Here is a 144,179-nt window from a genome sequence, read left to right on the forward strand (position 1 = left end):
ACATTGTTTCATAAATGCATCACTGCATCCATAGGCTTTTTTTCACAGACTCTATTGGAACTGACATAACTCACACTTACTGAACTGTAAAAGTTCTCATGCTTTATTGAAAAGCTACTGTAAGGTTAAAGTTTTTAAACTCAATAGCAGTCTTTTACCGTGGCAGCAAAAGAAAACAGATAAATACTCACTTGCCTGCTTTTCTGCTCAAATCATAATCTGTCCCTGCTATGTCTGTCCTCAATATGTGAATGTTTGAACGGCAGGGGATATTGCAGAGAAGTCTCAGCCTTCATGTAAGAGTGCTGACATACTAATTTTTCTTAAAAGATTTTCTTTTTTTTTTTTTAGGCAAGAAGGTTAGCTGGGCCAGTCATTTTAGCGGTAAAGCAGCTCGTAATGACACATTTTAAAACCAACACAAACAAATTTATTGAAAAACATAAGGTTTATTTGTTGTTTCTCTTTTAACTTTGGTCAGTTTGCAGAGTAAAAGGTGCATACAAAAAGAGCAGAATTAACAGAATCTGAGGTAGCCCCTATTTTTTCCACTTACAAAAGAAAAAAAACTGACCTAGGCTACATATCTGACCTATCTGATCACAAAGTGCATAAAACAAAATAGTGCACAGTAGTAGGCTATTAGAAATAACATTGTTTCCTTTTGAAACAAAATAAACAACTTGCACACATTTGACCCAGGAACATCTCAAAGTGCATAAAATAAAAAGTGCACAGTATTCACAACTATAACAACACTGAGGGAACATATTTTAAATCACCATGTGTGATTAGGCATGCCTCTGTTACGCATCCCACATTATATTGATGTATTGTAGGCTACAGCTTCCCTGCTGACTTAGTGGGAGAAGTGACATTTTTTGTTTTGAACGAGAGCAGTGACTTTAGGCTCGTAAGTTGGCATTGGTGCAGAGTATGGTCAGTCAGGGAGCAACGAGAGTTGCTTTTTATGGAGTTCATGTGTGAAAAACTTGACTCACATGTATATGTTGATCCAAACATACTGAGCATGACGATCGCTACTTTCTTAATGTTAGGGAACTGATGTGCGTGACATCAGTCCAAAACATTGCAGGCCCGTTAGTGGAAAGCTCCTGTGCCATGGTTACAGATGACTGCATGTCAACAAGTTCGAGTGAGAATTTCCCCTCGTCAATGGAAGGGACCAGTTTCTTAGCTCTGGCAGATAAGTCCCCTTCTATTGCAACAGTGAACGGGTCTCTGACAAAAACGGCCAACTCTGTGGGCAGATCAAGTCCATCCAATCGACCAGCAAAGTTATTTTTCAACATAGCAATGAAATCTGTCATCACATCCGTGATTTGTGCGGGGGATGAGATGCATTTGCGGAGCGTTGGAAAATGCAGCATTCGGCCTGTGCTCAAATCATTTGCGAAAAGGTCCAGTTTAACTTGGAATGCGCGCATCTGTTCCACAAGGTCGATGACATTTTTGTCTCTGCCTTGTAGTCCCAAATTGAGATCATTCAGGTGTTTGAATATGTCGCTCAGAAAGCAGGCATCGGCCATTAAGTTGTCGTCCAGTATGCGAATCAAGTGCGTTTCTGCCTTTTTTTGCTTGCTGCCGCGTAGGAAAATTATGATCTCTTCTCTGAGACCGCAGAAACGCTCCAGTGCTTTGCCTTTGGACAGCCACCTCACGTCATTGTGCAAAAGAAGGTTGTGGTGCTCAGCAGACATTTCTGACAGCAGCATGCGGAATAAGCGGTGTTGGAGGCTTGATGTGGAGCGAATAAAATTAATTATAGCCATAACGCTGTCCATTGTCGCTTTGAGCGCCCCGCTTAGTTTTGTGCACAACACCGCCTGATGCACAATGCAGTGTAAGGCGATCAACTCAGGTGCAACAGCGAACCAACGTGCTTCCAAACCATTCACTTTCCCTGTCATGGGCGGAGCCCCTCTGTCACAAGCATGCACACACGCTTCATATCCAGACCACTGTCTTTAAAAAAGGCGGAAATTTTCCCAAAGACTATATCGCCAGTTGTGTGTCCTTCTAACGGCAGTAGGCCGAGCAGCTCCTCTCGGAAGCATTTGCCATCAAAAAAACGGACATATATGCACAACTGAGCAGTATCAGTTTTGTCTGTGGACTCATCTACTGCTATAGACATAGTATCAGCTTTCATCAGGTCTCCTAACAGCGTTTCATACACATCTGCAGCAAGAATTTCAACCCTACGAATGTTTGAAGTATCTGACAGGGGTACGTTTTTTATAGCACGCTCATTTTAATTTTATCGTCATTTATCACCTCATCCACGACAGCCAGCATACAGTCCTTCACGGTTTCATAGTCTGTGAATGGCCTTTTCTTTTTTGCCAGTATCCAGGAAACACGAAGGGATGCTGCAGTTAGGGTTACCACTTTTAATACAAAAAAATAAGGGACGCATACTGCAGCAGGGGCCACATCCCTTGGGGGCCAAGAGCAATTTCATTCTCAAATACGGGACGATTCCGTATTTTAAAGAACGGGTGGCAACCCTAGCTGCAGTAGCTCTCTCTTGGGCTGTGAATGACCGCACCATGGTAGTACTGCTCCGGTTGTAAGATGCAATCAAACTCTGCAGTTTTGCAGCCCGCTCTTGAGATCCCTCTAGAAAATTTGTGCGAAAAGTGTGGTGTTTCTCAACATGATGCCTCCGCACATTGTAATCTTGAAATACTCCAACGCAATCATTACAAATTAAACACATCGGTTTGGCATTTGGATGTGGCGGTAAAATAAACAAGTATTTGTCAGTCCAGGCAGGGTTAAACTTACGGTTTTCATTGGCAATTTTACGTTTCAGTGTTGAGAAAGACATATTGATAGTAATCTAAGCTACTACTGGCACGCTCTGCATTGTTTGCGTGTTGCAGGCTACGTAATTTACGTAGGAATGCGCATTTTTGGCGGGACCATAGACATAATAAATACTTTATATTTATATTAATATACTATATATTTATATTAATATAATATATATTAAATTATATTATAATATATTATAACAATTTATAAATAATATATATTAATTTATTATCTATGGGCAGAACCACGGGCTGGGCCACTCGTAGGTTGATTCTGGGCGCGGGCCGCCAATTGAATAGCCCTGTTCTATAGCTACCAGCAAGGCATTCAAGAGGGAAATAAAAGGACAGCCATTGCTGAAGCAAAGCTTGATGTTAATTCAAAAAGATTGTGAAAGTGGTCGTAGTTGTATTGTATCATAGCAATATGATTTGTAATATTGGCAAAGATTATTATCCCATGCCTAATGTACAGCATAACATGTCATTCAAATAGGCTTCACACCCAAAATAATTTTGACAGATATCTTTACTTTTACTAATGTGCTTTAGTTGCTCAACTTGAATCCTTATCAAAACAAAATTAGTTTTCTGTTCAGAGATATCCTTAAATGAAAAAAGGAACTAGGTAAGTACTGGGGTTAAAGCAACTTACCCAACTGACCACTACTGCTAAGTAAATCTTAAAAGTAGAACTGCAGCCAACAACAACTTTACTAATTGATTAGTTTTTCAAATATTTTCATTAATCAGCGTTTTTTTTTTTTTTAAAGTAGCTTGGGTAGAAGTGCATGCATTTCTTAATAAATGAATGATTTTTATCCTTTACACAATGCTCTTCTTCATAACTATTTTTACATAATTTGTCAAAAAAATACTGACTAATAACTTTAAGCTCCAGCTTAACGCTTTCAAAGCTCTTGCTGGCAACTTAACATCGAGGGGGGAAAAGGTAAAAAGAACGTTTTTTAAGGGTCAGCAAAAGCTTCATAGAGTGCATTGTTTGACCTTACTCACTAAACAGCAGCAAAAAACATTACCAGAAGTGAGTGTCAGAAATTTGAAAGCTCCATTTTTCTTTAAGGTACAGCATCAAATAATGGCTGGTGCTGTTAGAAGAAAATCTCTGCAAGAGAAGTGCAGTATATTGTTATTAGTTCGATTCTAAACTGTTGTATAAATATTTGAGCAGCCAACAGAAACAGAAAGCAGTGGCACAGAGAATGCTGCTGGATTATGACCAAGGGTGTAACAGTAAATGAGAAAAGAATCATAACATGTTCGTCGTGATGATTTGGGTAACTGAATAACTTTCACACTATGTACAGTCATTAGGAATAGTATATTTTATTCAGGCTCTGAGTCTGTGTCACTGAATGTAAGTGTCAGAGGGCCATCCAGTATAAATTGGTGTTCTTTTCCACATGTTTGAAGAGCCAACAACCTTTTAAAATACATTTTGAAATATTTTAGTTCTCTAGTGTTCATTTTTTAAGCAGCAGGCAGGGGCCTCTGCTCCACCTAGAGAAGTAAGAGCCCTTTCCAGTTGATCATGACAGGCAAGGGAAATTCTTTTTTTTTTTTCTTTCTTTGATAACACAAACTATTTATAACAAAGCTCCCAGGGATTTCAGAGGAAAAACACATAACATGACTGGATTTTCCACTGGGGTTGCTCTGATTGATCAGCCCCTAATCTAAATCAGACGGTTTTCACTACAAAAGATTCAATCGATGATTGGTAAATTGGCCGATCACAAAAAAACAATCTTTACAGCCCCTGCTTTTCTAAGCTTTATAGTAATAGCTACATTTCGTTGTAACTGTAAAATGACAATAAAGGTGAATCCATCCATCAATCAATCAATCAAATTATTTGCCATGTAGTTGAGTAAGCGCCTTTTTTTTTTTTGTGCAATGAACCTCCAGTAGTGTAAACAAGAACTAAGTCAAAGCTCGTTTTACCAGAGAGAATGAGACAACTGAAAGATTACACTTTAAATTGAAGAACCCCCAAAAAAATGGTACTTTCCACAACTGGTAAAGTGCGTATCTCAGACGAACTGTAAAACGTTTGCTCAATATCAAATTTCTAAATACTGATACCAAAATTCAGAATGTCAACATCAAATCTAAAAAATTAAGCTTTTAAAAATGCAGATAATTTATTATCCATCCATCCTCTTCCGCTTATCCGAGGTCGGGTCGCGGGGGTAGCAGCTTGAGCAGAGAGGCCCAGACTTCCCTCTCCCAGGCCACTTCTTCCAGCTCTTCCGGGAGAATCCCAAGGCGTTCCCAGGCCAGCCGGGAGACATAGTCCCTCCAGCGTGTCCTGGGTCTTCCCCGGGGCCTCCTCCCAGTTGGACGTGCCCGGAACACCTCACCAGGGAGGCGTCCAGGAGGCATCCTGATCAGATGCCCGAGCCACCTCATCTGACTCCTCTCGATGCGGAGGAGCAGCGGCTCTACTCTGAGCCCCTCCCGGATGACTGAGCTTCTCACCCTATCTTTAAGGGAAAGCCCAGACACCCTGCGGAGGAAACTCATTTCAGCCGCTTGTATTCGCAATCTCGTTCTTTCGGTCACTACCCATAGCTCATGACCATAGGTGAGGGTAGGAGCGTAGATTGACTGGTAAATTGAGAGCTTTGCCTTACGGCTCAGCTCCTTTTTCACCACGACAGACCGATGCAGAGCCCGCATCACTGCGGATGCTGCACCGATCCGCCTGTCGATCTCACGCTCCATTCTTCCCTCACTCGTGAACAAGACCCCGAGATACTTGAACTCCTCCACTTGGGGCAGGATCTCTCCTCCAACCCTGAGGGGGCACTCCACCCTTTTCCGGCTGAGGACCATGGTCTCGGATTTGGAGGTGCTGATTCTCATCCCAGCCGCTTCACACTCAGCTGCAAACCGATCCAGAGAGAGCTGAAGATCACGGCCTGATGAAGCAAACAGGACAACATCATCTGCAAAAAGCAGTGACCCAATCCTGAGTCCACCAAACCGGACCCCTTCAACACCCTGGCTGCGCCTAGAAATTCTGTCCATAAAAGTTATGAACAGAATCGGTGACAAAGGGCAGCCCTGGCGGAGTCCAACTCTCACTGGAAACGGGCTCGACTTACTGCCGGCAATGCGGACCAAGCTCTGACACCGGTTGTACAGAGACCGAACAGCTCTTATCAGGGGGTCCGGTACCCCATACTCCCGAGCACCCCTACAGGATTCCCCGAGGGACACGGTCGAATGCCTTTTCCAAGTCCACAAAACACATGTAGACCGGTCGGGCAAACTCCCATGCACCCTCCAGGACTCTGCTAAGGGTGAAGAGCTGGTCCACTGTTCCAAACCAGGACCGAAAACCACACTGTTCCTCCTGAATCCGAGTTCACTATCCGGGGACCCTCCTCTCCAGAACCCCCGAATAGACTTTTCCAGGGAGGCTGAGGAGTGTGATCCCTCTATAGTTGGAACACACCCTCCAGTCCCCCTTTTTAAGGCATTCAAGAGGGAAATAAAAGGACAGCCATTGTTGAAGCAATGCTTGATGTTAATTCAAAAAGATTGTGAAAGGAACCCTCCGGTTCCTCCTTGAACCGTCACCTTATCGTGGTGGAGGGGTTTGCGTGTCCCAATGATCCTAGGAGCTATGTTGTCCGGGGCTTTATGCCTGGTAGAACCACCAAGGCAAACTGGTCCTAGGTGAGGGATGAGACAAAGAGCGGTTCAACAAACCTCCAATGATGAGCAAACCTTGGACGACGTTTTCCCTTGCCGGGCTGGTCACGGGCCCCCTCTGGAGCCAGGCCTGGAGGTGGGGCTCGATGGCGGCGCCTGGTGGCGGGCCTGCACCCATGGGGCTCGGCGGGCACAGCCGAAGAGGTAACGTGGGTCCTCCTCCCCATGGGCTCACCACCTATGGGAGGGGCCAAGGAGGTTGGGTGCAGTGTGAGTTGGGTGGTGGCGGGCGGGACCTTGGCGGTCTGATCCTCGGCTACAGAAACTGGCTCTTGGGGCGTGGAATGTCACCTCTCTGAAGGGAAGGAGCCTGAGCTAGTGCGAGGTCGAGAGGTTCCGCTAGATATAGTCGGACTCACCTCGGCGCACAGCTTGGACTCTGGAACCAATCTTCTTGAGAGGGGCTGGACTCTCTACCACTCTGGAGTTGCCCGGTGAGGCGCCGAGCAGGTGTGGGCATACTTATTGCCCCCACTGAGCCTGTGCATTGGGGTTTACCCCGGTGGACGAGAGGGTGGCCTCCCTCCGCCTTCGGGTGGGGGGAAGGGTCCTGACTGTTGTTTGTGCGTATGCGCCGAACAGCAGTTTGGAGTATCCACCCTTTTTGGAGTCTCTGAGGGGTTGCTAGAGGGCATACCTTCTGGGGATTCCCTCGTTTTGCTGGGAGACTTCAATGCTCACGTGGGCAATGACAGTGAGACCTGGAAGGGCGTGATTGGGAGGAATGGCCCCGATCTGAACCCAGCGGTGTTTTGTTATTGGACTTCTGTGCTCGTCATGGATTGTCCATAACGAACACCATGTTCAAGCATAAGGGTGTTCATATGTGCACTTGGCACCAGGACACCCTAGGCCTCAGGTCGATGATCGACTTTGTGGTCGTGTCGTCGGACTTGCGGCCATATGTCTTGGACACTTTCGGGTGAAGAGAGGGGCGGAGCTGTCAACTGATCACCACCTGGTGGTGAGTTGGCTTCATGGTGGGGAAGATGCCGGTCAGACCTGGTAGGCCCAAGCGTGTTGTGAGGGTCTGCTGGGAACGGCTGGCAGAGTCCCCTGTCAGAAGTAGCTTCAACTCCCACCTCCGGCAGAACTTCAACCACGTCCCGAGGGAGGTGGGGACATTGAGTCGAATGGGCCATGTTCCGTGCCTCTATTGTTGAGGCGGCTGACCGGAGCTGTGGCCGCAAGGTGGTCGGTGCCTGTCGTGGCGGCAATCCCCGAACCCATTGGTGGACACCAGCGGTGAGGGATGCCGTCAAGCTGAAGAAGGAGTCCTATAGGACTTTTTTGTCCTGTGGGTCTCTGGAGGCAGCTGATAGGTACCGGCAGGCCAAGCGAACGCGCTTCGGTTGTTGCTGAGGCAAAACTTCGGGCATGGGAGGAGTTTGGAGAGCCATGGAGAGCGACTTTGGACGGCCGAGGAGATTCTGGTCCACCGTCCGGCGTCTCAGGAGGAGGAAGCAGTGCAGTGTCAACACCGTATATGGTGGGGATGGTGCGCTGCTGACCTCACTTCGGGGCGTTGGGTCGGTGGGAGGAGTACTTCGAAGACCTCCTCAATCCCACTAACATGCCTTCCAATGAGGAAGCAGAGCCTGGGGACTCTGAGGTGGGCTCTCCCATTTCTGGGACTGAAGTCACTGAGGTGGTCAAAAAACTCCTTGGTGGCAGGGCCCCCGGGTGGATGAGATCGCCGAGTTCCTTAAGGCTCTGGATGTTGTAGGACTGTCTTGGTTGACACGTCTCTGCAACATCGCATGGACATCGGGGACAGTGCCTCTGGATTGGCAGACCGGGGTGGTGGTCCCCTCTTTAAAATGGGGGACCAGAGGGTGTGTTCCAACTATAGAAGGATCACACTCCTCAGCCTCCCTGGAAAAGTCTATTCGGGGGTTCTGGAGAGGAGGGTCCGTCGGATAGTCGAACCTCGGATTCAGGAGGAACAGTGTGGTTACTTTATTATTGAATTCAGAAATGTTTAACATCTGAGATGTGAAAAATGATTACCAAAAATGGCAAAAAATGCAAATAATACTGACAGTCATATAGAATGTGGCCACAAGCTTAAAGCTCCTAATCCTTGATACAACTACCAATATACAAGCCCTATTTCAGCCTATAACCAGGAGCACTTCTGGTGTAAAAACATTGCAATCAAGAAGCATTTTCGAGGAACTTCTCTTGGACGGTGCCCTGCACACATACTCTAGCAGGGTCCCCAATTGGGACTACAGCTCCCATGCTGCCATGGGGATGCACAAGTGAGATTTCCTTCAGATGGATGCTGCCACCCAGCATACATCAGAAATTTGCATCTCCAAGAAGCTGTATCCCACTGTCCTTTCATTATGATGGGCAACCCGGCCAGGTAAGGAACCACCATACACTCCAGCCAGTAGGCAAGCCTGACGTTGCCTTCTGTGACAATAATAAACTGTAACTAGTATATTGCACTATTTCGAGAGCATTTTGTGCCACTACTGTGTTTCAAGAGGCAAAATTGTTCAATTTGGGGGCATATTTGACCATTACTCCCCGTTAGTTCTTGATGCTAAGTATCCTGCCAAGAAAATGCCACTGACGTCTACCTTCAGCAGTGTCTCATAGATGAAATTTTGAGGACAACTTTCTCCCTAACAGCAATGAGTAAGCTTCAGAAAGCGATCCATAGATGATATGTAAAGGATGTCTTTATTAAAATTTCTTCTACAATCATAAGATAACAGCTGTGGATTAATGTCAAAAGTGACAAACAGGCTTCATATTACCTAGAATCCTGTGCCTATTTTTATTTCTTATTCCTCATGTCAGTTTTAACCTTTTGGCTACAACTAGGGAAATCCATTCCTGGACGGGTTTATCAATTCCCGGGAATTTGGGAATCCCGGGCTCCCGGGGATGACACAGTGCACGGGCATCTCATATGTGAATGGTTTTAGAATGGCCAACACTTATTTTTAATAAAACTACTGCAATATGTTGTTGTACAAGCAGTTCATGCTGTCATATAAGTACATGTATCTTTAGTTGTGGTAATAAGAGCGTAGAAAGCACAACGTCTTCACAGGTGGTGCACTGGTAGTGCTGCTTCCTTACAGTAAGGAGACTGTGAAAGATTGTGGGTTCGCTTCCCGGTTCCTCCCAGTGTGGATAGCGCTTTGAGTACTGAGAAAAGCACTATATAAATGTAATTTATTATTATTATTAACGTGTCCAGCTTGCAGTCATCCAGGCAAGAGCGCACCTTCGTGCAGAAGTACGCTAGCCGCTGAGAAAGCATGCTCTGCCTCCACTGAAGTAGGAGGCACAATCGTCAGATACTGATACACTTGTTCTAAACAACGCCCGCGCTTGCCGTTGCTGTGAAACACTGCCATTTCAGCTTTTACTGATGCATCCAGTTTCTTGTCATCATTCTGTGATGGCAAGTTTCTTGGCACAGATAATGCGGATGCAACAGACTGACGCATTGCAATTTCAAGTTGCTGTTCAAAGCTGTTGTCTGATGGAGTGCAAGCTGCAGCAATGGCGCCACCTTAATTATTTTTAACTATAACTCTGTTATTTCTTGATCGATTTTTACACTTTTACACGCTACATATGCAAGCTTGGACATTCCCATTTTCCCGGGAATTACAGCAGTTTCATTCTCGGGAATGTGGGAATGAAAAATGTCTGGGAGCCCGGGAATGGAATCCCTAGCTACAACCAGCAAGTGCAAGACTAGAACTACTCATTGATAACAATGACATGTTCACACAACCCCATAAAGCACTGAGCACTGCTAAGTAACAAAACACAATCAAGAAGCTTTACCTCACATGAAGCGACACAATAACACTCACAAGGAAGATCAAAAATGATGCACGGTAGATTATAACGCCTCTCCTCTGTGTTCTGAAAAACTGAACTTTCAGCCAGTTACCTTACCAATAAGCCAGCCAACAAGCACAGCATCATTTTGTCTGCCATAGTTACTTGCCTCAAAATAAATGAATCATTGGTTAACCCAGGCCACTGAGACACAATGTTCGTTGGTCTAGTCTTGACATCACAGATGACTTGTGCATTAACACTAGAATCCCTGAAGCCTACAAAAAAAAAAGTAGTAATGCTGGGCCACCTTAAATTCCCTTGTACCTCTTCATGAGTATCTTTGTTTTGCAAATGTGTCAATCAGCACAAGCAGCCTGCTATCCCATTCCTCACCGACAATTATGAAAGCTGCGAGGGAATTAAAGGTGAATTTTTTTGTAGGCTTCAGGGATTCTAGCGTTAATGGAATGTCACTGCTTACAGTTAACAAAGGCGGTTTCATTCTTGCTAGGTGCCCTTATTGCAGCACGAGTGCAGTAAATTGTTCCAGTTATGTTTGGAAAACTAGACACTGCTGCAAATTGCCTTTGTATGTTGAAATGTTTTTTTATGTTGGCATGGACAAGTTATATTTTATTCATGAATACCAACACCATATGAAAACTAAGTGAAGTGCCTTGTCAGTCAATTAATGGCTACCGGCACACTGGGCACAATGGGGTGAAAGTTGGCTGATAAACTTCTGATCTCTTGGCCAAATGCCTGAGAAGTGACGAAAGGTAGCCAAAATAAACTGAAGAAAAACCAAAAAAGTTCTTCAGTGCAAATACTTAAAAGGGGAACTAAAATAGAGACTCTACATTATATTTGTCATTTTTAAGGTTTAATGTGTTTGCAGCATCAATGCACAGAATAGTAACTGGTTAGTGTTAACAATTTTTATGTACACAAAATGTCATTTAGCTGGTGTGGCTACAGTTCCCTACTTGATGAAGGATGTTCCAAAGATATGTTACTATGCATATGCAAATACTGCAAAATCCAAAACTATCTGGAATATTTCCTGTTCAAGGCATTTATATATCCAACTATGAAAATAAAACCTTATGGTCAAATTCACCTCTTTAAATGTTATCCTCCCTGACTTTGTCTACAGCGATTTAACCCTTTTTATCTGCATGATTAATCTTGATAACCCAGCAAACCTGTTACCACCACCACGTAAGTCATTAACTTTGGGAAATCTTCATCCATGTAGGTTTCAAAAGGTGATGGTTGATTTGTGTGGCTTGAATTCCAAGAGCAGAACAACATTTGTGAACAAGAGAACTATCTCCATGACTTTTCCAGCTGACTGCTGCAAACAAAATTTCTTAGGGGGTCCATGACCCTTATGCTTCAATTGCATAAACTAGTTTGTGTCTGGGTCATGGTGGTGAACACTGTTTCATCCCCATTAACAATATGTAACGAAAAGTCTGTTCTAGTTTGTCACACATGTGCGCAAAGGAGGTAGCTAAAGGGTTCAAAAGAAGGTAATTCCAAGTCAGACCAGGAGATGGCAGACTGCAGTTTCTCTTATCTCCCTGCAGATGTAATATGGGAAAGTTCGCGTGGCTCCCATGAAGATGTCCCTTCCGGTTCCCCCCTCCCCAAGATGTTGCAGCCTGATGACCTCATTTCCGGTTCCGGTCTCAAGATCCCTCCTCTTCCTGCCATTCAACTATATATCCACCATGTTTATTAACCTGTGTAGTTCTGTTTTGGACTCTTGTCTGTAAAGATAATTTTTCTCAAACTTTTTTCACATTTGCAGCCAATTCTCAAGTATATGGGAGGATGCCCCAAACCTCTGTGTGTCAAATCTTAATTATTTACCATAAGTTCTAATGACTGTATTCCTGGTGACATTTTTTCTGACCTGGTGTCAGTAGTCATGGAATCCACTGGGAACTGACCTTTGACAACATCAAATGAGTATGGAAGATTGTGGAAACTGATCCAGCTGAAATGCCTAGTTCATGTGCTGAAACAATAACCTTAACAAAACAATCTTCCATAATCATGGCCTCCACGTTTTGACACGTCTGCTGTGAAGATGCCTCCACAGGACACTCCTTGCAATTATCATCTTTATTCATCTCTTAACCCCATTTAAATTGCATAACCCAAAAATTCACCTAACAGTATGATGATGTATCACCATCAATTTCTTGTGTATTTCCTTGTCTTCTTCATTTCTTTCCTTAATCTAGTAATGGAATGAAGCTCCCAATCTGCCAATTTTCTCTCTCTCTGAGGGCTTGATATGAAATTATCTCAAACTGGATGTGTGGCAAGCCAAGACATGTTCTGGTCCCAAGTAACAAGTTCAGATTTGTAACACAAATATATGAAATTCAGGTAGATAAATTATTGAGGCAAAAACACACAAAACACTCTGAGATAAAATGTGCCAGTCTACACCTTTGCCTCATTCCACAACTGCTTATCTAATTCAAGACTGCGATGGGGCCAGAGCCTATCGTGACATAAATGGTCCAATGCAGAAAACAGCCCTGGGGAAGATTACAGTTCATTGCAGGGCATATGTTCCCACACACACCCACACTCATATAACTCTGATATTGCCAAATAACGTAACCTGAACATTTTTGGGGATGTATAAGGAAAACTAGAGTACCTGCAGGAAAATGTATGCAGACATAAGAAGATTATGCAAAATCTATACAGATAGCAAATGAGTATGGATACTGAACCTAAAACATTGGATCCAAAAAGCAACCCCGCTATAGTACATGCCATCCAAATAATCTCAAATTCAAAATGTTTATGTGTACTGCAAAAATTTTGCTCAGAGGTATGTTAAACCAAGATATACTGATAAATACAATATCCAAAGAATATTCTTACATACTCACTGCGGTTGACCACACAGCTCTGATTAATAAACAATACCTTAAAATATGTTTAGCACTTTATGAAAAGTAAAAAAAAATAAATAAATACCTTTAATTTAGTGACAGCATCTCGTTTGGAAAGTTTTCGTAAAACCATCCGAAAGTCTGCATCTACAAGGCTGTCTATTTCTTCAGCTCCATGGACTGCAGGAACATATCCCAGATCATTTGAAGAAGTATCAAATCCAATAAATCCAGGGACAACACCCCTTTCTCTAACAAGAACATCAGCAGCTCTACCACTGCTAGATGGCTGTAAATGGTAAAAAGATACTTTTGTTTTATAAATAAAATTTTCATATCCAAGGCCTAAATCATACCAACAAAAAATTTTAACACAAGTTTCCATTTTATTACACTACTGCAGTCTACTTAATTTTGACTTAACCATATAAGATAAAGGTAGCCTATACCATAAGCTACTCAGTGGATACAACAAAGCAGTGGCACTGGATGAGTGGCTAGTTTATCTCAATTTTAAGTTAACTATCTTTGTTAGAGCAAATCCTAAGAGCAGGAACAGGCAGTTTAGTGGATAAGGCTTTACATTTTGAATCACTAGGCTATCAGTTCAGTTCCCATCTACAACCTGATGCATGACACTTAAGTGAGGCGACCAGCTTGTGCCCAAACTGCAAAAAAAACACAGTACATACATGCAAAAGGTTACAATTCGTGTTGGGTAAAGGTGACGGTCAAATATGTATTATAATAGCTTGGTAAAGCACAGTGGGGTAAATGAATAATTGTATCACATATATCTGGTTCTGACAAATGTACTGTATTGATTTTAAGAGTAACGGTCTGAAACAAACTGAATATTAAAAAAAATTGTTAATGTCAACACAAAATAACAAGGAATAATTTGTGTTACTATTTTTTAGAACCACATTTTAAACCTTAGGGAAGGTGATACTGCATTTAATCTGTGCCATTCTTAGTATGTTTGAGTTCCAATAATTATTCCGCTACTGAAAAAGGCAGCTTTGCCTGAGGGTAATATGAAGATACCTGTGTCACATAGAACGCAGAGTGCCTTTTGATTTGCCGCAGGTGCACTAAGGTGTGATTCTCACGTATCTCCTCATGTTCGTGCATCTCTGCACACCATGATTTAATGTATGCTCAGTGCAAAATACAATTCTGCCCGTCAGTAAACAAGCATGCAAAGCAACTTGACAGCTATAATTGATTTAAAAAGATTTTATGTAGTCTTCTATATAAATTTCTTCTCCACTATGAAACTGCATCCCATTTACTGGAGGTGACTCATTACCACAGCTAGAACAGAGCTGTAGAAGTGTGTGCCCTCTGACTTCTGCTTACAAAATAAACACTGGACAGCTAAAATTGTGTCAAATCTACTTAAACTGATTGTAGGAAGTCTTCTACATTACCTTCATGTCTACTGTGGCCTTTCATTCCAAACACTAGTGAGGGCATTCATATTCATGGCTGGAGTATAGCTGATTACTGCTTACATGATGAATATTGGAATTATAAAATTGACAAAAATATATTGAGAAAGATTGAAGGAAGTCTTCAATATCAATTTCATGTCTACTGTGCTTCTTTATCCCATCTACAGTCATATGAATAAGTTTTGGAACCCCTCTCATCCTACATAATTTACTCTACTTTCAGCAAAAAAGATAACAGTGATATGTCTTTCATTTCCTAGGAACAACTGTGTACTGGTGTTTTTTCTGAACAAAGACTTTTAGTGAAGCAGTATTTAGTTGTATGAAATTAAATCAAATGTGAAACACTGGCTGTAAAAAATTTGGATGCCCTTGTAATTTTACTGATTTGAATGCATGTAACTGCTCAATACTGATTACTTGCAACACCTAATTGTTTGGATTAGCTTGTTAAGCCTTGAACTTCATAGATGGGTGTGTCCAATCATAAGAAAAGGTATTTAAGGTGGTCAATTGCAAGTTGTGCTTCCCTTTGATTCTCCTCTGAAGAGTGACAGTATGGGATCCTCAAAGCAACTCTCAAAAGATCTGAAAACAAAGATCGTTCAGTATCATGGTGTATGGGAAGGCTACAAAAAGCTATCTCAGAGGTTTAAACTGTCAGTTTCAACTGTAAGGAATGTAATCAGGAAATGGAAGGCCACAGACACAGTTGTTGTTAAACCCATATCTGGCAGGCCAAGAAAACTACAGGAGCGGCATATACCCAGGATTGTGAGAATGGTTACAGACAACCCACACATCACCTCCAAAGACCTGCAAGAACATCTTGCTGCAGATGGTGTATCTGTACATCGTTCTACAATTCAGGGCAGTTTGCACAAAGAACATCTGTATGGCAGGGTGATGAGAAAGATGCCCTTTCTGTTATCACGTCACAAACAGAGTTGCTTCTTGTATGCAAATGCTCATTTAGACAAGCCAGATTCATTTTGAAACAAAGTGCTTTGGACTGATGAGACAAAAATTGAGTTATTTGGTCATAGCAAAAAACGCTTTGCATGGCGGAAGAAGCACACTAATTTCCAAGAAAAACACCTGCTACCTACTGTCAAATTTGGTGGAGGTTCCATCATGCTGTGGGGCTGTGTGGCTAGTTCAAAGACTGGGGCCCTTGTTAAAGTTGAGGGTCAGATGAATTCAACCCAATATCTACAAAATTTTCAGGATAATGTTCAAGCATCAGTCACAAAGCTTTAGTTACACAGGGGTTGGATATTCCAACAAGACAATGACCCAAAACACAGTTTCGAAATCTACAAATGCATTCAGGCAGAGGAGAATGGCCGTCATAGTCCCCTGACTTGAATATCATCAAAAATCTATGGGATGATTTGAAGCAGGCTGTCTATGCTCGGCAGCCATCAAATTTAACTGAACTGGAGAGATTTTGTTTGGAAGAATGGTCAAAAATACCTCCATCCAGAATCCAGACACTCTCTTTTTTGTTGAATTATTAATTATTACTATTATTGATAATTTACTAAATATTATTTTCCATGATTCCTTGTTGATGAGCTCCCGTTTTAGAACTTATTGGTAACACAACATATAGTAAGCAGGCCGAAACGACTTAAGTTATCAATTAAGAAGTGGCATATATCGATACCGTTTTTAAAAAAAGTCTACTCACTGCCCGTCAATCACAGAGCAGCCGACAATAACATGTAATATACGTGCAACATTAAAACGTAGATTTCATGACATCGATAAGAGTAACGAAACAGTGGGCAGGTGGTTCCGACTGCATTTTGCATGGAGCAATATTTAAATCGCAAGCAAAGATGCGTGAACATGAGTAGATCCGTGACAATCACACCAAAATCAGAATCGAGACAATGAATTCCACGGGGTAAAAATACCTTCATAACAGATGGTTTACACCATAGATTTGCATTTTTCCCCACATCACAAAAGATGGACGCGTTAGCTCGACTGATGTCTTTAAATTGGCCTTGTACGATTATAACCTTCAAATAAACATCATGCTAAACCAGAAGTGGTCCTTGCCTTGCACCCAGCACCAAGATACTGCCACTACCTCCCTGCAATCTTGTAGCTTAATATACAGATCGTGAATTATGTTAAGTATGCCAATTGTTCAGAAATTAGGACTTATTTATTAAGGACTTCCGCTGGTCAAACAAATGTTTAGCATGAAACTGTCATATAGAAGTAAAATTTTGGAAAAAATATTTTTGTCATGGTAGCCCCGCAGTTAGCACTACTACTTAAAACACGATTAAATGACAAGTTTTTGTTGAGAACATTAACGCGAAATGCTCTGAACATCACAGCCTATTAGACCATAACTAGAAACAGAATGATCATGCTGCTAAACAAATATATTTCGTCAATCATTCATTACTAGGAGTTTCTTAAATAAGCGGTGAAAGTAAGAATTACTTGCGGATATGTACCCAATGACATACTTTTTATTTTATTTGAAGCAGTAATGACCGTTTAAAATACACTTCTTTCACTTGAAAGAACTTAAAATTAAAATGTTAAATGCACCAGTGCAATTTTTCACAAGTGTATACCTGTATGTAGATATAAATACTTCCTACACAGTGTACCTTTAAAGTCAACTACAAATATGTTTATTTCCTGTCTGCTAGTAAATCACTTAATTATACTTGCACAATCAACCAAAAAGCAAACGTTGTACAGAACATATTACCCGAACATTGCCTTTCGTCCTTTGTTTGTTTTTCCCTCCCATTTTTATTCTTACACGGAACAATCACGCATTTTTCAGGAAGAAAACCAAAATACAGGAGCGTCGATTCACAAGCATGTGCAAACATTGAACCGGAAACACGTGACACAAAGAAAAAGCAATTCCGGTGGAGAACGAAACAAAATTTGTCAAAATAAAAGTACAAATATAAGCACTGCCGTCGCAATGAAATTACGTTTTTTTACACGCAATAATGGTGCAATGGAATGTAGGGAAACATCGTTTACTTTGCAACAGTCAAACAATTATGATTTTGATGCTTTTTGAGATGTTTAGGAATAGCAAAATCATTAAGGTCTATGTGGCCAGTCCTTCGGAGCAATTTGATTGGTCAGTTTTGCTTTGGCGTGATTAGTGATGCGACCAAAGAGGAAGTACGGGTATGAGACGCTTGAGGAGGAGTTAAGACACATATTGAGAATCTCCTTTAAAGACGGAAAATGTAAAACTGGACGGGAGGCGAGAAAGGCGCTTCAAAAATAATGACAAGAAAATGAGAAGCTGACTTGACAATGAGAGCGTTAGTCTTAAAAAGTTCAAACACACTAATACAGAGTAAAGGCGCAAAAGGTAGAAATAGGCAAGACATGGCAAATATTTTTTTATTATTCTATTAACTTGAGAAGTATCATGGCTAGTACGTATTTATATTGCAATAGCGTTGGACAAGTTACATCAGTCAGGGATGAGTCACCAAAAGTATGACCTGGCATGACATCACCAATGGCTGGGGTGCCTATAAAAACGAGGGTATTGCTGCAGACCGGAGACATTATTGGGTGGATCTAGAGGTGGGATAACTGTCAAATCAAATTCAACTTTAGCAAATCATATTGTGCTAATTCAGAATTTCAACGAATGAGATAGTTGTTACTGTATGACAATCAAAAATTCACCTGTACAGTTATCAACGTTTGAAGTTTTCTATCAAGTGTAACTTTAACCTATCGTTTCACAGTTCGTGATCCCTACCTCTTTGTGTTTTTGCTTAAATAACTTGCCATTGCAACTGTGATATAGTGCCTAGTATTAGTTCATGCCAGTAGATGGTGCTGTTTGTTTCATGAATAATTCCAGTTGGCTTTGTTTCTCTTGTTTTATGATCTTGTTGATTATTGTACGTTTGGCGCAATTTATAATACGCAGATTTCAGAAAAATAAACCGATTATTTTCCAAGATATATATCAGAGTGGAATTCACTTCAATACATAATAGAGGCGACGAGGAGTGGATCTCAGTGAGTAATCCGGCGTGGTACTTACTGCAAAAGAATCATAAAATTCGGAAAATAAATAAATAATATATATATATATATATATATATATATATATATATAATGGCATTATTAGGCCACGTTGAGGAGTTTAACATTTCAAATCTGGCCTCATGGGATTCGTATGCAGAGAGACTGAACTTTTTTCTAGAAGCTAACAAAGTAACAGACGCTGACCAGAAGCGTGTAGTGCTGCTGAGTATGATGGGAAGTAAAACATTTGAAATTGTTAGGTCGCTCATCTCCCCCTGCTAAACCAAGTGACAGGTCGTATTAGGAAATTGTAACATTGTTAAAAAATCATTTTGCACCCACCCCTTCAGAAACAGTTCAGCGATTTCATTTTAATAGGAGGAACCAAAAACTAGATGAAAGTATTGCAGCTTACATTGCAGAACTTCGAAGGCTGTCTGAAAACTGCAATTTTGGTAACAGTTTGGATTCCTTGCTGAGAGACAGACTTGTATGCGGGGTCAGAGATGAGACTCTTCAGAGGTGGCTCTTAGCAAAATCAAATTTAACATTTGCCTTAGCTCAGGAAGAAGCACTTGCATATGAGGCTGCATCAGTACACTCAAAAGAAATACAGGAATCATCTATTAAATTGTGCACATCAGAAAGCCATCAGTTGCAAAATAAAACCCCAAAAGCAAAGTCTTATTTCTTACACTCAGACATTTTGGACCCCACTCAAGGAAATTGCAATAGTTGTGGGGGGAATCACAGACGTGACGTTTGCCGTTTCAGAGAAGCTGTATGTCATAAATGTAAGCGCCATTGGCATCTACAGATAGTATGTCACCAGGTGGCTTATCCAGTGAAAGTCAAGCCAGCAAGTGCAAGTTCATCTCATAAAGTAGAACAAAGGGGTGCAGCTGCAGAAAGTTTTGAAGATGGACGTGATACAAGTGTCTATTCTGCAGAAATCATCAACAGTGTGGGAGATTGTACAACCAGACACAAGACATACACTCGTCACATTAGAAGGAGTGCCATGCAGGATGGAAGTGGACTCAGGATGTAAGTATTCCTTAATCTCATTGAGACCTACCACACATTATGGCCAATGAATGCTCCTCCTATTGTACCCTGTGATATTCAACTTGTGGATTATAACAAACAAAATGTGTTGGGTGCCTGCTCAGTCAAGGTACATTATAGGAAGGGCAGGAGTTATTTACGCCTTATTATTGTTAAGGGACAAAAGGCCAGTCTACTTGGTGGAGAGTGGTTTAAACCCTTAGGTATTCTGTTATCAGAAATGCATAGCCTTGCCACAGACCCAATACAGTCAGTCGTGAACGATTTTAGTTGTGTGTTTGAAGACAGCTTGGACAAATTTAAGGGTGCACCAGTTATTTTTCAGTTGGACCCCAATGTAGCACCCATATGTTTAAAACCAAGACCTTTTGCTTTTGCTCTCCGCCCCAAAATAGAAATAGAACTCGACCATCTAGTGAAGCAGGGTGCACTAGTTTCAGTAACTCATCCCATTTGGGCCACTCCTATTGTTCCTGTATTAAAACCAAATGGTGAGGTTCAAATATGTGCTGACTACAAATCCACAATTAACAAGGCATTACAAGAGCACCCATACCAGATTCCATCTATCAATCAAATACTTACTACATTAGCAAAAGGAAAAGTTTTTGCAAAACTAGACCTGGCACAAACGTATCAACAATTGCCAGTGGATGATACAGCTGCAGATGCACAGACCATAATTACTCACAAAGGTGCATTCAGAGCTACTCGCCTGCAGTATGAGGTTTGTATTGCTCCTGGGATTTTTCAGAAATTGATGGACGACCTCCTTTCAGGCTTCCGGGAGTGTTTCCTTATTTTGATGATATTTTAATTGGAGCAGAGACTGTGCAAGCCTTAGCTGAAAAGTTGTATTTAGTACTACAGCGACTTGCAGAGGCTGAAAAAAGACAAATGTGTGTTTGGTGTGCCAAGTGTAGAGTTCCTAGGATTCAGAGATGATGCTGAAGGAATTCATCCAACTACTACAAAAGTAAAAGCGATCCATGAGGCTCCAACACCAAGTAATAAACAGGAGCTGCAAGCATTTCTGGGACTGCTAAACTTTTATCATTCATTTCTAAAAGATAAGGCCACTGTGGCAGAGCTGTGCAGACTGTTGGATAAAAATACCGTTTGGAAATGGTCTGACACCCATGAGAGAGCTTTCAATGAAGTAAAAAAGTTGCTATCATCAGAAAGTATTTTAGTGCATTATGACTTGTAGAAACCACTTAATCTCCACAAATAATTTCACCTTGCATGCTCAGGTGGTCATTACTGTTAAATGCATATGACTATGAACTTCAGTATCATATCAAGGCTCTTGCCAGAAGCTATGTGTGGTGGCCTAAAATGGATGAACAAATAGAACGATGGGTAGCTAGCTTTACTTCATGTCAAACTACACGGCAGGCTCCAGCCAAAACTGTTAGTCAGCCATGGGAGGTAACCAAGAACCCATGGTCTTGACTGCACATTGATTTTGCTGGACCTTATCCATGACAAGCCTTTTTTCTCATTGTTGATTCCTTCTCAAAGTGGTTAGAGGTCAGCCCTGTTTTTGCTGCAACAACAATTGCAGTCATTCAAATATTGAGAAAGTTGTTTGCCACACATGGACTTCCGGATACAGTTGTGTCAGATAATGGTGCACAGTTTACTTCGGATGAGTTCCCGGCATTCTTGGGGCGTAATCTCATAAATCATATCAAGACAGCTCCGTTTCACCCATCGTCAAACGGCCAAGCTGAACGCATGGTGCAAACTACTAAAGACGCACTTAAAAGAATTGTGGTCGGAGACTGGCATCTTAGACTGTCAAAGTTCCTGCAGCAACAGCATGTAACTCCTTGTTCCAGTATGGGATACAGTCCAGCAGAACTATTGATGAACAACAAGCTTAAAACATGCTTAGATCGTCTTCACCCAGAGCTAGCGTCAGATTTGCAAAGAAGGAGTCGCAGTTTTGTAAAGTTACGCACAGTCCAACAAGGCAGTTTAAAGAAGGGAATAGTGTGTTTGCAAGTAATTATGCAACAGGGCCTCGGTGGATGCCAGCAATGGTAGTGAGAGCTATGGGGTCAGTATCTTACGAGGTTAAAACAGATGATGGCCGAATAACTATGAGACACATCGACCAACTTAGAGGTCAAGTAATTAACTCAATGCGCCAAGAGACTGAGAGCCACTTGGAAAATCATGAGGAGCACAATAACACACAGCCAGCTATGCCCCAACAATCAGCTGATAATAATTCCATGACACCTGATCAGATTCAGGAGGAGCCCACTGAAGTTACACCAAATGAGGGCCTGTCAGATGTTGAACTTGAGCGTCCTAAAAGAATAACTCGCCAGCCAGCCTATCTAAAGAATTATGTTATCTAGGGGGGAGGAATGTGATATATTGCCTGTTATTTGTTCATGCCAGTAGATGGTGCTGTTTGTTTCATGAATAATTCCAATAGGCTTTGTTTCTCTTGTTTTATGATCTTGTTGATTATTGTACGTTTGGCGCAATTTATATAATATGCAGAGTTCAGAAAAATAAACTGATTATTTTCCAGGATATATATCAAAGTGGAAATTCACTTCAATACATAATAGCACCAAGTGACAAAACTCCATTAAACGAAAGAAGACAAATAGAAAAAGAACCAGCAGCAGCGACAAAATACCAATTGACAGAAGAAGAAGCAACGAAACTAATTGCTCGTTATTTTTGACAATGGAAGTATGTGTACTTCGAAATGAAAATGTTTGAAATATGCATTTGCACAGTTTTCTTCATATTTTTTAATAACTTTGTTTTGCATGGTTATGTTTGTACCGTGAACTTTTACGTTTGTAATAATAATCATATTCGCTGTAGTAATTAATGCATATTCAGTCCTTGAAGTGGGCCGGCACTAAGCGGTGCCGGGAACTCTTCAAATTCCACAAGCCAAGTTTCACGAGAACTCCTTGACTGCGCATGGAAGACAAAAAAACTTTTACAAGCATCTTGGAAACGTTTGGTTAGTTATTCTGTCGTGAACCATGCTTTTGACAAAGTTCAGATTGACTAGTGGTGCACGATATTACCCTTTCTTTTTCTTTTCAGTTTAGTACCTCATGTTGGAGTTCTTGCAGCAATGTGTCTAAATCGTAACACAAAATATTCTGCCATGTTTTGGTACCGTCAGTTTTAACAAAATTTCAAGGTAGTTTTATGCAGATGATGCATGCCATTTCTAAACTGTTACAAGACTTTCCTGCAATGGGCAGTGCACCACTTAATTGTATGTGACTCAAGAGTGTCGCGATGTACACAGAGCCATTTTAATTTAATTACAAGTGACATTTATATTTTTCTTTCAGCCAGCTTGCTACAAGAATATCTTATGGAAATTGGATGTCAATGAAAAATAAGGTAAACTGCATCTGTTAAACTTGTAATTCATTTGTAGCATCTGTCTTTCACGTGTATCTTTTTTTTCTTTCCTTCTTTTCCTAGGACATCCCTACTGGTTCAGTAGCTTGTCAAATATACATGTTGATGGTATTTGAATATTAACTGTAGGCTTTGTGTAACGTTACATTTATGTTTAGATTGTATAGGATTTCAGTACTTTTTCCTGTTGTCCTCTGTCAATATGCACTTTATCTGACCATGGAAGAACCCTTTGATTTTACTGTCAGTCTTTTAAAGATGCTGATAATAAAAATATGTGTAGTATACTTTTAGCCATGTCATTCATTTAGTGTTCTCCACTATTATTGGCACCACTTGTAAAAATTAGTAAGAAGGTTTAGAAAAAAAAATCCCTGTTTGCTGAAGAGCCGTCATCTTGCACTGAAAAAATAAGAAACATCTGACTTTTAATTGAAACAAAGAAAAACAAAGCTGTCATCAAGAAATCAATATTTTTAAAATGAAAATTTTTACAAGGGGTGCCATTAATAGTGGAGGGCACGTTATATCATTTTTATCTTAGGATGACATGCCAGCCATTAGAAAGTGGTGCTGCTTGCTTCTTCTGGAAAACTGGTAAACATTTAGTATTTCCTTTCTTTATGTAAACAGTTTTACCCATAATTTTATGTGATCAGCTCCTCTGGTCTGGTTTAGTGGGTGCCAAATGACTGGTGCCTTTTCAGAATGCCTTATAGTTGCTGGTACTTGTTCTAAGTGTACCATAACTGAGTGCCTGTGCAATTACCCTGCTTTTGGAGCTGCTCCTTTTGGGATGCTTGGAAAATCTAAGATGACACCTCACATCCAACTAGGGAAAACAGTCAGTTTAAATAAACTTGGAATCCTTCTCTAATAAACATGTCCCTTGCTTTATTCGTCTTTTGCCTTTTTTTTTCTGAGTTTTAAACTGAATGTGTATATTTGATTTAACTATTGATGTAAATAATAAAGGACACTTTGTTATTGTTTAAAATTGATTAAGTTCTGCATATTTGAAATTGTATGTGTATCTATTTTTAGCCAGCTTATGCCATCTGCATTTTTTCTTTAATTTTTAGAACTGCATTGCACAGTTTTATTCCTTTTTTTGCACATTACAAGCAAACATATCTATCCCCATTACATTGTTCTTTTATTTATATACCAGTACAAGCACACTACACATTATACACTTCACTTGAGCAATCATAGTTTTCATACTCTTTCTCTGTATGTTTAGCATTTGTTTGCTTAAAGGTTGATGCACTTGCTGCTTCCTGAACAGCTCTTCTTTTCTCCACCCTAGCGGCCCGCTTCTTCACTTCTTTCATCGGCATCTTTTCGCATTAAAACTGATTAAGTCAGTGTTTGTGTTGCAATTACTTAGTACATTTTCCTTAATTTTTCACTTAAGCTGCCACTTAAGTCTTCAATCTGGCTGAAGAATGATTTAAGATATGAAGAGGTAGGGGAAATGATGGCGAAGGTGGTAAGGATGAGAACGGAGCCCGTACGCATGTGCCACACGGCTGCCCTACTGGCCACTGCTGAGAGTTGATTCTGCTGAGACAGTGAACGCTGTTGTCGTCTTGAACCCTCAGACACCAGATAAAAGTCCAATAATTACATTTATTTGAACTATAATGTGCACAAAGCACCCTCCACTCCACTATATTCATAAAATAATAACAATACACAATAATCAATCCACTCCCAGACGCATTGTCCCTCTGCCACCTGATTCAGCTCCTCCGTCTGGGAACTCTCTCAGTCTTTTATAGTCCATGACCCAGAAGTGCTTCTGAACCCTCAGTCCATGTGACTTCCTAGCACTTCTGGGTCAGATCAAAACTCCTCTTCTTCATCCCGGAAGTACGTCATTTCCCCTGTTGCTGTGACTAAGACGTACTTCCGGGTTATAGGGTAAATAACAGTCCCTGGGCCTCCCTCCAGCGACCCCTGGTGGCCCCGACATTATCCAGCAGGGCTGTACAGGAAAACTCCACAGTCCATGATGCCCTGCTGGAATTTGGGGCATCTCCATGTTGCAGGGAGGGCTCCCTCTGGCGGCCTGGGGGTATTGGCCGGAATGAATGGCCGGCCATAGTCCACAGTACTACCCCCAAGCGAAGAACCATGGTTCAAAATGGCCAGCCACGCCAGGGACGTCTTCATCCAGGAGGTTTCATTGGTCGGGCCTTAGCAACATTCTGAATACTCCCGGGAGAACCTAGGGGGAACATTAAATAAATAATTCATCTTATCCCCTGTCCTCTGAGGACAACTTCGTCATACGTGGCCCGGCCTGCGGCATTCGTAGCACAGCTGCATCATCCCTGTTTGTATGCCTTGGCAAGACTGAAAACACCTCAGAACTTCTGCCGCCGCCCTTTTACCCGCTGAGAAGGGTTCATTGGCCGCCCTTGAGCTTTCAACTCCCTTTTTTATTTTATCAGGAGACCCCTTTGTCTCAGTTGGGATCTCCTTTTTTACTCTGGGGCTTTTCAACAGTTAGAGTCTCTCTATGTGATTAAGAGAGACCCTTTCCAGTCTGCACCTCCTTCGATTTGTTAAATGACCTGGGGCGGCATCTTCAGCACCGCATTGCTACGGGAAACAGCACTTTTCAGCTGCTCTGGCTCGATCTATGCATCCCCCGCCCCCTCGGTCATGGTTTGTGACTCCCTTGTAGGGCTTGCAGTGACATGGCACCCGCTACTAATTAACCTCGGGCCCATGTCACTCTGCGTCCCTCTATTATGTACGCTACGGGGTCTTGCTTACCTGTACTGCCACATTGTTTAATACTGGAGGCAACTGATCCACCGCAGGTATTCATTTACCTTCCTCAAAGGCGTTTCGGCCATCTCCTCCAGTTCCATGATGATTTTCTTGATCGCCTCCAACATCTGTAAAAAACTACTTATGGGCTTGATTAGCTTCTCGAGTTCCCGCAAGTCCACAATGTTATTTAATTCGGCTGAAGGCAGGCTCAATTCATTATTATTCCTACCTACTGGCCAGAAGCCAATGAGCATGCCTGCTCCTGGCATGTGCTCTGACGGGCTTCGCAAAGGCTTCTGGGAACTGGAATTCTCTTTGGCTGAGGACCGGGTCGCCATCTTTGGCGGACTGCGATCTGCCTTTATTATTTTGTCGGCAGACCGACCAGCCATTTCCCGGCCCTCCTTACCTTCTCGCGGGGTGAGTGGTGCTTCGCTCGCCTCCCCCTTCCCCTTCGGAAAGTCCGAGAACATCTCCTTGAGGGAGAAGTCGAAAGCAGCGGGACGCAGACCTTCTCCTTCCCACAATTCACCAGGGAAGGTCTCGTGGTCCTCGCCAACACCTGACATGCAGAAGTCCGTTTCGCTCGTAGGCTAGAACAGGAGCTCATCACTGTCTTCAGGGAATTCTTCTGCCTCCCGCAGGGCCTCTGGGTGATCTTCTCCGAGGTATGTGCACGGGACGAAATAGGTTACTTTAAACAGATTTTCAGTGAAATCCCCGGCACATACCTTATGGCAGTCTTCTGTCTCCGGAAGCTTCTCCCGACCTGTGTAGCTGCTCCGTAGCTCCTCCCGAGTGTTGGCCATGATGAGCATGGCTCTCCCGTTGGCGCTGTCAGTCTGCTTGCCTTTTTTCTTTCCCATGACGTACTTGGACAACAGGGTTTGTGGCGGTTTTTTCTGTGTGTCCTGATGCTGTCCTCTTGGGGTTCTCTGTCCACAGAAATTTGTATTCAGGTCCTCTGCCAAACCGACGGCCAGAGTATCCTGCCAACTACGCCACTGTGACAGATAGGGGGCTCTGTTGTCCCCTTGAACCCTCAGACCAGACCCCAGACACCAGGTAAAAGTCCAAAATTTGGATTTATTATAATAATAATGCGCACAAAGCATCCTCCTCTCCACAATACTCATAAACAATACAATTATTACTCAATAAACAATCCTCCACTCCCAGACGTGTTGCCACCTTTCCACCCAGCTCAGCTCGTTGTCTGGGAGTTCCCAGAGTCCTTTTATAGTTCCTGACCCGGAAGTATTTCCCATCCTTCAGTCCATGATTCCTTATCACTTCCAGGTCAGATAAAAAGTCCTTTTCTTCACCCTGGAAGTACATCACTTCTGCTGTCGCTTTGCCTATGACACACTTCCGGGTTATAGGGCACAAACGACTCTCTGGGCCTCCCTGCAGCGTCCTCTGATGGCCCCTGTGGTATCCAGCAGGGCTGTAGAGGAAAACTCCATCATCCATGATTCCCTGCTGGCATTTGGGGCACCTCCATGCTGCAGGAAAGGCTCGACCTGGTGGCCTGGGGATATTGGCTGGGATGACAAGCCGGCCGCAGACCACAACAGTTTATTTGTCCTTCTCCGCTTTAAGCTCATCTGGAAGAACACCAAACACAGCTGTTAATGGGTTAGTAGGGATTGTGACACCAAGGCTGTCTGAAAGGCATTTAAAAATGTTTGTCTAGAATGATGTTCATTTGATGCAGGCCCAAAACATGTGACCCAGTGAGGCTGGGACTTGATTGCAGTGTTCGCAGGTTGGATCTTGCCCTGGAAACATTTTGGACAATTTTAAATGAGACAGATGTCCTCAATATATAATTTTGAGTTGAATAATTGTATGCTTTGCGCATGTGGAGCTCTAGTGAATTCTCTGCATTGCTACCTTCCACTCCTTTTCTGATATGTTGAGTGAGAGATCCTTTTTCCATTGTCCTCTTGGATCTTTGAAAGGGAGGAACTGTAAAATGGTTTTATATATTGCAGAAATGCTGTTGAAGTCCTTGAAACTGAGCAATATTTTTTCCAGCTTAGAGGGAGTTGGGAGGTGAGGAAAATTGGGCAGGTTCTGTTAAACAAAGTCTGCGGTGGGCTGGCGCCCTGCCTGGGGTTTATTTCCTGCCTTGTGCCCTATGTTGCCTGGGATTGGCTCCAGCAGACCCCTGTGAACCTGTGTTAGGATATAGCGGGTTGGATAATGGATGGATGGATAATGAATGGATGGATGTTAAACAAAGTTTCTAATTTGAAAATCGTGAAAGAAATGTGTTGTTGGAAAGTAAAATTTAGAATGTAATTGTTCGTAGGATGCAAAGATGTTGTCTATGTACAGATCTCTAAGTGATTTAATCCCAAATGTTTTCCAGACATTAAAAACTGCATATGTTTGTGAGGTTTGAAAAAGGTGGTTCTCGTGCAGAGGTGCCACAGATAAAAGATTCTCTATCTTAAAATGCTTCCTACATTGGTTCCATATTCTGAGTGAGTGAAGCACAATTGGGTTGTTAGTATGTTGGCAATAACTTGTATTTACACATTAGGGACACAAAGGAAGGAATATAAAAAGATTGGTTCTCAAACCCTGAGTTTGCAAATGTCAAGCTTCCTATTGGTTGTGGGCATTATCTCATTATCTGCAATGTTAATCATATAACTGGACCTTCATTTTCCTTCATTCTTCATCTTTACTGTGTGAATACTGAACGTATCTGATCATAAATCATGACTAGATGGGTCCCAAACACTTTTTATTCAATATCTTGATCCCTGTTGAGTACTATCATTACCATTTTCACTGCCCAAGGAAGTTCGGGCAGCTATGCAACTGATCCTCTGAGGATTATTTCACAAGCTTTGCTTGCCAAACGCCAGGCTTCCTATTGGCTGAGGGTTTTAGCTCATGTTCCATGTCATTGACATATGCCTGGACCTTCATTTTGTTGTATTGTCCATCTTTCTAGTGTCATTGTTGAAAGTGTACGATGTAAGACAATGTGGAGGTCTGTCTACCCAGTTCACTTTTTCCTGTCCTCTTTGCTCATTCCAAGGAAGCTCTGGTATCTATGCATCTTTGCCTCTCCTGATTGGATTCAGAACATTGGCTTTGCAAATGTATGGCTTCCTATTGGCTGAAGGTATTATCTCATTATCTGTGATGTAAAACATACAACTGGACCATTTTTTTCCATTCTTCATATTTGTTCTGTGAATGCTAAAAGTTTCTGATTGTTATCCATGATTTGATTGGTCCCAAACACTTTTGATTCAATGAGATGCTCCCTGTTTATTTCTACCTTAATGTTATGGATTGTTAAAGGAAGCACGGGCAGCTCTGTGACTTAGCCTCTTCTGATTGGTTCTCAGCCCCTGGGATTGCAAATGTGTAGCTTCCTATTGGCTGGATGCATTACCTCATCATCTGTAGTGTTAAACATACAACTGGACCTTTATTTTCTTCCATTCTTCATCTTTCCTCTGTGAATGCTGAAAGTATCTGATTATAAATTATGACTAGATGGGTCCCAAACACTTTTGATTGAATTTCCTGTTCCCTGTTTAATAATATCTTTACCATTTGGATTGCCCAAGGAAGTACGGGCAGCTTTGCAACTGATCCTTTCTGGATTAGTTCACAAACACTGCTTGTCAAATGCCAGGTTTCCTATTGGCTGAGAGTATTAACTCATTTTCCATTTCAGTGACACATTCCTGGACCTTAATCCTCTTATATTGTACATCTTTCTAGTGTCATTATTGATAAAATCTGATGTAAAACAATAAGGAGATGTGTCCCTAATACTTTTGGTTTGAAGTCTTTGGTGGAGTTCACTGTTTTCTGTCCTCTTTGCACTTTCCAAAGAAGCTCCAGTAGCTATGCATGTTAGGCTTTTCTGAGTGGTTCTCAGGCCCTGGCTTTGCAAATGTCAGGCTTCCTATTAGCTGAAGGCATCATCTCATTATCTGTAGTGTTAAACATACAACTGGACCTTCATTTTATTCCATTCTTCATCTTTCCTGTATTAATGCTGATAGTATCTGTCAATAGCTTGTGGTTCAATATCATTAACACCTGCAGAGAAAAAGTATTGTCTTCAATCAGGTAAGCTGGCATTATTGGCATTACAGTAGGTAGTGTGTTTAAAGTTGAAGATGAAGCTGTGAATGCCATCTGGAAAGACTGCCAAGTGTCGAAGAGGCGAGATATTGCATGGATTGCTAAAATAGACCCTGCATCAGAACAAGCCATTTATACCTTACTTCCAGCTATTGATTATAGCAAACTGCACATAGCCCAGGGATGACTTATAAAACTGTATCCAGTCAACTAATACAATAAATGATTCCTCCTTCCAAGAAGATGTTGCATGAATGGCGGAAGTTTCATACACAACGTGGACTGCTTGAGTGTAAAACCAACCATCAAAATCAATTGGTCCTACTTGCTAAATAAAAAAGCATGGTAATGAAGTGTCTTCATAATGATACAGATCACACTGTCACATAAAAGAGTAATTTATCTGGCCAGGGAGAGGTTCTTCTGGCCATTCATGAAGGGAGATATTGAAGACTAAGAAATATCCATGCTTTAAAGAAAAGACACCTGCCAGTCTTGTCTTGGAAGGGTTCTATTATACTCTACTTTTCCCTTTTGTATTTTTAATGTGTAGCCTTTGTCAGAATGCTCACAGACCTACCACTGTTTATAAGGTATTGTACCATATACGTTCTCTCCATCTTCCCTTCTACATTTATAACTTCAGGCAATTAAAACAGAGAAAAAGGACAGGCAGGAGTTAAGTTACACTTTAAATAATGTATTATTGATAATATTCATAAATAATAACAATATGCAAAATATATGTGAATACTGGCAACCATACAACCTGATAAATGCTGATGTGTAGTTTCAGGGTGCTCACAGACTTGTTTGTTACTTAAAATGTCTCTAGTTAAGGCATCATTTTTGGTCAGCTTTCTTCAGAACAGGCCGCATTCCTGTCTCAATATAGCTGCAGAGCTGTGCTCTTCATTGTGCTGTCCTTTTCAGTTCATGGTATGTAAGATGCTGTTTCATCCGATGTTTGAAAGAGAGAGAGAGGGGTAAAGCAAGCAAATTTATAGACTGTCTATCCAAACCCTACAGCCAATAGGGTGTTGTGGTACTTAATGACTTAAGCAACTTTAAACCAATAGAATTCTGGTGCAACACAATGATTTCACACCTGCCCCCAATATCATTTGTTAAGATGAAGCTTGCCAGCTAGGTAGTTGGCCTCCATGCGGGGGATGATTGAGAGAGCCCTGCAAAGGATCACTTGCCAAATTGCGTTTTGGCACTTCCCCCAAACCTGTCGTAAAATTACAAAGACTCAGTTCTTAAAAGGGGGTGAAGGGTTCTTAACCATCAAACCATTGGTGTTCTTATCAATGACATAACACTAATGTTTAAGTTATAAATAAAAGACATAAAAAAATCTATTAACTTATACATGCAATTTCACACCACAACACTGCCAAACAAGTAACAGCCCCAAAGGAGAATATAAGTACAAATTTGCACCATTAACTCATCTGAGTCGACTACCTGCATTGAGAGTGAAAAATAGATTCAAAGTTATTATTTAAACTAATAGTTATATTGTAAGAGGCAAAGCATTTATGTTTTTAAATACTGAATGAACAAGAATATCATAGGATTGTGATAAAGGTAACATATGACTGTTAATCATTTTTTCAGGCACTAATGAATCTTAAAATCAGCCAGTGACATCTTAAGCTCCTCTTGGCCCTAAAGGTCTAGAGTTACTGATAAGTGGATTTATGTATGTTTAATTATGGTCTGAAATAAGCGTTTGTTACAATTGGTATATTTAATAACACAACCTATGCACTTATCAACACATCTATTACAGGCAAGTCTCCTGAGGACAATTTGTACTTGCCTTCATATGCACAGCTACAGGTATGCAAACCAAATGAAAGTGAGGAAATAGTCAGGGATTTAAAATTGCATACATTTAAACCATAAAATATCCAAAAGATATTAACCAAAGCTTGCGATATAGGTGAGATAGTCAGAAATACAATTTGCTGAGAAAGGATTACAAACCATGAAAAGAAAATGACATCTGCCCAACACCTTTTCTTGGTGGATGTATCCAGATGTTTAAATTTAGTTGGGCTTGAAAAATACGGTTTCTGGTTGGTGTGCAGCATAAAATTTAAAAGTGAAAGTGAATTAAAGGAGTATTAATCATTTTTTTATTTGTTAAGTGTCATAAAATGTCATTAGTTCTATGCAAGTATAAACACAAAGTGTGTCATCAAGCTGCATTTAAAAGGGCTTTGGTTTTGTCCAGTCTATGGAAAAACTAAAAAGTTAAGTTTTAGTCATTTTCAACGCAAAGTCATAACATCAAAGACAGAAGATATAAACTAAAGTAAAGGATACAGACTATGCTTTCCTGTCATCACCAATGTAATGGTCTTGGAGACGGCAGTGAATCTGTGAATCCAGGGAACTTACTGTCTTTGGCAAGATTACTGGCCAACCATGATGAAATATTGAAACACTTGGGGAGGCAAATGTCTGGGGGAGGAAACAGAAAGCTAATTCTAATCTATCTTTTTCATCCCCATAATTGTAAGTGCCAATACAACGATAGGCTTCATAGCCATAACTCCTGGCAATACTGGAAATTAAGGTTAAACTATTATATGCAATAATGTACAATCTTAATTTAAGATTATAAAATGACAACAAAAGTTCAGAAGCAATGTCTCTATGACCAAACAGTGAACTTTGTAAGCTGGAATGTCAAAGCTCTCAATCACGAATTAAAGAGGAAGAAAATATTCTCTAACCTAACAAGTCTAAATGCCAAGATAATATTTTTAAAGGAGACTCACTAAATCAGCAAGGATCAGTTTCAGTTGCAAAGAGTCTGGACTGGCCAAATATTCCACCCCATCTATACAATGAAAACTAGAAGCGTGAGAATCATATTTCATAGAACAATTTCATTTGCAACTATCAGATGTAGTATCTGATCCTGAAGGGTGATATGCGATGGTGTAAAGTGATTTTGATAAATATCTACCCACCCAATGTGGATGATCCAAAACGTATTTGCATCGATTCCTAACTTGAACACACAAAATTATAATGGCCAGAGACTTTGTGTTTTAAATCCAGACCTGGATAGGTCTTCAGCTACAGGGACAGCAACATCTAACACTGCAAAAATAATCCCACAATTTTTAATTGATCATATCTTATCAGACCCATGGAGATTTTTAAATCCAAACTTAAGAGCGTGTAAAAAACAGACAAAAAAGATCATAAAGTTTTGTGGAATCCGTCCCTGTATACTGGAAAGTTCATCTTTTCAAAATACAGTCAAGTTTGCAAGTACAACATCAGACAATAAAGAAATGACAGCTGGAGTATTTATGCGGTTGGGACGGAAATTGACACAGGATGCTGGGAAGGAACCGGTGTGGTGGATGGGTATTGGTGACGTCGTCAGAAGGGGACCAGAGGGAAGGAAGGAACCCGGAAGTGGCTGGCATCTTTGTTTATATTATTCGGTGTGAACTCACGCCGGTCGATTTTCAACTTTCCTGAAGGAACAAAGAGAAAAAAGTTAGTACTCCGCCGTTGTCCCCTGACATGCGATTTTCACGCTACTTGTCGGGGTCTTTCAACTACCCCCATGCGCTTGTGCGTGACAAGCACATTCCTTCTTTTCACCAGTACAGCACTGTTACTCAAGAATTGATTATTTCTTTATAGACTAGAGGACTTAGCCCCCTGTTTACTTTGCTCGCCAACCCCCAGGTTTGTTCATGTGGAAATACAATTAAAAGTATTTTTTTTCATGGGAATTGTTACATATGCATTATGTTCACTTTTTATTTTAAAACCTCATAAAAAATTGACCTTGTCAAATGTTTGTCCTTGTGATTTGTTATTTGTCATTGCAAAATCTATTCTGACGGGAGTTTTAATACAAATGGGATATCAAGATCCCCTTTTTGCCTGCACACCATTTTGAGTTCATTCAATAAAAATAAGAAAGTCTGATAAAACAATCTACTTACAAAAGTCAGAATATCCAGAGTCGATGCAGCAGTGGCATTGTTGTCAAGGAGCTGCGGATTTTTGGCCACTGTGGATTGTACGTCACTGTAATAAAGAAATCCAATAGTTCTAAATATTGCCATTGTATCATGATATAACTGTTGGAATGCTCCTGGACTGCCTTGATATGATGATGGTAATACTACTGCTTTACCTATTTTCAATGTCTGAACTATTGATATTTGAATTGTGAATGTGTTAAATGACACCTTGCATATGTTCCATTCTAAATTTAGCTTGATTCAATTTAATAAAGAAGAGACGATTAGGTGCAACTTTTACATCCGCATTAATAATGTAATGTTGTGACAGACGTTGAGATGATAGAAGTGGGCTACATATATGGGAATGTATCGCTAATCTTCACCTGAAATATTATGTGGGTGTTATTCGTTTTTTTCTGAATGCGTTTGTTTCCTATTGTATGACCATCCTGTTTCACCATCAGGGAAAAGCAAAGGAAAGAATAAAGGGTTGGCAGGTGAAGATGTATTTGACATACATGACGAAGCATGCTTTGCCTTTTGATATACACGAATAGCTACTTTGTCTTTGATATTTCCGTCTTTCAAAAGTATTATTGCTGAAAATTTGTCACATGTTGGTTTATGATAAATGCAACTGTGATCTTTTGGATTCATATTGAAATCTAAGAAAATTTCTTTGCCTGTGTTTTGCGGATAACTTTTGTATAAAGTGCGATACTTTTGGACGTATGGATTTGTATCCGTTACTGGCTGTATAAGTTCCAGCACGTTGGATCATTTAACTGTTTCGATTCTATGTTGCATCACTTCTCTATGATCATAAATATACACCTGACCAAATTGTGTTTTTTTCAAAATTAAACTTGTCGTAGCTGTAATTATTGCGGGAACACAGATACTCATATCGTATGGTACTTTTCCCTGATGGCAACACGAGTTAGACGATGTACAAGTCTCCGACTTAAACTTTACAGCCTTTCAATATCTACATACTTCTGACATATCACCTATGTGCATACAGTATATTTGATCTCGTTTTGCTGTTCCGTTATTTCGCCTAGTAATAATTTCTGTTTGTTTACATGAATGTTGTAGCGGATGCCACATGTGCTATTATTCTGTGGGCAGTTGCTGCCTCTTTGGGTGCATTACAGGGAAAAAGGATGCTGTAAATACATCTTTAAGGGGGAGGTCATAACTCGGTCAGGGCGGTTGGTGTTGAAAACTTAAAAGCCGGAAAAGAAGGGGGAAAGAGAGACATCTTGTGGCGGAGCAAAGAGAAGTGACAAGGTAGCGCCAAGAAATGCATCTGCTGGAACAAGTTCTTTTTCTTTTTTGGAGACTCAGTGACACAAGGGAGACGCGTCTCTGAAGACGGACTCTTTTTTCTTTGATTTCGCTGACGAATATCTTGGACCGGTAGGACTAAACTTTGTTGTTATCGGCTCGACAGCCGGCGTATTCTGTTAGGGTTTCTCTTTGCCCTGAACAATAAGGACAGTAAACCCATTTGGACAGTCTGGGTTTTCTTATTTACGAACATCACGTGTTTAAACCAGAGAGGGGGGTTTCGAATTTTAGGTATTTATTTGTTTGTTTGTTTTTCTTTATATATGTAAAATAATATATTTGTTCTTTAGCTTCTTCTTTATTTGGTGTCATGGCTTGTGGTTAATGCTAGGCTGGGACAGGTGGTGGGGGTCAATAAAAGGGCGAGCGTTGGTCATGTTGCCCGATAGATATTGAGCTGCTTTACACTAGCAGTTTTCTAATCGTGCCTTAACTCGGGGTTTAGTTGTTTGCCCCAGGGATAGCGGTACAATGTAATCTATACTCAGTTTTGTGACACCTTCGAATTGTAGTACTGTCATATTTTTTATGTTGCTCTGCATGTTTATCGCACCAAGGTTTTTTTTGGAGCCTTTCAAATTCCACTGCTTTCATAATCTGTAACCTGCTCTGCATGAGTATGGCGCCAACATGTTTGAATGTCTTTATGAAGTTCTACTGTGTCTTTTACTATTTGTCTTTTATTTCTGACCCTGTTTGGACCTATGCAGTTTTCAATTCCACTTGTTCCGGGCTGATTATTACTTTCCTTGCCCAAGTCACCGTCTCACAGGAACATGCTTCCAACGGATGTCAGTATGATGTGATTTGACCGTTTTGCGTGTCATCTTTAACTTATCAATTGTTTTAGAGCTGTTCTTTCTTCTTCGCTTTTTAGATGACTGTGATCTTGTTTGGCAATGTTTGTAAGTAGGGCATGACTTGCCTTGATGTCAGTATGACGTGACTTCACCGTGACTTGACTGTGTCATGGGAAGTGAAAGTGTCTCTGCCTCTCTGAAGTGTCTCTCTGTCTCTCAGAAGATCACATCTTGTTGCAAGATTTTCTTTTATAATAGAAAGAAAACAATTTCTTGCCCACAATCAAATCTTGCAAATACAATGCTATATTATTTTCTCCAACCATGCCCCTCTGATCATGGAGATCACATCACTATGCCCCACATACTCATCTCGTAGCAGGTGTCTTAACCCCTGTCACACACGTGTGAATAGGAGGACGTTGTGTGGACAAAGTAATGGTAATTCCACGCCAGGCCAGGGGAGGGCGGGGTGCAATAAACCTTCTCTTGCTATCTCTGCAGACCAGCCGCAGGAAAGCCTATCTGAATCAGGAACATCACTTCCAGTTCCGGCGCCCAGGAGAACGTCACTTCCAGTTCCGGCATCCAGGAAAACATCACTTCCAGTTCCGGCGCCCAGAAGATTGTCACTTCCGGTCCCGGCTCCCAGACTGATGTCAGAGAGACATCACTTCCGGTCAACCTACGTCACTTCCTGTTAACATATGTCACTTCCTGTTTGACCATTTAAAACCGCCATCTTTTCAAACCTTGATCAGTTCCGTTTTGGACTCCGTACTGACAACATCTTAGCTTGAACTTAAAAGACTCCTTTGCAGCTAGGAATATTATATGGGTGGCTGCCCCAAACCTTTTATCTGTGTGTCGAGTGGCTTCATTTCACACCCCCTGTTATTAGCTGACAAGAACTGTACAGAATTTATATCGAAGCAAATTGATTTTTTTCTTAGAGACAACTGCATCCTCAGCGGTTTCTGCAGGAATACTCTGGGAAACTCTGAAGGCATTTTTAAGAGGACAGATTATCTCATATCTTTCCCACAGAGTTAATCAGTGAAATTACCAGAATAGATCAAGAACATACCAGATCTCCAAATTAGGCACTTTATAGGAAAGGAAAGGCTTTGCAATCAGAACTCAACCTTTTGACAACTCATTTTTAAATTGCAACATCATTACTATGAACACAAAGAGAAGGCTAATAAGATATTAAGTCAACAAATGCACAAGCAGAAAGTTTGCAGTGCAATATCAGTAATCACCAACACAGACAGAAATAGAATCATTGGCTATGTACGTAATGCACACATTTAGAGACTACTACAGGTCCTTATATATACTCAGTTTAAAGAATACAAGACACAATCTAATGTGTTTTTTAAAACATTATGGATAGATAGATACTCTCAGCACAAAGGAAATGGATAAACCTCTGTGTGGACGCGGCCCGGGCACAGACAGGCAGACATGTTGTTAAGTCACCACCACACATTTATTTACAATGTTTCAAGTGCACACACAAACCCCCACAAAGTCCTGGCCACTCAGTGCCTTCTTCTTCGGGCCGCCTCCACTCTCTCTTCTCCTGCCTTGTCCTGCCTCCACCTGACTCCAGCCTCAAATGAAGGGAGATGGCCCCTTTTATTCCTCCCCGGATGGGCCCCAGGTGTTTCCCGGCATTCCTCCCTAGACACGCCCCAGTGTGGCGGAAGTGCTGGCTGTCCTCCCGGAAGCTCTCCGGGTGTCCCTGTTCCTCTTCCCCTCAGCACTTCCTGTGGTGGCAGATGTGCTGAGGTCCAGGGTTCCCAAGGCATTGGGGCGCCCCCTGGCGGTGACCACAGGTCCCTACAGGGTTGGGCTTCCAAGGTGACCACAGGTCCCTACAGGGTTGGGCTTCCAAGCCCGGTCTACCCGTAGCCCCAAACCCGGCCCCAAAAATAACAACCAGGGTGGCAACCACAAAATGATCCAGGGAATAAATCACACTAAAGAGGAACGAAAACACAAACTGAAACTAAAATCTGACCCTCTTCCAGTCCCTCAAATGGCGACAGCAAGGCCAGTGAGCCCGGCCGGGTTGTGCATCGTGAAGCCCAGGAAACCTGCACTTCCACCACACTTGGGCAGGTGACCTAGTGCATTGCACTGCTCTGCCAGCTCCTCATCTGCAAGACTAGGTGGTAAATCTCTGCGATGGCTGACAGGGCTGCATCAAGAACAACATTGAAGAATCCAATCTCCAACTTCCTAAGGGCATCACTGAAAGGCTCATCATGTGATTCATATGAGAAGTGGCGCTTTGTGGACCTCAGCCTTTTTTCTTTCAAAACAGCTTCCACATTCATTTCTTCACAAATGTCTTTGGCCGCCATCTGTGCAGTCACAAAGCCACTTGCCCTGTAGCTCTGGAGACCTTGCTCAGTCCTCTTCAAAAGATTCACAGCTAGGTCGACATGCATATTTGGAGACTGCATGAGTTTGCTGACATGCTGTATTGCAGATAGCATGTCATACCAAACAACCGTGCAGATGCTGAAGCGTGCGGAGGAACAATTAGCTCCTTGGTTAATTTACTGCCTCAAATTATATGCTTTGTCACGTAACAGAGTTATAGCAAATGGAAAATGTTTGTCTTTTACACTATCTACACATATGTAAATTACACTGGCTATTTACAGTAGCCAACACAAACAATGGAAATAAATAATAACTGGACTTGCAACAGTTTTGTTGCAAAGCATAATTTTGTGGTTAAATTTAATTAGATCTCGTGTTGTATACACTGCTGAAAAAACAATAGAACTCTGCCCAAAAATAACAGAAAAGGTAATGGATTTAATGGTTATAATGGGAATTGTATTGGTTTTAATGGTAAGTATAACAGTGTCTGCTGGTATATGATGGATTCTATTGGTGGGTGGGATGGTAAATCCTATTGGAAAAGTGCCCAAAACACACTACAATAAGGAATTTTGTAATAGTTTCACTGGAAAAAAGTTAATGGTTCACAATGGTATTTAATAGAAACCATTAGAATTTCTGTGATGGCTTTTACTGTGTTTTTTTAGCAAGGTAAGCATAGCATGCATGCATCATAAGCAAGAAGGCTAACAAAGTAAGAGTTAACGTTATACCACTAATTAACACAATGACATGAATACCTTAATCATACAGAGAATATTGTTGCATACCTTTATCTTTTGCCCGTTTCTCCTCATCATCTTTTCTTTTTTTCCTAAATTGGGCACCTGTGTTTACTAAGTAATCGGCAATCAACAGATTTCCCATCAATCCCCCAACGCTGTCACTCACGACCAGAAGTCAAGACTAAACCAATTCACCTCCACATCATAATTGTTTTTTATTACCTATTTTTATTAGCCATTTCACACAATTAAATAAATAAATAAAAATGTGCCAATTATTGGTCTGTCACAAACCGACACTCGTGAGTAACATTTTTAGAAAGTTCAAAAAGAAACGCAAATCGCAAAGCGTCTGTGTGCCGAGTCGAACAAGCTTTTGCAGAATAGTACATTAACTGACAAGAGGCTGGCCCGCCCTTTCCGAGTTTTGGTAGTCGTGATTCGTCAATTCTTGGTAGCCGAGCGAGCCATCATTGGTCAATTCTTGGTAGCCGATACGGGCCGCGATTGGCCCGTGCTTTCAATTCTTGGTAGAATCTTGGTAGCGGAGAGCGATCCGATTGGTTCTCGCTACCAAGTTACCTCGACTCACAGCTGCACGGTCAGCTTCTGTGCGGCTCCTTCAGCAGCAGGGGCGGCGCAGGTATCAGAGATAATAGAAAACCGCTTAGCGGGACAGATGATTTTTTTTTCCTCCAAGTTCGTGTGCCGCCCCCCCACGTGTCATGAAAAAATGCCGCCCCGGGCGGCTGCCCCGTTCGCCCATGCCTAAAACACTGCTCCCACAATACATAAATACATTAATATCTTTCTATTATAAAAAAAATCCTGGAAAGCAAAAGCAAGGCAACAATACGTGATCTTTTTGGAAGTTCTCGGAAGACATTTAAAAGACCCACGAGACAAAAGAGACTTGCCACGGAGCGTCTTGCGGTGACCATAAACATGAGACTTGGTGCCAAGAGATTATCCCAGGGCCGTCTCGTGGGGACGAGGAACATGAGATTCTTGCAAGACACATCCTACTTAAAGATATCATATAAGAGCACACCCATCAAAAACACTCAGTCATGTAAAAAGCACATAGTACAAACAGATCCTGTGCTCTCAGCACATATAAAGCGTATAAGGACAATACGGAGAATAGAGACCCAAAGGCGTTGGGGAGAAAAAAAGGCAGATAAGAGATTATGAAAGCAGTGGAATTCGAAAGACTCAAACAAACAATAGTGCGATACACATGCAGAGAAAGGTACAGAATATGAAAGCAGTAAAATTTGAAAGTATTGTAGCTTCCCAGCCAGGTTGAGGCCTTTTTGGTTTTAAGTGACTGTTCGGTCCAATTGAGGGAGGGTGGAGTACAGCATGGAAGACTGATAGTGGGGTATAGATTGATGCGGTAAGGGGGGGAGAGACACGGGAGATGAGGGGTTGGAGAGGGTGCTAGAAAGTTGTGTTTGGGGTTAGGAAGTCAGCAATTGTTCAAGTAAAACTTTTGTGACACTTTATCACGTCAGTCACTATAGAAAAGATCGCATTACCGCAAATAAAAGGTGATTAATCATCAGAACCAGGTGTAATTGAAAAAATAGCAGGACAAGTCGAGCTCAGAAATAAAAAGCAAAGAGCAGACAACAAAGTCTTTTTGCATTTGCATCATTCAATGCACAAAACGTGGATTTACACAATAATGGACCATACACTATGAGAATCTGTGGTCCCAGAATAGTTAAAGCAACAGAGTTGAATTTCAAAGAATACACAATTCGGTCAGGTGTATATTGATGATTGTGGAAAAGCGATGCAAATTTTAACAGGCAAAAAGGAAGGTAATGTATATATTCCTCGAATAACATTACACACCAAAGGAGATCGTGATATGCCATTCATATTAAAATGTTTGCAGTTGACCCATGAGAATTGCTTTTGCTATGACAATCAATAAATCACAGGGACAAACATTAGAAAAAGTCAGATTATTAATTAGAGAAACAGAAACAATAGTCACTCACATGCAGTTATACGTTGCATTGTCACAATGTGTCTCCAAAAAATATTGTTTTTAATGAAGCTTTAAAGTAAAATTGCAAATAATTAAATTGAAACAATTCCAAAGAAAAAAACAATTTAATTGTATATCCAATTAACCAAACACAGGGGTTGGCAAGCGAAGCCCCCTAGTACATTAAAAACATAAATCACCAGAAAGTTGGGCTGATACCGCATCAAGTTCCCCCAGGAAAGCCAATAGTTTCAGATTGCTCATCTGAATCATATAAAATAGCAGAATATACTGATTTATTTCGGGACCCTTTGTCTCAATTACAAAACAGTTATATTAAGGACACATATCATTTTCTACAAATCAAAATCTCTTCTAGTTCCTTTATGTTGTCTATGGACATAGAGTCTAGATACCACTTTGGGATTAAGGGAGGTCACCGATCTCTTTGCGAGGAATCCAACTCCAGATAGACCGCATCAGGCTGTTTTGGACTTATTACATAATAGTTTAACAAACAATGATTTTGAGTTTAATAATAAACTTTATTAATAAATACATGGTGAAGAAATTTGATCCTGCAAATGCGAATATATACAGTATACGGCAGAGTGGGAGAAATTTGCTTTTTTAAAGTGTCCTCATCTGCCATACTGTATATCTGTAGGTATTTCCATTATTTGGATGATATTTTCAGGATTTGTACATTTTCAATACAGGAATTAAATCAATTTGTGGAAATTCTAAACACTCATCATAGGGCAATAAAATTGGCGCTGACAATCAGTGAGATCTTATTACCCTTTTCAGACACATACATTTTTTTCAGCCATTATCTACCGCGGAGAAAATCTTATATTTGAGCGTATACTTTAATCCAACAGACACAGATGCCTTGTTACATAAAAACGGTTTTTGCCCAAAGCATACATTTACAAGTGTAATAAAATCACAATTAATATGATTTTATAGAATTAACACTCATGAGGTAGATGCAGAATCAACAACTCTCCTACTGTTTCAGGCTCTGCGGAAGAGGTATTGCCCCTGTCATATATATGTTGAGGTAAAAACTAACATCAGTAAATATCTCAAAATAGGTCCTCCTTCTCAGATTACTAATACAGAAATTCCACAATTTCTGGCTTTAGACTATTACTCAATGCAGGATCTGGGGCCTCATGTATAACGCCGTACGTAGAACTCGCACTATAACATGGCGTAAGCACAAAAGCCGAAATGTGCTTACGCACAGAAAAATCCAGATGCAGGAATCTGTGCGTACTCCAACTTCCACGTTCTTCCGCTACATAAATCCCGATCAGCGTGAAAACTAACGCTCGTGCACGCATTATGTAACGCCCCAAATCCTCCCAGAATTACGCCTATTTGAATATGCAAATCAATATAAATCGCCCTTAAGCGCAGCCTTCTGTGAAAAGACAATGGGAAAAGCACGGGGGGAAACATAAGAATTTCAGCGAATACCAAGTGGAGGCAAAGGAAAAACATACTATTTGTTCAAATAAGCCGTGGTATAATCAACAAAAGGAAGTTGATCGAGTGATATAGCGTGTTGGAGAAACATGAAAGCTCACATCCACAAAATCGCACAGTGCCGTAAATAAAAAAGAATTCACATATCAAAGTCGCCGTGGAAAGCCGAGTTGTAAGCCCACTGTCTGAGTGTCATATGAAAGCTTATTAGGGTACAGTGAAAAAAGCCACACGGTGGGGAAAAAGCACGAAATGTCCACTTCAATCTCGACATTTCCACTTTAATCACGTAGTTTATTTTGTCATTAAAGTAGAACATCATAAAATTCATCTTAAAATTGTTTAATTAACCAGTTTCTAAAATCACATCGTAATTAAAGTAGCACGTTAAATGCTTTGTTTTGTATTTGATTTTCTATGTGCTCTATGTGTGTGAATCACTACTTGTTTCTTAAACCGGCTCTCTTCCTCCAACTGGACACAGAATCCATTACATTCGTGATATTACAGCTCTCTGAATAACTAAAATACTGAGATGTATACGTGATGTCATTTTCATGATGATAGGAGTTAAAGCACGTTATTAAACATGTTTCACTTGATGAAATAATTTATTGCAGCAGTAGTCAGGGGCGGCTCTAAGCTTGTGGTGGCACTGGGCAGAGGAAGAATCGGTAGCTGGCTCCTTCGCCCGCCAATGTCAGTAAAGTATCTTATGCACGGTGGATGGCCACATATGTTGCAGACACTGCATAGCCGCCTCGCGCTCATGACACAAGCATTTAACTTTTGCCGAAATTTGTCGCTGCGTTTTTAGCTGTGTTGTTATTTTATCTTTCTGTTTTATATTCAATATATATTGGCGTAGCCGTCACTGCAGTCCTTGCTTTTCTTTCCCCAAGTAACCGATCGCCACACAATCAGCTCTGTAATAGACGTTAAGCCATCTGTAAGCTTAGCGCCGATTCTTCAAAACGTTTAAAGAACATTGAAATATCTTCGTAGTACATGTTTAATTATTCTATCCTTAAAGACACTCCCAGTGAAGAATATAGATTATTTAAATGAAGTTAAAGTTTTATCTGTATAATTTAACAAACATATTTTGCTGCATTTCACCTTAAAATGATATTGTCATCATATGTAAATACGCGCTTTATAAAGTGGCTCAGGTTGTGCGATATTATAACTATAGTGCAAGTTTACAGTGGGGTGATTGTACTTATAAGTACAAACAGTTCTACAAGGAGCACTTGATTGGCTGCATTTAAAGTTCTTGGGATTAAACTGTTTTGAACCGCGAGGTCCGTACAGGAAAGGCTTTGAAACGTTTTGCCGTGGCAGAGACAGCGTGTGCTTAATGCCGTATACCGATAATTCTTTTTCCGATCAGCTGCTGCTGTGATTCACACTCAGATACAGTGATATAAATACTCCGAGTGGTGCAGTGAGAGAAATATGGAAAAAGATGATCCGCTGTGGCAACTCCTAACGGGAGGAGCTGAAAGAAGAAGAAGAAGAAGAAGTGAGAGTAACAACGCTAAAGCAGTTATGGCATTTGGAATACTATGGCTGTTCCCTGGACCATTATATTGTTACGAATTAATTACAATCAGATGCATTACACTAATAAACAATATGCGGTTAGTTTCTGTGTATTTATAAAGCCGCGTCATGAAAATAATGAGTAACCACACAAGAACAGTAGCACTGCTTTGACGCTGGGTGCCGCCAGTTTGCAAAACCGAGCGGGGAACTTGCGTACGACAAGACATGAGGTACCGTGGAAAGTGTAGGTTTTATACATCGCGATTTGAACGTGGAAAAGTTCTTACGCAACATTTCTGTGCGTACGCACCGTTTATACATGAGGCCCCTGGACTGCTCCATTTCTACCTATGGAAATGAGGATTCATTGAGTGATTTGTTTTTTTTAGTGTGAATTGGAGTTAAATAGGGAGGAATCTGATGAGAGTATGTTAATGATGATTAAAGATAATATGACATGGGAGTGATGATTGACCTTTTATCATTTTCTCTTTTTTCCTCTAAAGCAGTTCCTTGTTGTGATCTAGGCTGGCTTTCCTCTCTACAAGAACAGGTTAAAAATAGTAATTTTTTCAATATTCTAAGTTATCAACAAACTTACCTCAACCCGTATCTTAAAAATTATTCGGTTCAGGGCCCTAAAATTAAAAAATCTTTTTTTTCTGGGATCTCAGAAATCTATTTGGACCCTTGTTTTGAGATCACTTTAGACTATCGACAAACCCACCCCTCTCCTTACCTTACAAAATTTAGTTGTGGGGCGCTGTAATGTTAAAAGCCTGCCCCTTCTAAATATGATAGATCAGTTGTGGTTAATGTGTACCCAAACCCTTATTAAGATGAGGAACCCTGATATTAAAAGTAATATTGATGGAAACCCTGATGTTAAAGAAATTATGGAAGTGAACCCTGAGGTTAAAATTCAGTATTTAGAAAACCCTGAAATTAAAATTTATTTTGTTAAAGATTTGGGGGTTAAAATCAAAGGAGATTATTTAACCTAGTGGAAATTAGATCTTTTGGGGTTACATTTTTTTTTTCCTCTGGTCAGGTGAAACTAGCTAGGGACAAAAAAAGGAAAAACATACTGGATCAATCAGATAATACTTGGCCAGAGAGAGGGGAAAATCAGGTTATGGGGACAGATAACTTAGAAGAAGAGGATGTCTGTGTGGAAAGGGCATGGGGGAAGACGATCTGATGACAGATAAGGTCCCACATGTGGAGCAAGGGATTATCTCTTCTCAAAAACAACTCAGTACATTTCTGGTTGTGATTAGTTACTCATATTATGCTAAACATACTATGAATGTTTTACGTTCTCAATTTTTGGAAACACAAAAAAATTATAATCCACTACAAAAATATCAAATAATAACAGCATACAGGAGAAACAAAAATTTGAAAGTTTTTTGGTACATGCAAAATGTCCTTACAAAAAAGTGAAGAATAAAACAACCTGGAAAATCCCATTTGTCAGGAAGAAAAATATTTATAATAAACTGACAAATGAGGCAAAGCCCATTCTTCAGAATTTTCAAGTTTATTCTAAAAACTGTATTTATGGAATTCAATGCTCCACATGTGGAATGATTTATGTAGGGGAGACCAAAAATGTATTACAAGAGTGATTCATACAACATCTCAGATTAATAGAAAACCAAAAGAAAAAACTGTATTGTATGCTCATTTTGCACAAGAAGGACACAAACCTATAAAGTTTGGTCTACAGCATCAGACAGATTGGAATAAAACAAATAGATTAAAAATTAAGAATGACTGGATCAGAGCTTTGAATACCTTGTATCCATTTGGGTTAAACGAAAAATAATTGGGGGAAATTAGAAATTAGGATTTTGAGGGATCACTATTTACTGATTTTTAGGGATTACTAGTTATTGATTATTTATTGATTATAATTTAATTATTTGTTATCTACTCTATATATATAAAATCCTAAGCCTAAAAGTGCAATGATTTTGTATAATGATTTTATGTGATGTTTTTCTGTCACGCTTTAAATCAGGCTTATTTTAAAACCTACATATATACAGTATGTTAGGTATCATTCTTTTCAGAATTTATTGAACTTTAATGTGATGTTGTTAGATTTTCAGATTCTTATTCAGTTTTTAAATTATAAACTAAAATATCAAGAACGCACGTCCTGCGAGACAAGACTTTGTGCCAACAGATTTAAGCTCGCCTGGGGCCAGAAATAAAAGACAAAGAGCAGATGACAACGGCAGCTGCTGTACAGGCATTAAAATGTTCAATCCAGCAGCTGATTGAGCAATGAGAAGGTAAAAAAAAAACTGTATTTGTTTCCCATTGTATCATCATTTAAGAGGGCGTTTCGGAGGAGCACTGTGTCTCCTTGGGGTGCATTCAGCCCCACTCTTCACAACGTGAGTGGCAGAGACGCAAAGTGGCTGGCGTGTAGTGCAGGCTACGGGGGTTGGTGAGCGAAGCGAGCAGGGGGTAAGCCCACTAGTTAATTAGAGAAAAGGATGTTTTATTATTTATAAATATTTATGAAATTTTTCTAAATTTTAAATTTTAATTATTTATAGGGTTTTTAGTATAATTGCATGAGTGTTAAAAAAAATATATGATTTTAAATTGGGAACTAAGTGTGCCTGAGCATGCTGTAAAGGCCATATCCCCTTCCCTAATTCAGACTACTTCAGACTAGAATGCAATATTAGAAAAGCATGCCCCTTCTCACCACTGCTATTTGCAGTTGCTATTGAGCCATTGTCTGTTCACTTTTGAAATGCATCAGAGATAAAAGGGATTTTCAGAGAAGGACTTGAGCAGAAAATATCACTATATGCAGATGATATGGTACTGTATATATCAGACCCACAAAATTCAGTACCTGCAGCCCTAACTGAACTAGCAGAATTTCAAAAGATCAAAATTAATTTGAACAAAAGTATTCTATTTCCAGTGAATTCTCTATCAAACAGCATTAGATTGGACACATTCCCTTTTATGATTGCAGATCAGTTTAAATATCTAGGGGTAAACATCACAAACTAAATATAAAGCTCTTTTTCAACAAAATTTTGCTGTTTGCATGGACAAAATGAAAACAATTTGTGCATAGATGGTTTACCCTCCATCTTGCTTTAGCAGGGAGAATTAATACTATCAAGATGAATATCCTCCCTAAGGTTCAGTTTCTGTTTCAAAACATCTCCATATATCTGTACATCAACAAATCTTTTTTTAAGAACTTAAATTAATTAATTAAATCATAACCTCATTTATTTGAAATTCAAAATATCCACGCATCTAAAGCGCAACCTTACAACGACCTAAATCAGAAGGTGGCAAGGCTCTACCTAATTTTCAATTTAATTACTGGACAGCAAACATACAAGGTTTAAAAACCTGGACAGTGACACAAACAGATGAACACCCACTAGCTTGGTCTGCAATAGAAATTAAATCCTGCAGTACCTCGTTATATTCCTTGCTTTGTGCAACAGTAAATACAAGGTATCATCAATATACTAACAACCCAATTGTCATTCATTCACTCAGAATATGGAACCAATGTAGGAAGCATTTCAAGTTAGAGAATATTTTGTGTGGCACCTCTACATGATAACCACCTTTTCCACCCTCTCAAACCAGTTTTTAATGTTTGGAAAACATATAGGATTAAATCATTTAGAAATTTGTATATAAATAGTGTCTTTGCATCCTATGTACAATTACACTCTAAATTTATTTTCCCATCAACACAATTTTTCCACTACCTCCAAATTAGAAACTTTGCTAAACAAAATCTAGCCAATTTTCCTCACCTTCCACTTATTTTTATTCCAGAAGAGATACTGATCAGTCTTGAAGATTCATACAGGATTTGTATAATATATAAAACCATTTTAAAGTCCCTTCCTTTTAAAGATCCTATAGTACAGTGGGAAAAGGATCTCTTACTTAACATTTAAGAAAATGAGTGGAAGGGAGTCATGAACAGAATCCACAAAGCATTTAATTATTTACTTAAAATCTTTTATCGAGAACATCTGTCTCATTTATAATTGTCCAAAATGTTTCCAGGGCAAGATGCAACCTGCGAGCATTGCAATCAAGCTTCAGACTCACTAAGCCACATATTTTGGGCATGTACCAAATTAACATCATTTTGAACAAAAATGTTTAAATTCAGACAGCCTTGGTGTCACAATCACTCCTAATCCATTAATAGCGGTGTTTGGTGTACTCCCAGATAGGCTTAAAGTGGAGAAGGATAAATAGGCTGCAATTGCTTTTACTTCACTATTAGCATGTAGACTTATCTTGTTTAACTTGAAGAATTATAGAAGACCTCTGTTAAGTCAGTGGGTAACATATGTTATATACTATTTGAAATTGAAAAAAATCAAATTCTCAGGTAGAGGACCTGCTCAATTTATTTTTTAAAACCTGGCAGAGTCTAATCAATTATATTTTAGAATAAGAACTTATACTGGGGAGAATGACTCCTTTCCCTCTGTACTACTCTCAAAAGTTTTATTCTGGCTATTGGCCTTCCTCTGTTTCTCATGGGTGAGTTCTGAAATGAATTTAGTTTTATTAAGTTTGACTTGATTGTGTGGAATGTTATATGCTTTAAACAAATTCATTAAAAGTAAAAAAAAAAAAACCATGGAGCAATCAAAGCTGAAAAATGACACTATAAAAATGTTTTGTTGTTGCTACTCTTGTTTTAAATGACAAAAAGTATGACAGTATTATGTTTCAGTATTATCAAATATTGTGTTCTATTTTACATGGTGTGGCAGATTAGGGTTTTCTCGCACCCTTGTACCCGCAGACCACACGTCAGACACCAGATAAAAGTCCAATAATATTTATTATAATAATAAGGTGCACAAAGCACGCTCCTCTCCACAATTCTCCAATAAACAAAACACAATAACAATCCTCCTCTCCCAGACACTTAGCCACCCTGCCTCCCAACTCAGCTCGCCATCTGGGAGCTCCTACAGTCTTTTTATATCTCCTGACCCGGAAGTGTTCCTAATCCCCGGTCCATTTGGCTCTCAATCACTTCCGGGTCAGGTACAAGTTCTTTTCTTCACCCCGGAAGCACGTCATTCCTCTTATCCACGTGTGCTTCTGGGGCGTAGGGAAAATATCCATTACTCCTCCCTGCAGCATCTCCTAGTGGCCCCCATGGCATCCAGCAGGGCTGTGCATAAAAACTCCATTGTCCATGATGCCCTGCTGGTCTTCTGGGGACCTCCATGCTGTAAGGAGGGCTCCACCTGGCGGCTTGGGGGTATGTGCCGGGATAAACAGCTGGCCATTCTCCACAATGTTTTATTTATTTTTTACATTTATAAACAAGAACATTGGTTGCATTTTGCTTTGAAATTAACACTAATTTGACTTAATGTAATAAAAAAAATATGCATATTAAAACTGGACTATTTAGCAAAGGAAGAAGATGACCTGGTCTGATGAATGACATTTTCTTTGAGATCATGTGCATTGTTTGTCTGGGGAAGAGATGGCAGCAGGATGCACTATGGGAAGACATTAAGCTGACAGAGGCAGTGTGATGCTCTGGACAGTGTTCTGCTGGAAAACCTTGGGTCATGGCATTCATGTGGATGCTAGTTTGAAACATGCCACCAAACTGAAGATTAATGTAGAACCCCCTTAATGGTAACAGTATTTCCTGATGGCAGTGAGCTCTTTTACCAGGATAAAACATCCTGTCACACTACAAAAAATTTTCATCATTTTTTATGGTTTATTTATGGCCTATTTATTTTATTGTTTATCTTAGAGGTTTATTTTTTATTAGTGTTAATGGTGGCTGATGGAACGGTGCTTATGGATGACACTGTAGTTGTGACCTGCTGGGCTGGCTACTTTGAGCAGTTGTTCAAAGTTGATCCTCCGGCTAGGACATTGAACATTTCTGGGTTCATGGTTCTTGAGGCTGATCCTCCAATTAGCTGTGAACCACCCAATCTCACAGGGATTGCACAGGTGGTGAACCAGCTGAGTGGGGGAAAGGCTGCAGGGACCTGTGGTGTCCGGCATGAAATTCTCCAGGCTGGTGGTAAGGCTGTCTTCCTGGCATTGCAAGAAATCTTTGCTTCCATTTGGGAGACTGGCATCATCCCAAATGACTGGAAAACAGAACTTGTTGTACCTATCTGGAAAGGGAAAGGTGATCGCCTGGATTGCAGCAACTACAGGAGGATAACGCTACTTTCGGTGCTGGGTAAAGTCCTTGCTAGGGTCGTCCTCAATAGGATCCGTGATCACTTGCTCACCTACCAGTGACCGGAATAGTCTGCCTAAGAAGTCTACCATCAACCGTATCCTGGCACTGAAGGTTCTCATGGAGTGCAAACACGAATATCGGCAGAGTTTCTTTGCAGCCTTTGTCAATTTTCGTAAAGCATTCAACTCAGTTTATCAAGCTGCCCTGTGGGTTATCCTGAGAGTTCATTAGATCTCATCAAGGTTGCTGGATATCATGGCTGGCCTGTACACTGGTACTGTGAGTGCTGTGCAGAGTGGAGGCAGGACCGCTGCGTTTTTCCCAGTTGATTCTGGGGGTTCGTCAGGGGGTGTGTTCATGCTCCTACTCTGTTCAATGCTTGTATGGACTGGGTGTTGGGCAAGGTCATGGGGTCTAGCGGCTGTGGGGTATCTGTTGGTGAAGAAAGATTCACAGATCTTGACTTTGCTGATGATGCCGTGATCTTTGTGGAGTCAATGGAGGCTCTGATTGGGGCACTCGAGAGACTGAGCAAGGAGTCTGAGTGTCGGGGCTTTTGAGTGTCCTGGATAAAAACCAAGATCCAGGCCTTTAATGACCTCTTGGGCGCAGCCATCAGCAGTGTGTCTGTCTGCGGATAGAGTATCAACCTTGTCAAGAGGTTTACTAACCTTGGCAGTAACATTCATGTCTAAGGCAACTCTTCCTATGAAGTCAATAGATGGATTGGGAGAGCATGGGGAGGTCATAAGGTCGTTGGAAAGGGGTGTTTAGCACTCCCAATATCTATGCAAAAGGATGAAGGTCCAAGTCTTTAGAATCCTAGTGCTTCTTGTCTTGCTATATGGTTGCTAGACATGGACGCTATCCAGTAACCTCTGACGAAGTATGGACTACTTTGGTACTGTGTCTCTCTGGAAAATCCATGGGTACCATTGGTTTGACTTGTGCGTCGAATGAGCGGTTGCTCATGGAGTCCCGAATGAGGCATATTACCTGCATTGTGAGGGAGTATCAGTTACGGCACTACAGCCATGTGGTGCATTTCCCAGAGGATGATCCGGCTCGTAACATCCTCATTGTTGGGGACCTGAGTGACTGGAGCATGCCAAGGGGTCACCCACATAACACCTGGCTGCAGCAGATAGAGGGTCATTTCCAGAGGGTGTGACTGGATCGCGTGTCTCTCTGGGGGGTTGGCAACTGGGATCCCGAGTTGTTTCGTCGTGTAGTGGGTGCGGCAATGCACTGTACCAGTGCATGCTCCTCGACTTGACTTGTTAATGGCTAATTAAATACTGATAATTTTGTTTAATTTAAGACCAAAAGTGTAGTTTACAAATTGTATAAGGGATGTCTGATTAGCCTGTGTGAAATTATATGTGGCAATTTGGATTCTGTTCCCACCCACCTAGTTTAAAGTATTTTTGTATGGTATTTAATGTGGTGTGCATAATTTTTCACTGTTACGCTTTTTTTTTTTTTTTTGCTAATTCACTGAACACATTTTTAATTCACTTGTACTTGTCGGGTGGTGTCTGGATTGAACTATTAAATCATTAAATTAACTTAATAACCTTGGATGATCAGGCCCCTAGGACGGGGTCAAGCGTGTATATACCTGACTACACTTTTATTAGTAACAAAACGCTTTGTGTTTTTTAAAAGATTGTAATTGTATTTTAATGAGCCCAGTAATTAAAGCACCTGTATTAAAACTAGCGTAATTGATAAAAACCTGTGTGGAGGGAATTTTTTCTTTGGAGGCCCCCTTTTTCCAGTAAAGTAGGGTGGTGTAGTTCTTTTAACTTGTTGTCCTCGGGGAGGCTACAAAAAGAAACGATTCTCTTTAACTGGTAATTTGAAAAAAATCAGGAAAGAAGTAACAAGACGCCTGGATACTCTGAATAGATACTGACCATGCCTAACAATATTATTGAGAGACTTGCGCTGATAAAGCAGCAATTTATCTTTGATGTTTTTGTATGTCGGTGACTCTGTTGAGCATAAAGGCCTACGCTTACTTTTATTTTGATACATTCTCAGCATTTAGTACCGGAAATGATTCTTTTCAGTTTCTTGGTGTCCACGCTTCCGTGTAACGTGTTAAGAAAATTGTTTACCAAGTGAAGAATAGGGTTTCAAAATCCGATAACAGTAAGTTATAACCTGGACTTTGGTTTTCACTTATAAAAACTGCTGAGATTAACGCCTCTGTTTAGGCTCGTGGTATATATGGATTAGTAACACCATGTGGTTGAGATGAATTACATGTTTGGAAAAAGTAATGATATGAAACAGCATAACACGTACATGATTCTAACTGGTAATATTGTTAACAGATTTAATGTGAACATTTTTAAATTACTGGGGAGTATTTCTAATATGTTGCACTTATTTCACATTAGTTGATGTATAACGCAAGAGTACTGTTTTCATCGGTTAGTTCCAGTGCAGTAACCTTGTATCGTGCTTTAATTTTAAGAGTTTCATCCTGTAACTTACTTTGGAGATTTTTGGTTTCTGCATATGCCCCTCAATCTGCGCTGTTTTCTTGGAGTTTTCTGATTTATTAATAGGGCGGCCGTGATTAGCATTCCTGACTGCAGGAATTGCCTCACATTTTAGGATTGGTGAAGGCGTGGAAAATGACTTACGCACAACCATGAACATGTCTGGGAAAGCTATTTGGAAGGGTAACTGGGACATTACTTTAGTAGTAGAAAGTCTTTTCATCTTAACTCCGTACAGTGGGATTTTTACTTGCACTGTATTTCTAAGCAAAATGCAACGCACTGTTGCTATCTGCGTCCAAGAACGTAATAAATGAGAATGTATTAAAATAATGTAGGGTCGTCTTGATCTAACACACTTTTCAGTGTTTTGGGAGAGGCGGAGACCGCGTCTTGAACCTTGCAGAATGGGGTTGTGGTTCCCTTTTTGTTTTTTTTGTTTTTTTGTTTTGTTTTTTTTTAATAAAGCTGGCTGTGTGGATTAGTTGCACTCACTATGCTATGCACATTTTTAATCTGTCCCTCACTAGACGTAGCAGCATGTCTGGATAATGTAACGAATTTCAAAAAAGAATTTCAGCAGACTTGCTTGAATCATGAGTTTCTGCATTGAAAACTTTTGAAAAGCTGGAAATAAATTGGCATGTCAGGGAATCTTGCATCTAGGTGCTTGACAACTGTCTCTAGGTATCTATACTAATAAAAGGCAAAGCCCTCACTGACTGACTCATCACTAATTCTCCAACTTCCCGTGTAGGTAGAAGGGTTAAATTTGGCAGGCTCATTCCTTACAGGTTACTTACAAAAGTTAAGCAGATTTCATTTTGAAATTCTACACGGTCATAACTGAATACTACTTACGTACATATATACGGCCATAGCCTGCAGCTCGGTAGCGTGTCTCTCTCTATCGCTCACCAGTCCAGTCCACCAACATTACATTATTTTTAGTTTTAGTGTACCATCATTTTTATAACATTTGTAGGAATTTTGAAATGAATGCAGGTCAGATAAATAATAATAATAAAAAATAGTACAGGCCAAATCCCATTATTATGAATACCAACATAACAATTTTCAGAATAACAAATACTTTTTTTTTGTGAGTGTGTGTCCGGTCAAACATTCATAGAATATCATGTTAAATTAATTTTGTTTTAACGAAATGTAAATTTCAGATAACAAAAGTTTTTTCAACCAAAAATGGCCACCAAAAATAATGAGAAAAATAGTTAAGGCTGCGCATATACTTTTGCAGAGTCTCGGGAACTCTGCAACATCTGTCTCTTTCTTGTTAGACCAAAAGAAAGTGACAGCATGTTGCAAAATTTCAATCTCGGGCTGGTTTAGCAAGGCTTGGTGAAAGCGTACACACATCATACAGGTATAGCTCAGCTTGATGGAGTTGGTGCTCCACCAAGTGTCCGTGTGGATAGTTGTCATGCGCAGTGCGCAGATACTGTACTTTTCAAGTTTGATAGTATTTTTCAAAGTTTTTTGCGATGAACTGACATCCATTTATGCTGAAAGAAAAATTAGCAATCGTGGAAAAAGTAGACCCCAGAATGAAGAAAAATGACCCAGTGAAAACATTCAGAATCGCACCTTCATGTTCATCTATCGCCTCATTTTCATCCATTATTTTCATATCTGTATTTCTATTTAAAAAAGAGTTACATCTAACATCTTTTTTTTCCCATTCTGTTCATACCTGTATTTACATTTAAAAAAGATTTACTTCTAATATCTCATTTTCATTTTGTTTTCATACCTGTATTTCTATAAAAGACAATTATTTTTTGCAGTTTAAGAAGCATTTTTTTAATACTGGTATTGTCAGGCTTGGATGGCAGAGTTGCATGAGAGACAGGAAGGTGAGTCCAGGTTTTCAAGGAAAATACAGGTACTTTATTACTGTATAGAGAAGGCAGGTACGGTCTCAAGACTTCATTCAGTTAGCTCCCATTGTCAGATTAGAAAACCACCAGTTTCTTGAAATCACCGTTGTGCTGGACATGGTCTGGCGAAGAGAGATCAGGAAGGAGAGTGTGACGAAGTGCATATCAATGTCCGGTGATAATGTTCTAAACATTGTGTGACAAGCACGTTATGTGGTTACCCTTGCTCCTGGTTGCTGTTTACGAGCTGCTGTGGTTACAGATTGTGAAGTGCCAACTACCCTGGTCACGATATTATACTTATTTTCACCATATTCATTAAAGCAAAACTAATCATATCACAAAATATTTTTATGGTCCCATGGAATCCCGTTACAACAAAACTTGCCTGTATAATGATAAAAGAGACAAATGTTAATAATTATAAATAGTAAATGAAGCTTCCATTACATTTTAGTGTTCACTAATCTTAACAATAGAAAGCTTTTTTTTGGACAGCACTGTCAACATTAGGAGCCTACATCATTCCTTAAAAATAAATACAGGAACAGGGCGAACTTAAACAGTATTGCCAAGAAGCAGACTCAGCCTGCACATTGACTGAGTTATTTTTCTCTTTTTTTGACCTGGAGTAGTATGTAAATTGTGAATACTTTTAATCTGAGTTCACATGTAATTGTATATTTTTTGTATATTTTAGGCTTTCAATTTTGTATTCCATATCAAACCACACTACCATTACATAAAATTTATTAAACCATTTGTCTTTCTTAAGAACAATTAATACACACACACAAACCTACACAAACTATCAGTAATCACTTGTTAAAATCCTAAAATGAAATATTAAAGATGGGAGATTTTTGTGAAACCTCGCCTTCAGTTGTTTGTGCCCAATCAGGGTTCAGTACTTAACAATTTAAAACCAGATAATTGTGCTTTTTTGAAACATTCAATTTCTGGGGAGGGTATGCCAAGAAAAAAGTTGAGAACCCCTGACCTAGAGGTACCACACAGAATTTGATATCATATGTCGTCAGTAAACATTTGCTTTGATTTTAATAGGTCTACTGTTATCTTAAATCATGCTGTAAATAAGATCCAAACTCGAGCTCTACTTCGCAGAATTGGGTTTATATTAGTAGGGGGCTTTGACCAGATAGTGTAACATTTGAGAGACCTCAGCTTAAAAGTTTAGGAATCCCTGCAGTAAACTATTTATTGTTAGACAAGTGATACTCGTATTAAAATGCTACACTATATACTAAGTGTATTTAGACAAGGAAATTATAGGTACTGTGTTTTCTTAGTCTCAAAAGCAACACTTAGTTTTTTAGTCATGCTTTTTTCTTAGACAATCTTTAAAATCTGGCTTCACGTTTTAAAAACGTAGCCCCCCTTTTCGAAAAACCCTGGTTTATTGCCCTATATTGAGGATTGGTTTGTGGAGGTAGACGTTTTGAAAAATGTTTTTAAAAAAGGTACAGATGTTTTTAAATCACATTAAATTTCAACTTGTCAGGTACAAATCTAAAGTGGAATTGAATTGACAAGTCACCATCAGTTCAGTTCTTCCCACTATGTATGCATCATGCGTACTTAATGAGCAAAAGGAACAAAATTCAGTCTCAGATGTGGATTGTATTTTTTTCACTCAGATTTGTTCTCAAGTTTACCACCATTCATATGTTCACAGGGTAAAGGGAATGAAGTATTATAGTATATAATACTTTTTTAAAACATAGCCAGACAATAAAATTCTTACACTGAATTTTGTTTTAACAAGTATTGATGTTTACAGACTGCACATTTATGCAACCCATGCAATGAATTGAAAGTTAAGTATTGTATGTAATAGAACAGGTAAAAGCATGAACCACGGAAAGTATCTACACTTGGGGTGTGTGGGGTATGTTGGTTTGGAAGTGGCTACAGCAGAATTCTTATTACAGGGCAGTACCAATAGTGGTAGTGTGCAAAGGTAATTTAAACTTGATTCATTCAGACCTTTAAAACTGTTTAAAAAAATTCTTGACTGTGCATTGTCATCAAAGCCTAAAAGTAGTACTGCCTCAATACACAGTGAATTTGAATAAATGTCTAACAAATTACTTTTACTCACTCAGAAGCACCATCTTGCACTCTTCCTGTCATGAACTGAAAAATAGCATCTCCTTCAGCTGTACAAAAAATTAGTCTCCTCTCTGTTCCATCATGGCTTGGCTGCATTGGTTAACTTTTTTCCTTCGTTTCATATTATTTTTTTCCTGTCTTTGGTAATGCAAACTTAATGAGGAGATGCAGGTAGACAACAGTGCTGCAACCATTGATTAAAAAATGCAGTGGGATCGGTTAATTTCAGATTTATTAACACGTGTGTTGTACACAGTAATATGAAGTGAGCGCTTGGCCAAGTGCAACAAGTTGCAACCATCCTGTATTTTGATTCATAGATATGTCTACTTAACAGTCACAATAGTTAATAAGCAAAACAGCCGAGTTTCTTTTTGGATACGTTAAGCTTTGCATACAATGTTGCAATAGCAAAACTTACTGAAAACAGACATTTGAGTTTGAGAGGAGGTATAAAAAGAAAGGAAGAATACTCTTTTAATGATTGTGCTGCACAGACTGCTGTAATGTTAGATTTAAATGTTACTTTGGTCTGTAATCTTGTACCATTTAGTTTTGAAAGGTTTAGATCAAATGCAAAATTTCCTGAATGGTGTTTTTCCATACCTTCTTACACACAATATGGAAGTTTACGGGCTGTACATTTATGTAGAAAGGCAACAAATTAATCGTTATAAGCATTGTGCAGAAAACGGTTAATGAAAAGAAGTAATAATAATAATAATAATAATAATACAGTGTTCTTCCCAGAAATCTTTTCCAGCCAGGTGGCATGAAAAAGTAGCTGGGTGGGACGGGACGGAGAAATTTGGTGGTGGGGAAAATTAAATGTGCACTCTTTTTATTAGTTAATTATTATTAATTATTTTCCAGTGCTCAATATGACTTCCTTTTTTAAGGTTTGACACTTGTGCCAGAATATTTTTATTAAATTTAAGAAGTATCCAATTCAGGATCCTGCAACCCTAACAAAAATTTTAAATAACAATTGTTATGCTAAACCAAGACGCACAAGTATTGTCGCTGTCAGGAAGAAAAGTGAAAACAATGAAAAAAGTATGGGAAACAAAATGAAAGAAAGATTAAAAAATATTCCTCAAAGCCAACTTGCATATGCAGAAGGTGTCTTCAGTTAAATATTTATTCTTCTTTTCTTCCTAGAGGCCCAGTTGTCTGCAGCTTTCCCATTATCAAAGTCTCCAGGATCTGGGCCCTCTAAGGAGATCAGCATGAGATTATTTAGCGTGCTTTGATTCATGCGATTTCTCAAACATGTCTTGATCCTTTTAAGGGCAGAAAACCCCCTTTCACATTCAGCTGTGCTCACTGGGATCACTAGCCCAATATGAGCTAGTCTGGCTAAATTTGGAAACGACTCTTTGAGCTCTGATGTCGTTGCCATTTTTAGTAAAATCTTTTTTGGACTGATGTCTTTGTTTAATTGACTTCTGATCTTTTTTGACGCAATTGTCCATTCTTGCCTGCTACTTTCATATTTTATAATAGGAGGGTTACCATTTTTGGAGTAATGATCAAAAAGAATTTTAGCAGACTTGCTTGAATCATGACTTTCTGCATTGAAAACTTTTGAAAAGCTGGAAATAACTGGCATGTCAGGGAATCTTGCATCTAGGTGCTTGACAGCTGTCTCTAGGTATCTATACTATCCATCCATCCATCCATTTTCTAACCCGCTGAATCCGAATACAGGGTCACGGGGAAGGCAAAGCCCTCACTGACTGACTGACTGACTGACTCACTCACTCACTCACTCATCACTAATTCTCCAACTTCCCATGTAGGTGGAAGGCTGAAACTTGGCAGGCTCATTCCTTACAGCTTACTTACAAAAGTTAGGCAGGTTTCATTTCGAAATTCTGCGCGTAACGGTCATAACTGGATCCTACTTTCGTATACTGTATACGGCCATAGCCTGCAGCTCGGTCGCCGTGTGAGGCGGAGTTGCGTCTTGCGTCTCGCATCATCACGCCTCCCACGTAATTGAGTGCCTGCCCATATAAGGCCGTCCCTCAGCGGCAATCCAATAGAAACACTCTGCTACTAAATATTCAGATGAAGATGAGATGGTCAGGGGGGTGTTTGACACAAACTCAGCGAAACTGCGAGAGAAACTTTTAAGTGCCGGGTCTTAGCTAACATTAAATAAAGCCGTGGACATCGCGAGATTGCACGAGATAGCACAGGCACAGCTCAGAAGCTTCGATGCATGTACTCCGAGCGGCTCACGTGAACTGACTATGAACGCAGTACGCAGAGAACGAGCAAGACCTCTAAAGAGCTTTTGATCACGTGAACGTGTCTGCAAAAAGTGGCGTGTCCTGCACTGCAAAAATACTATAAAAGTCGATCAGTTGCCGCGCATGTAGCTGTGCCGGCCTTTGAGACACTGACTGCGCTTCTGCCTTAAGTGAAAGTAAACACTTAATTTTTTCCTCTTTCCCCTGAGCTATAGCCCAGACAACTGCAAACACGGGATCCCATTTCTAGGCCGCGGCAAACTAATATTAAGGCGCTTCGCATTTTCTTTTGCACGTATACGATTATGAGGTTGTGGAAGAAATGCACAGGAGTGGAGGACCGAAAGTGCCATCCCGGCCGGTTAATGGCAGGGATGTCTCACCAGTCTACAGAAGACCCACTGCGACGGTCCCCAAAAGGCGCTCATATCGTCAGTGAAGACGTCTCTCTACACTATATAAAAGATTTAGTGAAAGGCAAGTTTCCTTTCTTTACACCTTTTTTCCTTTTATCCCAAACCAATGCCTTTCTCTCTTTACACTGCAGAGGACACAAAGCTACTTTTCTTTAATTGCTGGTAATGCCGGTAAGGCACATTACCACAGGCAGAAATTTAGACGTTCACATAGAAAATTTAATTTCTATACCACAGCCGTCGTGTAGCGCCCTTTTAAAGGGATCTACTACCGAGAGATGATCCATATACATTTTAGCTGCTGTTAGTTACTTACCTGTTGTGTTATACCGTCTTTAAAATGTAGTTTACCCGAAACCACTCCAGTAGTGCTCAGTGTATCTTTACTTCTTAAAACGTTAATGTTTTACTTTTCAATAACTTATAGACTACATTTTATTTTTTTTCCCTTGCACTCATTTACCAAAGCCAATGGGTGATCAGCTATATATATATATATATATATATATATATATATATATACACATACACACACACACATATAGACACATACATATATATACACATACAGTGCATCCAGAAAGTATTCACAGCGCATCACTTTTTCCACATTTTGTTATGTTACAGCCTTATTCCAAAATGGATTAAATTCATTTTTTTTCCTCAGAATTCTACATACAACACCCCATAATGACAACATGAAAAAAGTTTACTTGAGGTTTTTGCAAATTTATTAAAAATAAAAAAAATTAAGAAAGCACATGTACATAAGTTTTCACAGCCTTTGCCATGAAGCTCAAAATTGAGCTCAGGTGCATCCTGTTTCTCCTGATCATTCTTGTGATGTTTCTGCAGCTTAATTGGAGTCCACCTGTGGTAAATTCAGTTGATTGGACATGATTTGGAAAGGCACACACCTGTCTATATAAGGTCCCACAGTTGACAGTTCATGTCATAGCACAAACCAAGCATGAAGTCAAAGGAATTGTCTGTAGACCTCCGAAACAGGATTGTCTTGAGGCACAAATTGGGGGAAGGTTACAGAAAAAGTTTTGCTGCTTTGAAGGTCCCAATGAGCTCAGTGGCCTCCATCATCCGTAAGTGGAAGAATGGTTTCTGGTTGTCTCTGGTTTCTCTCTGCCTTCTGAAGTCTGTTTCTGATCTGTCAGATAGGCATTTAGGGCTTTTTCTTTATCATAGTGAGGGATTCTTCTGTCATCAGCAGTGGATGTATTCCTTGAACAACAAATCCCTATGTGACTACTGAGCTCAACAGTTTGTTATTTCTTCCTAATGATATTCTAGACAGTTTATTTAGATAATCCTAATGATTTACCAATATCTCAAGTAGTTTTGTTCTTTTTTTCAGCCTTAGAGTGACTTCTTTGACTTTCATTGGCACAGCTCTTTTCCTTGTGATGAGAAGCAAGCCTAGCTACTTATCTTATGCCCGCACTAATGAAGCAATGAAACACACCTCAGTAGTCTCAAACACCTGTGATGACAATTGTCCCAAAACATTATGGTGCCCTGAAATGGTGGGACTGTATGTAAAAATTGTAATTTCTACATTGTGTGACCAAAGTATATGCAAATACCCTTAAAGTCTACAACATCGGAATTGTTCAGTATGTAATTTTATACTGTGAAGCAGAGGAGTAAATCAAGGAATTATGTCTCTTTATCCCAAACATTATGGAGGGCACTGTGTGTGTCAATTTCTGATTTTTTTCCAATATACTAATTTAATATACTAATTTTTCATAATAAATTAAATGAAATTGTAATTGGAGAAGTCCGCTAGTCATTGACAAACTGCAAGAAAAGCTTTTTTAAGGAATTCAGACCATTTATTTTGTCCTTTAACTTAAAACAGGCACTGCTTGGACTTGGACAGCAATCTTGTTTAAAGTCCAGCAGCTTATACTTTTAATTGGAAAAAGAAAAGCCCATAATGAGTGTTGAGAAGAAGTAGAGATATCAGTGAAACAAGTATTACATTAAAGCTTCTGCTTGAAGTGATTTTGAGATTTTGATCGTTCTGCAGTCATCCTTGCATCAGAATATAAAGTAAATTTTTTTATTGTATTATGTGGTGGTTATGCTCCATGTTTTAAATCAGTTACACATAGTGATTATTGAACTGAAGCTTGACTTTAAAAAATTATATTGCAAATCAAATTGCAATTGCAATATCTGTCCAAAAAAATCGCAATTAGATATTTTCGCCAAATCATTCAGCCCTACTCTTAAGCCCTTTGGGAATATGGCAGCCACCTATCCCAGGTGCTCTTAATAAATTTACCTTAACACAGTCAAACAATATAAAATTTATACTGTTATAAAGAAACCTTAATAAAAACACAGCAAAACTAATGATAGCATAAGTAGGAAATGTACATGGAAAAAGTCTTAAAATATTTATGCAGAAAATAAAGGTGATGGAAGATGAGTCATTTAAATTCTGGGCACAGTGTTATTCAGACTACAGAGGTCCTTGTCAATTTATTTGGGCTGTTGTTGTTCTCTGTTCTCATTGCTTTTCTCTCTCTCCTGCTCTGCTTTACCTTTCTGATCTGCCAGTGATGCACCCCAAACTTAAAGGCTTAACTTTGTCAAATTAACAGTGTTTACACGAATAATCAGTACTTGTTTGCCTTTCTCAGACCATTTGTCCATTTGTATCCTAATTACCAGAGATCTAGTAAATTAACAGTCTGTTTAGGATTCTAAAAGATACAAGGTTCAATTCAGTAAAGATACATAATTTAAAACAGTCATTGAGATAGACACAGAGTATGTTTAGAATGGGATCAAACAGTCCAGAGTTTAAAAGTTTCAGGAGACTGTAACTTTTTGACAAAAGGTCCAGGTTTCCTTATTTCTGGCAGGTTAATTAGTGTTAATTACACAGGTCACATTTTGACATCTTTTTACAGTTCATTTTCTTTTTTTATATATGGATTTAAAATAGTTCAGTATTGTGAGTTTTGAACATTAAAATTTTCAGATGGCATTTTTATGCAATTACAGAACTAAAAATAATTTTTTTCCCTTTTGACAGCTAAAGTGATGAGGTGATGAGCCGTTTTTAAGGTGATAATGACAAAAACATTCAGTAACCCATCATCTGTTGTTTTGTTTGTAATGGAGAGCATTTTAATTAAGACTTTTCTAAGTAAAACATTGTTCACTTTTGCCCCCCCCAAAAAAAATTTAGTGTTTAGCCATTATATATAATTTATTTTTTAGTCCTGTCTAGTTATTGCATGCTTTATGGTACTAATTTTTCATTTGTTTTGAATTGTAAGTGATGTTTGCAGAAGAAGAATGGGATGATGATTCAGCAGTGGAAGATTTAAAAAAATGCACATTCCATGGAAATTTTGTGCATTCCAGCAGGAATAAGTTAGTAAGTAGAGTGACATTTACTCTTCCCTAAATAATATTCTAGTATTGTATGTTGTAGAGTTTCTTATGTATTTTGCATTATATTATGTACTACACTTATTTGAGTAATCACATTCTTGTCAAAATTCATTATAAAAGGCTGTTTGCTATTGAAGTGTTACATTTCTTTCCTTTGCGTCCTCCCCCAACATAATTTATCTTCTGTGGGGGAGGAGCAAAAGCTTTAGATTTGTCAACAATTTCAAACTTCTGTTTTCAATAGATGTGTGGTAAAGTGAGGTCCATGGCTGTTTACCATTTTAAATAAATAATCGCCGCACTCGCGGCTTAAGGAAGGGGCATGGTTGGTGTGGCAGGAGCAGTTCCTGGGCTCGATACTGGCATGGCCGTTTCCACACTGAAGTGCACAGGTGCGTGATCGCCCATGTCTGTAATTGATGCTGGTAGCCGCTAATCGCCACACCTATGCCACATCCCCATTATAAATAGGAGGAGCGCGAGTGCGGAGGGAGGAAGAAAAGAGATAAGGACGGAGGTTAAGGGAGAAGAAGGCTGGAAAATTGGAGAGCCGGTGCAGGAGTGAGCAAGTGAGAGAGATAGCGTGCAGGGGGCTAAGCTCCCTAGTATTCTAAAAGACTATAGACAGTCTTCTATATCAATTTCATACTTAATGTGCCTCCCCATCCCATCCACTGGAGGGGACACTTATTTTACACAGCTGAGCCTTTGCTGTTGAAATTCACTTCTGTTTACAAAATGAACACTGGACAACTACAATTTCAGCCACATCTATTTAAAAAAAAATCTAGGAAGTCTTTTCTTCATGCTGGTCCCAAGCCCAGATAAGGGAGGGTTACGTCAGGAAGGGCATCCGGTGTAAAATTTTGCCAGATTAACATGTGGACAATAATACAAATTTCCATACCAGATTGGTTGAGGCCCGGGTTAACAATAGCCACCACCAGTACTGTTAGCCAACAGGGTGCTGGCAGAAATTGGACTACTGTTGGCCAAAGAAGAAGAGGGGGGAGACGCATCCGGATGAAAGAGGAGAGGAGGAAGTAAAGAGAGTGGAACTGAGGGTTTGTTTTGTCTTGGTAGAGTAATATTTTACTGTACTTTCCCCTTTTGTGTTAATAATATGTAGCCTTTGTCCGAATGCCTCAAATCTCACAGACTTACCACTGTTTATAAGGTATTGTACCATATAACTTCTCCCCACCTTCCCTTCTACATCTATAACCTCAGGCAATTCGGTATAGTAAAAGACAAGCAGGAGTTAAGTTACAATTTAAACGATGCATTATTGGTAATATTCATAAATAATAACAATATGCAAAGTACATTTGAATATTGGCAACCATACAACCTGATTAAATGGTGATGTGTAGTTTCTGGTGGCAAACTTAAAATGAGACTTAAAATGTCTCTAGTTAAGGCATCATTTGTGGTCAGCTTTCTTCAGAACAGGCCGCATGCCTGTCTCAATATGGCTGCCGAGCTGTGCTCTCCATTATGTAGTCCTTTTCAGTTCATGCATCAGTATGGTAAGGGAGAGAAAGGATGAAGAAGTGAGCAAATTTATATGTTTTCTGTCCAACCCCTAGAGCCAATAGAATGTCATTGTACTTAAAGGCTTCTGATACAAGCCAGTTCCAAACGGCCATACTTCAGACCAATGGGGGGGATAGAACATCTTCACACCTGCCACCCCCCAAAACCATTTGTTGAGCTAAAGTTTGCCAGTTAGGCAGCCTGACTTTCCTATGGAGGTTGACTGAGAGACTTCAGAGAAACATTAGCCAAACTTGTTTAATGCACTTCCCGCCCGAACTCTGTTGTAAAATTCAAAGAGACCCATTTCTAAAAGGCAGGGTTAAACATGAATGCTTCTCATTAATGTAACACTAATATTACATTTCTGTGCCTAAATTACAAATAAAGACATTGAACTAGGGTGTTGTACCGTGTTAGATTACATCTTGCCTGAAGAAGGGACCTGAGTTGCCTCGAAAGCTTGCATATTGTAATCTTTTTAGGTAGCCATGAATAGGTGTCATTTTGCTTTGCTTTCTCTAAAGACATACAAAATATTTATCATCTTGTATGCAAAATCTCACATTACAACAGGGTAGGAACTTTGAATGTTTTCAGTTTGACTGGTAAGGGGAGAGAGTTAGCCAATATGATAGAGGGAAGGAAGGTTGATATACAGTAATCCCTCCTCGATCTCAGGGGTTGCGTTCCAGAACCCCCCGTGATTGATGAAAATCCGCAAAGTAGAACCCATATGTTTGTATAGTTATTTTTATATATTTTAAGCCCTTATAAACTTTCCCACACTGTTTATAAATATTCCCCGCACAGTTATACAGCATAAACCCTTTGTATTCTCTTAGATATTAGGTAAGATTCATTGAAATTATGTATGTAAACACACTGTTTATATACAGTAAAACCTAAATATAATTTTAAAGATATCAAACGTCTCCGATATCACATGTGTTACAGACATTACGATAGACAGACCACCAGCAATAAATACGTACAATGCAAGAAAAATTGTATATAGTAAATGTGTGTCCAAAAATGTTTGGAGCCATAATGAAGGGCTTGACAGTGCACAAAGATAAACATAAAAGAGCACAAAAGTTAACTCTTTACACAGCGAAACACGTTGATGCGGAATGAGTGAGAAAAGACTTACTGGTTAATGCTGCGGAAACCAACTGAGGAAGCATGTACAGGAAGTAAAAAGACCCATTGTCTGCAGAACCCGCAAAGCAGCGAAAAATCCACGTTTATATATTTAGACATGCTTATATATAAAATCTGCGATAGAGTGAAGCTGCAAAAGTCAAAGCGCGATATAGCAAGGGATTACTGTATTGTGCATTCAAGAGACGAAATGGAAGGGGAGTAAGGCCAAGTGGATCAGTGGTGCATTCAGATTGTTCTATCATGGTGTGGATGGGAGGAGAAATGAGGCAGGGGTTATTCTGAAGGAACAGTATGTCAAAAGTGTTTTGGAAGTGAAAAGAGTGTCAGACAGAGTAATGATTATGAAGCTGGAAATTGGAGGTGTGATGATGAATGTTGTTAGTGCATATGCCCCACGTGTGCGATGGATGAGAAGATTATTCTGAAGTGAGTTGGATGAAGTGATGGACAGTGTACCCAAGGGACAGAAAGTAGTAATTGGAGTAGATTTCAATGGACATGTTGGTGAAGGGAACAGAGGAGATGAGGAGGTGATGGGCAGGTATGGTGTCAAGGAGAGGAATGAAGAAGGTCAGATGATAGTGGATTTTGCAAAAAGGATGGACAGGGTTGTGGGGAACACGTATTTTAAGGAGAGGGAGGGACATAGGGTGATGTACAAGAATGGAGGAAGATGCTGACAGATTACCGTGGAACCTCAGTTTGTGAGTAACTTGGTAGTTTAGAAACTCACTCACACCAGCCATGATTCTTTTTAAAAGTAAAGTGCAGGTTAATTTGTTTCATGTATTTTTACTTTATATTTTGTATTAATCATTTTTATATGAATAGTTTTGGGTTGTGGAACGAATCATCTGAGTTTCCACTATTTCTTATGGGGAAATTCACTTTGATATATGAGTGCTTTGGACTGCACGTTTCCGGAACGAATTATGCTTGCAAACCGAGGTTCCACTGTATATCATGTGCAGAAGTCAATCTGAAGGAGATTAAAGAGTGCAAAGTGGTGGCAAGGGAAAATGCAGTTAGACAGCATAGGATGGTGGTCTGTAGGATGACGTTGGAGATTAAGAAGAGGAGGAGAGAGGGCAGAGCCAAGGATCAAATGGTGTGAAGTTGAAAAGGAAGACTGCAAGGTTGAGTTTAGGGAGGAGGGAAGACAGGTACTGGCTGGCAATGAAGCAGACAGCAGACAGCTGGGCAACTACAGCAGAAGTAGTCAGGGTGACAACAAGAAGGGTGCTTGGTGTGACATCTGGACAGAGGAAGGAAACCTGGTGGTGGAATGGGGAAGTACAGGAGAGTATACAGAGGAAGAGGATGGGGAAGAAGTGGGATAGTCCGAGAGATGCAGAGAGTAGTCAATAGTACAAGGAGATGAGGTACAAGCTGAAGAGAGAGGTGGCAAAGACTAAATAAATGGGCATATGATGAGTTTTCTGAGAGGTTGGACACTAAAGGAGGGAGAAAAGGACCTGTACCAATTGGCTAGACAGAGGGGCAGGCTGGGAAAGATGTGCAGCAGGTTAGGGTCATAAAGGATAAAGATGCAAGCAATTTCACAAGCGAGGAGGGTGTGTTGAAATAGTGGAAAGAGTACTTTGAGAGGTTGATGAATGAAGAGAATGAGAGAGACAGAGAAAGTTGGATGATGTGGAGATAGTGAATCAGGAAGTGTAGTTGATTAACAAGGAGAAAGTAAGGACAGTTATGAAGAGGATAAAGAATAGAAAGGCCGTTGTTCCAGATGACATACCTGTGGAAGCATAAAAGGTGTTTAGGAGAGATGGCAATGGAGTTTTGGGGTTGGAAAATAAAGAGGATGTGCAGAGCTGTAGTAACTACAGGGGGTTAATATTGATAATCCACAGAATAAAGTTATGGGAAAGAGTAGTTGAAGCTAGGTTAAGAAGGGAGGTGATAATTAGTGAGCAGCATTATGGTTTTATGCAAAGGAAGAGCACAACAGATGCTGTGTTTGCTCTGAGGGAGTTGATGGAGAAGTATTAAGAAGGCCAGAAGGAGTTGCATTGTTTTTTTGTGGACCTGGAGAAAGCATATGACATGGTGCCTTGAGAGGAGTTGTATGAGGAAGTGGGGAGTGGCAGAGAAGTATGTAAGAGTTGTACAGGATATGTCTGAGGGAAATGTGACCATGGTGTGGTCTGCGGTAGGACTGACCGATGCATTCAGCAGGGCTCTGAGCCCTTTCTTATTTGCAGTGGTGATGGACAGGTTGACAGACAAGAATAGTCAGGAGTCCCCATAGACTATGATGTTTGCCTATGACATTGTGATCTGTAGCGAGAGTAGGGAGCAGGTTGAGGAGACAATGGAGAGGTAGCGGTACGCTCTAAAGAGGAGAGGAACGAAGATCAGTAGGAACAAGGCACAATACGTGTGTAGATGAGAGGGAAGTCAGTGGAATAATGAGGATGCAAGCAGTAGAGTTGGCAAAGGTGGATGAGTTTAACACTAGAATTACCAGAGCCTACGAAAAAACTCGTAATTCCGTCCCCCCTTAAACTGCTTCTTAAATCCCTTCACACCTCTCCGCCAGCGCCCTTTGTTTTCTAAATGTGCTGATAAAGAGAAGCTCAGAGCAGCCGGCTATTCCATCCCCCCACCAATTTAGAACGTGCACGAACTTCTCTCAGCTCAGGCCTTGATTGAGTATCTGGGAGTGAAGTGGAGTTTTAGAGTGGAAATAATAGATCGTTGTTTGGAACACACGCATTTCATGTCTGTTCCGTTTCTACAGTAATCTGTGTAAACACATTGTTAAAACAGAAACGTTTATTTATATTCTAGTAGTAGATGACAAAATGTAGGCATAAACTATATAATGTATGAAGCCTGAAGTCCAAATAGCAAAGAAACATTTTCACAAGAATAACACAATTGCACTTTTATTCAAACATATAACTGCAGAAACAAAAGGCCTTAACATGCGACATTGACACCAGTTTACTGTAACTGACTCCGTGGCTCAATAGACTCAGCCCCCGCTTGGTAATCAAAGGGTCGCGGGTTCGATCCTGCGCCCCTCCGTTTTGAGAAGAAAACTGCTCTTATTCTTACTGTTTTAGGATAAAAGCATACATTTGATTTCAGTCTGTAACAGCCGGTGCAATTTATGATCCATGTAAAGGTTAGCTTTTTTTTTTTATTCACTTTTCACTCTCTCAGTCGCGTTCAGAATCAATCCATACAACCCCATCTGACACGGCTGTTTTCACTAAAGACGCGCTATAGCTCTGCAGTGTACCACGATGCATACTAACGCACAATCACCCCCAAACCCCGGTTCTGACACACAAACGCTGGCGAAGCTGCCTTCTTCGTATCTCACCATCACTTGATTTTCGTTTTATTGAGTGTTCCTGCCAGTCCCCGCATGTTGCTGTATGCTTTTTCTTTTGTACTACAGGACATGCAGAGGAAAGAATGGTAAAGACCAGTAACTTCGGCGCTATATGCAATCATCAGACACTCCCCATCTGCCCGTGTCGTTCAAACACAGGAACATATATTGGTGTAAAAGTATAACAAAAGTGCACTTTTATTCAAGTGCACTTTTTCCATCGCCTTTTCCTGTAAGAAGTAGTGTACACACTTCTCTCTATGCTGTGGTTTCTATTACACACCTGAAAGAAAGAGACAATACATATGAACATATCCAGCATACAGCAACATGCGGGACTGGCAGGAACACTCAATAAAACTGAATAAAAAGAAAATCAAGTGACGGTGAGATACGAAGAAGGCAGCTTCGCCAGCGTCTGTGTGTCAGAACCGGGTGGGGGGGCGTTAGTATGCATCATGGTACACTGCAGAGCTATAGCGCGTCTGTATTCTGTTTCTTTTGTACACCAGGGCACGCAGAGGAGAGAATAGTAAAGAGCAGTAAGTTCGGCGCTATATGCAATCATCAGACACTCCCCATCTGCCCGTTGTTTTGTTATACTTTTCAATACTTTTATACTGCTCAAACGTGCATGCTCAAAAAATACACGTGTAATGCCACGAAAAGTGCACGCAGACACTTCATTTCGCAAACAAAACAAGTGCAAGACTACCTGTATAACCGAAGAAAAAGAAAGCAAGTTACAGTAGGCGATTGATATGACAGCTTGCATGGTGCAATGCTAAGAAGTGCTGATTTTCATTCCGTGCTATATGAAATCATCACATTCAAATATTAACAGTTCCCACACACCCAAGGACCGTCCTTCCTACATTTACGACATGTGTAATTGTTGCAGTGCACACACCTCTCTGTGCTATGATTTCTATCACACTGAATGAGCACCTGACAGTGTACTTTCTTACACCAATATATGTTCCTGTGACGGTGAGATACGAAGAAGGCAGCTTCGCTAGCGTTAGTGTGTCAGAACCGGGGTGATTGTGCGTTAGTATGCATCGTGGTACACTGCAGAGCTATAGCGCGTCTTTAGTGAAAACAGCCGTGTCAGATGGGGTTGTATGGATTGATTCTGAACGCGACTGAGAGAGTGAAAAGTGAATAAAAAAAAAAGCTAACCTTTACATGGATCATAAATTGCACCGGCTGTTACAGACTGAAATCAATTGTATGCTTTTATCCTAAAACAGTAAGAATAAGAGCAGTTTACTTCTCAAAACGGAGGGGCGCAGGATCGAACCCGCGACCCCTTGATTCCCAAGCAGGGGCTGAGTCTATTGAGCCACGGAGTCAGTTACAGTAAACTGGTGTCAATGTCGCATGTTAAGGCGGCTTTTTGTTTCTGCAGTTATATGTTTGAATAAAAGTGCAATTGTGTTATTCTTGTGAAAATGTTTCTTTGCTATTTGGACTTCAGGCTTCATACATTATATAGTTTATGCCTACATTTTGTCATCTACTACTAGAATATAAAAAAACGTTTCTGTTTTAACAATGCGTTTACACAGATTACTGTAGAAACGGAACAGACATGAAATGCGTGTGTTCCAAACAACGATCTATTATTTCCACTCTAAAACTCCACTTCACTCCCAGATACTCAATCAAGGCATGAGCTGAGAGAAGTTCATGCACGTTCTAAATTGGTGGGGGGATGGAATAGCCGGCTTCTCTTTATCAGCACATTTAGAGAACAAAGGGCGCTGGCGAAGAGGTGTGAAGGGATTTAGGAAGCAGTTTAAGGTGGGACGGAATTACGAGTTTTTTCGTAGGCTCTGGTAATTCTAGTGTTAAATACTAAGGATCAACAGTACAGAGTAACAGGGATTGTGTTAAAGAGGTGAAGAGTGCAGGCAGGGTGGCATGGGTGGAAAAGTGTGTCAAGAGTAATTTGTTACAGACGGTCATCAGCAAGAGTGAAAGGGAAGATCTATAGGACGGTAGCGAGACCAGCTATGTTATATGGACTGGAGACCCTGCTGGAGGTGGCAGAGTTAAAGATGCTAAGATTTGCATTGGGTATGACAAGAATGGACAGGATTAGACATGAGTACATTAGAAAGTCTGCTCAGGTTGGACAGTTGGGAGACAAAGTCAGATAGGTGAGATTGCGTTGGTTTGGACATGTGCAGAGGAGAGATGCTGGGTTAATTGGGAAAAGGATGTTAAAGATAGAACTGCCAGGCAAGAAGAAAAGAGGAAGTCCTAAGAAGGTTTATGGATATGGTCAGAGAGAACATGCAGGTGTTGGGTGTAACAGAGCAAGATGCAGAGGCCAGGAAGATACTGTATGGAAAAAGATGATCCGCTGTGGCAACACCTAACGGGAGCAGCCGGAAGAAGGAGGAAGCCTTTGTCACTTTTCTTTTGTATTGTGCCCTTTTTGTCCTATCCACTAGAAGGGACGTAATTTACATTTTCACGCACATTTGAAGGTATAGTTATTAAAACTATATTGTTATAATTTTAGCTTAGAAAAGAACATTGATTTGTGAGTATATGAAAGTACCCCTCAATGCAGCTAGTGTATTCTGGTGATTTCATTGGACATTTTCATTTATCAGTCAGTTTTCCCATCTAGAGCGAATACCAAAGCCTCATCTATTTTCAGTTACTTATTCTGGGTATTTCATTGATGAAAACATGTGTGACCTGTTAATTGTTAGTGCAGCTTTACCAAACATCAAATAGGACCTGCTAAAAACATACTACCTGGTCCATTAGTGGGTTAGTCAAGCTCAAGTAGAATCATTATTAGCCAATCTTAATTGCCAAAATGTTTTTATTCCAACATGTGTTAAACAATATCTGCCAGATTTAGGCTCAAAGGGAGTTTAATAGCTTTCATATGTTGCTTATTAAATGAATGGTCTGAGTTGTTACAACATATGTTCATTATTTGATCCAGAAATGTTTGTAGAAATGCACTTTTTAGTCACAGAAAAACGTTACATTTTTGTCATTACTGTTTTTACCAAAGTTTAAGTAGTGACTTCAACAGTATTTCAAAAAATAAGAACTTTTTGAAAGAATACACTTTAAACATTTGGAAATGGATAGATGACATAATCAGCATCAGCAAGTATCAAAAATAACTATAAGAGTGTTTCTGGTAATCGTGAAAGTGAAAGCATTTTTAGAATTAAATAGCCATTTGCTTAAACTTATTGCTGGTTAAAGTGACAAATGACAGAGCATGCAGTGCACTTGATTCTTGCATCTCATGATTGTACTGGAAGCCCTAATATGTCACATTATCGTAAGAAAATTGAGTTTGTCACAGTTGTATGTATTAGGTTGAAAGGCATGAATTGTGTCCAATTTGACAACTCTAGAAAACTTGTGTTTTAGACTTGAAATTAGTCAAACAAAACTGATAAATTGTAGCAAAAACTAAAAGAGAACTGGTGAAAATAAAAAACTAAATAAAAACTAAAACTTTAAAATATTGTGTATCCCTTTTTGTTAGACTCATGAACTAGGTGTTCAGTCATGGTGGTACATTGACAAAAACTGTATTTTCATTTATTTTATTTGCCAAATCAAGTTAGCCTATTAGCATTATTATTCCTTACAATGAATTGAAAAATACTTATTGTTAGTCCACCTGGGGTCTAGATTTTAAAAGCACAGTGGCATAGTGCACTAAACACTAATCATTAAACAAAGCAGTGGCAATATCCATGTAAATGAAAGTCACCAGTAGGGTCTTCTCACTTCTACAAGTTTGTTGACTTTTGAAAAAATTAGTTACGCACATTTCTTCAAGCAGCAAGTATAAGCACAAAACCCAACATTAAATTGAAAAGCATCAGTTCAGGCAGTATTCCACAACATAATATTACATTGTACAGAAACTAAACAAGAAAAATCCGTATGTGCCACCCTACAATCATATAACTGTTAAGGTTTGATTACTTGGCTATAATTTATTCTACAGATGTACTTTTCTGTGTTAGCAATGTTCTTTTTTTAAATTTCTTTCAAGAAAGTAAATTAGTATACAATCAAGCAGATACAATTACATAAGAAATAGCTTCAAAATCAATCTAGAAAAAACATCAGAGAATAAAAGAAATACATATATATATATATATATATATAAAATATGAAAAACAAAAACCTCACAAAGGAAGAATTCTGATTATAGAGCTTGTCCTTTTCTGTAAAGTGCCTCTTTTGGAGACATGGCATATTCATGATCTATTCTACAGTAGATATCTCAATAATTAACTTTGACACCTTCTTGATATCTTATGTTTTGAGAGAGAGATTAAATAATCTGTCCTCATAAAAACTTCCTCAGTCTTTCCGAAAATATTTATGAAGAAACCTCTGAGGATGGATTGGTCTCTAAAGAAAAAAAATGTTTTGAGAAGTTCTGTAAAGTTAACATCTGCTAACAACAGATCAGACACTAGATAAGAGTGTAGGGCATAATGATTCAAGCACTGAGATCAGAGGAGCCTGATCAGAAATAACAATAGAGTCATACTTAGATTTGATAAATACTGTAGATAGATAGTGGGCAATAAATTATTGATGAAGAAACAATCAATTCTTGTGTAGTTTTGATATATTGGTGAGAAGGAGTATTCTCTTGAACATGAATTTAAGAAGCTTCATGAGTCTGATAAGTTATCATCCATTACGAACTGTGTGATTGTCTTTGTAGCATTAGATGTTATTGTCACTGTAGTTGGTGATCTATCCGGGTGTGAATTTATCAAAATGAAATCAAAGCTATTTATAAAGCACATCTAAAAACAGCAAATAGCAGATAGAACTAAAACTGCAGCATAAGCACAAAATCAAGCTAAACTAATAAAGACAATACAAAATAGGTCTCCAAACCCCAAAGAATAAGATAAAATTACTCCTAAGCCAGACCATAACAAAAATTCATTATTCTGTATCTTTAAAAGCCCAAGAAAAAAATGTGAGTTTTTTACAGTCAGAATTTAAATGTAGACACCATGGAAGTTCTAATGAACACGGGTAACTCATTCCAGAGTTTTGGAACAGCCACTGAAAAAGCTCAGTAGAAAAAAATAGAAAACGTGGCACTGATAAAATATTGAGAAGATGATCACAGGAGGAAGAATGTTGGATGAAGGGATCTGAATTATACAGAGGAATCAGATATTTATTGCTTAAAAAACAAAGGGAGCACTTTACAATATTCTCAACCTAACAGGCAGCCAATGAAGAGTCTCCAAGATAGGAGTAATATGTTCCCTCTTTTGTGAACCTGTTAACATCATGGCAGCAGCATTTTGAACTAACTGAAGAAGAGCTAGGGAGGCCCAGCTGACCAAAGTAGAGAAAATGACATTAATCCATCATATTGGAGACAAAAGCATGGAAAAAGATTTGATTTTTAGCTATGTTTCCGACTTGATAGAAACTGTGCGTGACTACAGTATTTATCTGTCTGTTGAAGCAGGGAGAAGAATCCATAAATCACCCCTAGGTTTGTTATATGTGTTTCAATATTGGGGACAAATGGTCAAGGTTATTTCTAAGGCTACTGATGGGAATAGGAGGGCCTACAGCTAAGGTTATTAGCCATCCAGCGTTTGACATGATTAAATGTTATTAACCTCCTTAGCATTAGACCTGTGAGATACTTAGGCTGCAAAAACCGTGCTAAAAACATTAGTCCCGAGTGTCTTTTGGGGAACTGTACAGATGCATCTTGCGTAAATGTTACAACTGAGAGTCATTTGGGCTGTAAAAGTGCTGTCCGCATAAGTCCCGAACATTACACAGGGAAACGTTATAGACGGGTGATCAGTAACCCTCTTCGTGATAATGACATCTCGTAAGAAACGTTTTTCAGTAGCCCAGGTGTTTCACACTGTTGCTAGAGATACAAGTAAGGTTGTTGAGGAGCTTCTCATCAGCAGTGATGAGGAAGTGAATCTGTCCTCGGGTGGTGAAACTGAAATGCACAGTGAGCCCGAGAGTGATTGTGATGAATCCAAAATTGACCCTCAAGTCCGGCTGTCTGTTGACCCTGCTTCAAATAAACCAGCACCACCTTTTTTTGATTTTGTGCGGCAGCCAGGAATAAAAGTGGCCGTTGATAGCCAAGATCCACTCACTTAAATTTATTCCTGGATTATAACATGATCGGCAGAATTGTTGTTGAGACAAATGGTTACGCTGAACTGTGTTGGGCAAATAACCATACAGCTAAGCTGTTTTCCCGTTCAAACAAATGGGATCCAGTAACTGCTAATGATATCAGGGAATTTTTATGCTTATTGATATTGCAAGGACTTATAGTGAAACCTGAACAGAGATGGTACTGGTCCAAGGAAAAAATTTTGGCAACACTGTTCTTTGGAGAAACTATGTCTGAGTGTAGGTTTTTCACTAATTATGAAATATCTGCACTTTACCAACAATGAAGACTTTGATAAGAATACCCATCCAATACCCACACTGAAAAAATTTGGGAGGTATACTAGCCCATTGTAGCAAAATTTTGGAGCATTTACATTCCGAACTGTGTAGTCAGAATCAATGAAAGTCTTTTGTCTGATAGAGGCAGGCTGTCATGGATACAGTACATCTCGTCAAAATGATCAAGATCTGGCATACTGTAAAGTTTTATGAGATTTGTGTATCTAAAACAGGATACATCCGGAATTCGGTTCTGTACACAGGGAAAGGGACAATGTTTGATCTGAGATGCAATCAGTACGGAGTTGCTGTGTCATTGGTGCTGACTTTGATAGATACTCAGCTGGATCAAGGTTACTTTGTAACCATGGACAATTTTTATACTGCGGTGAAGCTATTTGACATCTTGCTGCAAAGAAAGACTGACGCATATGGAACAGTGCGTCCCAACCGTCATGGCATGCCTGAAGACTTTGGCAGAGCTAAATTATAGCGAGGTGCATTAGTAGCTTGGTAAAAATTGAAGGACAAGAATGATGTTTCTCTTCTTACTGTACGTAATGAAGCTACAGTCACTGTACAAGCAAAAGGTAACAAGCAGGTTACGAACCCTTGTGCTGTGGTCGACTACAATAGCACGATGGCCGGCATAGATCACGCAGATCGAGTGTTGACATTTTATCCCGTTGGGGGCAACAAAAGATATTACAAAAAGATACTTTGTCATCTGGTAGAACATTGCATTTGGAATGCATTCGTCTTAGACAAACTAGAAGCTGGCAAACTTTACATGCCAGCTCATAGAATAGATCATTGCCACACATCTACCGTCCACCCTACTGCAGAAGATACACAGTTGACCCACCCCATTGCAGCACAGTCCAGAGCATCTTCTTGGTAGAAATATTTCAATTATATACATCTAACAGAACAAAACCAACCTAACTCTTACCTATGCAGTGTGCTGTTCTAAAACTGATAAATCCAGAAAGAAAATCCAAAAATAAATACTCTATTATTGTCCCGACTATGACACTGGATTGTGTCTTTCACCGTGCTTTAAGATTTACCACAAAGTACTTGTTTTGAGATTATGTACTGTTTTGGCATCATTAATAGTAGTATTATTATTACTGTTATTATTTTTGTTCATTTCAAATTATTTTTATTCATCATTATTATTATTTGACTCGTTGTTGTACTTTTGAGAATTAATAAAAATGTAATTCTTCATGCCCAAAAAAAGCAATGCTTTTTAAGTTTTTTGGAATAAAATGCAACCCTAAGGAGGTTAAAATCTTCAACCATTATAATTTTAGGAACACTCATGTTGGGAATTTATGAAAGTATGTTTTGGATAAAATCTCAATCATCCACATTATATTTATCAATATTATTTTAGAATTGAATAAATTAGCCATTACCATGTCTTAGCATCCTTCAGGATCAGATACTACATCTAATGCTACAAATGAGATTTGTTTATGAATTAAAATTTTCTCATCTCTGGTTTTCTTTATATAGCTGGAGTGAAACATTGGGCTAGTCCTATCTCTTTGCAGTCAAAACTGGTCCTTTATTATTAATTGAGCCTCATGTAATAATACTGTGTTAGCCTTTAGACATGTGGTGGGGAAAATAACTTTTTTTTGTCTTTAGTTCATGACTGAGGCCTTTGACATTCCAGCATAATAAGTTCAATGTTTGGTTAGACAGATACTGCTGCTGAGTGTGTGAGGACAGTTTGTAATCTAATGCAGTTCGTTTTGCAGCAGTTAAAAGAGATACCTGGGAAAGTACATGTTTGGCAGTTTTTGAATATAAGCTCTTCTTTGTGTCAGAGAAACAACACCAAATTTTCTTTTTGCCGTAGTTAACGAAATCTTGGCTTTGAGGCATTTGATCCAGGATTTAAAGTCCTCTTATTTTGGGAAATAATTCAGCTACAATTTATGTGTATTCCCTTTATATCCATATGGATGCCCTTTATCTATCCCAAGTGTGGTAATAAGTTCCTTTTACTCTGGAGAACATATGTTCATCTAAGTCTTTTTCATGCACAGAATGCAGGGTTACGTATCCAGGGACAGTTGATGTTTGTGACCTGCAGGGTGTTTTGGAAGGGGTTGATGCAGATGACCTGGCCCTGCCTAGTTCAGATGTGGCACTCGAAAGTATCAAATTTTCATTCATTCCTGCATGCCTGCCTCCCCACTTTTTTGCTCTCACCTTTGCTGTCAGCCTGAATGAATGCTGTATTGTGGGGTCCTAGCTGATACATTCCTTTACCTGTCTACTCAAGCTCAATTTATGGTAGGCCATATTGTGAACCTGAACTTGAGACTGGATTAGACTTTGGATTTTTAGCTGCTTTTACCTTGTCTTTAAGGTATTTCTGTCCCCTTGGGTTCTTTCTCTTGTTTTAATACAAGATGTTCCTCCTGGGCTAAGGAAATACAGGATATCTCAAAAATAAAAAAGGGGGTAAAATAAATACCACTGCCAGCAGAGCGATCTTCATCTTCTACAACAGACGAGATCAAATAATTAATTTTTTAAACCTGTTATGTAACAGTCCCTGTTTATTCCTAACTGACAAAAATAATGACAATACTAAACAAATCCACAGTTATTTTATTTATTTTTGGTTAAACTGCATCGTTTATATTACTTTACTGCTCTTTATTTACTATTTTTCTCCCAATTTTTCCCCTAGCTTAAAATCATAACTGACTTGTATTTAGATAGATAGATAGATATTTTAAACAAAATATGCTCACACAGATGTACAAGATTGCATCTTTTGTTGATCCCTTTTTCAAAATAAAACTTGAAGTTTAATGTTTAATATTTAGTAGCTTTATAATTTTGGTTCCTTTTCCATTCAGACACATAAGTAATTCCTTCAGTCTTGGATATTGTATGTTGCTTGTTCTATGTTTATGACCAGGTTTTATTATGAGGATGTAGAAGTAGTGTATTCTGTTGCAATTTTTTTTAATTACCATTCAAACTGAAATGACTTTGTTTAAACACAGATATTTCTTTTTAATAGATGCAGAAACAAGAATTGGCAAGGAAGAAAAAATTATCCACTGTAGCTGACCAAGCCTCATTTGACAGCGTCCTTCAGACTGCTAAGGAAACGTGGAAGGCTGAGAAAAGAAAGAAGAGCAGTGTTTCTGTCTGTCTAAAGAAAATGACCACTTATTGTGAAAAGAACTTGATCAGAAATGCAAGTAGGTGACACTGATGAATTGCTGTATTTGAACTAGTTATAATTTCCTTTTTTAATGTTTGTTTATAACCAATATTTGTTTATTTTTAACCAATTTTATCAAGCATAAAGTCATGACTGAATAATGCTTGTATATATTCATAATAACTATATTGTCAAGTCTCCAAATTAGAAAGAAAGAGAAAAAATTAAAATCTACTTACTTAACAAAAGCTTCTATACCCCATGTTTGAAGAATAAGTCCTGCATCAAAAGCCCATTACATTTGCCCAATCCTGGGGTCTTCATGTTCAGTACTGGAGAACCAGAGTGACTGTGGGATTTTGTTTCAGACCAACTGCTTACTTAGAAGTCAGTCCTTGCTGATAACGGCACACACATCTTTGTCTTGTCTGTATTTTCATTGTACCATATCTGGTTACTCACATAGATTTTTTCCTTTAATATGTACCAAATTTGTGGCCATTTTTCCCCCATTATTTTTAGATTTTTTTTTTTAAACAAGTTATTCATGATGAATAGACAGGTGCAAATGAGACCGTCACAACTGTTGAAAAAGGTTTCTGTGTTGCTGTGCTATTTTTCATTGATAAGATGATCAGAAATACCGCTCATGTAGTGAACAAAATTTTTCCCCTTAAAAGCTTTTTCATTAAGTATGGACAGAATTGTCAAACACTGCAGGAGGTTCGTGCCTAGGTATAATATTTTAAAGATTGATATTGTCAGTAGGGTTGTCAAAAAGTATTGAGATATTGATAGGTATCAATTTTACCATTTTGAAATTACTTCAATGCTCATTTTCCATTATATTAATTCTACAGCATACATTACAAATAAGTTTATGGTTCATATATCAGATATATATATATCTTGTATAATACACTACCGTGGCTGTTCATTTGTCTGTCCAGGATTTGAAATCGCCTGTAGCTCGCAAACTGTTTCACCTATTGACTTGAAATGTGGTACACATACATTATGTGACGTCTACTATCCGCTTTCGGGGTGATGATTTTTATTACTCTTTTTATTTTTATTTTATTTTATTGTAGAATCAACTCTCAGGAGCGCGCAGCAGGACGGCCGTGCGGCACATGCGTATGGGCGCCATTTATATTCTCTACCACCTTCGCTAATCATTCTTGAGGAAGATTGAAAAATTAAAGAAAACGTACTAAGTAATTGCAACACAAAAACTAACTTAATCAGTTTTAACGCGAAAAGATGCAGACGAAAGAAGAGAAGCAGCAGGTTGCTAGGGTCGAGAAAAGAACAGCTGCTCAGGAAGCAGTAAACACATCAACCTCTGAGCAAACGAATGCCAGACAGAGAAAGAGGATGAAAACTAGGAATGCTCAAGTCAAGTGTATTTACTGCACGTTATCATGCCGTTACTATTTTTAATAAATTTGCAAAAACCTCAAGTAATATTTTTCACATTGTCATTATGGGGTGTTGTGTGTAGAATTCTGAGGAAAAAAATGAATTTAATCCATTTTGGAATAAGGCTGTAACATAACAAAATGTGGAAAAAGTAATGCGCTGTGAATACTTTCTGGATGCACTATGTGTGTGTTTGTATATATATATATACAGTGGTGTGAAAATCTATTTGCCCCCTTCCTGATTTCTTATTCTTTTGCATGTTTGTCACACAAAATGTTTCTGATCATCAAACACATTTAACCATTAGTCAAATATAACACAAGTAAACACAAAATGCAGTTTTTAAATGATGGTTTTATTATTTAGGAGAAAAAAATCCAAACCTACATGGCCCTGTGTGAAAAGTAATTGCCCCTGAACCTAATAACTGGTTGGGCCACCCTTAGCAGCAATAACTGCAATCAAGCGTTTGCGATAACTTGCAATGAGTCTTTTACAGCACTCTGGAGGAATTTTGGCCCACTCATCTTTGCAGAAGTGTTGTAATTCAGCTTTATTTGAGGGTTTTCTAGCATGAACCGCCTTTTTAAGGTCATGCCATAGCATCTCAATTGGATTCAGGCCAGGACTTTGACTAGGCCACTCCAAAGTCTTCATTTTGTTTTTCTTCAGCCATTCAGAGGTGGATTTGCTGGTGTGTTTTGGGTCATTGTCCTGTTGCAGCACCCAAGATCGCTTCAGCTTGAGTTGACGAACAGATGGCCGGACATTCTCCTTCAGGATTTTTTGGTAGACAGTAGAATTCATGGTTCCGTCTATCACAGCAAGCCTTCCAGGTCCTGAAGCAGCAAAACAACCCCAGACCATCACACTACCACCACCATATTTTACTGTTGGTATGATGTTCTTTTCTGAAATGCTGTGTTCCTTTTACGCCAGATGTAACGGGACATTTGCCTTCCAAAAAGTTCAACTTTTGTCTCATCAGTCCACAAGGTATTTCCCCAAAAGTCTTGGCAATCATTGAGATGTTTCTTAGCAAAATTGAGATGAGCCCTAATGTTCTTTTTGCTTAACAGTGGTTTGCGTCTTGGAAATCTGCCATGCAGGCCGTTTTGCCCAGTCTCTTTCTTATGGTGGAGTCGTGAACACTGACCTTAATTGAGGCAAGTGAGGCCTGCAGTTCTTTAGACGCGTTGTCCTGGGGTCTTTTGTGACCTCTCGGATGAGTCATCTCTACGCTCTTGGGGTAATTTTGGTCGGCCGGCCACTCCTGTGAAGGTTCACCACTGTTCCATGTTTTTGCCATTTGTGGATAATGGCTCTCACTGTGGTTCGCTGGAGTCCCAAAGCTTTAGAAATGGCTTTATAACCTTTACCAGACTGATAGATCTCAATTACTTCTGTTCTCCTTTGTTCCTGAATTTCTTTGGATCTTGGCATGATGTCTAGCTTTTGAGGTGCTTTTGGTCTACTTCTCTGTGTCAGGCAGCTCCTATTTAAGTGATTTCTTGATTGAAACAGGTGTGGCAGTAATCAGGCCTGGGGTGGCTACGGAAATTGAACTCAGGTGTGATACACCACAGTTAGGTTATTTTATAAACAAGGGGGCAATTACTTTTTCACACAGGGCCATGTAGGTTTGGATTTTTTTTCTCCCTAAATAATAAAAACCATCATTTAAAAACTGCATTTTGTGTTTACTTGTGTTATATTTGACTAATGGTTAAATGTGTTTGATGATCAGAAACATTTTGTGTGACAAACATGCAAAAGAATAAGAAATCAGGAAGGGGCTAATAGTTTTTCACACCACTGTATGTATATATATATATATATATATATATATATATATATATATATATATATATATATATACACTGCTCACAAAAATTAAAGGAACACTTTAAAGAAACACATTAGATACATCAGATCTCAATATGAAGTTGGATATCTATACAAATAACGACAGGGCAATGTCTTAGGAACAAAAGGATGCCAAGTCTTTTAATGGAAATAAAAGTTTTCTGCCTACAGAGGGCTCAATTGTGTAGACACCCTAAAATCAGAGTGAAATGAAGATGTGGCAGGCTAGTCCATTTTTCAAAAACTTAATTTCTGCTACTCAAAATGCTTTTCAGTATCTTGTGTGGCCCCACGAGCTTGTATGCATGCTTGACAACGTCGGGCATGCTCCTAATGAGACGACGGATGGTGTCTTGTGGCATTTCCTCCCAGATCTGTATGAGGGCATCCCTGAGCTGTTGTACAGTCTGAGGAGCAACCTGGCGCCTAATGGACCAAACATAATGTCCCACAGATGTTCTATTGGGTTTAAGTCAGGGGATCGTGAAGGCCATTCAATTGTTTCAATTCCTTCATCCTCCAGGTACTGCCTGCATACTTTTGCCACATGAGGCCGGGCATTGTCGTGCATTAGGAGGAAACCAGGACCTACTGCACCAGCGTAGGGTCTGACAATGGGTCCAAGGATTTCATCCTGATACCTAATGGCAGTCAAGATGCCGTTGTCTAGCCTGTAGAGGTCTGTGAGTCGCTCCATGGATATGCCTCCAAGATCATCACTGACCCACCACCAAACCAGTCATGCTAAACGATGTTACAGGCAGCATAATATTCTCCACGGCTTCTCCTGACCCTTTCACGCCTTTCACATATACTCAGGGTGAACCTGCTCTCATCTGTGAAAAGCACAGGACGCCAGTGGTGGACCTGCCAATTCTGGTATTCTATGGCAAATGCCAATTGAGCTCCCGGTGCTGTGCAGTGAGCACAGGGCAGTAGCCATTTGGGCCCTCAGGCAACCCTCATGAAGTCTGTTTCTGATTGTTTGGTCAGAGACATTCACACCAGTGGCCTGCTGGAGGTCATTTTGTAGGGCTCTGGCAGTGCTCATCCTGTTCCTCCTTGCCCAAAGGAGCAGATACTGGTCCTGCTGATGGGTTATGGACCTTCTATGGCCCTCTCCAGCTCTCCTAGAGTAACTGCTTGTCTCCTAGAATCTCCTCCATGCCCTTGAGACTGTGCAGGAGACACAGCAAACCTTCTGGCAATGACACATATTGATGTGCCATCCTGGAGAAGTTGGACTACCTGTGCAACCTCTGTAGGGTCCAGGTATCACCTCGTGCTACCAGTAGTGACACTGACTGTAGCCAAATGCAAAACTAGTGAAGAAACAGTCAGAAAAGATGAGGAGGAAAAATGTCAGTGGCCTCCACCTGTTAAACCATTCCTGTTTTGGGGTCATCTCATTGTTGCCCCTCTAGTGCATCTGTTGTTAATTTCATTAACACCACAGCAGCTGAAACTGATTAACAACCCCTCTGCTACTTAACTGACCAGATTAATATCCCATAAGTTTCATTGACTTTATGCTATACTCTGATTAAAAGTGTTCCTTTAATTCTTTTGAGCAGTATATATATATATATATATATATATATATATATATATATATATATATATATATATATATATATTAATGGATTTAGATCGGTTTTTATTTTAATAATTTGCTTGAATATTCCATTTGTTTTTGCGAGTTATCCATCATGTGAAATATTGCAGTCATGTGAAAAAGTTTGGGAAGCCCTCTTAATTCTTTGGATTTTTGTTTATCATTTCCTGAGCTTTCAAAGTAGCAATGTCCTTTTAATATATGACATGCCTTATGGAAACAGTAGTATTTTAGCAGTAACATTAATTTTTATTGGATCAACAGAAAATATGCAATATGCATCATAACAAAATGAGACAGGTGCATAAATTTGGGCACCCCAACAGAGATATTACATCAGTACTTAGTTGAGCCTCCCTTTGCAAATAGTGTCTGGAGGTATTTTTGACCATTCTTCCATACAAAATCTCTCCAGTTCAGTTAAATTTGATGGCTGCCGAGCATGGACAGCCTTCTTCAAATCATCCCATAGATTTTCGATGATATTCAAGTCAGAGGACTGTGACAGCCATTCCAGAACATTGTACTTCTCCCTCTGCATGAATGTCTTTGTAGATTTCGAACTGCATGTTGGGTCATTGTCTTGTTGGAATATCCAACCCCTGCGTAACTTCAACTTTGTGACTGATACTTGAACATTATCATGAAGAATTTGTTGATATTGGGTTGAATTCATCTGACCCTCGACTTTAACAAGGGCCCCAGTCCCTGAACTAGCCACACAGCCCCACAGCATGATGGAACCTTCACCAAATTTGACAGTAGGTAGCAGGTGTTTTTCTTGGAATGCGGTGTTCTTCTTCCGCCATGCAAAGCGCTTTTTGTTATGACCAGATAACTCAATTTTTGTCTCATCAGTCCAAAGCACTTTGTTCCAAAATGAATCTGGCTTGTCTATATGAGCATTTGCATACAACAAGTGACTCTGTTTGTGGCACGAGTGTAGAAAGGGCTTCTTTCTCATCACCCTGCCATACAGATGTTCTTTGTGCAAATTGCACTGAATTGTAGAACGATGTACAGATACACCATCTGCAGTAAGATGTTCTTGCAGGTCTTTGGGGGTGATCTGTGGGTTGTCTGTAACCATTCTCACAATCCTGCGCATATACCGCTCCTGTATTTTTCTTGGCCTGCCAGACCTGAGTTTAACAGCAACTGTGCCTGTGGCCTTCCATTTCCTGATTACATTCCTTACAGTTGAAACCGATAGTTTTAAACCTCTGAGATAGCTCTTTGTAGCCTTCCCCTAAACCATGATACTAAACAATCTTTGTTTTCAGATCTTTTGAGAGTTGCTTTGAGGATCCCATGCTGTCACTCTTCAGAGGAGAGTCAAAGGGATGCACAACTTGCAGTTGACAACCTTAAATACTTTTTCTCATGATTGGACACACCTGTCTATGAGGTTCAAGGCTTAACGAGCTAATCCAACCAATTTGGTGTTGCAAGTAATCAGTATTGAGCAGTTACATGCATTCAAATCGACAAAATTAAAGTAGGGAGCTGGGCAGGGCCACAGATCACACTTACAGGTGAGAGGTGAAGACACAATGACACTGTTGCCCGAGTAATGCTCGGGACTTGTGCTGACAGCACTTTTACAGCCTGAGTGATTCTCGGTTCTGACGCTTACACAAGACGCATCTGTACAGTTGCCCAAGTGACACTTGGGACTAATGCTTTTAGCACGGTTGTTGCAGCCGTGTCCATTTTGCGCCTCAAGATGGCTACAGAGGGGCCTCTGGATAGATGTCAGTTCACCTCTAATTTATACCTTTTATTTTCACAAGTCCAGGCAGATTCTGGAACAAGCTAGAGTTCATTCACATAGTTTGGAATGCCAGTCGGAGAAGGTGCAGCTGGATTCCGGCATCCCTGTTAAATCTGCTTTCTGAACAGGCCTGGTATGCCATGAAAGCCTACACATTCTGCTAGTACCCACTTTATCCTACAATAATTATAAACCTGTAAATTTATTGTTGAGTTTGACATAGGGTTGTGACTAGGGAATGTCATGATACCAGAATTTTTGTATGCGATACCAATATCAGGTGTGGAAGAATCTTGGAATTTTAACATATTCAATACCTTTAAATACCATGGAAAAAAGTGGAAATTATTGTGCCTTTTTCTGTATTCAAATACATAAATTATACAAATTATAACTGTTTTAAAGTACTGATATCAATCAAGCAGTTACCTTTCATTTAAGGAAACAATTATTGGAATTCATTAATATAAACATACAATATGAGGCTTGAATTTTAATTTGTGGAAGAGATGGAAATCCACTCCGTATAACAAAAAAAAAGTCATGTTTGTTATCATGGGGTTGGAGGAAATTTCAGCATAGGGGTTATAAACAGTTGAATATCACAAACTACCTAGTTTATCTTAGTAGGTGCACATTCCAAGTTTATTCTCTGACATTTATTAATCCGTCCATTAACTAAAGAACATTGCTTAAAACCATGCTAAATATAACAATTTAAACATTATTATAGGTACTGGTGAATTAGTGAATTCCAAGAAAATTCATGATATTTCCAATTAAGCAAACCCTTTAAAAGCCACGCTGTTAAACAATTATTTAAAGTGTGGTTTGTCAGTGAACCAGTATGTTAGGTTTATAACATTTGCTATTGTAAGATGTATATTTTTATTGTTATCTGGTTAAATAGTACTAAAGAATAAGTAACAGATGAGTTAATTTAATTTTAATTTAAAGCTCCACAGAAACTCCTGGAAGTTTATTTTCCCAATCTGTCCCTCCTTTTTATTTTTTATTTTTTTATGTTTGGCCCAACTTTAAACCTTCCTTTATGTATTCAGACTTGACAGTTTTACATTAATCCTTTTTTGAACTTGTGTATAATAGTCTTTGTTTTGCTGTTTTCAAGGTTTTTTACATGAGTGATCAGACTGCTCAATGGCATATAAGCAAAACACAATGGCATATGAATGAAAAACAGTAAAGCCAGTTTTAGAACAAACCAAAAGGGAACCATTAGTTGAGTTAAACTATAGTGATGACAATCTAAATTGGTCATCAGATGTTGACACATATAGTGAAACTAGTTTGTAATGCACCTGGTGAATTCAGTCCTGCGAAAGTTCACCTTGATGCAAGTATTTCCTTCATGTCAAAAAAGTAAAATGATTGTGATCAAGTAGGAGTTCAAGAAAGACTTTTGCACCCTAAGCACTGTTTAAAAAGCAACAGCTATCACTGCTTGTGTTTGGGTAAATGTGAAAGTAATGAAACCTTGTGCTGGGGTAGGCTTATATTAACACAAGGGGTATGGATCAGGCACTGTCATTCTGCCCTCACATTCACAAAATAGAAAATAGAAACACTGTTCTACTATCCCAATTGGCATAGATTTTGAATTTATTTTATTTAATTTATTATTACCTCCTTGGTGTTGTACTACTGTCCTAATGAAATGAAACAACCTGATCACCACAAAAATAATGATATCTTAGATGTGAATTTTCAAGAGAATTAATTTAAAAATGTAAACAAATATGTTATATTTCTAATTTAGTCTTTTAGAAAGGGTTAAAAGTTTCCTCTTGCTCTTTTTCTCAAGCATTAATATTCTTTCTTTGTTTATTTATTATAATTAATAAAATGAGAAGTTTAACCTTCAGTGGTAGTTAGTAATGAGTATATTGTTCTTCTGTCTTTAATGCCTTTTAAAAGAATTGGAAAATTTATTTTAACATATCACATTAATTATTTTTTCTAGGCACCATTGTAGAAGAGAGACTATTTAATAAACATGAAGACTTGGGAATTGAAGGTCCACATGAAGATGTTAGCTCACCAACACAGTATCAAATGAGGAAGCAAGAAATTGTTCAGAGGAGAGATATGATCAATGGAATAAAAAATAAGAGAAAAAAAAGAAATAATGAAAATGGACATAAACTGGGGATGGTATCTAGAAGTGTAAAACTACCTGGTACATTACCTATTTTTCCCCAGAATAACACGGAAACAAACCAATTGGGATCAGCTATAAAAGATGTCAAAAGTGTTATTCCATACCACAGACCAAAGGATACTGAAGAGGAATCCACAACAAGAAACAAGAATATTAAAAGTAAAGAAGAAAATAGTAAACAAAATCAGGAAAAAACAAAAACGAAGAGTACTAATCATACCAAAGTTGTTTCTGTTAGTAAAAGAATACTGTCAAAAAATAAAAAAGCACAGAGACTTCAAAGAATCCTAAGTATGCATGATGCATCATCAAAAATGAGCTCACCAGTAAGCAATAATCTTGAGAATGTAGATAATGATAACCATAATACTTTCATCAAACAATCCAAGACAGACCCTAATGAAATGACAGTAAATCGCTCAAAATTACTGCGCACCCAAATGGAACAGCGTTTAGAATCTGCAAGATTCAGATTTATAAATGAACAGCTTTATACTTCCTCTAGCCTTGAGGCATACAAGTTGTTTCATAAAGACAGCGATTGCTTTCATATTTATCATCGTGGTTTCACTGCACAAGTGAAATCCTGGCCTCAAAATCCTGTGGATTCCATAGTAGACTATATAAAAAAGAGGTAAGTAAATTTACTTTTGTTTACTTTCTGTGTTAGCAGCCACATGCTATTTCTTTCAGAGGTAAGATTGTTTGAAAACCAACGCTGTGAGTTTTTTTTAATGCTGTAGAATCTAGATTGTTCTCTGTAAAAATAATTACACATTTTAAGAAATCTTTACCATATTAAACTTTCAGCTGACAGTTTCCAAGATCTGTCAGAGCTAAAGGGTAAAATTGCCAGAAGAAGCATTACAAATTAGACTTCTCCAGATTGAGAAAAGAAATGACTTAATATCTAAGGCAACTTGTAAAATTTGAGATACATTTGGTTACATTTCTTTTGATTTTTCAATTGGAGCGCAGACAGCTGAGGTATCTTGTACAAGGTCACATAGTGTCAGAAGCAGGATTGAACCCACAGCCTTTTGGCTTGAAGTGCCAAATGCTGTGTAGTGAGTTGATGATCAAGGATTCCTGCCACTGCAGTGTGAAAGACCTTCATCTGTCTGTAAAAACAGAGAGAGACATTTCCAATTCAAAATCCGCAGTTCTTCAGTGAAGAGTATTATTTACAAATAGAGAACTTTCAAGACATTTGCTAATTATTTGGGGCACGTAACTCCAAAATCTCCCTCAAAAATTAGAATGTGCAGTGCTCAAATAAATGCTACATTGGGGGATTTATAGGCATTGTCAGAAATGGCAAATGTTAACCTTCTTGATTTTCTACCTTTAAAAAAACAAACCACAAGGCTTTTGTAACAGTTCTTCTTGACAGAGAAGAGTAAAGTGAGGCTTTTTTAGTTGTTAATCACATCAAAATTTTTGGCTACCTCAGTGTATCAGCACAGGAGCTGCCAGGCACAGTTTTAAAGTGGCGGTGATATAGAGATGGATGCCTTATTCTCATTAAGAAGAAAATGGAAGGACATAAATCCTACAGGAAGACTGAATCCTACAGCAGCAGAATAATCCTAAGCACACCTGTAAATATAAAATTGAATAACTGGAACAGGAAATAATCAAAAGTTCTTGCATGAGCAAATCCAGATGTAAGCCAAATAGTTGCTATGGGATGACCTTACTAGAGTGATGCATAAATAAGTGTCCTCAAATATTAACAAACTGAAGCAGTATAATTGGGAGCAGTGGGGCAACATTCCTTCAAGAAACTTGTATAGGGAACAATTCCTTCAGGTTGTTGCTGCTAAAGTTGGTTTTCCAAGCAACAGAATCATGGAGTAAACTTAACTGTATTTACAGAAGGCTAAAGAAACGCTAAGTCTCCTACATACAAACAACTTCCATTGCTAGAGCATGTTCGCAAGTCCACTTTCTTCATAAGACCAGCATAATTAGCCTAGGCACCCAGTGAACACAATGCAACCCCCAACCGTCAACTCCTATAGAAAACATGTACAGCCATTTGTACATAAGGAAATGCTTTTAACAGTAGAATTACCAAAGCCTACGAAAATACTTGTAAATCTGGCCCACCTTAAATCCCTTTGCACCTCTCCATCAGTTTCTTTTGTGTTGTAAATGTCTCGAACAACACAAGCAGCCTGCTATACTCAAACTAACCCTCCCACCACCCCAGAAAAGGCAAAAAGTTCTCCCAAATTGAGACTTGATTATCTTGGAGTGAAGTGCTGGACTTTTAGAGGGGAAATAATAGACCGTTATTTGAACGAATGCCTTGCATGTGTGTTCTGTGTCTACAACAATCTATGTAAACACATCATTAAAACAGAAATGTTTTTCATGTTTTAGTAATAAATGACAAAATGTCGACAATGGTAAGAACTGCTGATTTGTAATCCAGAGGACACGAATTTGAAACCAGCTCCCATGCATATTTGCCATTTTGAGTAGTGAGCAGCTCTTATTGTTAATATTATACAATAAAAACATACATTTGATTTGCATCTGTAACAGCCAGTGTAAATTTATAGTACTTGTAAAATTTAGCGGGGTTTTTTTTTTTCCACTTTTATTCTCTCAGTCACGATCACGATACACCCACCCCCAAACCTCAGATCCGACGCTGTTAGTTTTTGTTTGAAACTTGGGATAACTGTAGATGTGAGTGGTATTTTGAGACAATGGAACTGGAAATTCTCTGAATTGGAGGGATAAAAGCTGACACACAAACGCTGGGGAATCTGCCTTATTTGTATCTCATTGTCTCTTGAATTTTTTTTTTTATTCAGTTATATTTTCTTTTTCCATCGCCTTTTCTTGTAAGAAGCGACGACAAAGTTCCTCTGCAAGGTGAGCAAGGAACGCTCTTCTTTTCTCAGTGGACCCATGCATGCCTTGCACAGTACATGTGCATTTATCGCCGCCAGGTCAAGCATGTTGTAGCATACAGCAACCAGCCACCCACGTGTTCCTGCTCGCACTGAATAAGCTCATGCCTTGTGGTGCATGATGTCAGTGCAGCACCGGGGGAAAAAAAAGAGACAAATATATGTGACATTTTGAAGAAATCACAATTTTATTTAAAACGAACATTGTCAGATCGGTTGTGAATTTATACTGGCGCTGTTAGTTAGGGTCAGATCAGGAAGGGGGGAGGGAGAGAGTAAACGTGACTGAGAGAATAAAACTGAAAAAAAGCTAACTTTTACAAGTACCATAAATTTACACCATAGGATTTAATCAAAAACACCAAAAATGTTGTAATTTTTGACTCCCATTCCATTGACTTTGTGCTAGAACAAACGGGTTCAGAAAAATGGACAACTCACCTATTGGACTTAGGAGAAAGATAATGTTCCCACTTTGTTTCATACCCATAACAAAAGAAATACAGGTAAAATTCCATTACAATGAACTGCCCGGGACCTAAAAAATTTTTTGTTGTAATGATGTTCTGTATTTGTCACTATAGTGCTTTCTTTCACTTGCACCCAGGCATCTGCAATCATTTCAATAGCTTCTTTTGCGTTAATTTTAATCTTCTCCTGTCTACAAGTTATGCTGACAAGAATTCTTCTCAGCATTTCCTTGTGATAATACACTTTCATGGTGCGAATGATGCCCAAACCCAATGGCTGAAACACTGCTGTGCAATTGGGTATGAGGAATTCAACGTGAACATTATTCAAATGTGGAAGCATGTTGTGGACACACAGTTATCAATCAGAAGCTGAATCATCCCTTTCTTCTTCTTCATATTGTGAGGTTTCTGAACTCTTTTGGGATGCCCCCCCACCCAACATGAACGACATGCTGAAGTGCATCCTGAAGCACGATTGCTACATATGTGGAAGATTGTTTGTCCGTTGCCGAGGCAGGGCAACGGGAGGCTCACAGCACTGCAGTGAAGCGCCAGACAAAGGAAATCCGAAAAGACTGTGGGCACGCTATAAGTCTCTGTCTTACACCCCAAAATACGACGCTGAGTCACAGTACTTTAGCAAAATCAGTTTTATTCAGCTTGAAACAGGAACAGCATAGTTATTTATTGTAGCATGATCTGCCACTCTCCTATAAACAGACACAGCAGTCAGATAGGGTTGTGACCAGGTTAGTGGCCAAGTAATCCTGTTCCCTGCAGTTACAATGTTCCTTGCATCACCCATCGAGATCTTTTCTGTTTGCTTCAGTGCCAAGCTGCCCCAAAGCTGTGAGCCTGCTGTTGCCCCGGCAACAGATAAACAGTCTTCCACAGACACGGTGATCGCACTTTGGGACACTCTTCGCCATGTTGTCCACTTAGGGGAGGTCCCAAGAGAGTTTAGAAACCTCACCTTTTCTTGAATGAGTGGCGCATTAATAGGAATGTTTCTTGAACGAGCATCACTGAACCAGATAAAAACTGCTTTTTCTGCATCTTCAATGCAGCAGTTCACATACATTTGAAACCCAGGATTTTTCTTCTTTTTTTGCTCGGTCTATGAAGAAAGTTGATAGTGTCGATGGTGAAATTCTGAATTCACTGGCAGTGTCTCTTTTTCTTTTTGGTGCAATCGAGAGCTGCAAACATTTTAAGTTTTTTTTTCTTTCTAATATGAACTGTTATCGTTTATTCGTGTCTGCCGTTTCTATAGGAGGGTGACAATGAGTTAAATTCCAATGGATGTTTTTCAAATGTTGACAAGTAATAAGCAAATGGTATCACTGAAAACCACCGAAAACAAAAACAGCAAAAAAAAAAAAAAAAGTATGAAGAAAGTTCGAAGAAAGAAAAAAAAACTACAGTGTTTCTGCTTGGAGATCTTTGTACACAACTGACCTGCATTTACAGAACTAACTGCTCTGTGGATAATTAATTCAGGCATTTCAAGGTCACTTTGTTGTAATGAAAGTATCTGCTGAATGTATTTCATAGTAACAAGATTTCTATGGACTCGTGTCATATGGGAAAACTGTCAGGACCATAAATATTCATTGTAATGGAATTTTACCTATAATTGATTCCAAAAGTCTTAATTGTGCATTTTTTTATTTATTTACAGTTAGTGTTTACCTACTAAATGCATTTCTTGTCACATTTTTTTCTTTGTGTTTTGCAGACCAGCATCTTTGATTGTAGCTGATTTTGGCTGTGGTGATTGTAAGATTGCACTTAGTGTGAAAAATAAAGTTCACTCATTTGACTTATTTCCTGTCAACAAGCTTGTTACAGTCTGTGACATGTCCAAAGTAGGTGTAGGACATTTTCATTTTTATGCTTTGTTCAGTCTAATGCTGCTTTTGTTTAAGTGTTGATATTATTTGTTGGTGTTGATATTTATGATTTTTTTTTTTGTATTTCATCTGTATTAATATTTGTGTTTAATTGCTAGGTCCCTCTACCTGATAATTCTGTGGACATAGTGGTTTTCTGCCTTTCTCTAATGGGAACCAATCTTTGTGACTTCTTAGTAGAAGCTAACCGTGTCCTTGTCTCAAAGTAAGGAAATTTTTACTTTGAATTTTTGTGATACAAATCAAATTAAATTCATGACGGGCAAGCAATATGGTGTAACATCTGAAATCCTTGGCTTTAGCTAACAGGACTGCCAATTCAGTCCTTCCCTCCAACTGTCTGTCATTTTTGCTAATATATTAAACAAAGTACTTCTATCTTGACAGTTGCTTTGAGTAAAAATATTACACAAATATACAGTAATTAAAGGGCAACAGCAGCTGTAATTAATTGGTGCATTAAATTTTAGAGCAGTTGAGGCTGCATTTAAATCATCACTAAAGGTGGAATAAAATAATAGCTATTGTTTGCATCTTCCCACTTGTGTCCTGAATCAGCTAGCACTTTATGACTTGGCTATGTGCTTGAAAACCATGGAGAATAATTTCTGCCAAGAGTTTACAAAGGACACATCAGGGTAAAAAAATGAAATATAATGTACTTTTATATGGTCAGTTACAATTATTTGATTCTTTTTACTTGTTTTCCATAAATACAGTTTATGAAGTGTCATTTAAATGTTATTTGAAATGCAGATCACATTAGTTGTATTATTGTTTTATGTAGTTTTGATAAGGTAGCCATAGGTAAAGTCTATAAACTTCTGAACCCACCCTACTTTCAGTTACCACATAGAAATAGCAGCAGTATCATTGATTTGAAGCCAGTAACAATTCCTAGAATATTTATTTTGTACAGCCACACTTTGGTTTAGTATGTTAGAGGCAAAGTTTGGTTTAAGTGAATAAATAAATCTTTTTTTTCTCTTCTGTTACACATGGGTAAGATATGGTCAAGTACATGTAATGTATATTTATTGTGGTATTTGCTCACTCTGTCAAAAAATCTTACTATAAAAAAACTATATTGTCTCATCTCTCCAGCCCCAAACCTGTATACCCTCTGTCCTTTTCAAAAAAAAAGAGAAAAAAAGCTATCCCTCATCACCCCTCTAAGCTACAAAGTTATTAAAAGCCTGGCAAGACACCATTCAGCACTGGGTTCAGTTCATCTACAGAAACACCCAGTGGATCAGGACTTGCCCTGCAAAGCTATATGGTCACAGAGTTCTTAAACATTTCTGAGGCCTTGATAAAGAGTTGGACGCAAAAGAATCATTCCTTATTTGTTCTTATGTATCAAACACTGTTGTTATTCTTTTCTGGGGAACCCTTGCTTCTATCTAGAAGCAGTCCAGCCTGGCCATATACTTGGAATGTAGTTTCTCTTGTTTCCTTGCACCTGACAAGAGATATGTGTATATTGTGAGTGATTTGAAAATCATAGATATACTACTCGGTTTAAATAGGCTGAAATTGAACAAATCGCCATAACCAGATATTTATCCTTCAGTGCTTAAGGAAGTTAGTACATACATAACTTCTTGATGCAGTTACTATACACTAGGGAAATTCCAAAGGACTGGAAAATAGCAAATATTATCCCATCATAAAAAGGGTGATCGGCTAGATACAAGTAACTGTAGGCCAGTAAGCTTAATGTGCATCACAGGGAAATTAATAGAAGGAATTAAGACAAAATTGAGCAAACCATTGGCAAAGAACAGGAGTTTTACTGAACAAGCAGCACTGGTTCAGACAACGGAGGTCATGCTTTACTAATATGCTGGATTTATATGAGGAAAGTACAAAGACACACTCAGAGTAGTGCATATAATGTTATTTATCTTGACTTTAAGAAAGCATTTGATAAGGTCCCATGGGAGATGCTGAGCATCATTCTAAAAGAGGTGTAAGTTCAGGGTGTTGCAGAGGGTTATGGTGACGGTCCCAATCCAGGTGGTTCGTCATGTGGTGGGTGCAGCAACATACTGTAATCGATGCATGCTCCCAACCCCCCTCTAAAGATTATAACAGGAAACAGACAGTTATTACCCCAAAAAACTCCATAAAACCTCTCTCCAAGATAAAGGCCTTTGTTGTGAGTAATACATGTAGGCATAGTAAACTCCTGTTTCATAATACAGCTGAGACAAATAAGTATTGAATGTGTCAAGGTTTTTCTCCATAAATACATTTCTAATGGGGCTATTGACATGAAATATTCACCAGATGTCGGTAACAACCCAAGTAATCCACACATACAAAGAATTAAAACAAATATGTCCATAAATTATGTGTAATAAAATGGTTGCCGCTAAGGAGCTGTGCGGGAATTAAAAAAAATATATTTTTTTTTTTTCCCCTCTCACTTGCACAGGAGAATACCCAGCAGCGTGATTGCAAAATCAAACCTTAACCTTATGTACTGTAACTCTTGCTGAGGTAGAAAGTATACACAATAAATACACAAACCCTCATTGAATACACATTTAAATAAAATGAACAGTCTATTGAATAGTAAAACCTTTTAAATAATAACTAAATTAACAATGCAATTCTTATGAAATACATCTAAAAAACTAGTCAATTGAACACTTTAATGCTGTACATTACAAGTGCAAACAATGCAAATTACAATCTCTTTGTTTTCAAAGTTTTTGCAAGGAAGTCTAGTATGTCAACATGCTCATCTGTAAGGCATGCCTTTTTTGCTCTGCAAATGTGCCCATACAGTATATACTAAAGCACTCTTAAGCACAGGTAAAAGCAGCAAAGCACAAATACTTTCTTGAAAATTTAGCAAGATGAAGTAAGTTTGTTTTCCATGATACCAGTGGATCTTCCATTACACTAAGTTCAGACATCTTCTCTTAAACTGTGAACTAATATGTGAGATGCACAGTTTCAGATGATGCATTGTAGTGAGACCGCTTACTTTGGCGGCTCTTTTCCCCCTATATGGTTAAGAGTCATTTCAGATCAGTTTAGCTTTTCTTTGAGGGTTGTTGGTTCTTGCAGAGGATGTTTGCTGAATTTTGGTTTCCATTGCATTTAGCATTTGCTACACTTACTCTTTTAAGGCAATAAAACTGCCTTTAAACCTTGGGTCAAGAAATCTTGATTTGTGGAGAGCCAGCTGCAGAGGGTGGTCATCATACTTCTGTCTTAGGTAATTTTTTATATGTAAGTTGTTGTCTCAAGATGCTATCATGCTGATCAGATATCAAATTACAAAAAATCTTCCATGTTAACAGTAGAGCAGTGGAGGGTGTGGTGTGTTTTTCAGCGTTGTATTTTAACTCTTATGAGGACCAATTTATTTTTTCCCTTTTGGCCCAAGGCTGAATATTTTTTTCCAAAAACTCTGTTTTCTGAAAAGTTCACAAAGCAATGGTTTCACACATAAATGAATATAAAACATCTGTTGCTCCTTGCTGTCTCCGCTGTTGTCACCTGTTCACCGTCTGTGACAGCTGGAGGGGCGTGCCAGCTGCTGGGCCATCTGTACTGTGTTGTGGGCAAGTCCTTTAAATGTTTGGCTAAATTGGTTGTGTTTTCCCCCTTGGTCTGTATTGTGCAGTGGCACAACTTGCATTCAGGTTTGTAAGAATAAAGCCAAAGTATTTCCAGACACCCTAGTGGCTGCACTCTGTCAATTAAATGTGACAGAGAATGCTCCAGCGCTGCTGAGGTAGCCATCTTCATAACAACGTGTGTAACACTCAGACGACACGATGCACACAACGTAAGAACATACCAGAACTGGTTTATGTAAAATCACTACCATGAAAAATGAATATTGAAACCATTTTATACATGATGGAATTGATACTTTCAATATTTTTGAAGACACTACTTGTTAAGTGTACTTCTTATTTGTCTTTAAACTAGCATCGGTGGGGCAGGGCAGTAAACTGCAGTAGCTGACACAGGTATCTCAGTAAGTAACTGCCGTTGTAGCAACGAATAGTTCTAAGTAAGTTCTAAGAGATTCCTTAGTGGAGAACAAAAGAAAGGCAGTGGATAACTTCAAAGCAGTAAAGGGAAAGATTTTGACGCATGTAGGCAGAGGGCTAGTGTTAAGACGCTGATTAGGCACAATTGGCCCTAAGAGAAGACAACACAGTAAGAAATTGACTAGATGCTGATATTCACTAAGCAAGTTTTTCTAGATTGAACAGTTCTTAGCAGTCAGGAAAGTAGAGCAGTTAAGAGTGCAAAAGTATAAGGGTTCATTAGTGTGAAGTAGTACAAACTGTGTAAGTGGAGAACTTTTAAGTAAGGAATAAGAGACATAGAAAAGTAAAGTTAATCTCATGGAAAGATAAAACAGCAAGCATTCAAGGGGGAGAATATTACAGGATCTTAAGGGGTCAAAAGGTGTTAAATAACTAACAGTTCTTCAATTTCTTAAATTTTTGTTTTATTATTTAAGTTAAATATTTTAATTTTATTAAAATAAAAAAGACAGTTTTAGTAATCCTAACTCAAATTTTAATAATGAGGCCTATGCGATGCAAATCCAGTTAGATGTTGGACTTTTAAGATGACAGCTTGGAGGAGCCCCTCTTCTTTGAGGACTATATCCACAGGAGATGTCAGCTGATCTGGTCAGCTGTTTGTTGACCTGGAAGAGGAGTGGGCTGGCCTGCATTGTAGTAGAGAAATGGTGGACCTGGCCAGTGTGTCCTTTAAAGAGAAAAGTGTGCACTCCTAAGGTGGTGTGGGAGGTAATTCCAGACTAGGCAGGTTGTTGGGTGACGGCCACAAGGTAAACCACAAAATTGGAATTTTTAAACCATTTTCAGGTCATTACGGAGCTGCACGGTGTCTCTGAGGATTCTGAGGTGATAGGCAGTCATGAGGAGCACCAATGGGCCACCTCAAAAACATTTCCCAGAAAAAGAGAGACAGTGATAGTTGGGGACTCGGTCATTAAGGGGATTGAAGCACAGGTTTGCTCCAGAGACAGACTCTTGTACAGTATGTTGCCTTCCTGGTGAACATGTGGGTGACTTCCTTAGAAGGGTAGATAAGCTGTTTGCTAGAGCCAGGGTGGAACCAGTTGTCACACATAAGTCATAGTCTTTTCAATGCTGCAATTCAAATTTTAAACAATTAGGTGCCAAACTGATGAGCAGAACTGATAAGGTGGTAGTCTCTGAAGTTTTACCTGTGCCGTGGGCCAGTCCAGATAAGATTGAGGAGATTAGAAGGCTTAATGTGTGTCTCAGGTCTTGCTGTAGGGTAGAAGGATATATGTTTATGGAGTATTGGGTCACATTTTAGAACAAATAGGACCTGTTCTGCAATGACAGGTTGCATCTGAACCAAAGGGACATCAGTATGTTCGGAGGGATATGAGTAGTTTTGTCAAGGATTGTTTAAACTACGGTATGGGTTGTTTTGGACATGCCAAGTTTAGAACTGTACATGGAGCAACAAGCAATAGTGTAAAAATAAAATTAATCTTCTTCTTCTTTTTGCTGCTCCCATTAGGGTTTGCCATAGCAAATTATCTTTTTCCATATCTTCATGTCATCTACATCTTGCTCTGTCACACCCACCACCTTCATGTCCTCTCTCACCACATCCATAAACATTCTCTTAGGCCTTCCTCTTTTCCTCTTGCCTGGTAGTTCTATCTTTAACATCCTTTTCCCAATATACCCAACATCTCTCCTCTGCACATGTCCAAACCAACACAATCTTGCCTCTCTGACTTTGTCTCCCAACCGTCCAACTTGAGCTGACCCTCTAATGTACTAATTTCTAATCCTGTCCATCCTTGTCACACCCAATGCAAATCTTAGCATCTTTAACTCTGCCACGTCCAGTTCTGTCTCCTGCTTTCTGGTCAGTGACACCATCTCCAACCCATATAACATAGCTGGTCTCACTACTGTCCTGTAGACCTTCCCTTTCACTCTTGCTGATAACTGTCTGTCACAAATTACTCTTGACACTCTTCTGCACCCATTCCACTCTGCCTGTACTCTTTCTTTTTCACCTCTCTTCCACAGTCCTTCCACAGTTACTCTGTACTGTTGATTCCAAGTATTTAAACTCATCCACCTTCACTAACTCTACTACCTGCGACTTCCCTCTCATTTACACACATGTATTCTGTCTTGTTCCTACTGACCTTCATTCCTCTCCTCTCTACAGCATATCTCCACCTCTCCAGGGTCTCCTCAATCTGCTCCTTTCTTTCACTACAGATCACAATGTCATTAGCAAACATCATAGTCCATGGGGACTCCTGCCTAATCTCATCTGTCAACCTGTCCATCACCATTGCTAATAAGAAAGGGCTCAGAGCTGATCCGTGATGTAATCCCACCTCCTCGTTGAATCCATCCATCACTCCTACCACAGACCTCACCACGGTCACACTTCCCTCTTACATATCCTGTACCACTCTTACATACTTCTGCCACTCCTGACTTCCTCATACAATACCACAGCTCTTCTTGAGGCACCCTGTCATATGCTTTCTCCAGGTCCACAAAGACACAGTGCAATTCCTTCTAGCCTTCTCCATCAACACCCTCAGGAGCAAATATTCCATCTGTTGTGCTCTTTCTTTTCATGAAACCATACTGCTGCTCTCTAATCATCACCTCCCTTCTTAACCGAGCTTCCACTACTCTTTTCCATAACTTAGGGCTTATCAATTTTATCCCCCTGTAGTTACTACAGCTCTTCACATACCCCTTATTCTTAAAAATCGTTACCAGTACATTTCCTCTCCACTGCTTAGCCATCCTCTCACTTTCGAAGATTCCATTAAACAATCTGGTTAAAAACCCCACTCCAATCTCTCCTAAACACCTCCATGTTTAAACAGGTATGTTATCTGGAACAACTACCTTTCCATTCTTCATCCTCTTTATAGCTGTTCTTTCTTCCTCTGTTCCACTTCCTGATTCACTATCTCCACATTATCAAACCTTTTATCTCTCTCATTCATCAGACTCTCAAAGTACTCTTTCCATCGTCTCAACACACCCTCCTCACTTGTGAGTACGTTTCCATCATTATCCTTTTATCGCCCTAACCTGCTGCACATCTTGGTCCCTCTGTTTAGCCAAACGGTACTGGAAATTTCTCCCTCAGTAGTGTCCAACATGTCATACAACTCATCATACACCTTTTCTTTAGCCTTTGCCACCTCTCTCTCTTTACCTTGCACCTTATGTCCTTGTACTCTTGTCTACTTTCTGCATCTCTCTGATTATCCCACTTCTTCTTCGCAATCCTCTTCCTCTGTATACTCTCCTGTACTTCACCATTCCACCACCAGGTTTCTTTTTACTCCTTCCTCTGTCCAGATGTCACACCAAGCAGCCTTCTTGCTGTCGCCCTTACTACTTCTGCTGTAGTTGCACAGCTGTCTGGTAACTCTTCTCTTCATTGCCAGCCAGTGCCTATCTTGCCTCCTTCTTAAACTCAACCTTGCAGTCTTCCTTTTTCAACTTCCACCATTTGATCCTTGGCTCTGCCCTCACTCTCCTCCTCTTCTTTATCTCCAATGTCATCCTATAGACCACCATTCTATGCTGTCTGAGTACACTTTCCCCTGCCACCACTTTACAGTCTTCATTCTCCTTCAGATTGACTCTTCTGCATAGGATGTAATCTACCTGAGTGCATCTTCCTCCACTCTTGCATGTCACCCTATGTTCCTCCCTCTTCTTAAAATACATATTCACCAATGCCATGCCTATTCTTTTTGCAAAATACACTATCACCTGACCTCCTTCATTCCTCTCCTTGACACCATACCTACCCATCACCTCCTCCTCTCCTCTGTTCCCTTCACCAACATATCCATTGAAATCCGCTCCAATCACTGCTTTCTGTCCCTTCGGTACACTGTCCATCACTTCATCCCACTCATTCCAGAAATCTTCTTTCTTGTTCATTGCACACCCAACTTGCGGGGCATATGCACTAATAACATTCTATATCACACCTCCAATTTCCAGCTTCATAATCATTACTCTGTCTGACACAGTTTTCACTTCCAAAACACTCTTTATACGGTTCCTTCAGAATAACCCCTACACCATTTCTCCTCCCATCCATACCACGATAGAACAATTTGAATCCAACACCAATCCAACTGACCTTACTCCCCTTCCATTTAGTCTCTTATATGCACAATATATTGACCTTCCTTCTCTCCATCATGTCGGCTTACTCTCTCCCCTTACCATTCACACTGCCAACATTCAAAGTTCCTACCCTCAGTTCCACTCTCTTTAACTTCTTCCTTGTCTCTTTTCTCCGGATGCGTCTGCCCCCCCTTCTCCTTCTTCGGCCAACAGTAGCCCTATTTCCTCCAGCACCCTGTTGGCAGCCGTTGTTAACCCGGGCCTCGACTGATCCGATATGGAAATCTGTATTGTTGTGGCAAAATTTTACACCGGATGACCTTCCTGACGTAACCCTGCCCATTTATCCGGGCTTGGGACTGGCACGAAGAAACACACTAGTTTGTGCATCCCCTGTGGCTGGGTTGTAAAAATAAAATGCATAGTAATGTAAATTCTAAACCAATGTTAAAATCTTGTACATAATACGCTACAGTGGCTGTCCGTTTGTCTGTCCATGATTTTAAATCACCTGTAGTTTGCAAATCATTTGACCTATTGACCTACAATTTGGTACACATATACTATGTGACATGTACTGTCTGCTTTCGGGTGATGATTGACCTCCAAGGTTATTCCTCTTTTTTTTTATTGTAGAATCAGCTTTCAACAGCGGCCATCAGGGAGGCCGTGTGGCGCATGCGTACGGGCACCATTTTCATCCCTACCACCTTCACCGTCACTTCCCCTACCTCTTTATATCTTAAGTCATTCTTGAGGCAGATTGAAGACTTAAGTGCCAGCTTAAGAGAAAAATTAAAGAAAATGTACTAAGTAATTGCAACACAAACACTGACTTAATCAGTTTTAATGTCAAAAGATTCTGACAAAAGAAGAGAAGAATCGGGAAGCTAGGTTGGAGAAAAGAAGAGCTGCTCAGGAAGCAACAAGTACATCCACCTCTGAGCAAACAAATGTTAAGCATACAGAGAAAGAGTATGAAAACTTTGAATGCTCAAGTCAAGCCGTTAGTAGTGTAAAAGTAAAACGAGTAACACATTAAATATAGCTTGCTTTAAGGCTAGAAATATCAAAAATTAAACAAGTGAGTTGGAGTTGTATGTAGAGGGGCATAATTATGATGATATAGCAATAACGGAAACCTGGCTAAATAACAAAGTTGGGTATGAGTATAACATAGAGGGTACACATTTTTTAGAAAAGATGGACAGAACAGGAAAAAAGGCGGGGTTTCTCTTTATGTCCAACAGAATTTAAATGCAAGTCCTAATCAGTTGGATAATGATCCCCATCTTAGTGATGACATGTGGCTACGCCTGAAAAGCATTAGGGAAAGAGGTCTTATTTTAGTAGTTTGTTATAGACTGCCCAATACAGATGGTAATTTCAGCACACATTTTCTCATTAGTGTTAAACAGGCACGTTTACACGGGGATATTATAGTTGTGGGAGACTTAATTACCCATAACCTAGCGAAAGCACATGAGCACAGGAATCAATGACTGTTTTTTAAGAAACACCAATGCTAGGGGAAACCTGTCTAGATTTAGTATTTTGTAATAATCAGGATAGAATTGAGGGTGTAGATGTGGTTGAACCACTAGGGTCAAGTGATGATAATATAATAACCATTCTCAGTGTTTTGGAAGAGTGTGGATATAAAGCCTAAAACTGTCAAGCTTAACTTTGGTAGGGCATATTTTGAGCTGATACAGAAAAGTCTTAAGGAAAATTGATTGAAATAAGCTTTAAACTGTGGAGACCGTTAAGGAACAATGGAACAGGTTTTAAAAACATTTTACATGTAATGTAGGACGGGTACAATACATACCTATATTTGGTCTTAACACTAGAATTACCACAGCCTACAAAAAAACTCCAGCCCACCTTAAATCCGTTTCAACCTCTCCGTCAGCGTCTTTTGTCCTGTAAACGTGCCGATAAAGACAAGCAGCAAGCAGCCTACTATTCCATTCCCCCACAGCCGCAGAACGTGCACAGAGTTCTCCCAGCTCATGCCTTGATTGATTATCTAGGAGTGAAGTGCTGGAGTTTTAGACTGGAAATATTAGCTCTTTATTTGTAACACATGCATTTCATGTGTGTTCCGTTTCTACAATCTGTGTATGATGGTCTATGATGTCAAAGACACACTGACAAAAAAAAGCAACAACAGGGACATAGGTATATATGATATTTGGAATTATTCATTTTATGACCTGTATAGTACATTTCGGAAAACATTGGGGCACGGATGCAACATTATTCATATTATTCATATTCATTTCATAACATATTGCACTTGTAATCAGTGACCACATTTTTTTTTTCTTCCCCTCAATCTTGCCAGTGTCCACTTTTGGGTGCACACTGCCTTTTCTTTTGTACTCCAGGACATGCAGAGGAAAGAATAGTGCAGAGAGGTAACTTCAGCGCTATATGCAATCATCAAATTCAAATGTTAACAGTTCATATACACACAAAGACCATCCTTCCTACATTTACGACATGTGTACCTGTTGCAATCATATACAGTGCATCTGGAAAGTATTTATAGCGCCTCACTTTTTCCACATTTTGTTATGTTCCAGCTTTGTTCCAAAATGGATTAAATCAATTTTTTCCTCAGAATTCTACACACAACACCCCATAATGACAATGTGAAAAAAGTTTACTTGAGGTTTTTGCAAATTTATTAAAAGTAAAATAACTGAGAAATCACATGTACATAAGTATTCACAGCCTTTGCTCAATACTTTGTCGATGCACCTTTGGCAGCAATTACAGCCTCAAGTCTTTTTCTTTCAAAGAGTTCAATCTTTGTCTCATCAGACCAGAGAAGTTTGTTTCTCATGGTCTGAGAGTCCTTCAGGTGCCTTTTGGCAAATCCCAGGCTGGCTGCCATGTGTCTTTTACTAAGGAGTGGCTTCCATCTGGCCACTTTACCATACAGGCCTGATTGGTGGATTGCTGCAGAGATGGTTATCCTTCTGGAAGGTTCTCCTCTCTCCACAGAGGACCTCTGGAGCTCTGACAGAGTGACAATCGGGTTCTTAGTCACCTCCCTGACTAAGGCCCTTCTCCCCTGATCGCTCAGTTTAGATGGCCGGCCAGCTCTAGGAAGAGTCCTGGTGGTTTCGAATTTCTTCCACTTACGGATGATGGAGGCCACTGTGCTCATTTGGACCTTCAAAGAAGCAGAAATGTTTCTGTAACCTTCCCCAGATTTGTACCTTGAGACAATCCTGTCTTGGAGGTCTACAGACAATTCCTTTGACTTCATGCTTAGTTTGCGCTCTTGACATGAACTGTCAACTGTGGGACCTTATATAGACAGGTGTGTGCCTTTCCAAATCATGTCCAATCAACTGAATTTACCACAGGTGGACTCCATTTAAGCTGCAGAAACATCTCAAGGATGATCAGGGGAAACAGGATGCACCTGAGCTCAATTTTGAGCTTCATGACAAAGGCTGTGAATACTTATGTACATGTGCTTTCTCAATTTTTTTATTTTTAATAAATTTGCAAAAATCTCAAACTTTTTTCACGTTGTCATTATGGGGTGTAGTGTGTAGAATTCTGAGGAAAAAATGAATTTAATCAATTATGGAATAAGGCTGTAACATAAAATGTGGAAAAAGTGATGCGCTGTGAATAATTTCCGGATGCACTGTGTGTGTGTGTGTGTGTGTGTGTGTGTGTGTGTGTGTGTGTGTGTGTGTGTGTGTTCTGTACTTATAAAAGGCAAAGCCCTCACTGACTGACTCACTCACTCACTGACTCATCACTAATTCTCCTACTTCCCGTGTAGGTAGAAGGCTAAAATTTGGCAGGCTTATTCCTTACAGCTTACTTACAAAAGTTAAGCAGGTTTCATTTAGAAATTCTACACGTAACGCTCATAACGGTCGACAATGTCCGCCATGTTGAACTTTCTTATTTATGACCCCATCTTCACGAAATTTGGTAGGCGGCTTCCCTGCGCTAACCCAAACTGATGTACAACAACAACAACAACAACATTTATTTATATAGCACATTTTCATACAAAAAAAATGTAACTCAAGGTGCATACTTATTTCAGTGGTATGACGACACTGTTGGCTGCCATATTGAACTTTCCAACGTCACTAATTCTCCAACTTCCCGTGTAGGTAGAAGGCTGACCCCATCTTCACAAAATTTGGTAGGCGGCTTCCCTGCGCTAATCAAAACTGATGTACGTACTTATTTCGGTAGTATGATGCCACTGTCTGCCGCCATATTGAACTTTCCAACATCACTAATTCTCCTTCCCATGTAGGTAGAAGGCTGAAATTTGGCAGGCTCATTCCTTACAGCTTACTTACAAAAGTTAAGCAGGTTTCATTTTGAAATTCTACGCGCAACGGTCATAACAGTGGACAACATCCGCCATGTTGAACTTTCTTATTTATGGTCCCATCTTCACGAAATTTGGTAGCAGGGTTCCCTGCGCTAACCGAAACCAATGTGCGTACTTATTTCGGTGGTATGACACCACTGTCAGCCGCCATATTGAACTTTCCAACAGTGTTTGTTACTTATGGGCCCATGTTCAAGAAATTTGGTACGCGGGTTCCCAACGCTAACTGAATCCTACTTACGTACATATATACGTCCATAGCCTGTAGCTCGGTCACTGTGTAAGGCGGCGTTGGGTCCCCCATCCCAACGCCTCCCTAGTTGTTGTCTACCTGCCTATATAAGGCCGTCCGTCGCTCCAGTCTCTACATTCCCTTCCTTGCTTCGCCACAAGATTCACATCTCCCTGCTGATAACTGCAGCCTTTTTATTTAATCCACGACTTCTCTGCTGTTTTATTGTTCGTTTATTACGATTGTAGGTATTGTGTATGTATTTTAGACTTACTTTACATTGCTCAGGTACGCATTTCCTTTATCATTCCAACCGTACCCCCATTAACATGTCTATCGATGTGATCACCATCGATCAAAGAACTGTCACTTACCGAGTGGTTTCCATGCCCGGAGATGGCACCTGCCTTTCCTATTCTTTTTGTTACACATCGCACGGCCAAATCAGGCTCACTCTTGATATCCGGAGGAACATATTGTCTTATGTATTGAATGACTGGGACAGGTTCAAGGTGTGGACTGATGATGGTACAGGAGATAATTATACTACACAGGGGCACTATAAAAGAGAAATGCTTAAGCCCTTCACTTATGGTTCTGCATGTGAGTTGATGGCTGCCGCTGAATTGTTTGGTTGTCGCTTTCAGGTGTACCGAATTGGCCAAATATTTTACACCTTTCGATAACCGCTAATGCCTCTTAAACATCTTAGATTCACAGGTGACAATTTCAGTAGTGGACACTTTGATGTTTATGAATGTTTAAACTCTCAAAAGCTGGTTGTGAAGTTATCAATGAAACCGGTTGTATGCTTACAACATTTGACAGATGCCAAATCTCACTTCAACACAAGTACTGCAAATACTGTCGTAATTGAAACAAACCATGAAACTCAAACCGATTATGACAGCAACAATCCAAGCTGTGAGATTTGAAACAAGATTACTTTTCACATGGCCAACTGTACGTTGCATGCTTAAGAGTAAGCTCAGCGCACAGCTTGGTCATATTACAACCGGAGGGCCGAACTGACAATGTTGTATACAAAGAGATTCTTAACAAATAATTATTGGTATATTTTCGCTCAGTTTAAAAAGGTGTATATATATATATATATATATATATACACACACACACACACAGGGTGACACAGAAAAACGGGAACTTTTGAAAAACCCAATAAAAATAGGAGAAATCCAACAAAAAAATGTTATTGACAGCAATTGAACCACTACAACTTGCTTTTTAAGAGACAGTAATCCAAATTATCAATGTCTGAAAATTACGTCCTGTAGATGGCGTCCTCCTGTACATATGCATTCTTCCAATCTGCTGTTGAGGTTCCCCATTGATCGCTGCAACATCTTAGCTGGGATACCACGAATTTTGTCTTGAATTCTTTGTTTCAGTTCATTCAGTGTCCTTGGCCGAGTCGTGTAGACCCGACTCTTAAGGTAGCCCCACAAGAAAAAATCACAAACAGGCAAATCCGTTGATCTTGATGGCCAGGGAATGTCACTCATTCTTGAGATGACACGGTTACTGAACAATTCTCGCACAGCTGCCATTGATTGCCTTGCAATTGATTACTAAATGGTGAGATTGTTTACAGCTCATGGTCCCTGTTCCGCAGTGCTACCAACTGTACATGGCTGCCACTCTGCATTTCCAAACTTCACGTTTTTATGTGTCACCTTGTATGTATGTATGTATGTATTTATGTATATATATATATATATATATATCATATATACCTATGTCTCTGTTGCTTTTTTTTGTCAGTGCATCTTTGACATCATAGACCATAAGGTGCATACTAATTCATCGTGAGCAGGAACACTCAGTAAAACTGAATTTAAAAAAATCAAAGTGACGGTGAGATACGAAGAAGGCAGATTCACCAGCGTTTGTATGTCAGCTTTTATTCCTCCAGATCAGATAATGTCCAGTTCCATTTCCTCAAAACACCACTCACATCTACAGTTATTCCCAGTTTCAAATAAAAAGTAACAGCGTCAGATCCCTGGGGGGCAGTAGTATGTATCGTGATCGTGACTGAGAGAATAAAAGTGAAAATAAAACAATAGCTTTCGCAAGTACTATAAATGTCTTTATCGGCACATTTACAGGACAAAAGATGGTGGCAGAGAGGTGCGAACGGATTTAAGGTGGGCCGAATCTACGAGTTTTTTCGTTGGCCCTGGTAATTTTAGTGTTAATAGGAAATTAAAAAAAAAAAAAGCCTCCACAGTAGTGTAGTAAAAAGTTTAAAAAAGAAGCTGCAAAGGCAAAAACAGCTTTATAAGGCATATACAATACACTATATTTTTGTATAGCCCAAAATCACACAAGAAGTGCCACAATGAGCTTTAACAGGCCCCGCCTTCTGACAGCCCCTCAGCCTTGACTTTCTAACAAAACAAGAAAAAACTCCCATAAAAAACCTAGTAGGCAAAAAAATGGAAGAAACCTTGGGGACGGTAGTTCAAAGAGAGACCCCTTTCCAGGTAGGTTGGGCGTGCAGTGGGTGTGAAAAAGAAGGGGGACAATACAATATACAGAACAAAAACAAGTAATCCTCAATACAGTATAATAGTAAAATAAAAATATTACAAGTATAGAGTAGAATTTAACAGTAGATGATGTCACATGATATGATTTGGAGTCCTGGAGACCTCGGCCATCAAGCTAACTCCCCCTATTGGCCATCCCACAGCTGAGAGAGTGCTGGGCCAGCCAATCCAAATCTTTCATTTTTAAAACGTTTTTGAAATGCTGACACTGTTAAATTTTCTACTTAGCTGGTGCAGTGCTTTATATTTTCTGAAGCTTAGACTTCCAAGTAGATGGTCCTGGAGCCCTATCATAAGTCATGGAAGTGCCCAATCAAACACCACTGATCTTATTCTTGTGATATGTTGGTTTTCCTTTGTCTTGTGAATAGATCACATCTAACCCTTAATTCCTGTTAAAGTCATTTTGTTAAAGGTTTAGAAAATTGTTTCTGTGGAAAGAAGGAACGGAGTAACATTTTATTTTCTGCTTTCACTATACCTCAGGTACAAAAGCCACCTTTTGATGTCAGCATTACTGTTTTCATATTTATGAAAATACCTTAATTTTCACAATTCTGAAATAACCTCATTTTTAAATAATAAATACCAATGAGGGAATATAACAGACAGACATAATGAGGCAAATTACACATGTTAATACTTTAGCTATATTGTGTATTCTAATTGAAAGTATTTTTGAATCATTAGCTGAAATCTTGATATTAAAAGCACACAATTGCCTTGAGATTAATTCATATATTTGTATTTTTACTTTCCTGCAATGGGAGGATTAATTAAACCATGCAACATGTACATGCATGAACAGACATATTAGGCTGAACACAATAAAACAGCTGTTGTAGTTAGATCAGGGGTGCCCAATGCATTGATCGCAAAGGTAGTGCAGGTGGATCGCGTTGCATTCAAAAAATGTTTTTTTAAATGTTAGTCTATCATATATCCTCCCTATGGCATTTGCTACTTGATTGACATACAGGGTGGCCAGTCTGAGATCTCTTTTATTCTAACACACTGGTCATCCCGCATGCATGATCAAACGCGCAAGCTACTGCAAAACTCCGGCTATCTAAGTGATATAGTTCGCCTTCCAATTTATATAGACTAAAGAAGGGATTTAAAAAAAAATTGTTTGGAGAGTGTATGGGTTGGACGTGGAATTGGAAGAGGATTTTTTTATCTCACAATATCACAATCCAAGTGCATTTGTCTGACGTCCAAGGTTCGATCCCCGATGAGGGATACAGTGGAGTGTGTATGCCTGATGAGTCCAAAATAGGGCGAAACACGTGTTGCGTACTCTTTGCGTTATTTGACAGTTAACTATGTAACATTCTATGATCTGCTTGTTGCAACTGAGTGGGCACCCGTGGCGGATGTTTGCTGACTTGCAGACCAACCACAAGTGTTACCTGGTAAGTAAACACCCATACAATCAGATTGTGATTCAGACTTCGAATGCTTTGTGTGTGTGTGTGTGTGTGTATATATATATATATATATATATATATATATATATATATATACACACACACATATGCATATACCTACACACACATACATATATACATATATATATATATATATAGCAATTTTAATGTAGGCAGATCATTTCGGCCTGGTCATTTTAAAAGTAGCTCGCAAGCCGAAAAAGTGTGGGCACCCCTGAGTTAGATTTACAAAAACAAAGTCTGCCAATATAAGTCACTTGACATTGTAATTGAAGAATCTTAAGTTGACAAAACAGGAGAGGAAAACAAGAACTCCAGCCAACAACATTCTGGCAAAAAATAAACTGAGTGGTCAGTTTTAGCCAATGATAATGATAATATATATAAGTATAGATGGTGAATACATATCTGTATTACTTCTAATCATCATGTAGCTGCTTATGTGAAATTTTGAATATTTGCATGAGTAGACTTTTCATATCATAATCCTTGTGTATATGCTTTTGATGTTTTGAAACTGGAAGATGGTTAGAAAGCTTACTTCTGTTCGTTATGCTATGTCCTGTTTTCCTTTTCTAGTGGTGTGCTCAAGATTGCAGAAGTGGCCAGCAGATTTAATGATATTCGTGACTTCATTACTGCTTTAGCCAGGCTTGGCTTCAAGCTGTGTACCAAGGTAAAACATATAAATTAATATTGGTATTGTTTTAAAAATGGCATTGATTTTGTTGAAGATAAATTCAGTATATACAGTGCATCCGGAAAGTATTCACTGCTCATCACTTTTTCCACATTTTGTTATGTTACAGCCTTATTCCAAAATGGATTAAATTCATTTTTTTCCTCAGAATTCTACACACAACACCCCATAATGACAACGTGAAAAACGTTTACTTGAGATGTTTGCAAATTTATTAAAAAAAAAAAAATTTGAGAAAGCACATGTACATAAGTATTCAAAGCCTTTGCCATGAAGCTCAAAATTGAGCTCAGGTGTAGCCTGTTTCCCCTGATCATCCTTGAGATGTTTCTGCAGCTTAATTGGAGTCCACCTGTGGTAAATTCAGTTGATTGAACATGATTTGGAAAGGCACACACCTGTCTGTATAAGGTCCCACAGTTGACAGTTCATGTCAGAGCACAAACCAAAGATGAAGTCAAAGGAATTGTCTATAGACCTCCGAGACAGGATTGTCTTAAGGCACAAATCTGGGGAAGGTTACAGAAAAATTTCTGCTGCTTTGTAGGTCCCAATGAGCACAGTGGCCTCCATCATCCATAAGTGGAAGAAGTTCAAAACCACCAGGACTCTTTCTAGAGCTGGCCGGCCATCTAAATTGCGCAATCAGGGGAGAAGGGCCTTAGTCAGGGAGGTGACCAAGAACCCGATGGTCACTCTGTCAGAGCTCCAGAGGTCCTCTTTGGAGAGAGGTGAACCTTCCAGAAGGATAACCATCTCTGCAGCAATCCACCAATCGGGCCTGTATGGTAAAGTGGCCAGATGGAAGCCTCTCCTTAGTAAAAGGCACATGGCAGCCCGCCTGCAGTTTGCCAAAAGGCACCTGAAGGACTCTCAGACCATGAGAAACAAAATTCTCTGGTCTGATGAGATAAAGATTGAACTCTTTGGTGTGAATGCCAGGCGTCACATTTGGAGGAAACCAGGCAGCACTCATCACCAGGCCAATACCATCCCTAAAGTGAAGTATGGTAGTGGCAGCATCATGCTGTGGGGATGTTTTTCAGTGTCAGGAACTGGGAGACTAGTCAGGATTAAGGAAAAGATGACTGCAGCAATGTACAGAGACATCCTGGATGAAAACCTGCTCCAGAGCGCTCCTGACCTCAGACTGGGGTGACGGTTCATCTTTCAGCAGGACAACGACCCTAAGCACACAACCAAGATATCAAAGGAGTGGCTTCAGGACAACTCTGTGAATGTCCTTGAGTGGCCCAGCCAGAGTCCAGACTTAATTCCGATTGAACACCTCTGGAGAGATCTTAAAATGGCTGCGCACTGACGCCTCCCATCCAACCTGATGGAGCTTGAGAGGTGCTGCAAAGTGGAATGGGCGAAACTGACCAAGGATAGGTGTGCCAAGCTTGTGGCATCATATTCAAAAAGACTTGAAGCTGTAATTGCTGCCAAAGGTGCATCGACAAAGTATTGAGCAAAGGCTGTGAATACTTATGTACATGTGATTTCTCATTTTTTTTATTTTTAATAAACTTGCAAAAATCTCAAGTAAACTTTTTTCATGTTGTCATTATGGGGTGTTTGTAGAATTCTGAGGACAAAAATGAATTTAATCTATTTTGGAATAAGGCTGTACAACATAACAAAATGTACAAAAAGTGATGTGCTGTGAATACTTTCCGGATGCACTGTATTTTTTTTTTAATTCAAAGGTATTTTTTCACAGTCATGGTATATATTAATTTGGCAAATGAACTTGGGTTCTGAAGTGTAGTAGTATTCAAAAATTTTAAAAAATAACCAGCTTGCTCTTGTGTTTTAAAGTAGAGCTAATGGGTACTGGTATCCCACTGTGGTGGAAAACAATGCCTTAAAAATACTAAATATACCCAGTTTGTAGTAGTAGAGGTTTTAATTTAAGAAAACAAGCCTTCTGTGTTTCTGAGGCATGCTTGTGGCAACAAAAGTAAACTGGGAATAATCATTAGAGATTCATTGGTACTATTTTCTTGAGATAAGAATGTTTTTTGCCAGTTTGTTTGCTCACTGCAGATGTCCTAGGTGGAGTTATGACATCCACACCTTTGACAAACTATATTCTGCCTATTATCCCACTTTTGCTTCTGTAATTCTGTTTCTTCAGTTAGTTCATGCAGTGCCTTTTAACAGAGAGGTGCATGCTCAAATTGATTTTTTTCCCTCTAAACTGCACCTACATTTCACCTATTACATTATCTTGCGTTATCTTACATAACCTACAGAGCAAGATTCATGAAATTGGTGGTATGATGTTTAAGCACGCGCATAAGTGTTATTTTATACAAATAGAAAAAACACTAAATCGATTACACTACATTATATTTTTAATAAAAGTCTTGGATTTTTGCAAGACCAAATCCACCTGCACGTCATATGTGCACGCACACAATATTAAAAAAGACGGTGTGTGCAACAGAGCCCAACCACAAAGAAACAGATTGAAGCGCCACAAACCAATTATTCAATTTTTTTTTATTGCAAGATGAGATGCTCATACTGAAGATATGGCAATAAAAGAACCAAGAACAATGTTTTTGAGTGAATAAACTCACTAACATTTACAGATACCAGTCAGCCCAAAAACACATTGGATGAAGATTCAAGCTCCTTTCAGAGCCTGGTGCTATAAGGCAAGAATGCACTACCACCCTGACTAGGCTAAAACATCTTTACTAACCTTTGTGACAGTAGGGGGCGCTATCGCTCCCTTGAACCCTCAGGTACCACACCAAACACCAGGTAAAAGTGCAATAATTCTTCTTTATTATAATAATTAAGCGCACAAAGCACCACCACTCCACTATTCTCAATAAACAATACAAATTCAATAAATCACAATCCTTCATTCCCAGATGCTTTGCCCTCCTACCACCTAGCTCAGCTCGTCATCTGGGAGTTTTAAAAGTTCTTATATAGTTCCTGACCCTTTTTTTTCACACGGGGCGTAGGGCAAATAGCAGTCGCTAGTTCTCTCTGGAGCGACCCCTGGTGGTCCCGATATTATCCAGCTGGAATCTGAAGCATCTCCATGTCGTAGGGATGGCTCCCTCTGGTGGCCTGGGGGTATTGACCGGGATAAAAGGCCAGCCATGGGCCACACCTTACTAAACTTTAACTTGATGAAAACTAAATGTATGCTTTTGTCTGTTCTTGTCACTTGATTACATGCAAGGCACATGTTCATTCTTTATCTTAATAGATCACAGAAGAATGCTTGTGCATTATCATACCAGCAATAGCAAGCAATATCTTTGTGAATTAATTAAATAAGCTTGTATAGTGAAAGAATGTGCGTGATCATAAGTGTGGCTTTTTTAGGTTACATTCTCTAGTTATCTTCTGAATAGAGACATCAATGCAATTCTTAGCTGGATATCAACATTTACAGTAGTAATGCCAATAATGGAGTTTAGCAAAGACTTCCCGTGGTGAATCCATGCCTTTTGGCCTTGAAAGTATGCTGCAGTGGAAGTGAAGTGCACAATCAGTCTTCTTTTAAAATGACTGAATCTCATAAAAATACTTTTTTTGCCTGTTTTCCTTCTTAAAACGACAGTTACGGTTTTTTTTTTTTTTTTTTTTTTTTTTTTTTAATATGTGTGCAGTCTCGAGATTCAAATGTTTTTGGCTTAAAAAAATTGAAGTATTTGGCAAGTTTTAATGCTTTATTTAGTTCACCTTAGGACCCTAGTACTCAGAAGCTCAATTACAAAGCACAAGAGCAGGTTAGTTATTTTCTAAAAATGATAAAATATGCCTCATTACAGTTTGCTTTACCCTAGGTTAAACTTAATATTTAGTTAATTTACAGTATTAACAATTAAAGAGTTGGATGGTAAAGCACGGCATTCTGGGTTAATTTAGTTTCACTATCTTGCTGGATGACCCTTAATGATTTTCCTATGTGTGAACTGAATAAATATATAAACAATTATACTCTACAATATGAACGATGTTTCTTTGTAGTATTGAGCACAGTTGACTATTAATCCCTTTTTAAACAGAAACAAATACCAAAGAGAAAAGTTGTTTTCTATGTAGTATGGTAACACTGAATGAGTAATACATGTTGAGTATCTGTAATCTAAAATGCCTAGGACCAGAAGGATTTTGGATTTGGGATATTTATGGATTTTTTAATATTTACATATAATTAGGTATCTTTGTGATATCCTTGATCATGTAGGGAAGTGCAGCTAAATGATGACTGGAACATTGACATAAAAACATCAAACCTCAAAAGGATGAATATGATATATACGCTCTCTTGTAGTTCTCTTTTAAGATGGGCAATGCTGCATATGTGCAGTGAGGAACTTTTTTGGTTTTTCTTCCATTTAATATTGGTTACACGTTTTTGCTTCTCTGGGAACTGGCCAATAGGTCAGGGATATCTCAATCAATCTTCACTCAATTGTGACCACTGTGCTGGAAGTCATTAAACAACTGATGAGGCGCTACGATTAGTTTGGTGTGGGTGTACATAAAAGTAACGTTTTTACCAACATACACTGTCAACTTATAATTGCAATTTGCAACAATGTCTTGTTTTAATAAAATAGAGTAATTTACTGAACTTCTGTCACAATAAGGGCACTCTGTGGGAATTAAGCTGCTTTTTTTAAACACAAGAAGTGACATTCCATTACCGCACAAGTCCTCTAGGATGCCAAAATGAGACTGATGAACCCATAATTGAATTTATTTTGAGGCAAAGTAACTTTGGTAGATGTGATGGCACAGTAACTAGCTGAACCCTCAGTTTTTCATATGGCCTACATTATTTACTAAAACTGCAGTCCCATCATAATGTGACAAGTGAGAGTGGCTATCTGCACAGATGGTGACAGCTTTTCCCCAATTGATACATCATAGAGTACCTGTCTCTTATCAGCCATGTATTATTTCCTTATGGCAATCAGTGCGTACAGGGACCTTTAATCCACGCTGATTGTATGTTGTTACTTTGCAGCACTCCAAGCTTCACAGGAACTCTGAAAGAATAATGCATTTTGAATCTTCTCATATGTTATTTACATCTACTTTTTTGATGTCCACACATTTTCATGCCCAAATTTTATAAAAGAGACCCCTGGTGTTTGAATTATACACTTGTGGTGTCTTGTTGGTCTTTTTGGTGCTCAGAATTTCAAATTTTGCAGCATTTTGGAAATTTGGATTAAGGATGCTCAACTTGTTTTTTGTAAAGAAAGCTAATCATTAACAAAGAGATGCAGCAGGAAGTCTTCTGTCTGCAGTCTTAGATGTTCTAGATACACTTGTTCTATATAGTGTGTGTGTGTGTATATTTTATAATTTTGTAACCGCATGGTGGCCTTCCACCAATTGGGACACAGTTTTTGAATCATTTTTCCATTCCTGCATAAGGTGCATACTAATTCTGCGTTAGCAGGAACACGCAATATAATTGAAGAAAAAAATCAAGTGACGGTGAGATACGAAGAAGGCAGATTCACCAGTGTTTGTGTGTCAGCTTTTATCCCTCCAGATCAGAGAATGTCCAGTTCCATTGCCTCAAACCACCACTCACATCTACAGTTATTCCCAGTTTCAAATAAAAACTAACAGTGTCAGATCCCTGGGAGGGGGGGTGGTAGTATGTATCGTGATCATGACTGAGAGAATAAAAGTGAAAAAAAAAAAAGGTAACTTTTATAAGTAGTATAAATGTACACCGTCTGTTATAGACGCAAAACAAATGTATGTGTTTATTGTATTATATTAACAATAAGAGCAGCTCACTACTGAAAATGGCAAATATAGGAGGCAGTCTGGATCGAAGCGGGGGACTCTTGATTACAAGTCAGCAAATCTTACCGCTACACCACAGAAGCTGTTGTCTTATCCTTGAACCTTTTGTGAAAGTGTTTATTTGATCTTTGGACTTCAGGCTTCACACATTATATAGTTTATGCCAACATTTTGTCATTTACTACTAAAATATGAAAAAGGTTTCTGTTTTAACAATGTGTTTACACAGATTATTGTAAAAATGGAACACACATGAAATGCATGTGTTCCAAATAACAATCTATTATTTCCACTCTAAAACTCCAGCACTTCACTCCCAGGTAATCAAACAAGGCATGAGCTGAGAGAACTTTGTGCACGTTCTACGGTGGTGGGGGGATGGAATAGTAGGCTGCTTGTCTTTATCGGCACATTTACAGGACAAAAGACGCTGACGGAGAGGACACAGAATCCATTACATTCGTGATATTCTCTGAGTAATTAAAATACCGAGATGTATACTTGATATAATTTTCATGATGATAGGAGTTAAATCATGTTATTAAACATGGGAACATGGTGGCACAGTGATTGTTCATGTTTCACGCAAGATGCTTGCTGTGCCATGCGCGACCTTCAATGAAGTACTTTATTGTAGAAGTACTGTCTCTTTCAAACGTACAATCAGCTCTGTAATAGACATTAAGCCATCTGTAAGCTTAGAACGCAGATTCTTCAAAACTTTTAAGGAACATTGAAATATCTTTGTAGTACATGTTTAATTATTCTATCCATCTATCCTTCCAGTGTCGCGCCAGCACAAGGCAAGAACAATCCGTGAATGGAGCGCAAGCTCCTAGCTAGCGCTGCTGCACCGTGTCCTATCATGTTTAATTATTAACAATATAGATTATTTAAATGAAGTTAAAGTTTTATCTGTATAATATAATTAACATATTTTGCTGCATTTCATCTTAAAAATGATATCGTCATCATATGTAAATACGCGCTTTATAAAGTGGCTCAGGTTGTGCAATATTATAACTGTAGTGTAAATTTACAGTGAGGTGATTGTTCTTATAAGTACAAACAGTTCTACAAGGAGCACCTGATGGACTGATTGAGAACATTTATAGATCTTGGGATGAAACTGTTTCTGAACTGCTCATATACAGTGATGTAAATACTCTGAGTGGTGCAGTAAGAGTAATATGGAAAAAGGTGATCTGCTGTGGCAACCCGTAATGGGAGCAGCTGAAAGAAGAAGGTGCAGTGAGAGTAGTAACGCTAAAGCAGCTGTTGTATTTAGAATTGTTTCACCATTCCGTGGACCATTATATTGTTACTGGTTAATTACAATTAGATGCATTAAACTAATAAACAATATACGGTTAATTTCAGTGTATTTATAAAGTCGCGTCAGGGATGTAGATCTGAAAAAGAAAGGGTAGCCAAACAGGAACAGTAGCATTGCTTTGACGCTGGGTGCCGTCAGTCTGCAAAACCGCGCGGAGAACTTGCATACGCCAGGGTATGAAGTACCGTGGAAATGTGCGTGGCTTTACACCAAGTTTAGGTTTTATACATTGCGATTTCAGCGTGGAAACGTTCGTACGCAACATTTCTATGTGTACGCACCGTTTATACATGAGCCCCCTGGTGTGGAGTTTTCCACTTGTGGGGTTATGCCGGTGCTCAAGAAGTTTCAGATGTTGGGGCATTTCAGGTTTTGGAATTTGGGATTTTGTGTGGGTATGTGTTCACCTTGTGATGGATTAGTTCCCTGTCCAGGGATTTTCTTGCCTTACACCCAATGCTTGCTGGGATAGGCTGCAGCAACCACCCCTGCCAGCCTTGCTCATGATTAAGTGGACTTTGAAGATGGTATGGTATATACTGTGCAGTATGTACTGTATAATGAAGTTTCACTGTTTGCCTGAGAGTCATGTATGCTTTGAAATGCACAAATATGTTTGAATGAAGCATTCAGTTAATACTTGAAAACATATTCTATTTTATTCTATTGAAATGTATTCTATTTGGTTCTATTTGAAAATTATTTTTGTTTTTTCATATCTGAGTGCTGATTTATTGGCACAGATTTCCTATATGTAATAGTAGTTTATCAAGTTGACATTCTTGTGACTTCATTGGTGTTTTTTTGTGCACTATGTAAAGTTTAACTGTATTATTTCTTTATTTTGTAGGAAACAAAAAACAGCTACTTCTTCTCCTTTGAGTTTATTAAAACAGGAAGTCCATACCTAAAAGGCAAGAGTCTTAAGCTGGATTTGAAACCGTGTGTTTACAAAAAGAGGTGAAGCGTGCAAAATAGTGTGGTGTCAACTTTACTGTCTGTGAATAAATGAAAAGCATAACTAGTTTCTGTGCAGCAAATGAGTAAAAATATTGAAAGTTAATTATTGTACTAAAATGCAACACAATAAATAAATACGTGGTAAAAAAAGTAATACTGGGTGCATTATTCAATTCAGTTTCAATAATTTATTCTTCAGGGCATTCCTACTTAACATTCCAGCATCTATATACGTGTCCACCAGTGTCTCAGAGCAGGTGAAACAGCTGAATAAACTATAGCCAGACTAGCCGACAAAATGACCAGAGCTTACCCTTACTTAACATTACTTACCCAGGCATCACTGCATGCTGGCTCTGTGAACTGTTACATAAAAAGGAGTATTGTGTTCTTTTGCAGGATGGTGTTGGATGAGGCTTGATTGGGAGTAGAAGTGCAGCACCACTCAAAGGAAAGTCAGTGTTGTTTTACTCCTGATTTGTCAGTTTTTCCTTATAATTTAAGCACTGTGAACTGTCCACCTTGAACTAAAATGGCAAATCAGACATGACAGCATTCATGGATACAATCCAGCAAGGACTTATTGTATTTCCAGAATCCTGTCTCACCCAAAAAAAACAAATTCTCAACTCAAAAGAGTAGACAATGATACTGGGCAACACAGGATGCTTCAGCTAGTACAATGTAAAAAGTACAAATCTAGAATTTAAAAAAAACAAGCGCAGTATAAACACAAACATTACTTGCAAAAATGACCAAGATTCACTTGTTAAAATGTTTTTATTACTTTTTGATGACATGCCCACTGCTTTTAAAGAGAATGTGGGTATTTCCCTTCTAGAGCTTGGGGTGTCCAAAGCAAGGTATGTCCAGCTTAATTTCTGCCTGCAACAGTTGATACCACTTTACAGGTGCCACATTTAGACTTTAAGAAAGGCTGCACTTGATGTTATAAATGGCACACTACACAGTTATCCTTTTAATCATATGATTGTGTGTTCTCCATTTATGTGTTTTGTTTCTCCATTTTGTATGTTTTATTTTGCATCTCTTTTCGCATTTTTATTAAAACTTTTCCAGTAAATTTTAGTGGTAAAATCGCAGTTCATGAGATGCATATATATATATCATTAAAATTATTTTGATATAGGTATAGGATATGCGATACAGAAATTATTACAAAAAGAGGGTGAGTAGTTAAAGTACCTAAGATGTTTAAACATTATTGAACACATTTGTCACCCCACATTTTTGCAAGTCCACTTTTGGCACATGCACATTTGTTGCTGTGCCCATTAAAACAAGAAAAAAATTATGCAATTTTTCTGGAGGCATCTTTCATTTGAATTGAAGACATCTGAAAATGGATCAGTCATTTTTGAAAGGCAAATTCACTTTAAGACAGATCAAGTGCCAAGAAGGATACTAAATGAAAAAAATGGCTTGGCAATGAAACAGTAAAAGTTTTTACAATTAATTAAAAAGGAATGTAAAAGTAGTATCACACAACCTTAGCAGCAACTGTGACTTGAGTGTGCAGTGCTAAAATAATTTTTCAGCCTTGACTTGAATGCTGAGACTAGTTGGGCTTCTTCCTATTTCTTAGATTTATTTCAGTGCCCTTTAGCTAAAGATACTGGATCTCATTCATAAAATGTGAGCAGAATGAATTTGCTCGTAAAACGTTCACAAAGGGATAAGGCCTGTCTGTTCATAAAAACGAACACATCTTACGCATGCTCAGGACCAAGTGTAGTACATGTTTAAATAGTAAAAAGCATGATATGTATGGCATTTGCTCAAAACACATTTTAATGAATACAATAAATCTAAATATTATTATATTATTATAAATTAAGATACCACATCTGTCAACAAAATCTTTGTCAAATTAGGTACTAGCTTGATGATTATTCAACAACACAGGTGTCTTGTTTTGTATTTCAGTAAACACATCACACAGGTCTGTACATAATTGGGGGTATTTTCCTATAAAAGGGCTTTGATTGAAACCTGATTTGGTTGAATGGAACAATGGCTGATCTCACACTACTGCATGATTTGGCCCATCAGAACACACTGAGGAGAGAGCGCAGATTCCAGGATCGCACTGATGTGTTGTCAGAGAGTAATTAATGGTTGATTAGTCGTTTTTGACTACTCAGACACATTTTGGTGCATTTATGCACTATTATTGACCCTGTTCTGATAAGAGCAACAACACAAAGCCATGCAATACCTGTGCATCTGCAAGTCCTTTCGACACTTGACTTTTTGGCTACAGGGACATCTCAATGGGAGATCTCAGACACATACTACCTGGAATAAATAATGGCATATTAACACTAATAAAAGGTTGCATCCAGTTCTCAAAAGCTAGGGAAAGGCAAGTGGAAGTTATTCAAAGGTTTTACAAGCTGGCCAACCTATGCAGTGTCATTGGTGCAATAGACTGCACACACACACATATGCATCAAAGCTCTAATGATGTGTTTGCATATAGTTATAGAAAACACTTCCATTCTGTCGACATGCAGCTTATATGTGATGCTAAGTGAATGCTGCTAAACATTACTGCCCAATGGCCTGGTGGTATGCACAACAGTTTCATTCTGCAGCACAGTTCCATGGGCATGCATCAGGAACAAAGAGCTGTGGAAGATGGCTGGCTTCTCGGTAAGAGTAAAAGTTTCTCATAGATTGAATTACTGTATATTTATTTGAGAGGTATAAATGGGTTGTTTATATACATAGTGGACACGGGTTACCCATTGAAGACATGGCTTATGACATCTCTAAACAACCCATTGACTCCCCAGGAATGTGCTAATACTATATACATGCTACAGCGCAGGCTGTTGTCAAACTTGGATACAAAGGGTGGCACTCTTTTTATATTCATCTGAAAAGGGGTGCAAAATAATATTAGCCTGCTGTGTTTTATACAAAATAGTAATGAAGGCAGGGTCTCTGCTGCCTAATATACCAAATTAACCTGACCTATACCTAATGCTTGAAGAGTCAGCTGATGAAAACCCCAGGGCAGCACCAATTATGACACGTCACCAAGTAATACGACAACTAGGTAAACGTCTTATTGTATTAAAAATGCTGAAACCCAAATTAACCAAGTATTTGGTAAATTACTTACTGGTCCTTTGTAGGCAACCACAGAACAAATTGGACCTTTTGACCTTAAGTAAGTTCTTTTATCCCACTGAATTCTAGGTGAAGTCTTTTCACTGCTACAGATTTGGTGGCCTGAATTGCATCAAAGATTAGCTACCTGGTAACACAAATGAACAAAAATGCATCATTTCTTGGGTCACCAGCTCTAATGTCTGGGGAAAAAAAGTGTAGAAAAAAGATTGCCCTATCAAAACCATCAGAAATTGCATCAGTTTCTCTGAATAAAAGTATTTTTATAACACACTTTTGATTCTTTGCAACTTCCAAGAAAGGGTTGAGAACCATCCTCCCTTTCCTGCCAGAAAATGAAATGCCCTCTGATGTGCAATAAACATCATCACAGCACTCCAGATGAGGCATAACCATTGTGTTATAAAGCTTAAATATAACCTCCTTTGACTTGCTCTCAACACATCGTGCTATATAACCCAACCTAAACACTGTCTGGATGTTGACAGTTACGTGTCAACTACGTCTCCTAAATCCTTTTCATAAAGTGTACTTTTAATTTTCATACCTACCATTGTGTATTTAAACTTAACATTTTTACTTCCTTTTGTAATATTTTACATTTATTTACATTAAATTGCATCTGCCACAAATCTGCCCAAGCCTGTATGTTGTCCAAGTCCCTGTGGATTGATTTAATGGATTCTACAGTAGATTATCTACCAATCTACCTTGCTTGGTGTCATCTTCAAATTTAACCAGCTTGTTATTTATAGTCCTATTTAAATTATTTACATATACTAAAAATAGCAGCGGCCCTAGCACTGACCTCTGTGGGACACCACTTTTAACGTCTAATTCTAATACCGTTCCTCGCACCATAACTCTCTGCTTCCTATGTCTGAGCCAATTTTGCACCCATCTACAAACAACTCTCAGTTCGATACCCTACCTCTCATGTGGATTCTTATCACTTTCTGAAAGTCGTGATAAATAATATTGTATGTGCCAATCTGATCATATCATTTTGTTGCTTCCTCATAGAATTCCAGAACATTAGTAAAGCAAGACCTCCCTCATCTGAAACCATGCTGACCTTCTTTCTAAGTCTTTTCCTTAATAATTCCTTCCATTGATTTACTTGTGATGCACTTACTGGCATATGCTTACTTGGATCTATCTGCCTGATCAACCTTTTACATAATGGGATAATATTTGTCATTTTCCAGTCCTTCAACATTTATCCAATGTGCAGTGACTTCCTAAAAATGTTATATGTTAATGTTATGATAAATATTATCTGGTCATGGTGATTTATTTGATGTCAGCCTATTTAATCTAAGAAATACTTTCCCCTCTATAATATAAAAATCACTCAGCACCACTTTAGTAGTCCCTGTTATCACTGGGAGGTTATCTACTTCTTCACATGTAAAGTCAAGTCAGGATGGGGAGCATGCACTGGTACACTGCATTGCCGCGTCCACTACATGACGAAACAACTCGGGACCTCATTTGGCAACCACCCAGGTAGACACACGGTCCAGTCCCACCCTACAGAAATGACCCTCTATCTGCCGTAGCCAGGTGTTATGTGGGTGACCCCTTGGCCTGGTCCAGCCACTCAGGTCCCCAACAATAAGGATCTTACAAGCTGCATCGCCCTCTGGGAAATGCGCCACATGGCCGTAGTGCCATAACTAACACTCCCTCACAATGCAGGTAATGTGCCTCATTTGGGACTCCATGAGCAACCACTCATTCAACACAAAGTCAAACCAACAGTACCCAAGGATTTTCCAGAGAGACACAGTACCAAACAAGTCCAGCCTTTTTCGCATGTCACTGGATAGCGTCCATGTCTTGCAACCATATAGCAAGACAGGAAGCACCAGGACTCTAAAGACTTGGACATTCATTCTTTGCATAGATATCGGGAGCGCCACACACTCCTTTCCAGCAACCTCATGACCCCCCATGCTCTCCCAATCCATCTATTGACCTCATAGGAAGAGTAGCCAGATAAATGAATGTCACTGCCAAGGTTAGTAAACCTCTCGACAAGGTCAACACTCTCTCCCCAAACAGACACACTGCTGATGGCTGTGCCCAAGAGGTTATTAAAGACCTGGATCTTGGTTTTTATCCAGGACACTCACAAGCCCAGACACTCTGACTCCTCGCTCAGTCTCTTGAGTGCCCCAATCAGAGCCTCCAATGACTCCGCAAAGAACACAACATCGTCAGCAAAGTCAAGATGCATGAATCTTTCTTCACCAACAGATCCCCCACATTCACTGGACCCCACAACCTTGCCCAGTTTATACAAGCATTGAACAGAGTAGGAGCAAGACTACACTCCTGATGAACCCCAGAATCAAATGGGAAAAACAAAGACGTTCTGCCTCCACTCTGCACAGCACTCACACAGTACCAGTGTACAGGCCGGCCATGATATCCAGCTACCTTGAGGGGATCCCGTGAACCCTCAGGATATCCCACAGGGCAGCTTGATCAACTGAGTCAAACACTTTACGAAAATCAACAAAGGCTGCCGATATTCGCGTTTGGACTCCACGAGAACCCTCAGTACCAGGATGCAGTCGATGGTAGACTTCTTAGGCATAAAACCAGATTGTTCCGGTACTGGTAGGTGAGCCAGTGATCATGTATCCTATTGAGGACGACCCTACCAAGGACGTTACCTGGCACCGAGAGCAGTGTTATACCCCTGCAGTTGCTGCAATCCAGGCGATCACCCTTCCCTTTCCAGATAGAGATGACAGGTTACATTTTCCAGTCAGTTGGGATGATGCCAGTCTCCCAAATGGAAGCAAAGATTGTTTGCAATCCCAGGAGGACAGTCTTAACCACCAGCCTGGAGAAGTTCACCCCAGATACCACAGATCCCTGCAGCCTTTCCTGCCCTCCGCTGGTTCATTACCTGTGCAATCTTAGTGAGATTGGGTGGTTCACAGCTAATTAGTAATATGTCAGGGTGCTTCTGTCAAAATTTAATTGAATTTGATTGATGAGATTAAACCCCGCCCCTTTTTAATTGATGACCGGAAGTCCCATTCCCCACCCATCTGTTTGATGACCTTTAGCCCGGCCCCATTTTTAATTGATGACCGGAGGTCCCCTCCTCCAACCATCTGTTGTTTGTTTACCTTTAATGACCTTTAGCCGGCCCCCTGTTGATTGATGACCTAGAGTCCCATCCCCCACCCATCTGTTTGATGACCTTTAGCCCGGCCACCTGTTTTCCCCAGGAAACTGTCAAGGGCAATTTGATGGATGCCCCCACCCTCCTTGAACCCCCACCACCCCGCCCCAAACCCCCCTGCTTGGCCACCTGCCCTGAACCATCTCGATAAGAATCCCCAAGGATAGACATGCCCAAGGGCTGCCTAGACACCCGCCCCCCTTGAACCCATCACCACCCCAACCACTTCCCAGCCCCCCTCTTCCTAAGACAAGTTCAGGCATCTTGCAGCCGGACCCTGCACAAGTTCAGGCGTGTTCCTATCCATACCCAGACACCCCCACCTGTTGGCTGGCCCCCTTCTTCCGAGGACATACACACACACATGCTCCGGCCGGACCGATCTAACTTGTCACCGTTCCTGCCAATATTGCTTTGGGTAAGAATCCTTGTACCTATGTAACTATTATTTTTAAAATATCTAAACTTTATCATTTGTAAGCCACTTTTTTTTTTATCTAAGCCCGCTTACAGATCCAGCCTTTTCAATCTCACAGAAAGACAAGCAGTCCAGCTTTTAGCAGCCCCACAGGCTTGTGCGTGTAGTTCAAAGCACACTGAAATACAAACTGTCCGGCTCTCTCTGTCTACACAGAGACTCTCAGAGCAAACATCCCCTGCGCGCGCCCGCGAGCTGGCCAGTGCCAAAGCGCTACGCGTATGTGCAGGCAAGGGCACGTAGTTCGAAGCACACAGAAAGGATCTCTCTCTCTCGCTGTTCACACTGAGCCCGGAGCGTAGCTAGAGCCGTCAGTGCAGGCCATACGCTCGGAGTTGTGTGTAAGTTCCCCCATCCCCTAACCCAGGCACAGAAGCGCGATTGTCTTAACACAACTGCCAAAACCCCTCCTCCCCAGCCCGCATGTTTGTCAACAGCTGGGCGTAATACCCCCCATCTTCCATTCCCAAGACGCATGGATCTTAAAAAGTTAAAGGCTTTCATGATAACGTGTAAAACACGAGATAAATAGCTCGGTATAAGCCCTCATACACACACACCGATGCAGCAGAATCCTTTTAAATTACGTTTGAGACGTCTAAATGCTATATGAATTAATATATTTATAATTTGTATTAAAATCGATCTAAAACAAACCCCTATTCTATCCATGTTAATCCTCCCCTCATGAAGAAATCTGTTTAGATTTTTCTAAAAGTTTGAATGCCTTAATCAGATCGGATATCTCGGGCTAGAGAAAGGAACTTTAAAATACTCTTTGTCAAAACCGCTTTTTGCAAAGCACAACGCCCAACTGCGGCCCGTTTATGACCATTAACCTCGTGGCCGAGCAAACTTTAGGAAAGGTGAAAAAGGTCTTACGGAGATGCGTGCAGCTGTTTAAACAAATCTATGGGTTACAACGGAATCTATTAAACAAATTCTGGACTTTTTATCGTCCGTCGAAACTTGTTGTTTTTAAACACCGGACAACGGCCATTACACGGATGTTCGGTTAAAATAATGGGGAAAATATCTGATATTACAGATCACAGGGGTCACATTCCAAAACATCCAGATCTTTCGGGTATATAAATAAGTGTTCAGACCGGTCCATTACGCAGCAGGCCGTTAATACTGAAAGAGGACACCGAATCTCGTCGGAAACATCAAGGATCACGGTATGGCATACTTTTGATTATTACATGCGCCAAACAAGTATGTTTTTAGAAAACGGAAGGATGAACCTTCATATTTTATCCTTACTACGAATAATTTCTAAGTTTATTCTCAAGTGCGTGCGTGCGCGCACTCGTGTGTAAGCGCATGAGCGCGTGCATGTGTGCGTATAATATAAGATGCAGCATTTATATCCATCTATCTGCGTGTACGACGATTAATGTACAAATTCATAGGACTGAAGCAAACAATATTAGCTTTTTCATACCGAAACGGGCTTTACAATCAAGTAGTTTTTGTCTCGGCGTCTGAAAATTCAAACAGAATCTCTTCTCTGAGAATATTCAGGCATTGTTTAAAAGCGCAGGTCGGTTGTGTATCAGCTTTGGTGTAATAAGCGGTCGGTATTCTGAACTACGTACAAAAGGGCCCGTTTGTGAAATGCGTACTCTTTCGAATCGGGCTCACTGTAGCAGGGGAATCTCTGCCCCGGGGTCCGCATGTTTTTAAAAGTCTGGGATATCGAAACATTTTAACTTTATAAACTCTCATTTGTTACAACCGGTTGGAGACAGCCTCCAATGATGAACGGGATCCAGGAGCATATATCGAAGCGAATGCTTAATAGACATAAGGCAACTGTGTTTTCATTCATTTCGCTAAATGAAAAGTAATTATTTTAATACGGAATAGTAGCCCCCAAAGGCCGGGTGATTTTAGACGTGCGAGTAATATAATTAAGTTATTTTTAAAAGTAATCCCCACACTGCACAAGACAGACAGATTCCACGTGTGTTTTAGGATTTGCTGCGGTCAGTAATGATTTTAACTTTTTCCTTAGCTCATTTCTATAACATAGGAGCCTTTTGACAAAGGAAAACTCTGTAAATACACTTGTGCATTTAAATGGAGATTTATAAGAAAGCAGGTTTCTACCTGATTACTCACCTTATCCCAGTTTTGTACGTGCATGTAAAAGCACTCACTGTTACAGTAGCACAAAGTTGATATTTTCTGTCTACTCAAAAAACTAAAATAATTTCTATTAACACAGGTGATAACTGGAAAACATTTCACTATTTTTAATTAAAAAGTTAAAAACAGAAAAGCCCAATTATGATTTTTGTTTTGTCATGGTAGGGTCCTAGGGTGACACTTTTCCCCTTTATACTCTTTCTTATGTACACCTTAACACATATTCTTACCAAAATAGTTCATCACTTCCCAATTCCTGTAACTTCAGGTAATTAGACAGAGCTCCATAACAGGCAAGAGAAAAGTATTATAGGTCAAATACACAGTGCCATAAAACAAAAGCACTGAACACCACACAACCTGGTATTGCTAGATGTATTTTGTTATCTGGAAAAAAACGAAACATTTTCAGTAGCCACGTAAAATGACCAGTTGCTTTAACATGAAAATAAAGCATCTTTAGAAAATAAAGCACCTAAAAGCATCTTTGTAAAGTTACAATTTTAAAACATAAGAAAAATCCTTGTTTCCCAAAGAGTTCTGCCCATTTTTTCCAACAGTTTTCTTGATGGATCTTTGGAATCATCATAGCCTTTCTGATCACATCCACCCCAAACATTGCATACAACTTTAATTTCTGTACACATTTTAAATGATAATAGACAGTATAAAGTCCCTAAAGGAACGGGGTAGGAACTGGAGACATCTGATATCTTCTATCATATCTTTTTTTGTGAACAGTTTTCATAACAGTTTTAATTGCGCCCCCTAACGTTTTTTTGAAAGTAGCCCACTAATACCAATATGTCCTTTTTTAAAATTAATGATATACCATAGATGCATATTTTATTATAACTACTTAACTTTTATCTAACTCAATATTTATTGTTCAAGTATCAGAATGTAGTTTAAGTTATTTTGTTTTCAGTTCAATAAACATATTTTTCATATTTTTTATACTTTTTCTTTTTTTCACATCTTTCGCCCCTTTTTGTTACTTCACACCCCCTAGGGGGCCATCCCCACAGTTTGAGAACTACGGTTGTAGGAGATTATTTGTAAAACACTCTGTGGCACTTCAAGCTAAATTAGATTTCCTTGGTTATTCAGCCGTCCATCGGTGTTCCATTTTTGTTATAAATTGTATTTAGTCTCTATTTACTAAACATTTTATGTTGAATAGAAAACAGTTATCTTGTTCAGGTTTTAATTTAAAACCGCATTTTCATCAACAGGCTCTTTGGTACTCAGGATGCTTTGTATAATACAAAGTTTTAGAAATTCTGTTGATGCTTGGTAACAGCCTTCCATTTTACATCAATTATGAGCCCCTGAAAATAAGAACGGTTATAGGAGGTTATAGGAGCCTGTACACTACAGGGCTGATGATTAGGCTTATGCTGGACACGTTAGGCAAATCAGGATGGAAAATGTTTAGTGAATAGTTACATATTATATATGTGTTAGCACAAGGATTAAAATTTTACTAAAACTTTGTGGTTTATTCTTTCTTTTAGGTAGTCCTGGTGACATAGGACAGCTGTCATTGAAAACTGCTTTTCCCCTCTGTTTGTGAAAAGCACCCTTTGGTTTTAGTAGCATTCAGGGTGAAGGGACGTAAGTTTGAACTGTGATTCCAAGAGTCAACAAGTGTCTGCAATCTTCTTGAATACGAGTCAAAGGACCAGGGTTTGTGCAGGGATCATAGTCAGGGCAGAGTTAAGCTAGACATTATTATTCCAAAATGTAACATTGACTCGCCCCTATCACAAAGATAAGAGTAAAAACTAAAATGTACAAATACTAAGTCACAGAGGAGATTAAAAAACATCTTAAGACCGGATCAACAAGGGATCACTCCAAGCTCACCGCACACTACAACAGAACCTACGTGTTCTGCAATATATTATCAGCTAAACTGTCATCTATGTAGGCAGTTCCACGAGATTGCAAAGAGTTGGGGAAAACATTCTTGAACATCGGCTAGTATGAGGCTGATTAACATTAGTCGGTTATTGTTAGAATCTTATCTGGAACTAAAAGTCAGGTTTGTGTTCCTCCTGATTCAGGAAGAACATTAAATATTGGAGTTTAGAATATGAACTAGACTGGTAGTCTTGATGGTAAGGACATTTGTGCCAAAATAAATAAATAAATAAAGTTAATTATGAAGTAAATAATTACATGAAAAGTGGAGTTATAAAGGAATTATTACAATTTGAAAACTGCTGTGATGTATAAAAAACATTGATAGGTGACAACCAGCACGAAAAGAAACCTTTTGAAATAAATAATAAGCTTTTTTGACATGCGTAGTCTGGAATAGTCTGAATATGTCTTAAAGAGTTCATTTTTAAATAAAACTTAAAAATATTAAATAGTAAACCTGAATAAAACACAGAAGTATCATTTAATGATATCAATTAGTGTTAAGTATTATCAAGCACCGGGATCTATTTATAAGGATTATTTAATTTAGTTATAAACAAAATGATTGGTTGCATTTTGCTTTGAAATTAACAATAGTTTGATACAGCTTTAAGAATTAGAATGCAAGACAAACCTCTACACTCTATAACAAAATGTTGCTGTTCCAATAGGAGTATCTCGGATGTCTGTTTTATTTTAACCTTTTGACAAGAAGCCCCTGGTCAGGGAAATATACCACATATATTGAAAATGAACAGTGACGACATGCTAACTAAATAAATATAAGATATGATATTTTAGAATATGGACCTGGGTGCTAACCCCGTGATTCTGACAAACTAAATGGTCTTCGCTTAATTGTCAAACATCCTGCGTGTACTCTGGATCTTGTAATGGAGAGTGCAAAAGATTCTATAATCTTTATTCTTTAAAGGTCAATATGATGGAGATCTAGCGCCTGTGTCCACAGTGTTAACCAAACATAGGACATGATGTTCAAAATTCAACTAGGGTTTTTCAGAAGAGATAGGACAAGTGTGGCGTGTGTTCTGTAGTCTCTTTTCTGTATTAACTATTCACAATGACCACAGCGTGATTAAAAGCAGACAAAAAACTGGTGATCTCACCGGTACATTCAGTTCAGACACTTCATCTGATTTTCATGTAATTATTTACTTCATAATTAACTTTTATTTATTTTGGCACAAAGTCCTTTACCATCAAGACTACCGGTCTAGTTCATATTCTAAACTCCAATATTTAATGTTCTTCCTGAATCAGGAGGAACACAAACCTCACTTTTAGTGCCAGGTAAGATTCTAACAATAACCGGCTCATGTTAATCAGCCTCATACTAGCCGATGTTCAAGAATGTTTTCCTCAACTCTTTGCAACCCCGTGGAACTGGCTAAATAGATGACAGCTTAGCTGATAATATATCGCAGAACACGTAGGTTCTGTTGTAGTGTGCTGTGAGCTTATGGGTGATCCCTTGTTGATCCGGGCTTAATATGTTTTTAATCTCCTCTGTGACTTAGTATTTGTAAACTTTAGTTTTTGCTATCTTATATTTGTGATATGGGCGAGTAAATGTTACATTTTGGAATAATAATGTCTAGCCTAACTCTGACCCTGACTATGATCCCGGCACAAACCCTGGTCCTTTGACTCGTATTCAAGAAGATTGCAGACACTTGTTGACTCTTGGAATCACAGATTAAACTTACATCCCCTTCACCCTGAATGCTACTAAAGCCAAGGGTGCTTTTTCACAAACAGAGGGGAAAAGCAGTTTTCAATGACAGCTGTCCTATGTCACCTGGACTACCTAAAAGAAAGAATAAACCACCAAGTTTTAGTAAAATTTTAATCCTTGTGCTAACACATATATAATATGTAACTATTCACTAAACATTTTCCATCCTGATTTGCCTAACGTGTCCAGCATAAGCCTAATCTCCAGTTCCTACCCAGTTCCTTTAGGGACTTTATACTGTCTATTATCATTTAAAATGAGTACAGAAATTAAAGTTGTATGCTATGTTTGGGGTGGATGTGATCAGAAAGGCTATGATGATTCCAAAGATCCATCAAGAAAACTGTTGGAAAAAATGGGCAGAACTCTTTTGGAAACAAGGATTTTTCTTATGTTTTAAAATTGTAACTTTACAAAGATGCTTTTAGGTGCTTTATTTTCTAAAGATGCTTTATTTTCATGTTAAAGCAACTGGTCATTTTACGTGGCTACTGAAAATGTTTCTTTTTTTTCCAGGTAACAAAATACATCTAGCAATACCAGGTTGTGTGGCGTTCAGTGCTTTTGTTTTATGGCACTGTGTATTTGACCTATAATACTTTTCTCTTGCCCATTATGGAGCTCTGTCTAATTACCTGAAGTTACAGGCAAACTCATTAGAAACAGCCTGGTCTTGGAGACTGGCCAGGTCCAGGCTCATTTGCCTAGTAGATGGTAACCTACTGGACCTAAGCAACAAGAGCAAAGAGTAGCAACAAGTCTGTGGTCAGAATTCACAAACTGGGCACTTCTGTAGACCCTGCAGTTTTTCAAGAGCCTCTAGCGTCTGCCAACAAGGATGTGATTGATCTCCCTCACTGCACCACCAGTATTGGAGTACCAAGTCCAACAATGCAGTCCCAGCGTCCAGTAATCCGCAGCCCTGACCTTTTGAAAAGTCAAGGAACATGGAACCACTTTCACCACGGTCACCAGACAGCAGAGGAAGATGATCATGTTGCCAGAGAGACAAGACGTTCCATGCGCCTACCCTTATGGGCCGCCTCAAACTGGGACCTGAGTGCTGCCATGCAGCAGGCAACACCTCAGTAACCACACCAGTTCCGATCCCCAACAGACCTGACCCCATCAGTTCCGACTCTTCCAGGGATGGAGCTCCCGAGGGCTTTCCCCCAACCCCTTCATGATGCGAGTAGCCTTCCTATGGGCGGCTGCAGCAGAGCTACTCCCTCGGAGAGCAAAAGGAGTCCTTTCTGTCGTCTCTGAGCTGTGAGAAGTTTTTTTTACGGTGGCTGGAGTGCCAATCCTGCCACCAACCCCCATGATTTCCCTGCAAGCTGGAGGACCGCTTGCAGTGCCGAATGCAGTTTTAACGTCATACCCAGGATATGTAAAGACCTCAGAAAAATTCAAGTTTAGAGCATCTGCTATTTCACTGTTTGTATTTGATTCCTCTTTCCTTTTCTTCATCTCCTCCTGCACTTTTGTTTTACTACTAAATTACTGAAAGAATCTGTTTTGGTCATCTTTCACTTTATCTGCTATATTCTTCTCTAACTTCCTTTTAGCCTGCCCCTAATATCCACCATAATGTTTGCCCTCATGTTCTCATACGCCCTTCAATTCACATTGGAGTTAGTCTTAAATGTCTTATTCAGCTGTGTTTTTCCTTTGTAGCTTCATCTTTAATCTTTTTACTAACCCAATGTGGAATTTTAAAAAATGTATGATTAATTCCAGCTTGAAATGTGCCCTGCCAACGTTAAAGTTTTGGCTTTTGCAATCTTCCAAAACACTGAGAATTGTATTATATTATGGTTACTAGCCGATCAATCTCTTCTACACCCTCGATTCTATCCTATTTATTGCAAAATACTAAATCTAGACAGGCTTCTCTTCACATTGGAGCTTTAACATATTATGTTAAACAGTCACTGATTATGTCTAAAAACTCCTGCTCTTGTACTCCACCATTTACACAGATAGCCCATTTAACATTTGTGTAGGTAAAGTCTCCCATGACTATAACACCCCACTGTGAACTTGTCTTTTCAATGGACATCTTTTTAGTAATTTTAAAATTATTGTCTACATATGGTTTATGAGACACTCCTAAAATAAGGCCTCTTTCCCTGCTTTTCAGATGAATCCAGCTATCCTCACTAGTAAGGGGGCTCATCGTCTAACTGAAGAAGATTTGCATTTAAATTCTGTTTGACATAAACTGCAATCTCCCCTCCTTTTCTGTTCTGTCTATCCTTTCTAAAAAAAGGTGTATCCCTCTATGTTATACTCATCCCCATATTTGTTTTATAGCCAGGTTTCTGTTATTGCTATAATAGCATAATTATGCTCTGCTACATACAACTACAGCTTAATTGTTTTACAGACTGTTTTTAAGTAACTTTCTGCATCTAGTGTGGTATGCAAGTATGCTGTTTTAATATCCATTTGGTGAAGTTAAAGGTTATTCTGTACTGCTAACTGCATTAATGCTTAAACAAATGTGATACTAGCTGTGGGAAAGAAAGTTTTTTTGATAATCTGTTCCGTCCACTTGACTGTTGCTTTTAGCAGCTACAGTCATATGAAAATGTTTGGGAACCCCTCTCATCCTACAAAATAATTTACTCTACTTTCGACAAAAAAGATAACAGTGGTATGTCTTTCATTTCCTAGGAACATCTGAGTACTGGGGTGTTTTCCGAACGAAGATTTTAATGAAGTAGTATTTAGTTGTATAAAATTAAATCAAAAGTGAAAAACTGGCTGAGCAAAAATTTGGTGCCCTTGTAATTTTGCTGATTTGTATCCATGTAACTGCTCAATGCTGATTACTTGCAACACCAAATTGGTTGGATTAGCTTGTTAAGCCTTGAACTTCATAGACAGGTGTGTCCAATCATGAGAAAAAGTATTTAAGCTGGTCAGTTAAGTTGTGCTGCCCTTTAACTCTCCTCTGAAGAGTGACAGCATTGGATCCTCAAAGCAACTCTCAAAAGATCTGAAAACAAAGAGGCGCTCCATCCGTGGCTATTGCAGTTAGTTTCGGTATCATCCAATGCGACACTAAAATACTCACATGCTTGAAGGTCAGAGTGCAACTGTGATTCAATAGCCGTGTTAATGTCCAATATTCTGTGTTCAACAGTGTGGCGGGACAGTTGGACGTCTGATACCATGCGTTTTAGTTTGTTGTTTTCAGGAGACAAGATTTCAACAACGTCACTGACGCATTTTTTAATGAACTCCCCTTCATTGTATGGCTTTTTAGCCCGTGCAATGTTCCAAGCCAGTTGATACGATGCAAGCATTACGGTCTCTGAGCGCTTCATAAATTTTCAGAAAAACTGTATCTGCTTTTCTGCGTGAGTTTTCAAAGTGACCAACTCGTGCTTGTGAAGTTCAGTCCCTTTTGGAAATTCCTGGTCGATGTTAGCATGGAGTGAAGCTGAAGATTTGAAGCTTTGAAATGCGCTAATGATGCCTGACATATAAGGCAGAATGGCTTGCCATTACGTTCAACAAAAAAATATAAACTCTTCCACTCTGTTAAAAACGTCCTGTGTTCATCTTCATATTTTCGTTTTTCTGTGCGTTTTTTCCCTGCCATTTTGAGAGCGAACTTGACACAAATTGTTTACTTAAATGATCTTGCCCCTACTAGGAAACTTTGCAATATTTTCATCTCACGCACATGTACATTTGACGAAAATATTAAACATATATTTAACATTAAAAAAAACACAAACACAAACTTCGATATGAACGTAAGAGCCGCATGAAACCAGGCAAAGAGCCGCAGGTTGGCCACTTCTGATCTTGAGGTTGTGATATTTGCACAAGGAGACTCAACTAAGTATTGATGTAATATCTTTGTTGGGGTGCCCAAATTTATGCACCTGTCTAATTTTGTTATGATGCATATTGCATATTTTCTGTTAATCCAATAAACTTAATGGCACTGCTGAAATACTACTGTTTCCATTAGGCATGTCATATATGAAAATGAAGTTGCTACTTTGAAAGCTCAGCCAATGATAAACAAAAATTCAAAGAATTTTCATATGACTGTACATACCTTGCCTTAAAGATTTTTGCCCTCTGTTCATTTTCTTTTATGAACCCATACACCCCTACTGCATCTCTACCTTCAGGTATGGTGGCTAACTCAAATGTATCGCTTTCTTTAACCGAGTGGAATTCTTTCTTTATTGTACATTCTCACTCTTGTGATTCTGAAGAAGGTAGGGCCTCAGTAAGTTTGAGAAGTGCTACATATTGTCCCATAGCAATAGTCAACTATGATTTTAACTAAGTCATCTTCAAAATCAACTATATAATTGTTTAAATGTTTTGGAGCTCTTCTCTCCCTTCTTGGGTAGTGATAGTTTTGAATATGACTTAGGCTTGTGTCAGAATTCTCTTCCACATTTCTTACTGCTCTTTCCCCTGTCACATTTTGTTGGAAAATATTGTTCCATCCTCTACTTGGCTCCCTCTTTTTGGTTTCTGCTACTATATCGACTTATATACATATTCTTAAGTTTCTGAATTATAGTCATCTGTTTGTGTCTGTTTCTCAGTGTGATTTGTTCTGATGAATTTTATCAGTCTGTGTCTAAACACTCTCTGTTTGACCACGTAACAAAACTTCAAACACTGACTGTTGTCATACTCCAGGAATATACCTTTTATCATCTGGAATCTAATTTCTTGTGGTCATGTTTGTACCCATAATAGTCTGACCCAGATATCCACATTTTAGACAAGTCAGGCTTTTTACTTGTCAGCATGAAACAGGGTGTATTTTCGGTTTGGTCTGTGTAGCACCGATTGCGGACTTGTGCATCATTCTACATGGCATATGGCCACAAACTTTTACGTAATCCTTTTCCAATCAGTGGACCCATATCAAAAAGGGTTCTCCAGTACTATTCTGCTGAGCCATTCTGATAAGAAGAATAAGGGGATGAGGTCTCATGTTTAATACCTTTACTACTCAAAAGCGATTGAAAAGCTTCTCACATGTACTCATTATCTGACCTTATACACTTGACTTCACTATTGGGTGAACAGTCTTCCAGGAATCTCTCTGCTGCCATTACTGTTTCTGATTTATTTTTAAGGAACTAGACAAACACTGCCCCTGAGAAGTCATCTGTAAATAACACTACATACTGTATTTAAATCCATCTATAGCAACTGGATCAATTAGACCTGCTAAATCAGTATGTGCAACTCTAGATATGGGTGCACTAACTTTAGTATCAGGTTTCTTATTTCTATTATTGACAAGCTTTCCCTCAGGATACACATCACAGCCTATTTTTGTCTTAACATTTAGAATATTCATCCCATTAACAATACCCGGTTGCTTCAACTCTTCGTTAACATTACAGTGTCCTAGAATTTTATGCCATGCCTTAATATCACAAGATTAAAATCACTTTATCTCTGTTTTCTGTGTCATTAATAAAACAATCATTACGTGGTTTCTGTTGTTTTTAAATCCTCAAGTAGTATATAGTTTCTTATGCCTGTTTATGTTGAAGACTGTACCATCTTTCTGTATCAATTCACTCTGCCCCTCTTTGAACTTCACATTGGCACCATTAGTCAGCTGCTTTCACTGAGAATATAATTTGTGGATATGTTGGAATAAACAAAGCCTTCTCTGAAGAGGTTCGAACATATCTTCTAAGAATTGCAGTTATTAACTGTTTGTCACTACGATGCCAGTTATTTATTTATAGAGTTGGTGGTTTCAGCTGCCACTTACTGCTTTGCCTTACTGATGCTCATTTTGAATACAAATAACAAGAACAAGTAAGTACGAGTAAAAGGTAGCTTTTCTAGATGCTTCCCCAAACACTCAGCTTCTTTTCCTCCTGTGCAGGTGAAAAAAAGTTTAAAAAAAAAAATGCCTAAAGGGAAAAAAGGTTTAAAAATATATGCACAGCTTCTTTTTGGCAACCAAGAAGTTTAACTTTTAGGAGCAAAATTTTGGAGAGTTTTGATAATGTGCACATTTAAATGACATGCTAGAGTCAAAGATAATGGTGATTCCAACTGAGTTAAATGATGACAAAATATTGTTGTGATCAGCGTCATTCCCTCCAACAATTAACATCTCTGTTTTATCTGTGTTTAAAGACAAGTAGTTCTCATTCATCCATTCCCTTAATTCACTAACACATCTAATTAAAGACAAGATCGGAGAAACTTCATTTGATCTAAATGAAAGATATAACTGGGTGTCATCTGCATACGAGTGAAAATTAACATTATGTTTCCTAATGAGAGATCCCAGTGGAAGCAAGTAAAGTGAAAACAGTAAAGGTCCCAGTACTGAGCCCTGCAGGACACCATATTGAACTTCTGTGTATAATGATGGAGTACTGTCAGCACATTTCTGCACATATTGGAATTGATTTGATAAATAAGAACTAAATCAAGCAAGCACAGTGCCTGTGGGCCCAACATCGTTTTCTAACCTGTGCAGTAAGATAGAATGGTCAATGGTGTCAAATGCTGCACTTAAGTCTAACAACATAATTACAGTGGAGTTTCCTTCATCAGAGGATATCAGAATGTTGTTTATGACACTCATTAGTGCCATTTCTGTACTATGATTACTACTATAATTTCTCAAATAATTGTGATGTGTAAGGTGTGACTGAAGCTGATTGGTGACTACTTTTTCTAGTATTTTATAGAGGGGGGTAAATCTGAAATGGGTCTACAAGTACTAAGTATGTGTGTGTTTAGGTCTGACTTTTTAAGTAATGGTTTGATGACTAACACTTTCTTAAAAATTCCACCCAAATACTCTTCTGTACTAATCTGCAGATCAAAGACTTAGTGAAAATGTATTTTAGAAGTGATTTCATTAATCGAGAAATTCTAGCTCTTTTAGCCCATGAGCAGAGTGACTTTGAAGTCACTGCTGAAAACTGTGTCTTAGACGGATGAATCCTACAGATGTAGGTGAAGAGGCTGCTTTTTTGAGAAGTAAATTTGCCAGTTATAACTGAGAGCAATCCAAAGAGGGTATGTTGTGACACAAGACATGGTGAGACAGCTGATCAAACTGATTGACCCCTGTGACAGACAGCCGGAGATCTTGCCCGGTCGGTACACCCTTTTCAGAAGAGGACCAGGGGAGTGGACATATCACCAACAATACCTGCCCCGGGGCACAAGAGGGCAACCTGAACAGTTCTGGAGCCGTGGTCTGCAGCACTTCTGCCAAACCCGGAAGTGCTGCCAGAACTTGATCAAGGAGCACCTGGAGCACTTCCGGGTGCAGTATAAAGGAGGCTGCCTCACTCCACTCGTGGAACCGGAGTTGGGTGGAAGAAGATGGAGCTTGTGACTGGATCACTGGAGGCGGCAGAAGGAAAAGAAGAAAAAAACAAAGGAAGGACTGAGTAAAGTTTATTGGGTTTTGTGCACTATATTGTGTGTGCAGGTGCAAAAGAAAATAATAACCGTGGGTGTTTTGGGACATTGTTGGTATGTGTTTCTGTCTGTAGCCGGGCTGGTCTTTTACACTCCCCTGAAGGTGGGCACGACGGCTGAGAAGATGGCACTATCATAGCCAAGGTCCAAATGCACTGTGGAATCTTCTTTCTTCTGCTTCTTCTTCTTTCGGCTGCTCCCGTTAGGGGTCGCCACAGCGGATCATCTTTTTCCATACCTTTCTGTCCTCTGCATCTTATTCTGTTACACCCATCACTTGCATGTCCTCTCTCACCACATCCCTAAACCTTCTTTTAGGCCTTCCTCTTTTTCTCCCTGATGTAATCCCACCTCCACGTTGAATGCATCTGCCACTCCTACCGCAGACCTCACCACTGTCACACTTCCCTCATACATACCCTGTACAACTCTTACATACTTATCTGTACCTCCCGACTTCCTCATACAATACCATAACTCCTCTTGATGCACCCTGTCATATGCTTTCGCCAGGTCCACAAAGATGCAATGCAACTCCTTCTGGCCTTCTCTAAACTTCTCGATCAACATCCTCAGAACAAACATTGTGGTGCTTTTTCGTGGCATGAAACCATACTGCTGCTCACTAATCATCACCTCATTTCTTAACCTAGCTACCACTACTCTTTCCCATAACTTCATGTTGTGGCTCATCAATTTTATCCCCCTGTAGTTACTACAGTCCTGCACGTCCCCTTTTTTCTTAAATATCAGCACCAGTACACTTCTTCTCCACTCCTCAGGCATCCTCTCACTTTCCAAGATTCTATTAAACAATCTGGTTAAAAACGCCACTGTCATCTCTCCTAAACACCTCCACGCTTCCACAGGTATGTCATCTGGACCAACGGCTTTTCCATTCTTTATCCTCTTCATAGCTGTCCTTATTTCCTCCTTGGTAATCCATTGCACTTCGTGATTCACTATCTCCACATCATCAAACCTCTTCTTTCTCTCATTCTCTTCATTCATAAGCCTCTCAAAGTACTCTTTCCATCTGCTTAACACACTCTCCTTGCTTGTGAGTACATTTCCATCTTTATCCTTTATTACTCTAACCTGCTGCACATTGTTCCCAACTCAGTCCCTCTGTCTTGCCAATCGGTACAGGTCCTTTTCTCCCTCCTTAGTGTCCAGCCTCTCATACAACTCATCATTCACCTTTTCTTTAGCCTTCACCACCTCTCTCTTCACCTTGTGCCTTATCTCCTTGTACTCTTGTCAACTTTCTGCATCTCTCTGACTATCCCACCTCTTCTTTGCCATCCTCTTCCTCTGTATACTCTCCTGTATTTCCTCATTCCACCACCAGGTTTCCTTTTTCTCCTTTGTCTTTCCAGATGTTGCGCCAAGCACCCTTCTTGCTGTCACCCTTACTACATCTGCTGTACCTTCCCAGCTGTCTGGTAACTCTTCACTGCCACCCAGTGCCTTTCTCACCTCCTTCCTAAACTCAACCTTGCAGTCTTCCTTTTTGAACTTCCACCTTTTGATCCTTGGCTCTGCCCTCACTCTCTTCCACTTCTTGATCTCCAACATCATCCTACAGACTACCATCATATGCTGCTTAACTACATTTTCCCCTGCCACCACTTTGCAGTCTTCAATCTCCTTCAGATTGACTCTTCTGCATAGGATGCAATCTACCTGTGTTTTCTTCCACTCTTGTACATCACCCTATGTTCCTCCCTCTTCTTAAAATACAAATTCACCACAAATTCTGACCTTCTTCATTCCTCTCCTTGACACCATACCTACCCATCACCTCCTCATCTCCTTTGTTCCCTTTACCAACATGTCCATTGAAATCTGCTCCAATCAACACTTTCTGTCCCTTGGGTACACTGTTCAACACTTCATCCAACTCACTCAAAAATCTTCTTTCTCACCCATTGCACACCCAACTTGTGGGGCATATGCACTTAAGAACATTCATCATCACACCTCCAATTTCCAGCTTCATAATCATTACTCTGTCTGACACTCTTTTCACCTCCAATACACTCTTGACATACTGTTCCTTCAGAATAACCCTTACTCCATTTCTCCTCCCATCCACACCATAATAGAACAATTTGAATCCACCTCCAATCCACCTGGCATTAGTCCCCTTCCACTTAGTCTCTTGCACGCACAATATATCAACCTTACTTCTCTCCATCATATCTACTAACTCTCTACCCTTACCAGTCATACTGCCAACATTCAAAGTTCCTACCCTCAGTTCCACTCTTTTTACCTTCCTCCTCTCCTCCTGCCTCCGGACACTTCTCTCCCCTCTTCTTCTCCTTCTTCTTCTTTGGCCAACAGTAGCCCAATTTCCACCAGCACCCTGTTGACTAACAGTACTGGTGGCGGTCGTTGTTAACCCGGGGCTCGAGCAATCCAGTATGGAAATTTGTATTGTTGTCCACATATTGATTTGAAAAAATTTGACACCGGATGCCCTTCCTGATGTAACCCTCCCCATTTATCCTGGGCATGGGACCGGCACAAAGAAACACACTGGTTTGTGCATCCCCTGTGGCTGGGTTGCACTGTGGAATATTGATACTGTAAATAATAAGCTGAAGCCATATGGTATTGCAGTTCAGAGTTGCCTTGATGGCTTCAGCAGCTATGTTTTCTGGTGTGAGCTATAGTCTAATAATGACCCGAAAGTAGTTGCAACCAACTTTATCTCAACAGTTTCACACTTGAGAGGATGTCCACAGCAATTACTCACAGATACAGGAACATCTGCAACAAATGTTTTTGTTTTTGTTTTTGCGAAGAAATCATGACGATGCTTTTCTAGGTGAAAGGAGTTTCTTTCATAGCCGCATTACTTAATTTTGAAGAAGCAAGTATGCAGTTTTGGATTAAGTTGGTTAAGTCGCTGTCCCCAGCGGCCACTTCCAACTCTTTGCAACGGCACACAAACCTGTTGAAACGGCTGGGTGGTGGTCTCTCCCATCATGCATCCGGTGACATGGGCACTTCAACATAGATGAGGAATGCTGTGTTGTCTGATGGTGCAGAGTGCTGAACTGGCAGGTGGCACAAACTGGATGTTAAGTGATGTGCAGTCATTCAGTGCAGCAGGGGTGTTCAATGCTGGTCAACTGTAGGGATGCAGGCAACGCTTGGTGTACAGATGCAGATGTGCTGGTCTCTTTGCTGTTTCCTTTTACTGAACTGGCACTGCAAACTGTGTTCCAGGTCTGGGTCTGAGGCTTTCCCTTCATCGCCTCTTCACAACGCCTCTACAATCTGCCCGGACCTTAACTAGCACATTTTTACTACCAGCCTTGCTTCTCACAGCTCACTTGGGTTAAGTGGCAACTTGATCTGCTACACTTTTCCCCAGGTCCACGAGCCTGAAAGTCCACTGTTGTCCATGTACCCGGACTAATGGAATTTAGTAGATGGAGAAGTGGTGGTGGATTGCAGAGATTTCAGTCTCTCAGCTGTCTCCATCCCTGTATTGCTGTTGCAAACGACACTCCAGATTATGGATCTGAACCTTGAGACTCTCTAGCCCCTTCTCCGTAGAGCCAAGCAGGTTTGCTTTAGGTCTCCAAAGCACTCGGTGCTGCTCTAAGTCGGGTTGTAGGTCTTCTTCACGTCCCGCTTCTGATACCAATGTAGCATCGGCGCCAAGCTCTCCAACTGTTGGATTCTCTGCACTAGTCGTACTAGTTGGAGAAGCATGTGTGACTGTGGAGAGGAGCTGTTTTTATAGGCGCTCTTGATGCTGTAAATCCAGCTCATTCTTTTGGTTACTCATCCCTGGCTGATGTAACATTTCCAGGGCACTGTAATACATTGTTGTGTAGGTTTTTTCAATGTAGGCCATTCCTACGATGTAATCATTGACATGATATCCTCCTTACATGGTTTAAACATTAGCTTGCCATGTCTTTAAACTTAGAAAAGCAAGGCTGTATTGTAGAATGGAGCATTCCTCTGCAAACTTGCTAGGAATGCCATCAGGTTGGAGCTTTGTAGACCTGTACAACTCTTTGGAAACAGAATGATGTGGCATGTACAGTCGATTCCCGTTAATCGAACCACATTGGGACGCAATCATTTTGGTCCTAATAACCGGCTGGTCGGATTACACGAGCATGCCCTATACATGTGCAACCAAGACGGGACATGCTATAAGTAACATATTAAAATGTCATTATGACTTTTATTGTGCTGCACACGCGTATGACAAACGTACAAACAAGAACTACGTACATGTACATGTACGGTTGCTTACAACTTTGTTTATTGAAAAAGAAATCTACAAATTCTTCGAAACGATCTACACGACACTCAGCATGTGAAGCACAATAAAAAAGGTTACATTACCAAATTCCAGTCAACGTTTGAAGAACTTGTCTAGTATGATCTGACGCATTCTGTTGACGCACTACACTTGTTTACGCTCGTCTTCATGTCGCCGGCTACTGGGCAGTCCGTTTTAGGAAAGAAAGGGCAGGCATGTTCACCCCGACTGGTTTGCACTTGATACAAATTTTACGACTTCCTGACCTTTGATAAAAGCATAAATTCTCCTGGAGAGCCCAGGGATCCTCCCAATGTCGCTGACCCGCTTTACATCTGGGCGCTAAATCCTTGAGGATTTTTAAGAGAAGAGCACACAGAAGGTTTATAAAAAGGACCTATCACTCGATGGGGTTGAATTATAAGTGGCATGCTGATGGTTACAATAAACTAAAGGCATTCGGTTTTGCTCTTTCCAAATGTATTGGGGGATTTTCATGGAAAGCACTTTGGCTTGTATGTGGACCGACAAATATCAATCCATTAGTGATCGCTCACAATTTCCTAACTTGTGTACGACGCCTTGGTGTTGTGCCCATGAGACTGAGGACTGATTGCATAAATTATCAAAGTGAAGTGTGAAATGGAATAAATTGGAGTAAAAGTAGTGCAAAGTATAAAATGTTTATTA

General features: G+C 39.5%; 3 protein-coding genes across 3 annotated transcripts in view; 2 read left to right on the forward strand and 1 right to left on the reverse strand.

The window, feature by feature from the left end:
• The window catches only part of ltn1 (listerin E3 ubiquitin protein ligase 1), a 223,897-nt gene extending 206,239 nt beyond the window's left edge, over positions 1–17,658 (reverse strand). The window contains exons 1-2 of the mRNA XM_039744932.1: positions 17,528–17,658; positions 13,413–13,616 (exon numbers count right to left, since the gene is read on the reverse strand). Coding sequence (XP_039600866.1) covers positions 13,413–13,616; positions 17,528–17,569 — 246 coding nt within the window. The 5' untranslated portion in view covers positions 17,570–17,658. The remainder of the gene's footprint in view (positions 1–13,412; positions 13,617–17,527) is intronic.
• A 630-nt stretch (positions 17,659–18,288) lies between these two features.
• On the forward strand, positions 18,289–23,704 carry LOC120524433. Its single transcript, XM_039746286.1, has 3 exons — positions 18,289–18,378; positions 19,139–19,881; positions 23,247–23,704. The coding sequence occupies exons 1-3, from the start codon at positions 18,289–18,291 to the stop codon at positions 23,314–23,316; spliced, it is 903 nt and encodes a 300-aa protein (XP_039602220.1). The 3' UTR covers positions 23,317–23,704.
• A 29,185-nt stretch (positions 23,705–52,889) lies between these two features.
• Positions 52,890–119,201, forward strand: rrp8 (ribosomal RNA processing 8). The gene is made up of 8 exons (XM_039744933.1): positions 52,890–53,012; positions 63,385–63,485; positions 79,099–79,282; positions 87,907–88,738; positions 93,243–93,372; positions 93,516–93,622; positions 110,823–110,919; positions 118,938–119,201. Coding segments are annotated over exons 1-8 (1,566 nt in total). The 5' UTR covers positions 52,890–53,011; the 3' UTR covers positions 119,052–119,201.
• Positions 119,202–144,179: the final 24,978 nt, after the last annotated feature.

This window comes from Polypterus senegalus, chromosome 2 (assembly GCF_016835505.1).
Source record: "Polypterus senegalus isolate Bchr_013 chromosome 2, ASM1683550v1, whole genome shotgun sequence".
Lineage (NCBI taxonomy): Eukaryota > Metazoa > Chordata > Cladistia > Polypteriformes > Polypteridae > Polypterus > Polypterus senegalus.

Coding starts and splice junctions, on each gene's coding strand:
- LOC120524433 (XM_039746286.1), top strand. CDS start 18,289: ATGACCTGGCATGACATCACCAATGGCTGGGGTGCCTATAAAAACGAG. Junction 18,379..19,138: donor ATTATTGGGTGGATCTAGAG/GTGGGATAACTG, acceptor AGGTCGTATTAG/GAAATTGTAACATTGTTAAA. Junction 19,882..23,246: donor GATGGAAGTGGACTCAGGAT/GTAAGTATTCCT, acceptor TTTTTCTTTCAG/CCAGCTTGCTACAAGAATAT.
- rrp8 (XM_039744933.1), top strand. Junction 88,739..93,242: donor GTAGACTATATAAAAAAGAG/GTAAGTAAATTT, acceptor TGTGTTTTGCAG/ACCAGCATCTTTGATTGTAG. Junction 93,623..110,822: donor AACCGTGTCCTTGTCTCAAA/GTAAGGAAATTT, acceptor TTCCTTTTCTAG/TGGTGTGCTCAAGATTGCAG.